This window comes from Oryzias latipes, chromosome 7 (genome assembly GCF_002234675.1).
Source record: "Oryzias latipes chromosome 7, ASM223467v1".
Lineage (NCBI taxonomy): Eukaryota > Metazoa > Chordata > Actinopteri > Beloniformes > Adrianichthyidae > Oryzias > Oryzias latipes.
The window spans coordinates 29,164,901-29,288,256 of record NC_019865.2 but is presented as its reverse complement, the minus strand read 5'-3'; the positions used below and the strand labels follow the sequence as shown (position 1 = coordinate 29,288,256).

At 41.2% G+C, this 123,356-nt stretch overlaps 1 protein-coding gene across 5 annotated transcripts; it reads right to left on the bottom strand.

Moving 5' to 3' along the window:
- Positions 1-2,015: 2,015 nt before the first annotated feature.
- Positions 2,016-90,849, bottom strand: LOC101170824 (extracellular sulfatase Sulf-2). Of its 5 annotated transcripts, none has more exons than XM_011472955.2 (24): positions 90,481-90,849; positions 53,169-53,213; positions 28,229-28,446; positions 27,924-28,044; positions 27,076-27,194; positions 26,799-26,950; positions 24,314-24,483; positions 19,304-19,454; positions 18,716-18,815; positions 17,563-17,638; positions 16,681-16,809; positions 16,388-16,444; positions 14,951-15,077; positions 14,252-14,474; positions 12,843-13,044; positions 12,303-12,399; positions 11,086-11,180; positions 10,955-11,017; positions 7,684-7,853; positions 7,353-7,495; positions 7,154-7,277; positions 6,214-6,247; positions 6,013-6,069; positions 2,016-2,660 (listed from the first exon to the last, which is right to left on the bottom strand). In XM_011472955.2, the coding sequence occupies exons 3-24, from the start codon at positions 28,386-28,388 to the stop codon at positions 2,630-2,632; spliced, it is 2,601 nt and encodes an 866-aa protein (XP_011471257.1). In that variant the 5' UTR covers positions 28,389-28,446; positions 53,169-53,213; positions 90,481-90,849; the 3' UTR covers positions 2,016-2,629. The 5 variants fall into 5 exon arrangements, with proteins under 5 accessions (XP_011471257.1, XP_011471255.1, XP_011471258.1 ...); XM_011472953.3 differs by having other exon boundaries at positions 6,214-6,250; positions 90,481-90,848; XM_011472956.3 differs by lacking the exon at positions 6,013-6,069 and having other exon boundaries at positions 6,214-6,250; positions 90,481-90,848.
- Positions 90,850-123,356: the final 32,507 nt, after the last annotated feature.

The following is a 123,356-nucleotide window of genomic DNA, read 5'->3' as shown; positions in this document are numbered from 1 at the left end:
GGGGTCCAAATTGGTTTCTTCGTTTTTTCCGGATTCCGTTTATTTTAGGAGTTTTTCCTTACCGTCTTAGGGCAGTGATGCCCAATTTAGTTTAGTCTGTTTAGTTAAAGTTTAGTATTCTCCTATTGAATTCTATGCATTTAGGATCCTTTTGATTGTATGTCCACTTGACAATTACCAGCACGAAGCCCATTGAGACGACTGTTGTTGTGAATTTAGGCTATGCAAATTGAATTGAATTGAATATCCAGGGGTACTAGATCGTCTTGCACTGTATGTGTTTTTTTTTGTTTAGTATTTAGGGAGTATGGACGGATTCAGACATTGTTTAACCCTTGTGCTATCTTAGATGACCCCACCCTTACATTGACGTGTTCTCCCTACCATGACAAAGGTGGATAAAGGTGGAAAGATTTCATGTAATCCATGGACACCAGTGAAGATCACAAATCATTGAAGAAAAAAGGTTCAGAGCACTGTCTAGTGGGTCTGGATGACCCAACTCCCAATGTTAAAGTGCCTAGGATAGCACAAGTGTTAACATTGGGAGTTGGGTCCATGGATAACATGAAATCTTTCCACCTTTGTCATGGCAGGGAGAATACGTCAATGTAAGGGTGGGGTCATCTGGACCCCATAGGATAGCACTAAGGTTAAATGGTGATGATGTGTCAGAACTGCATTCAAATCTGGATAGTCCCACACTATATGTTTTTAGGGGTTCTTTAGGGAGACCTGAGGGAATTTGAACACAGCAAATGTCTCACAAACAACTTTGACTTGTTAAAAAATGAACTTTTCAAAGCAGCCATGCCCACCGCAGCCTGCGTTAGCAGTGCTCATTCATGGCGACGCCGCAAGTTCTGACCAGGACAACCGAAGCGAGTCCACTGATGAAGAGTGAGGAGCTGTGAGTCCACTGATGAAGAGTGAGGAGCTGTGTGTGCCGTCATCTCCTGATGAAGTTCTTTTGAGTTCTTCAGTCAGGTTGGTGGTATTTACCAGACTTGGTGACTTCAAAGGGATTCTGACAGTGACTGGGAATTTCTTCTTATCCTTCCAGCTGCATTGTGGGTACTCGTGTCAGCCGACAGGTTAATCTCTCCAGCGGAGCCGGGAACTAACAGACACTCAGGTTTGGGACAAAAGATCACTTCATGAGAAGTTGAGTTACTGAAGTTCTTCCAGTCCGAGTTTAGCAGTGACATGATCGGCTCCTTCAAATCTTCACAGACAGTTAGAGAAACCCAAAACATGAAGGCATGACAGAGGTCACTGCAGGAGGAGGTGGAGGAGGAGAAGAAACGTGGGTCATCTCCAATTACTACAACACTCTATCTAGTGTTAAGACTTCAGCACACTTGTTTAACGCTGACCTTTCTGAGAAACCTGACATCCTACAATGTCAGAAAAACATTAAAACAACGGCTAATGAAAGGAAATGACTACTTTTACATCAGGCAGAACTCTATAACCTGCAGGACTTGCACCAAATGGATTATAGATTGGAGGAAAAATCCAGCAGCAACATTTCTTTTAAATGCTATGATTTAATTTTTATCAAAAATGATGTGGTTCCATTTGATGTCGGATGCAAATTGGCAATGAAAGAGTTGTAAACTTTTTTCACAGAAAACATTCAGATTTTTTTACAATAAACTTTCATAACACTTATAGTTACCTTTAAAATATTACGTAGCTTTAATATTCGCACAACTTTCAAGCCTTTTAGGATTTTATTACTATATATTTACTGCAAAAATTCAGAACGATTAAACCGATTTAACTCCAAAACGTGAGACTTTTTAAAAAAAATTTAACCAATACATACATTTCTATTTTAAAGATATATTAGATTTACAGAGTCATATTTTGTAGGGAAAAATAGTTACACTAATTTTAGTGACACATTATTTTACTCAAGAAATTGAAAAATGCAAACTTTTTTCATTAAGCATTAATATTTAGAAAAAAGAATATTTTTCGGTTTTGCCTAAAATCAAATGGGATTTTACTCTTGAGGTGGTTTATGTACAAAAGCAGATGTTTTTGAGGAGCATAAACCTGCTCCTGGTTAACAAAATGTCTTGTTAAAATAATTCAGACATATTTTCTCAAAACTAATTCACCAAACTTTCTCAATGTTTAATTTTAATAACATTTTTTTAATAACATAATTTGGTTTTTGCAATGTGCAAAATAGCTCAACCTAAATTCTATTTTAAAAATGAGTCAAGAAAAAAAGGAAGCATAAATTTACAGTAAGAGGCTCATTAAGATGAAGAGGGGTTTGGTTATTGAGCTGAGAGTTGATTATGTCAAACCTGAAAGGTAAAACTCAGGGCAAAATGCTGCTGGTCCTCTAAAAACACATCTTTTCCTGCTCTGACTCTTTTGCTATGCATCCCCTGCTCCTTCTCCTCCTCCTGCTCTTCTTCTTTCTTACAGGGGCAGGAGGTGGCAGCATGGTAGGAGCCTCTGGGGGAAGGGTGAGGGTTTCATTCCAGAGTCTTCCTGAGCAACAGGTGGGGAAGGCTGAATGACGTTGCAGAAGCGGACTGATGCTGAGGCTGCGGTGACCACGCCTCCTTCCTGTAGGCTAGTGAGGGTGGGAGCGGCGGGCGCCCCCCTATCCCTTCCAGCCATCCCAGATCGGTCCTCTGGAGACACAGCAGAGTTATCTTTAGCCACACGGCAGCAGGAAAGTGCTTTTCAGTTAAAGTGTGTGCAGACAGACAGACGATGGAGATCCATCTAGACATGAGTAGTGACAGGAAGATGGAAAGAAAAGTTTTAAAAGCCAGGTTTGTTAAGGTTGTCAAACGTCTTCATTATGCCAAACCTGACACTTTGCTGCTGGAAGGAACAACCCCTCCAGAAATGGCAAAGCTTGACTGTTCGTTGTGTTTATTGTTTTGGATGTGGATCTATTTTGCTGCTTGACTTAACTGATGTCACGATTCAGCGACTGAGCATCAAACCTTCTTACGGAGCCCCCCTGGGGCCAGTGGTTAAAAAGAAAAAAAGGAATCTAATAAACGGTGCGCACGGATTAGTAAATGGTGTGCACGATTTATCAGAATTTTTGTTTTTTTAACCACTGGCCCCCGGAGGGCTCAGTACCTTTTTCCTTCAGCTTGACTGTTTAAGCCTTAGTAATAACTAAGTATAATGGCTGTCTGGGGGCAAAAAAATGGCCAAACCTGTACAGGGCATCCAGATGGCCCGCACGAAATATCAAGGTCGTAGACCGTTTGGTGAGACCGTAGAGCAAAAATTCATGCACATTTTTTGCAATGAACAAGCTGAGGTCCACAGGCTGCAGCGTACACTTTAACAACACAAGGCTAAGTTAGGGTAAGTGTGTAATGATGCATTTTATCAACGATTCGATTCATATCCTAACATGTTGTTGAAAATACAATTCAGTTTAGATTTTGGTTCATTTCAGAAGCTCTGATTGGATCCAATTCAGTGACCTAAACTGGATCCAGATCCTCTTTATCCCAAACTTCATCCAGTGTGACTTAGAGAGTAATACCTGCTACTGAACAGGTTTAAAAAGAAAAAAGTTGACTTTAATTATCCCACAATGGGCCCTGTGACAGACTGGCGAACTGCTCAGGGTCTCCCCTGCCTTCGCCAGCAAGTGGCTGGGATATAGGCTCCGGCATGCAGCCCTGTGAGCCCGAAAGGGGAAAAACGGATTAGAAAATGAATGAATCCCACAATGGGGAAATTATTCTCCTCATTTGACCCATCCCCTGGGGGGAGCGGTGAGCTGCAGATGAGCCACACTCAGGAGACAGCTGGATGGGGAGAGTGGGGATTGAGCCACCAACCCTTTGGTTGCAGGACGACCTCTACCTCGACCTCTACAACCCACCTCTACCGCGGTGCCGCCAAAGGTTTTCCAGATTCCTTGGATTTCTTCAAGATAATCAAGTGTAAATGAAATGTGTGTCCAAACAAACAAGTAAACAAGAACTTTCCTAAAGTTCAGTCCACTGTTCCACATTCAAAGAATCAAAAGGGAACATTCTTAGAACATTCTAGACACTTTGCTCAATTCAAAGTGTTTCCACTCACTGGAATGATTTGACTTATCAGTTTTGTGTGCATACAATCGTTGCTTTATATTTGTCTGCGGCTCATCTGTTGCGTCATTCCTACTCTGTTTACATCGGCTACGGTGGCCATTTTGGTTCAGTTGTTCCGCTGAGAGAACAAATTGTATTCAAATGAGAAATCTCAGAGTGAACCGAAGCTCAGTCCAATTGGAAACGAACCGAGACCACCTCCAAAGATGGGTCAGAGAGCGGTTCCTGGTCCAGGACCAGGGTCTGTTTGGGTGCATTCAGACTGAACATTTATTCTGGATTATCGGGCGAAACGAACTGGTTCACTTTAAGCAAACCGAATGTGTCCAGTCTGAATACACCCTCACTAACAACTAGAGTGCAGCATAAGGACACGGTACGACAGCATCACCTGTACGTCATCAGTGTGTGTTACTTCCATTAGCCTTATAAATACTTTACGACACACTTTTCGTGACGTCTCTTGAGGTGGCCCTACGAGCCTCAAGGAATCTGCAAAACACTCCTACAGCCTCTTTTAGATGCAGACACGCCTCTCTGTGACCCTCTACAACCCAAAAGCCTGCAGAATCCGTACACTGTAAACCCAAACAGTACAATGAGCTCAAAAGTTTTATAATCATAGAACTCAAAAGTAGCCACTAAGTCAAGTCAGCTTAAACCTATAAGCCAATTCAACTTTGACTTCAGTTCTATCTTTATTGGACTAAAACATTTTGAGGAAATGAAACCTTGCTGTCAAAACATATAAATGAAGAGACGTGATTCCGTCATAATGTACGCCCGTGAACATTGTGACATGAACTCAGCTACATACTGAAGATGTGGTGGTGCAGCAATTAGTGCTCCTGCCTCAGAACAAGAAGACCTGGTTCAAGACCCCGCGGGGGGACCTTGTAACAGAACACCTTTCTGTGTGGAGTTTGCATGTGTTGGGCTCTGGCTTTCTCCCACTATAGATCTGGCAGACCCTGAGAGGATTGTGTATGAGTAAAGAGTGAAAGTGTAACCCTTGTACTATCCTAGGCACTTTAACATTGGGAGTTGGGTCATCTAGACCCACTAGACAGTGCTCTGAACCTTTTTTCTTCAATGATTTGTGATCTTCATTGGTGTCCATGGATTACATGAAATCTTTCCACCTTCATCCACCTTTGTCATGGAAGGGAGAACACGTCAAAGTAAGGGGGGGGTCATCTAAGATAGCACAAGGGTTAAATTTAGTGAAAGTGTCAACTCAAACATTCTAAGTTCTGATTAACTAATAATTATTAAGTAAAAATATTATATAATCAGTTTCACTGATTCACAGTTCACTGAACCTATTCCGGTTTACAGTGTACAGGTCAACCCCCCATGCGGGTGCATGTGACTAAGGCCTCTGCTGTTCAACTTGTTGTTTATTCCGTTTTAAATATATTTTCTTTACCCAACTTTCCAAAGTCACAGAGCCCTGTCTGCTTCCATGAGATGATGGAATGTCTCATGACTGATGCTGACTCCAGCCATCACACCATAAGGACGGCCCTCAACAATCCACATCTGCAAAAGGATCCTTGACCGAGTTTTAATGGATTCTCCAAAAGAGGCCCACATCAGCCACAAAAAAAGTGCATGAACTGCTGGATGAAAACAGGCATTTTGAGAGAAATAGCCTAATGTTTGCCCCAGACCACTGAGTAATCAGTCAACCTACTGTAGGTCTGACCGGTCAAAAGTTTAAGAAAAGTAAAAGCAACAATTTTTATAGGATGTTCAGGTCATCTTTTTGTTTTTTTGGCTTCAAATAAAACTTGTATTTTGAAAGGAAACATCTGGAAACATCAGTGTCAAAGTGTTAAAACGTAATGGATGTTACACAGACGGACAGCAGCACTAAGCAGCATGCAGGCCAGATGAAGAGCAAACTCACAGGGTTCGGGAGGATGAAGGTCTCTTGACTTTTGGCCACTTTCTCCTTTCAAACAGCCTGATACAACAAACACACACCGTGTTACACACACACGCACACACACACAAAGACAAATGCACACCCTCCCTTAAAGCCAACCACCAGCAGCCCTCAGCTTTGCCATGAAAGAATCCAGCAGAAGAACAAGGTTCTCACGTGTACCTGTAGTTGTCGAAGCTGCCATGAGCCCGCCCGCCTGCTGAAAGGACAGTCCGATGGTTAATGAGTCAGCAACAACCGGAAAAGCAATGAGGTCGTGGTATGTTTACCAGCAAACCATCATAGGAGCAGACCCTGAATGATGCTCCACTTAAAAAACAAAATCATTTGAAAGTCCTGATCCTCTTTTGATCCATTTTCAAAGCGTTCTCAGTGGCCGTTTGATTGCGATGATGTCATTATACACAAAATCTAAAAACCTGTCTTTTTCTAGAACATAGTCTCTGCAGAGCAGCAGGAGTTCACTAGAAATTTACCTCTGAGTTAATGGCAGGACCAGGACAACCCCACTTCCTGTCCTCCATCTGTTTACATGTTTTCCCATTGGCGTACAGCCCCCCCACAACCCCAACCTAACTTTAGCAGTGCAACAAAAATGGCAGCAATATTGCATCTATGCAGCCGTTTAGTTCTGATCCAGATTCCAGCTCAGAGGAGGAAAACAAAGACGTTCATGGATCTATTTGTCTGTTAGTGAATCAGAATGGAGCGACAAATACGATCTTTTTTAACCCGCATTATTTCATCTGCTCCGGATTCACAACGATTTGAACAAAGAAACACTCAGAAATGCCGTTTTAAGCTTTTTTCCTTAGAAATGTCTTCCATCATCAGAAAAATGCTCCAAGAGCTTTCTTCTGAAGCTGAACAAAAGACTCAAACCATGACTTGTTTACATTTTAGACTTTCTGGTTTGTTTATAAATGTTAGTAAAACCACATAAAATCAGCTGGAGTCTTTGTAACTAAAGCTGCTGGATTTTCACAGCATCAATACTTTTCACGTGAGGTTGATGCAGATCCCCAGTTACTGAACTTCAACACATTTGAATCAAGGTCCATGCAAAGACAAGCACTTTCATGCATGTATGAGTGTGTCATACCCAGCTCCACTGAGCGCGTGCGAGGGTTGCACTGCTTATGCCCCCTGCAGCCGCGGAGCTCCATGAGCTGGACGTGCAGCTGGTTGAGAACGGTGCGGTCTAAGGAGCCCACGGCGTTTATCAACTGCGGATGGTCACAGCACAGTCTCAGCCCGTCATGTGATTAGCGTCTGTCACGCATGTGCGTCATTGTGTGTACCTGGTAAGGGTCTGTGCTGAGGTCAAAAAACTCCAGAAAGCCAGTGGCAAACTCGCAGAAGAGAAAGTTGTGGGTCTCATTAATGGTCCGCAGACACCAGTATGTGTTGTTGTTGGCGCTGGTGCAGGCGCAGAACGGACCCACTGTCACACACAAACACCGTTTTCTATTCAGACGTTGGTGATAAACTGGGATCAGAAAACAGATGCTAACATTTATTTAAAAGCACATTCTTGTCAAAAAAGTCCAACTCTGCAGGAGTGTGGCAACTAACTGAAATTGACCAGAATCTTTAGAGGAAATGTGAACATGTGAGCGTGTCAGGCCGTACGTGTCCAAAAAGGAGGCGTGTGCCAGTGCTGGTTGTCGTGTGTGAAGCAGGTGAGTCCAGGCATTGAACAGGTGTCGTTGTTTTTGATCCTCTTGATGATCTTCCTCATCTTTTTCCTCCTCTTCTGCTCCTTCTGGAGCCAGGCCTTCTTGTCTCGAGCCCTGCTCTTCCTGCTCAGAACAGAAATGAAGGTTAAAAAGGAGTTCTGTGTCTGCTTTAAGGATTGTAGGTGTTAAGATGAAGATCTTGGAATAACACACGTACTAAAGACACGTCATTGAAAAGGTGCTTCACACCAAAGCAAAATAATCTGGAGTTTTCCAAAGACAGAAATAGAGCAGAAGGCTACTTTAGCTCATCACTCTTCTAATCTAATCTAATCTAAGGCGTCACAAGTAAACATGTGACGCTGTGATTAAAAAAACTAGACAATATGACTAAGATTTATCAACACGTTTTCAGCACGCAACAGGCTATAGTGGGGGGGGGCTCTATTAGATCAGGCTGCAGCACACCTTCATTTGACAGTTGAAAAAAGGTTCATGACGAAGAAACATCAATCTGTTCCAGAAGGTTGAAAGTGCATCTTATAGATGAATGTGCTCATTAACCCATGTGCTATCTTAGGCACTTTAACATTGGGAGTTGGGTCATCTAGACCCACTAGACAGTGCTCTGAACCTTTTTTCTTCAATGATTTGTGATCTTCACTGGTGTCCATGGATTACATGAAATCTTTCCACCTTTATCATGGTAGGGAGAACACGTCAATGGAAGGGTGGGGTCATCTAAGATAGCACAAGGGTTAAATGAGCTTGTTGACATTTTTGGCAAATAAATCAAATGAAAATACGATCAGAATCTAGAACCTGTGCACGTTTTTAGGGGGAAATGGATTAGAAACTGCATGAATCTCTAAATCTCTCTGCTTTTGATAATTGAGCCTCTACTGCACAGCGTTGCCTCAAGCCACATGTTCATGTCTCACCATTGGTCATTTGAATAAAATGTATTTGTAGCATGTATTTGTTTTTTGCTTTACAATCTGCTCACTATCACAGGAAATGGACATAACAACCTTTTATGGAAGGAAACCTCGGGAACTTTCAGTTAGGGAGATTCCCTCAGAAAGTGAGGACAGCAAAGTTCCAGAAAATGACAGTGAGGAAGAGGAGAAACGGATTCATGAATCCGGTTTAAGGGACACTTAACTAGGGATCAGTCGGAACAGTAAATGTGTGTGTGCATGCAAACTGGGGTTGTATTCCAGGAAGCATGTTTAAACTAGCCTGACCTTAACCCTGAACTCTGGCTGAAATCCGCCTGAACTTGCTTACTCGGGGTATGTCGGTTCCAAAAGACCGGATATGAGTTGGCGTAATTACGCTCGACTTGGTGACCATGGAAACGTGTGGTGAAAAAAAAAGAAAGAGCGACACTTCAGTGAGACGGAGTCTGAGATTAATGACGGCGTATGAAGATTATACGTCCATCAAAAAAGTAATACGGCTGCATCATCATCAAAAGAAAGTTTCTGCTTGTAGTAGAAGAACAGACAAAGTAAACGCACGAGTTTCTGATCTTATTTCCATTTTCCTTGTGACGCATATATATGTAACTTATCCAATTTTGCCACCTTAAATGAAAACAAACTAAGCTTCAACTAAACCTGCTCCGGACCAGGTTATGTTCAGACCATGAGTTGCTATGGCAACTTGACCTACCCTGAAACGTACCTCCATTTCTGGAACCGAAAACTGAGGTTATCAACTTCCTTAGCCTCAAACTTACCGTGGGAGCTAGCATAACCTGCTTTCTGGAATACCCCCCTGCTCCAACAGCAATGATCATCTCAAATATATTTGTCCTGTTTTTAGCATAAAATGCTATTTTTACCTCTGTTTTACACCTGATCACAACTGCTGAACCCCTTAGAAATAAATAAATTCGAGTATTGGATATATTTTGCTGCTTTGATGTTACCAAGAGTTTATTTGCTTGTTGGTTTCTTGTATGGTAAAATTGAAATACAATGATGATTATCTGGTGTTTCACTTCACTTTCACGTCACTTGTCGCACCATGTTGCCTTCAAGGAAAATATCTAATATCTGGTTGGGGGGGTCAATTTTAGGATTGATATTATATTAGGGACCCCAAAGCTACCCACAAACAGTTTTTTTTCTCCCTCCAAAAATTAAAGTCATTCTGTGGAGGGTTAGGACGCGGGAGGAGCTGTCATTGTGCTAATGCTTATCTCATTTGCATATGGCACCAAAAATTATAATAATAAAAAGAAAGATCACATATTTCCTTAATTTATAAAAACAGAGAATGCATGAAGAACAATGGAACATCGCTAAAAATGTTAACGGTGGGCTGCATAAAATAAGTCATAAAAATGAAGGAAAACGCCGTAGAAAGACCTTCTGTCCATTTTCTCCACCCGCTTCATCTCTTTCGGGTCCACTTGGTCATGTGAGAAGACATTTAATAAAAATGTTCTTTTTCTTGTATTTATTTCTAACCCTCAAAAAGTGGACACATTTTATTTTTCATCACAAATCTATTATTTTTCCTGGTTCTCAGAGGATGCATTGTCCCTCACACCAGAGACGGCAGACGTTTGTTTTTAGCTTTTCAGAGAAGATTTTTTTAGAGTCTGCATCCTGTGTTGTATGTTCGCTTTCCAGAACTAAACTAAAAGAACAACATAGGGCTAAAACATCCTGCTAAAACTATGTTTCCACATTCAAGCTCTGGATTACTTGTGACAGAGCCTATTTTAAGAGAACTATGAGGCCAAAAATGAAGACAGAAAATCTTTTCCACACTGAACACTAAAAAACATTTGACCTGCTTCTGTGTGTGAATGAACTTATAGAGTGACACGTTACATTAAAACACAACCAGTAGGAGTCATTCTACAATAAAAAATAACAGTTTTATGAATTAATTTCATGTCTACTTAGAATGACAGATGACGGAATTCCATTTTTTTTTTATGTTTAGCGATCTGAAGCGCAGCGGCAGGAATACAACAGGAACATGTTATCTGATATGTTTTCACAAAAAGGCATCTATGTAGAGTCAGTATATGCAGCTCATTAGGGTGCTGAACATTCCCCTTCGCTTAGTGTTTTCAGCCACACAGGTTTACATTTGTCTAAGTCTGCACACTCTGGAAGAACATTCGGTTTCCCATTGATGATGATCACAGACTTTATTGACGATTACAGCAGTCAGCTGAGCTGAAGGAGAGTTAGTCTCACCTGAACGGATGAAATCCTCCTTCTCCTCTGAATTTCAGCTTGTTCTTCAGTTTGGATTTGAACCTGAGCACATGGACACCGGCGTCACGCTGGAACATGGATCTGCCTCCAGGCGTGGCGTTCTTACTTACAGATACTTATTGCAGTCACACTCCAGGGGCCGGACCTTCTTCAGATGACCTCTGACCTCTCTTAGGTTTTTGATCTTTGTTTGTAAAGTCTCAATCTAACAGAAAGACAGGAGGACGGTCAGTTTTAGGGAAAATGTCAAAACTCTGAATCAACGGTTCTGTGCTTTTTTCAGATTCAGCTGCTGCCAGGAGAATGTTCACATTTCAGTGTAACCTTTGTGCTATCCTAGGCACTTTAACGTTGGGAGTTGGGTCATCTAGACCCACTAGACAGTGCGCTGAACCTTTTTTCTTCAATGATTTGTGATCTTCACTGGTGTCCATGGATTACATGAAATCTTTCCACCTTTATCCACCTTTGTCATGGTAAGAATAACACGTCAATGTAAGGGTGGGGTCATCTAAGATAACACAAGGGTTAAAGGACATCAAGGATGAGAATACGAGGGTTTTTAAAACCTGGATGAAAAGGATGGGGAGCTGAAGGATTCAGAAACCAGGAGATCGATGTGTTTTTTTCAGCAGTGTTTTCATTTCTGCTTGTGTCTGTCTCCTTCTGACCCCAGCCGGGGTCTTAAAACCGTCGTCATCACATTGCTTGCTTATAGAACAGCGAATGAGGCCAAATGATTTGACATAATCCAGTGGTCATTTGTATAGGCCTTTATTAAATTGGTTTACGGTCATTTGACCTCATCAGAGTGATCCACGACAAATGCTTGATTTTGAGATAGAAGTCGCCTGCACCAACCCCAGATTATTGATGTTTTCCATTTGAATTCAAAGGCTGCACTCGTTTAGTGGCTTCATCGCGACAGCAGCCAAACACTTCTATTTGTTGGGGGGAAATTAGAGAAAATCTTAGATAATTCAAGGCAGAACCTTTAACCGAATCAACTAGTCGGATGCAAAGAAAAGGAAAGTGATTTCTTCAACGTCAGAGAATATTTTCTTCACAGAAAGAAGTCAGGTCTCAAACCTTTGAATTCTATATTTTTAAACAAATGTCATTGAAGCTCCTGACAAAAATACTATAAAAATTGGACCAAAAAGGAAGAATTGCTAAAAGACCAAGAAGTGAAGTCAAATTCTTTTTCTTAGCTCGGATGAGGGAAACTAAGTTGTAAGGGACAGTTGCAGCTCTTCCAGATGCTGCTGCACTTTTCTGTAACCTCCATGTCCACACATGATTGGTGGTCAGTGCCAGAGAGTCCTACCTCATGGTCGATGTGCAGCTTGTGATCCTTCCAGGCCTGCAGAGACTGATAAACTCCTGTGTCGCACTTCACCGTGGCGTTGGACAGGATGGCACACCTGCAGGGAAGACGTCAGCTTCACTAAACTGTAATGTGTCACATCTGGAAACAGCTGGCACGTGGCATGACAGGACACGCCAGATAACAGCCGGCTGGTCCCTGTCAGATCACTCCCCAACACCCTGACTGCTTCAAGAAAATGAAAATGTCCCAGAGGTGGGGGAGTGTTTAGCGCTCACCGCACAGCCAGAAGGCCCTGGTTCGAATCCAGGCTGGGTCTTTTCTGTGTGGGGTATTGTTCTCCTCGTTTACGTGGGGGGGTTCCCGGACACTCCAGTTTCCTCCCACAGCCCTAAAACATGCTTGATAAGCTGCCCCTAGGTGTGCATGTGAGTGAATTCGGGCGACCTGTACCCTGCCTTCACTGGACTGTAGCTGTAGCCCCCCCAAAAGCAGGTTCTGAAGATCGCTGGATGGAAAGTGCCACAGAAAAAGGCAAACCTGTGGGTCACTTTGATGGAGCTGGATGGGAAAGCTGTGCTGGGAGGGGCTCCCATTCCACTGAAGTCTTCCTCCAGCTCTTCTCCTGTTTGATGAGAACTTCTGAGCGATTCCCCCAGACTGCTGTTGCCTGGGTAACTGTTCGCCCCGGGGAGGGAGCGGCTGAAGCGGTTCCTCGCATAACTCTTCTGGGTTTTGAACTCTGACACACAAATGCAGTAAACATTCAGACTCACTGATCCAATAAAGTCATCTCTGGAGGTGTCACACTAAACAAAAGAAGAAACGCTTCTCACTTGAAAAAAAGACTTAAACGATATCGTGAAAGACACTTCACACCCCGGACACTCACAGACACTCCCTGTTTGATCTGTTGATCCACTTCAAGAAACATTTTAAACATGGCTAGACGTTAAAATTAAATTTGGACTTCTTTTTCTAAACTGCTTGAACTGTGCAACTGTGGATTTTAAAAGAAATTCACAGCAATGTGGTCATGTAGTGTTTTCTTTCATATTTTTTTAGTTATTTCTGTTTTTGACCATTTTAACACTGAATAATTGGGTAACCTGATTTTGTTTTGGTGACAATTGCACTGTTATCTGGCAACAAATTTATTGTAATTATAACATCCTGTTTTTTTAATGACAGGATAACACACTTTTTACGTATTTGTATCTATTATTAATCACCATGGGTTGTTTTAATGTATGAGTTTAGTACAGACCAGGAAGCACCTCTTGAAATTTACTCTACTTGTGACAATGGCACAGTTTTTAAAGGAGAGAGAAAAAACAGAGGTTTTGTCTCTGCATCCGTGTACGTTGGGTGCAGTTCTCTCTTTAGACAGTAGAGGTCAGCTTTGCACCGCTGCATACTTGAAGTGATGATGAAGGCTGCAACCACACTAAAGCTGCTTTCTAGAAAGCATCCAGAAGACTTTTGAATGTCAATGGAGGTTCAGCGTTTCCTATTTTACCACATGAAGCGCAGAATCCACTTTGTGGGTGAGTGAACTCAGCAATGACTGCTCTACTGGCAGAACAGCGAATGGAGACGATGGCTGCTGCTGCTGCTGACTGTTGTCGAACATGAACTTTGACACTTTACCCTTTTCCACCGCACTCTCTGACAAACAGTCAGACCAACTTTTGGTGATCCGGTTTGACCTCCAACTGCTATTTCTCGGTATGAAAGAGTCACAAAGCTTCTTCTCACATTCAAACATTTCTGATTGGAGCATCCATGTTGCAGAAAACTGCTGCTCCAACTTCAAAGTAATGTTGGCAATTGAACTATTTTAGTTTCAAGACTAACAGTTAGAATGGACAACATGTCCCAACCCGGTCCTCGGGATCCATAATGGCAACAACGTTGCAGAGCTTTCAGTATGAAGAGGCAAAACTCACTCTTTTTGGAGAGGAAAGGCTTCTGGTTGAAGCGTCGCAAGTTCAAAAGTGGAAGGTCGCCAAAGTCGCAGTCGCACATGTCCAGCTTAGGGTGGTACAGGCGGGATTTGACACTGAGCGGACGCTGGCGGCTGACCGTGTCCCGCTGGAAGGTTCTAGTTCCTTCACTCTTACACTTGAAGAGCCGCAGCTTTCCTGTTGCATCCTCCACACACTGCCACTTCTACACAAACACGCACACACACACACACAAAGTCAGGACCTTTGGAGCTACGACAGAGGTTCTAAAATCACCCTCAACTTTAAGCGCTGAGGCTTCATCCGGAGCTCTTCAAGGTTTTGCTGGAATCAGAGATTTCTGGGAGATCCAGTCTGCAGCCTCGTTTTTTGATTCCTGAGTTTAAAGTATTTCTTGTTAAAGAGTGCACCTAAAACAAACTTTGCTCTCAGGCAATGAGATGCATTGTAAATAACAAATGACTGATTTCAACTGAGTGGCTTTCAAAGGTCTAAGTGTTTCATTCTTGTTTCCTTTCATTTCAGGGATTCTTTGACCCATCACTAACAAAACTAGGGGAAAGAAACAGGATCTGGGGTAATAATGAGCAGTTAGAGGTATTTAATGGAATTGGGCATAACATGTAAGTTCTGAGAACTCTAAACAACCATCTTCCGGCTCATTTGCACGAGTTTCTGTACCTGTCCAGTCTGCTGACAGGGCGTCTGGTACTCAGCTCTCTGACAGAGGTCTTTAACCCGTTGGTGTTTGGGCAGGAAGTTCTCCTGCGACACTTCCTTCCCCTCAACTTGCTGGTGCAGCAACTTCCTGTCAATAAAGGAGAGGCAGGCATGTGTCTGATTATTTGGTTTGGAGGGAGCATTTTTTGTCCAACTGGTCAGTGTAAGACAATGATGTGAAAAGAATAAAGCTTCTTAGTGAAACTAGGTCTGCATCAAACCAAACTTGTTGTAAATACCAATTATTGAGCTCAGCACAGCAGACACTCCACACACTGATTGTGTTCTGCTGAGACACACTATCGGTCAGCAGGTTGTTTAGCTGGTTATATCACCTAGATGATGGATGGTGTAACTGATAAAAAGTACACAAAATAATCAGGTCACAACTGTTGAATATGCGGATGTCTGACCCTGAAATCCAGCTGAAACGATTGACCTGAATGTAAGATTATAAACCCTGCTAGACAGCACATCTATAATTGAAGTGTGCAGCACTTTATCAAATTACAGCCGTGATTCACGTCATCTTTGCATAATGTTTGCAGTGGAAAGGTCATTTCAGAATGCATTTTTAACATTGACTGAAGCATTTTAATTGAAACTTTGCCATCCGTTGAGCAGTCAGTTGCTGGTACGAACCACTAAAGCAGATCGCTCACAGAGTTTCAAATATGTGTTTGGGTGCATGCACCTGAAAATCTAACTATGAAGTTCTCCATGAGAGTCGGTAAAGTGGCAGCAGGAAGAAGAAACCTGCAATAGAACTCCTTCCCACAAAGCAAAGTTCTTTTGGCCCAGATCTGCACCTAACACTGAGAGAAGATGCACCTTCTTCTTTTCCCGGTGTAGATGTCTAAAAGGGGCGGGGCCTGTCCACACACACACACATATGTTACAAACATACCCGTTGGCTACAAAGATCTTCATCCACAGAAAATGTCAACATGTACACAACACAACTACACCTCACACGCACATACATATGCACACAACAACACATGTGAAACATTTCATTCTGTCCTGCAAACTATTTGTGCAAAGGCGAGCTGACACCTGTGCTCAGGTGGGTGTTTGTGTTCTGCTGAGGTGGATGATGGGGTGTGAAAAGAAGGAGACTGCTCGGCCCTCCCCGCACTAAAACCCCCGCCAATCTCTGATGATCCCAAGAAATTCTGACAGGGGGAAAATGAGGTGGGTCACCCCTCTCACCCACCCCCCTTTAACACACAGAGGTTGTTATGAAAGGCAGTTTTGTTGGTGTGATGTTGGATTAAAAACTCAACAGTTTAAGGAAAACCCAGTTTAAACTCTGCAGCTAGTGCCAGAACGTGAGCGATGAGAGGAAATCCTGTCTCAAACAGGTAGCATGGGCTGAGATAAGTTTATGTGGTTTACCCTCTTTCCACTAGAAAGGAGTCCCTCCAGATCTTTGGCACCTTGTTGAGCTGGAATCTGAGACAGAAAAAGGAGAACAGTTTGTAGTTCCTGCAGAGAAATATCTGACAGACAGATTGTTGCGGTCTTGACAATCCTGGCTTAATGTCTCGTATTCTGTATAAAATTGAAGAGGGCATGAGAAAAAAGTGGTTACTTGATCCCAAAGATGCCAAAGTGAAAGCTAATGATTTGCGCTGTGTGCTCAAAGCTGGCTTGCAGCAGTGTGTTCGTGTGTTTGTACGTGTGTTTACCTGTTGGCGGGTTTGTCTGTGTCCAGCAGACTTAGTATCGACCGTCCATCCATATCTGGAGGCGTATCGAGTCCAGCTATATCCAGGATGGTTGGAGCCAGATCGATGTTCAGAACCATGTGAGGATTACTAAAGAGCGCACACATGCAATCATTAATGTTTAACATCAACATGACAATACCTGCCAAACACAAAATCTTCACAGATCTTCATGCGTTTGTTCATGCAAAAATGTATCATGGAAACCATTTACTCCTCAAGGCTCCTAAACATTATTATCTTAAGTGTTCTGAAGGGTCCAGTTGGTTCTGTTCTCTGCCTAGTGCTTGAATCTATTCCATCACTAATGAGGTTTTTGTATTCTTTTGATTCAAGTGGATGATTTCTGGGTATACGCTACTCATAGCCTCAGTAATGCATTAACCCTTGTGCTATTCTATGACCCCACCCTTACATTGACGTGTTCTCCCTACCATGATAAAGGTGGAAAGATTTCATGTAATCCATGGACACCAGTGAAGATCACAAATCATTGAAGAAAAAAGGTTCAGAGCACTGTGTAGTGGGTCTAGATGACCCAACTCCTTATGTTAAAGTGCCTAGGATAGCACAAGGGTTAAGGTTTTGGATAATCAACCACCAGCTTTTTTCAAACTCTCGTTGGTCTGGGGTGCCGTTGCCCAACAGCCACTTTGCTCCACTCCATGTCTCCATCAATGCTCTAAACCTGCTTAATCCCATTTAGAGTCACTGAGCTTTTAAAAGATACAAGTGTTCAAATGTTATTAGCCCGTGCTGTACAGAACCCCACTTCAAGAGACGGCATAAAGAAATGTCCTGTTTTCCTCCAGGTGGAGGCTGAACATCTGATGCTGTGCTTACATGCCGCCCTGTTCCACGTTTGGGCCTCTGATGTAAAACGGGACTCTGATGTCAAACTCGTACGGCATGGATTTACCTGGAAGCACAAGCACACAGCATGTCAGGAATACATTCATTTTAGTATGGATCCCACTAACTTTGTTAGCTTTAGGAATGCTTTCTTGAATTTATGTTGGGCTCAGTTGTGCCTTTTCTCTGTCTCAGGTTTAAGTTAGTATTATCCAAAGTAAACCTCAGTTTTTTTTAAATCATTGTTATTATTAAAAGCCTTATTCCAGTTTTATAAAATATAATATCTCTGTGGAAATAATTTATGTCAGAGTTAAAGGTTTTCTCAAAATTGTTGTTATGGTGGGAGTGGAGGTCAAAGGAATGACATCCATTGTGATTCTGGTGTTACTAAGTAAACTCCTGAGGTGTTCTGGCCCTATAACAACCTTTGTTTTATCTGAATGTACTGAAATATAATCAAAACTCAAGTCTTGTTACAATAGATAAGTATAGCTGAGTATCAGGAGATGACAGTTATCTTGTAGAAGTGTGTAATCTAAGTACAGAGCCCTGAGGAACACCATGACAGACTCTAGTGTGTTAATGATTTACATGAACAAATGGAAATCTCTCTGAACTATGTCATCTAAATGAGTTTGATGCAGTTCCTGTGGTCCAAAGGGCATATATGAGGTGGAGAACAACAGAAGCACACGAAATGAATAAGTTGACACAGGACATACAAAGGGCCACAAAATGTATTTGCACATCATGCTTATGAATCATTTAAATTCGTCAGCACAAGAAGCTTCAAATAACTCCCTGAATGTTTTTTCTAGTATTTATCCATATTTGTCCCATCATATGCTGTGAAAACAAAGTATTGTTGTAAATACCAGCCTTTTCATTTCGTCAACAGCTTCGGGTGTACTCTTTTATCTCAACAACCTTTTGATCTATCATTCTAAAACCATTGCGAGGAACGACTTTTGAAGAAATGTCATCAACATGGCAGCAAAAATATGTGAAAGGCTCCAAGTCCATGAATCATCAGGCAGAAGTCCTTGGTTCCATTGTTCAGAAACTCTTTCTGTTTGGTGTCACTAACTCCCGTGGGAGACTAAAGAAGGTTCAGAAGGTGGGAGTCGGCTTTGTCTCTAACCTTTAACAAGACCAAACTGTCCAATGTGGTAGCCATGGTCAGATGTATAGATGATGTAGGTGTTCTCCAGCTCTCCCGTCTCCGTCAGCATGTTATATAGCTGCAACAAGCACAACAACTCAGATGATGAAGAAGGAGAACTCATTTCTAGTATTATTTGATATCCAAAGAACATCCATCTTTCATGCTTAATAGAAATATTTCATGTGACAATGAATTATTGTTATTGACAGTTTTGCAGGACTTTGAACTTGTGTTTTTGAATTGTGCCTTATAATAGCTTCCCTTACCTTATGTTTCTTATAAAGTCATGTTAGTTTTGTAAAACCAATCACTTTAACATTTCATTATCGTAAATACAACCTTATGTGACTTTGATAATTATGTCATTATTTAATTGAAAGACACAAGGTTACCCAGACAGAGAGTAAACTAATTTATCCATTTGTGCGTTCAATAAATAAATATCTTAAATAAAACACAAAAAATGATGCAAGAGAATATAATTAACCTATATTTAAACAGCTTACTGTCTCTAGCCGTGTCCGCCCATCTGTGGAACACACAGTGAATGACTGTGTTCCTCACCTTCTCCATGCTGTCATCCACAGACAGAAGCGTCTGCAGACGCTTCCTCTGCAGCACATTGGTGAACTCCATGTGGATGGGCTTCATCGGCCCGGTGTAGCGCATGATCCAGTGCTTGTCCAGGTTTGGGGCATAGTTGTAACTGGGAGTGCTGGATGGGAAAGCAAACAAAACAAGTAATCCACATCATTCTGTAATCTGATCTGGACAGAGCTGTGGCACTTTCAACATTGTTTAAGTTCTTGTGCAAAATAAAATGTCTTGGCCACCAGCCTTACTGAAGAACCGATGCTGACAACCTTCATGTTTGAGCTACAATTTGAGCTTGATTATAACTGATTTATTGTACTATGTAAAAAAAGGAAGAGAATAAAAAAATCCAATCTTGAAATCCACTATTTAGAAGCTGAAGTAGTGATCATGTTTGACATGAGCTCATCTGGTGAATACAAGCAAAACATTTCCTAGTTGGTTTGTTTTGTGATCAGCGTTGTGAACAAAAACGTTGGCTCACAGGATTTGAATGACTTTGTTTCTTTCCCTTTCAAACGTCTGAAAGTTTGTAGAATTTAGGTTGTGAGCTGCAACAGCTTTTCTTTGGTTCTTTCTTTGACCTTTTCTTTACTTGTTTTTGATGTACTTCAATAGTTTAGAATTACCTGGTCATGGGTCTGGAATGTTCTTTACAAACAAGTGCTAACATTATTATCATTTTAAATATTATTATGTTTACCTGATTAAAAAAATTACAAGTTCAGAGTTTCTGTTTTATGTTTAGACCATTGACTGTAAACAGAGAACTGGACAGAGTGATCAGAACTGCACTCATAGAAAATGCCTCGCTTCCGGTTCCAACTAAATGAAGTCAATTCAGTCGCCATTTTCCCACAATATGTCTGTTGCCATGTTGAAACCAGATGTCTTCAGTAAGCTGTGATTGGTCCATGTCGGTCTTAGTCTACATTTTTATGGCAACCAGTCTCTCCAATCAGTAGTCAGCGTGTTAGAAGGCCACACCCCTTCCACTGAAAGCAGGCTCAGGAGAATGTGTCAATCAAACAACTCAAACGTTGGACGTGAGGGCACCTACTTTTATTGAGGCATCTGGTTGGTCAGTTTTGGCTTCTTAAATCCAGCAGATACTTCCTGTTTGGAGCGCCAGGGGGGCGGGGTCACTCAGTCCAGTTCTCATGTACAGTCAAAGGTTTAGAGCAGGGGTTCTCAAAGTTTTTGTAGCAGAGGTGCCAATTAGGAACTCGACATTAGACTGGGGGCCAATTTTGTTGAAAAAAATGAATAAACAGAAAAAGTTGTTTTTAATAACTTTAATGAACAAGTGTCATTTGTACAGTTAACCAGGCCCTCCAGATGTTTTCCAGTTGCTGTCAGAGGTTTCTGTCCAGATCTTCTACTCGTCTAGTAATTGTATCATTTGATAGACTTATTTCTTCAAACTTTTTCTTTTGCTCTGGACAAACAATGTCAGCTACTTTCAGCATTTATTCTTTTTACAAACTCCCCGTCACTTAAGGGCTTGCCACGCTGGACCATTTCCAAAGCCACATAGGTACTAGCTTCTGTCACAGCTTCACTGGATGTAGCCATTGTTGGAAACATTATCTACTGTGCAGCATAGCCTCATTGTACTGTAGTTGTTGGAGCTTATTGTTTCTGTAAATTTGTCATCGTTTTTATGATTTGAAACATAGTGACGATTTGCATTTACCTGCTTGCCAATAAGGCACAAAACCCATGAGGTACGACAAAATAGGTCTTTGTTCACTTAACTTGAAAGCGCCTTTTCTCCCTGCCAACGCAACATTTTTCCTCAAAGGAACCTGCTCTGGCTTCCTTTTATTGAGGGCCACATTTTGAGAATCCCTTGTTTAGACTAAGCATCAAACAAGAAATTTTATCGTTCCCTAATATGTATAACCATGGCTTTGGGAGGGTTTGTTTTTCAGGACTCAATGAATCTCATGAGTAATTTATGTGATTGGGATTGTGTTTCGCTCAGGTAAATATCACCTAGATGCCACTTGTTGGAACTTAGACCCATAGGGTTGCCCTGTCAAACCGCCCTGCATAAACAAACTGCAACTTCTCTCTACCGTGATCAGCGGTTTGGTCCATCTAGATCCAGCTGAAGCCAAGAGACTCCAGCTGTTGAGTCAACAGCAGCAGCGCAGCTGAAGCAAGCTCAGAGTAACATTTACAGCTATTTTTGTCCCGACACAGAAAGTTAATTATGTAGCTCCTGAGCGCAGAGGAGGAGAGGGGAGACGAGTAAATGAGTTGGCTGATAGGAGTCATTCATTATCCACACAGAAAGCATCATCTGCATGAAGTACAGCCAGAGAGGGGCCCGTGTGTTATTAATGAATGGACACACACACACGCAAACACACACACACACACACAAGACGCACAGGAACCTTTTCAGAATAAGTGTTCTCTGCATCATCGGAAAACCAACTTTTTTGGATACCTCAACAGTTAAACTTGATGTTTATTTGCCTCATTTTCACGACTTCTTGGTTGGTTTAATTTCTAAAAACCTGTAAAAAGGGTGTGAAAATGAAAAGATTCCCTATTTTTTCTGAAACACTTAGAGCTGCAACATTCCAGGTAAATGGTGGATTCTTACATCACAGGTTTCCTTTCTTCAAAAAGGCCCAAAGCACTTTACAGACACTGCCCCATTCACCCATGAACAGAGACATTCACACATTGCCGTTCAAAGCACTGACCTGACTAAATGGGGGGGGGGGCACATGAGCAGCCAGAGTGGGAACTGAACCTGCAACTTTACTGCACCTACCTCTGCATCAAAATACAATCTAATAGAAATGAGGGGACATGTTTAAAGTTATATTGTTCATTTTTTTACCCAAAGTGATCTTAAATTACAGTTAGAAGATCACAGAGCTTCTGAAAAATCTAAGAAAATATGACACCACCAGACCAAAGCCTGCAGCCCAGCCACAGACGAGACGTGAACAAGGTTTTCCCTCATCTGCTGAGTGGATCAGATTAGAGCGTCCCGCTCAGATCCAGATTTGTGTGAGTTTCAGTCCTGTTTCTCAAAGATTTATCCTGCAGAGCAGAACAAAGCTGCTTCATTGTTGGGCTGGATTACCGTGGCTTAGTCTGACTGTGTGCCGACACGCGTCTTTTTAACTCTTTCTCAGTCAAAGTTGTTTTACAGCTGCTCTATATTTTGTCAGTGCTGAACTGGCCGTCCGTACACACACACTGATGTTCGAGACTTCCTGTTTGTCTCCACTCTTACATGCCAACTGTTATGCTTTGTGTATCCTTGTTTTATTTGTCTATTCTTGTTTTCTTCCGTAATCTTCATTTTTTTTAAAAGGCTCCAGGCCAGTTAACAAAAGAACGATCCTTCTTAAAGTTCCACTCCGATCATCTTTGATCCATTTCAAAGTTTTCCCAGTGGTCTTTTAATCATATTTGTCGATTTAAGCCAGAATTCAAAAAACTGTGTTGTTTTCTAGGACATAGTTTCTGCAGAGTGCCATGAGTTCATTAGCAGTTCACCTCTGAGTTGTGGGCGGGACTGTTGGTGCAGACCAACCCCATTGCTAACAACAGGAATTCAGAATTTGCTTTGAGCGGCTTTGCGTTTGGTTCTGCATTTTTTATTTCTCATCAGAATACTTTTCAAATAGGGACATGCGGCCAGGGGAGGCGTGATGTGAGACAGTACCACACACGTCATCGTCCTCGCCTCCGTGAGCAACTAATAATAAAATAAATATGTTCACTAATCTGTTCTTTAAATGAAACGTTCATTTATCGTTTTAATCCTTTTTTTTTAACCTAAAATCTATGTATTTTGGGTATTTCTTGTCCAGTTACAGCGCAGGCCGTGAGGTGAAGCAGAAGATGGAGCGAAACCTCACAGCAGACCTCACAGTCCTGTAAACTGGGTGATTTCCTGTCATTAGTTTACTCAGCGCATGCTAATAATGTTACGCTTTACATTGTCGACATTTTCTATGACACATTCACTTTCCATTTAATAGTTAATGTATTCCACATTTGTCTAATGTTAATTTAGTGTTTGGATCTGACATAAAGCTGCACTCAAGAGACATGAAGTGAGAAAAACAGCGGTGCTTTTCTGATAAAGAAACAATCCATCACTTATTTCTAAACGTATTAAAGTTTGCGGTAGGATTTGTACAGTTGGTGTTTTCAAAATTAAGAAAATCCAAAGTAGTTTCTGGAGTAATCACAGGTGATATTTAAATGAGTTATGCATGTTTTATCAATAGGCCATTAAAAAAAAAAGAAGATTCTGAAGAACAGGTTTTCAAAAGTCCAACTGCTCATTATTATGTTTTACAAGGACATTTTGTATATTATACTTCACTTCAATTCAAGAAAAGTACAAATTCAGGAAATATTTCCACTTTGATCATGATAATAAATTACCACTAAGCTTTTTTTCCTTCTTTTGTGTGTGTTTTTTCTTTTGTGTTCTTAATGTTTAAGAGAAAAAAGGAGGCTGGGGTGCAAGCTCCCGTTTGATCTCCAGTGGTCGTTCATGAAGCTCAATGGGAGTCCTGTATGTTATGTTTTGCTCTGACTAACAGCTAAATTGTGGATGGAATATCTCCAAAAAATATCTCAAAATGTGACATTCAATAAAACAGGAAGTAATAAAAAAAGGATGATTGACTACAGCTATTTAATCCCTCATGAACTTTATGGTGATTTTTAGATTGGGCGTGATTCTATTTGGCAAGACTGGCAGCTTTTGGCCCAGCCAAATATACTTTGTCTGCTCCCGATTCACAACGGTTTTAATACATAAATACTCAGAAATGCACTTTTGAGCTTCAATTTCGTTACAGATATCCACCACCATCAAAAAAATGCCACGAGAACTTGTTAAAAACACCAAAAAAAGCATTTTCCTCGTGGTAGGTCTTTCAGGTAAAAGTCGGTTTGTTTTGCATGCGTGTGTGAGTATTTAAGGCCTACATGTGATGCGATGCATTAGGGAAGGCCTCGCTGTACTGCGGTGCTGAATCTTCAGGTCCATGCGGCGCTGCATGGCTCAGAACCATCAGAACCGGGCGGTGAGGATAAACTCGCTTTGAGGAGCGGAAGTAGCGAACGGACTCCTCTGTGATCAGGTCGGTCAGGTAGTCCTGTAGATGCACAGAAAAACACAAACATGTCTGTTTGGACACCTTTCAATGGGTTCAATCTTTTCACTGCAAAGACACTGCCGATTAAACAACTGGATCTGTTTTGTCAAGAGCGCCCCCTGGAGGAAATGGAAAAGACACGTGTTAAAGTCCATCATAGGGCACCAACAGTCATCCTCTCTATTCATTCTTTAACCAGCAAAGCATGGTGGTTATTGTGGAGAAGGCCTTTGGTTGTTTTCATGGTTTTATTTTAATCATGAGTTTGTGCTGACATGGTTTTTGGGATACTTCAATTTCTGGTTCTTTCAAAGTTACAGTATTTTTGGTGTAGCTTTGCAAATGTCACAGCTATTGCCATTAAAGATTCCCCATGGTGTATTAAGGATGCTTCTTGGATGTCCCAGAAATCTGGTGCTCCACCTTTCATAATGTTTTTTTTTCTGTGGGGGACAGGTCATAAACTTAGGAGTAAAAACCTGTTAAACATAGAAAACATTGAGGCCCACTTTTTTTGGAAACATTTTATAACAGTAGATAAAGAATTAGATTGAGGAACTTTAATATTTTGGGCTGAACCATAAAAGTGAAGGGAAACAAAGGCACATACTCAAATGGCAAAGAAAAATGTAAAACACAAAAATAAAGTTAACCAAAGAAAACAGTTCCAAGTGAAATAACAGTAGCTTACATGAGAGCGAGTGAGAAATGTTAGCTGCCTTAATTTTATCCCTTGTGCTATCTTAGATGACCCCACCCTTCCATTGACCTGTTCTCCCTACCATGACAAAGGTGGATAAAGGTGGAAAGATTTCATGTAATCCATGGAAACCAGTGATGATCACAAATCATTGAAGAAAAAAGGTTCAACGCACTGTCTAGTGGGTCTACATGACCCAACTCCCAATGTTAAAGTCCCTAGGATAGCACAAGGGTTACAGGAATGCATCAACCAAAGAAGGGACAAAAAAAATCAGACATTTTCAACGTAGGTTTCTTTCTTCTCCAAAATGTAACTCATCACGCCCTTTTTTTGTTGTTAATTTCTGGTTTCTGCCTAATTGTGACAAAGCGTGGAGATGTTTGTTCACCCATGTCCTGTAGAGAACTGGTGATTTGGGGCCCAATAGACCAAGTGTGGAGTTACAAACCTAAACATTTAGTAAGTACACTGCAACATGGAGAAACAGAAATTGAGATAAAATCAGATGACCTGACGATGAAGAGCGGAAATCAGACCCATAAGAAGACATATGGATGATTAACATGAACTTGGAGTGACTGACAGGGTACAGAGCATGACCCAGAAACTAAAGTGCATAATCGTCCCAGGTTTCTATGAAAAGACATTTTTTCTGGGATTAGAAGGGCTCTCTGTCTCAAAACATTCATCCATCCATCCATCCATCCATCCATCCATCCATCCATCCATCCATCCATCCATCCATCCATCTGCAGAACCCACTTGGGGTCACAACGCTGCTGGAGCCTATCCCAGGTATTGTTGTGCAGGGCCACAAAACATCTTAAGGCCGTGTCACACAGCTACTACATACATTTTGCACATTCTGGTAGGAAAATTTGGTCTTTTATAATACATGCGTGATGCATAAGTGTATCTTGTGTGCAGTGTTTGTCAATGTGCGCAGATTTCCGTCGAGGGTTTACATAAATTTGATTTTGAGTTGCTCAAAATTTTGGGTTTGCTGAGAATAATGCAGTCTACCTATATTTTACATAGTTTATATGGAACTATTACATAATACGCAATTGTGCGTGGTTTTTGCATGATGCACATTTTTGGCTTTCCCGACCATTCCACGTATGTCTAATGGACTTTTCACGCATGAACCACCTGTGTATAGCTTTTATATTACATATACAGTGCACAGATCATGTTAAATGTACGTAATTGACGCTAAATTTACACAAATGTGTCCCTTTACACGAAGATGTATAATTTCCATATCGCGTATACGGCAAACATATCACCTTTAAATTATCTGATTGATGGGTGAATCACTTGTGAATTGCACGGGTCATGTTCTGCGTTGATTTACATGTTCTTTGCATGCTTTATTCGTACTTCTGTGGTTTTAGCGTGGTTCATTCGTGACACATCTGTGAAAATGTCATGTTAAGAACCACAACTTCTCTCACTTTTTCCACGTATATTCACGTATGACCAGTTTTCCTCCTTGCAATACGTGCAAAATGTACATAGTGGCTGTGGGACAATTTAGATTCATCAATGAACCAATGAACTATATTCTGGGACTCTGGGAGGAAAATGGTGAGTATCAGCACACGCTCACCTCGGGGTATCGCGCTCCGTGTTTCTCCCGAACTCCATTGCGGCTCAGCGTGTAGTTGTAGAAGCGGCTGTTCTTCACCAGGCCAAGCCACTCCCTCCAGCCGTTAGGGACGTATGAGCCGTTGTACTCATTCAGGTACTTCCCAAAGAAAGCTGCAAACACATGCACAGCTGAAGAGCCAGTTTTCTAAGCCATTTCTTTGGGGTTGGGGCTCCTATTTGTCAGAAAAAGAACGAAAACTTGTAAAAATCCAGCGTTTCTGTGTGCGTTGCTGCACCTGTCCTGTATCCAGTGTTGTTCAGGTAAACTGCGAAGGTCCGCGGCTCATGCTGTCGCTGCCATGACAAAGAGGAACAGTTCTCGTTGTTGGTGTAGGTGTTGTGATTGTGCACGTACCTGGGAAACAAAAAAAAAGGAAACAAGCAATTCGACTCCCAGTGCATCAACACAAACTCCCTCAACATTTTAAAGATCTTTCAAGAACATTAAGCAGAAGAAAGCAAGAACTTCTGTGCCATTTTGGTTGGGACCTGACCTCATGCATGTGAAGCAAATGTTGATATATTTATAAATGATCAACACAAGAGAAAACTATGGTTTGTGTAGTATCTCATAGCCCATGACTTGACAAATACCCTCAAAAATTGAAAGAAAGAAATCTTTATGCTTAAATCTGCCCAAGAATAACAAAAGGGGCTCCATTGGTCATTATAGTTACAATTTCATACTTGCAACATAGTCCTTCCAACAGTAATCACTGTAAACATTCTTTGATGAAGAATGATCGTTTAAATGGCTTCAACTTGTATTTATCTTCATGTCTGCAGTGTTGCAACATCTGTTTAAAATCTCATTCAGCTGTTTGTTTTGTTGTCAGATCCACTTGTACTTTAATCGTTCCAAAATGGGTATTCTGATCCATTTTTATATTTTAGAAGTAAATTAATTTGGCTGACATTTCCAGAGTCTTGCTTTTCGGGAACACTCCACAATCTGAGATGTAAACCAATGATATGAGTTCACTGCAGCTGGCGGTGGCGTTCTGTGTCATGACTGGCAGGCAATTGAATTATTTTTGCCACAAAGGCTTGAACATGGCAACAGTGGGCACAGATGGAAACGTACTTTCCAGTGAGCATGCTTGAACGTGACGGACAGCACATGGGCGTGGTCACAAAGGCATTGGAGAAGGACGTCCCTCCCTCTTCCATAATGCGGCGAGTCTTATTCATTGCCTGCATGGAACCTACACACAGAGGTAAAGTCAGAAATTTCACCGACCCCGCTGAGCACAAATGAATTTAAATGGTGTACTTGGCTTTGTCACAAAATATAATATTCAGTGTAACAAAAGTAGTGCAACAGGTTCGGTTTGGGCCCCATATTGATAGCAGCAGAGATGCTTAAACTGATAGCTGTGTTTCAGTCACCCAGCTCCAGGTCCTGGTCATCAGTCAGAACGAGGATGATGTTCGGTCGGATGTTGCGTCTGTCCCTCTGCAAGCGGGGCTTCAATCGACCTCCAGGCTGGAACTGTGCGTGGCCAAGAGTCACCAAGAAGAGCAGGAAGAGGAAACGTTGTCTTGCCATGGCCTTGCGCTGCACAATGTCAGGGCCGTCACTGGCTTCCCCTGCAGGATCTCAGCCCCTGAAGGGGACACAGATAATCAGATCCCAGAATGAATTGAATGTCAGACATGAGACTGAAGAAGTGACTGTATAAAAGAATTGGACTGAGTGACCCCTCCCCCTTCACGTTCCAAAAAGGAAGTACCTGCTGGCACCAAGAAGCCAAAATCCCATAGACTGCTATAGAGACATAAAGAGAAATAAAAATCTGTCCAACACAAGAGGCCTTCAGCTCCTATCGGTGTGCTCAGCTGTTGGACAGGACAAGTAAAAAAAAAGAGAGAAATATTCAGCTGTTACTCAGTCATTCTATTGGTCAAAATAAACATTTTTAATCTGAAAACTTTTAAAAAGATGTTTGTTACGTCCCATCCCAGGGGGAGGGAGAGAATAGGCAACGTAAAGAATAAATTGAAGCCGGTAGGGTTTAGACTGACGGACTGCCGTTTATTAGATGGACAGGTGTGGGATTGAACGCAATGGGGTTAAAGATGATATTTAGTAAAGGGAAAAAAAACATTTAATTTACAGGCACTATTCTGCAATCAATAACACAACCAATGGTGGAGCTTAAACCAGAGGTACACTACTAAGACAAAACCATAGCTGAAAAGAAGACCAAAGAAGGAAAACCAGGCCTTTTCCACAGGCTCCCAAAGCCAAGTCCGGCAGCAGGAGGGATGCTGAGAAAGCGGATCCCTCTTAGGGAATTCAGCCGCCCCTGAATTCTGGATTCTTCATTTGTTCTTGATAATCCTGATTTATTTTTTATGAAATTGTTTTTTGTAGTGCAAGTTATTCAAATGATAAACTAACCAATCAGATGCTTCAATAAAAGAGTGGTTGTAACAGAAGCATTGACTCAGACCCTCTCGGACCAATCACTGCTGACTGACATTGTTTGGCTCCAACATGGAGGCGTACGTGTTGTGGAAGAAATGACCACTGAATTGGATTAAACTTTAATTCAGTCAAGTAAGTCGTTTTCTATGGTTGATGTCACACTCAATGCAGTTCTCACAGTCAATGGGTTCAAGAGCAAGTCCTGATTGGATATTTGTAGAAGAGTTTGTTTCAAGCTGCCACGAAGTTACATCAATTTTACATCTGAACAACTTTCCTTTGGGGTAACAAATGAAAGGTTTCGTTTGTATAGAACTGATCAGATGCTTTTTTTTAGGCACACAAGCTCAGTAATTTGCAGAGGTGGTATGACCACAAAAGTCTGCCACATTTTTTACCATTTGGGATGAGTTTCCGTGCAAAAATGTTCCCATTATGTCTGACCTTTGCAGCCTGAAATGATGTCCAGTAAAACTAAAACAAATCTGAGACTTTAACAATGCAACACTATTTTTACCTGATATTAACCCTTTAACTCCAGAGCTTTTGTGCCAGTGTTTACATTTTTTTAATCACCGTAACTCTTCAACCGTTTCACACAATGAGCGTAATATCAGCTAACTCTGAAGCAGAGAAAAGAAGTCTTGCATCTGCAACAGTTTATGTGAATTTCAGTGCAAAGCCGATATGAAAAAAAACCTTTTTCCCATGTCGGAATCAGCAGATTCACGCTGATCATGGAAACGGTTGAAGAGTGAGTTATGTCAGGGTGTGTTTTGTTTAACCCTTGTGCTATCTTGGGCACTATAACATTGGGAGTTGGGTCATGTAGACCCACTAGACAGTGCTCTGAACCTTTTTTCCTCAATGATTTGTGATCTTCACTGGTGTCCATGGATTACATGAAATCTTTCCACCTTTATCCACCTTTGTCATGGTAGGGAGAACACGTCAATGTAAGGGTGGGGTCATCTAAGGTAGCACAAGGGTTAAATGTGGTGACATCTCTGCAGTTATAAGGTTAGACGTGATGCTCGTGAAGCAGCCTGAGGTCAGCTGTTTTTGAAACAAAAAATAAGAGCTTGATAGTTTCTGCATAAATTATGCTTTGATCGTCTTCTTTTCTTTTGGGTTTTTTCCTTCAGGGGTCACCAGATCCAATCAGCTTCCTCCATCTACACCTGTCTTCTGCATCCTGTAACAGCAGCTACCTTCACTGCATCCAGAAACCTCCTCTTTGGTCTTCCTCTAGACCTCTGGCAGCTCTAGACTCAGCATCCTTCCACCAATAGAGTCACCGTCTGTCCTCTGGACATGTCTGAACCATCTCATTCCTCTCTGACTTGATCCCCAAAATTTGTACCATGATCTGCTCCTCTGATGTCCTCATTCCTGATCCATTCTGGTCCCTCCCAAAGAGGACCTCAGCATCTTCATCTCTACCTGCAGCTCTGCTCCCTGTCTTTTCCTCAGCGTCTCTGTATTCCTTGATGTAGGTTTTAATGTGTGATTTCCTAGCAGAAAACCAATGGCTAACAGGTTCTTATTATAAATGGCAGCGTTTACTTTGCATTTATAAAAAATTATTATCAACTATTACTGTCTTCAAATTGCAACAAAACAAAAATGTGCTAAAAGATTTATGCTTATGTTAACTATTGGAGAAAGCCTTGGTGGCTAAAATACCTAAAACATAGGAGCAGTGGCAGACAAAGGCACTAACAGCAGTCTTTTGTGTTGTGAATCAGAAGGCTAATCCTATTAGTTTCACAGCAGAAGTGTGTGTGGGCTAACAGCAGGAGGGTTATGCAAATGTGACAGTAATCAAAGAAAAGAGGCTCTCATGTTAAAGGGCTGTGAACAGCAGCGGATTACACACTGCTCGTAGAGAAAAGCCTCTTTGTTGTGCTTTATGAAATGACCCGTTACGTCAAATATTCCTGTCACCAAATCACCTTCAGCGGTAATCACAGAAAGAAACCGCAGGCAGGTGATGCTTGAAAGGTGAAGACAGACAGACGTAACATGTGTTACGAGCTCAGTACAAAAGAAGGCACCTTGTAGAAGAACTTATATTGAGTACACAAAAACAAAGCTCATAAAACACTTGAATACAATGAATATTGTAAAAAAGTGAGCAAACTTTCATTTTTCCGCTTGCCTGAGTCCACTGTGCTCCACGATCAGGCACAAGCCGTCAAAGAACACCAAGCAGAAGCAAAAGGACAAAGTCACTCTAATCCACTTTTAGAGCTTTGTCTCCAGTTTTTCTTTGCGCTCATGATGGACGTGTCTGATTTCCTTCACTTCTCCCTAACTTCTAGTAAAGGACTATCCAATGTCCTAATGGAATGTGGATACATACGCACTACTGCTATAAATTACTTTTTGTGGTAATCTGGCGAACATCAATCCACACTGGTTTTTCGCTAAGACTTCTGGGAATATTCCAGGGCACTGGATTTTGGAATTACATATTGGGAAACCCCAAAAAATGGCAAACGCAATCTAACATGCACTCAGTAATGATTAGTGAGAGAATTGGTCTCCAACATTTAGACCCACCCACCTGTGTCTGCACACCTTTACTTTAGTCTCTGAACCTGATACCATTTTTGTGTATTCAGTCTTTGCTGGGAAACAGACACACAGATATTTAAAATCTGTGCAGTGTCAACTTTATATTTACAACAACACCAGGACTCTCTGACAGTCAACGTAAATTTGATATGAGTGGTATTCTTTCGTCAGACTCGTCATCTTTTGATCAGCAGCACTCTAACCAGCTACATGGTGTAACGATTAATCCACTTATTCAATGAATAGATTTTTATTCCTAAAACCCAACCAGATCAATCTGTCTGACTCAAATTGCTAGAATGTTCTTAGAATGTTCCCTTTGGATTCTTTGAAAGTTGAAAAACAACATTTGACTGAACTTTAGGAATCTAAAATGTGAATGGATTTGACATTCATTCTTGTTTACTTGTTTGTTTGGAGACATATTTCATTTCCACTTGATGATCTGGAAGAAATCCAAGAATCTGGAAAACTTCACCTGTTTTGTTTAGTACCAGGAATTTCTCTCTGAGTCTCATTGATGGAAGTTTTGGATAAATACGTCCTGAATCCATTTTAGGTCAGAGAATCGGATCGTTCAAATTGAACAAAACTCAGTTATCAGCATCAACGAATTATGATATGAATCATTGTTAAAATGATCCGTTACACCTCTAGTTGGAAGGCTTTGGGGAAAAAAGACTGTACCGTTATTACACAAAAGCTGCATAAAAGAAGCCAAAGAAAGAGACCCCGAGGGCCCATTCACACATTTACCACCCTCTGGTACGCATGTGTCAAACCTGATGTTAACACTGAGTGTGAATGGAATCAACTGTGCTTCTTTTTATTCCAAAATCCAGGGGTGCATGCTTCTGAAGTGCTGCTGTAAATGAATTCCAAAGCACAGAGGGATACAAATCTTCTTATTCTAAAACAATACAAACTACACAAAAATAAACAATAATGGGGAGTTCATTGAGAGACTGCTCTCTGTGGTGAACTGTGTTCTGTGAGACAGATGAAGATCTGAGGGGAACTTCAATGTCCCGGTGCCAGCTGCTTGTTCCCCCATCAGAGCGAGCAGTACGTCCCGACAGCCTCATCATTCCTGGCAAACACCCGCAACTCAAATTCATGAGACACATTAACGTCTCTCCTCACACCGTTAATGGACTCCAAAACATTTACTTTGGATGTTAATTACACGACCACATCTGTTCTGAATGTATCTGTAAAAGGTTTTAACTCACAGCTTTGATGAACACCTGAGAACGAAACAGCAGAATGTCCTTTCCTCTGACAGTCACAGAGCTGTAAAATACAGCTGCAGCTCTCGATTCCCGATAGTTGGTTTTATGTTATATTTGCATCTGTGTGCGGAGAACACTGAAAATTTAGACCTTGGCATCACCCAGAAAACACAGCCAGCAGCAACGACAGAGCTGCGTTTTGTTATCAATGTGTTGAAGAAGAAAAAAAGAGGAATCTGTATCTATAAACATCACAATCCATACCTTTACTGCTTCGACAAAATCTTTACTGCTTATTATTGCTGAAAACATTTGGAGATCAGAAGTAAGGAACTCCAGAGGTCAAGGGCCTCTGTGTCTGCAGGTTTGCCATCAAATTGCTGCCGGTTTAGCTCGTGCTGGTTTGCGGCGTCTTCCGTCCGTGAAACCAGGGTTCGACTCCGGGCTGCTCCCTGTTCCCTTCTCTACCTCTGTGCCGGTCCCAAGCCCGGTTTGAGAAGGTTGCGTCAGGAAGGCCATCCGGCGTAAAACATTGCCAAGTTTACCATGCGACTTGTTCGCTGTGGCGACCCCTGATGGGAAAAGCCGAAAGAGGAAGAAGAAGACTCATGGCTGATCAGCTGAATCAGGTGTGTCCGGCCAATTAGAACATGAGAGAACAGGGTGTGCTGGCAAAATAGCAGGCTTCAGCACCCACCGCTGCTGTCTGAACCCAGCATGTCCTGCACTGTATGCTTTATTTTTATACTTTGTCTAAAGACACTAATTTGAATAACTGTGACTTGTGATCAGGGCCCTGCTGGGCTGATTAGAAGAGTCAAGTGGAAAAAGGTCAAGTGTCCAGGAAAGGGATGTGAAAATGTTTAACAACACACAACATCTTTAACTTCGAAGGGAGGTTTGTACTTAACCTTTGTGCTATCCTAGGCACTTTAACATTGGGAGTTGGGTCATCTAGACCCACTAGACAGTGCTCTGAACCTTTTTTCTTCATTGATTTGTGATCTTCACTGGTGTCCATGGATTACATGAAATCTTTCCACCTTTATCCACCTTTGTCATGGTAGGGAGAACACCTCAAAGTAAGGGTGGGGTCATCTAAGATAGCACAAGGGTTAAAAAGACACTCACAGTCTTATTATCTGTATTCTTGCTGCAAAATGAACAATATACTCTTACCACCTCGTCTTTTCTGACCATTGACTGTGCATGAGAACTGGACTGAGTGAGTGTGACATCATCCATGGAAAATGGCTTCCTTCCAGCTGGAACTACATGAAGTCAGTTTCACATTTTTTTTCGTGATACAGACATGTATTACTTTAGACCTTTGCCTCAGCATGTTGTAGTCAGATGATGTCAGAAAGGCGTCTAATAAATAAAATGTATTATTATTCTTGTTATTATTATTTAAGCTGACTCAGGAGAATCTGTCAATCATACTTTTGGAATATTCAATGTGAGACCACATACTTTTATTGAGGCATCTGACTGGTCAGTGGTGCTAAAGAAAAAAAATATCAGGAAAAAAAAGAGGATTATCAAGAACATGTTAAAAATTTATCAGATCCAGAATGGTTCTTCTGACCGATAGAATGACTGAGTAACAGCTGTTTATTTCTCTCTAGAAGTCTATAGGATTTTGGCTTCTTGGAGCCAGCAGGTACTTCTTGCACAGAACGCGGGGAGGGGGGGGCTCAGTCCAGTTCTCATTCACAGTCAACGGTTCTGACTAGGAGAGGTCAGGTCAGTAACCCTTTTGTTTCTTGGATCTTGTTTGCACTTAAATGGTGTAATGGATGTTCTAAAGGTAGACCAAACTCATGTCTGCTTGGACGTGAAACCACGCGGCTGTTTTACACCTAAGTGGAACAGAAACGATGAATCATTTAAGGATGCACCTTAATGAACCCATGTTCAACCCACACACGGTTGGAGCATCTGCTCTTTGATTATCAAATGTATTCAGCACGTTATAGTGCCACAGTGCTCTCCTGAGCAGAGACCATAAACGCCTGTAATGCCCCAGAGACAGCATGTCATCCTGATCTGGCTCTCCTCTCTCAAACACGTCTATCTGCTCAGATAAATTCACGAGACACGGCCAGGCCTTCCAGCTGATGCAACCGCCTGCCAAGTGGCTTACACGAAATATGCTGGTGAAGAGAAATGTAGTAATGCTGTCCCATCGGCTCATTTGCATTTAGCTGTTTTCACATACGGAGGGACTCAATGTTTCAGAGGTTAAAGGTGAAGACCCAGAAAAGTGGCTCATTTAAAACAAAATCTGAGCACTGCAGGAGTTTCCATGGTAACGCATATAGTGGAGCTTTCATCTGACAAATTCTACTCTCCACATTTTTCAGAAAAAAAGCAAATCGAACGACTCATAACTTTATATCCCACACACAGAAACATCAGTCAGAGCAGGAAGTTTGTACAGATGCTGGTTTGGGAACCCAGCTGGACTCAATCACAGCTTCTTCACTCCTCAGGTCTTCAACCGCCTCATTTATCTTTTCACCAATCATGGGGAAATACCGCCACATATTTAGTGGTTTCTCTATTAGCTGTGTTTGACTGCTCATCTGGATCTTCCCCACTGTGGTACCTTCCTAGTCTCAAAAAGGTTAATGTTGTCTAAAGTCTGCCCAGATCGGAACCAGTTTACATTCCCGCTGTAAGCACATCATGCAGAGTCCATTTGGAGGTGGATGGAGATCACCTCTTCAGACATTAAGACATTTCATTGCAAGAAGTATGCTTGATGTATTTGATCACAGAACAGCATTTATCATTTCAATTTAGTCACATTGACCGTTAGGCTTTAAGAGTTTTCTATTTAACCCCTTCAGACCCAAATAGTTCTCATGCATGGGCATCATATTTTGGGTTCTGTTACCGCAGCAGATAATTCTGCCAAACTAGGGCCCTGTACATGTGTAGAGGGTTAACACCATCTGCTACAGCTGTGCTTTTGGTCATTCAGACTGTCTTAAAGTCACATAACAGCGTGTACATTATATGTACATTATTTTTTTAATTCATCTCATGAGTTCATTTCAGCAGCAACAATCTGGCTGCGTGTCCCTTGTCGTTGCTGAAACGTGAACTCTTCCGCTGACATGTTGGGTTTTTGTGGTTGCAATGGTTAATCCATGAATCTGAGCTCCACTGATGATGGCTTTCTCCTGTTTGCGTGTGTTTTATTTATTCTAGAGTTAGTTTACACTGATTAGCCTTCCTGAAACCAGAAATTCTGAGTATCACCTTAATCAGAGGTTCTGCTAAACTCTACATTTTCTAATCAAACACCATGATATAAGAAACAAACAATGAAACTTCTTGTGGTAATAGTTTGTTTTGAAGCAAAATAAATGTAAACCATTAGTAGAAGGTTTTTGTTCGAGAGCTAATACAATAAGTTGAAGGATGTTAGATTCCAAAAAGCAATAGTGAAAAAGCTACTCAAAACCTTACGAGGGAGAAAAAACGCTTCCAGTTTTAAGAGAAAAGCAGTCTTGGGCTGAGGATTGCTGGATCAAAGTGGTTTCAGTGACAAATATCGATCAACAATGGAACAATGTGACGCTGGAGGCTCAGACTCTCCACGCATGGCTGCAGTGTGCCAGGTGATAACGCTGAGTCTGCAGTCCTACTCCAAGACTGAGAGCTTGGGTTTAGTTTAAACTCAGACTCCTGACTCTGTCCGTAGTGTGCAGTGTGTAAAAGGTTTTTGTTTTAAGCAGATTCTTCGTGTTCTCACAATAATCATATTCAATTATATGATGCAGTTGTTGTTTGACAAATTAAACTTTAGTTGTTTTCACACTTACGTGATCCCACATTTCTGTGTCAGATGGACCACACCCACAATTTCACCTGATTCGGTTGGTGTTCACAGCACTTATAGCAGTGACACATGGACTGAAGCTGACCAAACCGCCAAAAAAAATCCACCATTTTCTAGATCTAGCTAAGTGGAGTCATTACCCAAAACCCGTAACAAACTCCAACCAAGACCAGGGACAGAAAAAGACAACCAGGTCATATTTAAACACACCTGAGTATCATTTATCAAATACTTGACTGGAAGCCAATTCACAGATGTCAGTCCTTACATAATTACAACACATTATTGATTAAATAATAATGTAAAACCACCAGACACTGCCGTACTTATTTCAGAGACTCCCAGTCGTAAATATTAAAGCCGAAATCTGTCCAACAGCATTCTGTGAATAAAATGCAGCTTTTGAGCGTTTCCCCTATTGGCTGTTAAAGAACAAATGAAATTAGAGCCAAAACGTGTCATGTGAGGTTATTTTCCCACAAATAGGAGCTCTGTTTTCAGCGGAAGGGGAAACTTTAGACACAAGGAGCCTCTTCTCTCATATCATGCACATAACTAATGCTCACATCTGGAAAACCAGAACAAACGAGGATATTTATTTCAGTGACTTGTTGTTGAAGAACGATATTAATATTCGTTAACTTAATACTAATGCTAATCTTAATACTTGTTGCGAATACTTATAAATGACTATGATTACGGCCCAAAGCACTTCACAGTTCCATTCACACACTGATGACGGCTCTGCTGCCAACCTATAAGTTGGTCCAGTGCTTTGCTCAAGGACACTTCGACACACAGGCAGGCAAGGTGGGATCTGAATCTGCGACCTTGTGATCAGCAATTGACCGATCGGCCTCTGCTTCACAGTGGCCCAGGTTAATTCAGCCCCTATGGGAAAAAAGTTTCTTTACGCATTGAAGTTGAAGAAGCACATAAGAATATTTCCATCTGCTTCTCTAGTTATCATAAATCTACAGGAACCTGTTCACTCCACCACAAAGACCTACAAGATATTTCAGGTTGTTTTGGGATTTAAGCTTCCTCTGATTTGTCCTGGGACTTTTCTTTTTCACTAACGAAGCACTCTGTCTGGGTAATTTACCATCTTTTGTTCACATCCATGAAACCCAAACTTTTCTTCCTAACTGGACTAAAGGTCAACTTCTTGATCCACGCCAATGACTGTACATGAGAACTGGACCAAGTGAGTTGAGTGTGACGTCACCCATAGAAAATGACTTGCTTCTGCCTCAAACTAAGTGAAGTCAATTCAGTCGCAATGTTTTCGAGACACAGACGTCGCCATATTGGAACCAGAAATTGTCAGTTAGCCACGTTTGATTCGAGTCGGTCTGAGTCATTGTTTCTATGGCAACTACTGTCACCAATCAGGAGTGAGCTTGTTGGAGGTCCACACACTTCCACTGGAAGCTGTCTAGAGAGAATTTGTGAATGAAATGTTTCAAATGTTGGACTAGAGACCAACTACTTTTATTGAGGCCTCTGATTGGTCAGTTTATAGCTTGAATGACGTTTACTACAGAAAAAATATTAGGAAGAAAAAGAGGATTTTTAAAAACATGTTAAAAAAGGTATCAGATCCACAATGGTTCTTCTAATCAATAGAATAACCGAGTAACAGCTGTTTATTTCTCTATAGAAGTCTATGGAATTTTGGCTTCTCGGAGCCGGCAGGTACTTCCTGTTTGAAGGCCAGGGGGAGGAGTCACTCAGTCTCATATTTAGTCAGAGATCCGCAGCAAAGTTTGGGTGATATTTCAAAATTGCCAGAAGTGTCTATGACATTATAGCCTGGTGAAGCCCTTTCCTGTCAGTGTAAATGCACTTTTCAAGACTATCTTAGGATGCTTCTGCCACATCGCCTCTGACTCACAATAATTGTGTGATGTCCTTTGTTGACCAGAATGAGTTTTTTTCACTGCTAAAACACTACAAGCCATAACTGCACAGAGTGCTTAGATTCCTTACTTCAGATCACCTAAAATGACTCTTATGCACTTTTTTTTCTTCCAACACATGTTGCTCTGTTTTTTACTGAGGTCTGAGTGGGCACTGAAACCTTCAGCAGAACCTCTAAAAATGTCAACCTAAGAGTTTCATTGCTTCAAAGAAAAAAACACAGATTAGGGGAAGTGGGAAAAGAAACAGCACATTTTTTCTGTTTCATCCAAAATGTTTCTGACGTTTCTGTTTCTTCTGGTTTGTCAAATACCGGCTCCTTAAGAAGTTTTGAATCTTAAAAACAAAAAAAGAGAAATTTTTTCTGCCTTGTTACACATGTTAAAGGGATTATGATTTAGTCTGTTTTCCTCCCTTTACATGTTGCAGCTGCTTTCATACCTCTTCTGTATTCTACCAGACGTTTAGCTAATTCTGTGTTCATCCTGTTCTCTCACTTCCGTAGGTATTAACTTATTCATTTTGTCCTTCAAAAGATGCTCCTGTGTTTTAACACTTGCACGTCACTTTCCTGTCTTTTCAGGCTCCAACTGGTTCAGCTAAAGTTTCTTCCTAAATATTTCTTTTACAGAGAGTTGTTTCTCTCCACTGTCGCTTTCTGCCTGCTAAGTACCAGGTAATGCTGCAGCCAGTGACTCTGCCCCTCCCACAGACAGCCTCTTCAAGAATTAGTTGAAGTAAATTCTAAGATCCTGTAACGGATCTGTGAGCCATGAGCGCAGAGACTTTAACTTAACTTCACTCTCCAAAAATGTAACCTGCAGCAAATCCAGTTGAGGCTCCCTTAGAGCCACTCTCACTCGTCTTCAACATCTAGAGGGATTGTGGTTTCCTCAGCTATGGTACTTCAGTAAGTCATTCACATCGAGCTTTGGGAGTGAGCGTACAGCAGCAAATATTAGTTTCAAGTTAACACTGTCAGTTTAACTTTGAGCTCCAATCAAGTATGTTACTTCTCAAGCCATGGAAGGTCTTTGTAAAATAGCAGGGAAAAGCACTTACTTTATTTAGGTGAATTAAAAAGAGGAAGTTGGTCCAACAGAAAAGAGAAGACAAAAATCACACAAACCTGCGGAACACTGAGCTGACAGAGCAGAGATACACGTCCCTCACGTTTCCTTCCTCCAACTTTCTGACTTCCTCAAAAATGATTTTTAAATAAATCTTTGAGCTTAGTCTCCATCACTTCTTCTTTTTTTGTTTAAAGAAGCCCGACACCTGGCTAGCTGCCTTGCTCGTTGGCCACGGCACCAAACCGTCAGTTTTCTGCTTCTTAGCTCAGCTCCCACTAGCTGTTGCCATGGTGGCAGACATCGCAGTGATCCTTGTGGTAGCGGCTACTTCCCTTCGACAGCTGCAGTCCTCTGCTAGGAACAGCAGCTGATCTGCTGCTGCTGCCGCTGCTGCTGTTCTCCTCCCTCTGTCTCTCCCTCTCTCTGTTCATCTTTATAAACCTCTCTCTCTCTCTTTCCGCTCCCTCTATTCCTCTATCCCCTCCTCTGGCTAAATACATTTGTCTCTTTTTCACCTCCTGTTCTCTTTTTTTCAGACTCACCTCAGGATTTCAAGCGCACAAGTTGTTCTTTTAAAGCACAGGTACTAATACCGGAATATTCTGCAAAGCTTTATTAGCAAGCATTTCAAAACAGCAGATAGACTAAAAAAATAAGAAGCTGACACTTAGCAGCCACACGCTTTGTCTTGGATTTCCGTCTTATTTTTCTTGTTAATTTTTTGTAGTGTCTCTCTGATTCAACAGATTAAGGCAGCAGCAACCTAAAGTCATCTAGCATCAGTTTATACAAATATACCCCTCGTGTGTCAGAAGATCCATTAGCCCCTGTTGCAACACCAAACTCTGTGCAACACAAGAGTTCAGCTCTCATCTGTTTGCTCAGTTGCTGGACAGGACAGGTAAAAAAAAAAACATCAGACTCTCAGGTTATCGTTCAAGAATTTGGTTCTTCGTTTTTTGAAACACTTGGACTTTTACGGTTGTCAGACATGACATCACAGCAAAAAAAAGTGTGGAAGCAAAAAACAAAAAACATCACAGAAAATAAAAAGAAATGATGTTGCTAATAAAATTAACACAACAAATAAAAAGAAACACCTCTGCAAAAAAAAAGAACAAGAAACAATGCAAATCAAAGCCGCAGGGCCGTATGTATGGGCCGCAGGCGCAACTCACCCTTTCTGCCCTCCTCTACACGCCACCACTACTCTGACCTCCCACCTTTGACCAGACCTGATTTGCAAAGCAGAACTCCATAGTTCATGATTTATATTATGCAATGTTTAAACTGACACTCAGCTCCATGAATGAATGATTTATCTGCAGAAGAAGCAGTAGAGTGATGCCTCTCGTCATGTCAAATGAACTCCTCTGCTTTATTGATGAAAGCGACACGAGCAGCCTCATGATGGTCCAATGTGAAAGCACATCACACTTTCAGGCTTCTGCTGTTTCGCTTTGCACATCTCCAGAGACCTCGTCTTCACTATGTTCACTTCGGCACTTGAAACCACTGCCAAACACGTTCAGATGAAATCTCTTCTACAGAAAGCTGTTTTAATGCTATTTTCTGTAAAGGGTTAACAGTTTTGCTTATCGAAATGTCAAAAGTTAAACACTAAATAACTATAAGCTTCTCGTCTTGGTTCTTCTAAAGTTTAACCTTTAATTCAATTCAGCGGGACGCTTAAAGCAATTCAATGACTGTGTGAGGCCCCTTTCACAATTAACAGTGTGTTGAGTCATCTGACGGTTGTCATGTGATAACCGTCACGCAAACCCAGAAAAAAAACAGGTGGCCTCATTGTTTTTGGTAACGTAATAGAAAACGTTCCTGTGCTGTTGTGGAATTATAGGAGGAGGGAGCAGGCAGCGCTTCTGTCACTGCTGTCATATGCCTTACAGCTGTGTTCGGACCATCTCAGATCAGCTTTAACCCTCTAAACACTGGAACTCTTCTGACTAGAGTCTTCCCTCGTTTATCGTGGGGGATACGTTCCATAAATAACCTGCAATAGTTGAATTCTGTGGAGTGAGATTACAGATATATTTAGGCTGTACAGCCCCTCACTACACACTTTATCCACTTTTCTCGGACAGACATGAACATTTTAAAACGTTTCTCTCTTGTTTAAACTCTCGAAGCTCAAACCTTCATAGAAATAACGTTATAGTTTTATAGAGTGAAAACAAAGATTCGCCTTGATCGAGGATTTACTTAACTCTGTCAAATTGCATGTGCAGCATCTCTGTACAGAAGACACAGTACGGAGTGAACGCTGTAAAGAAATCTGCAAAACAGCAAGACCGTGAAAGGTGATCTGCGAAATAGCAAAGGAACTTCTGACTGACGTTTACGCAATTACCATAATTCCAAAGGATTCGGAGGCAGAGAAAAGCAGTTTTGTACTGAAATGCAACTCTTCGGAGCAGTGAAGTGTTGATGCACTTAACTTGAATCAGCTGATTCTGTCCCGGAGAAAAGTTGCTTTTCCCGCGTCAGAATCTGCAGATTCCCGTTGATCACATAAACGGTCGAGGATTTACAGTATGTCAAAGAACGTGTGTTACTTAGGTGTCGCAGGCGACGTCTCCAGTGTTAAGGGCAATAGACCGTTTCCTTTCTTCCAGCAGCACTTTTGTTCCATGTGCACACTCTCTACTCTCCATGCACTTCTGCAGTGATGTACACATCTGTAGAGCACTAAACCCCCTTTTAAAATGTAGACTTTGTGACTTTCATTTCTTACACATCTGCCTTAGTAGTCAAGTCCTGCTTAAATATTTGCCTGCACAGTGCACACACCACTTTAAAGTCCTTATTTGGGGTTTTAGCAGGAGTGACTGTAAGATTACTTGTTTAGGGGTGCTTACCCCCCAACTTCACACACATTTCTTTGGGGGAGAAGGGTGGATCCATGTTCTTTGTTAAAAATACTGTCTCCTTGTGGTTGACTAAATTAACAGCAAACAGTTCAGATTTTGGTTTAATCAACAGCCTCACTTTTGTTTTGTTTTTCATCTTTAAACTCTGAAGCTGTTTCTCTCCTCTTTGTGTTCTCTCTCTCTCTCCACTGACAGTCATATACTGGTAAGCACTCAGAAATGAACCTGAAACTTCTGCAGTAAAACACAAGTCTACACTCACCGGCAGCTTTATTAGGTACCTGTCCAACTGCTCATTAATGCAAATTTCTGATCAGCCAATCACATGGCAGGAACTCGATGCATTTAGTTGTGTAGACATGGTCCAGATGATCTGCTGCAGTTCAAACTGAGCACCAGAATGAGGAAGAAAGGTGATTGAATGGACTTTGAATGTAGCATGGTTGTTGGTGCCAGACAGGCTGGTCTGAGGATTTCAGAAACTGCTGATCTACTGGCATTTTCACCCACAACCATCTCTAGGGTTTACAGAGAAAGGTCAGAAAAAGAGAAAATATCCAGTAAGTGGCAGTTCTGTGGGCGGAGCATCTCTGAACGCACAACACGTCCAACCTGGAGGCAGATGGTCTACAGAAGCAGGAAACCACACCGGGTGTCACTCCTTTCAGCTAAGAACAGGAAACTGAGGCTACAATTCACACAGACTCAACAGAACTGGACAATAGAAGATTGAAAAATGTTGTCTGGTCTGATGAGTCTCCATTTCTGCTGCTACCTTCAGATGGTAGGGTCAGAATTTGGCGTCAACAACATGAAAGCATGGATCCATCTTGGCTTGTATCAACGGTTAAAGCTGGTGGTGGTGGTGTCATGGTGTGGGAGATATTTTCTTGGCACACTTTGGGCCTCTTAGTACTAATTGTGTTTTTGAAAAGCACAAATAAAAGACGATGAAAACGTTATCACTGTTTTTTTCTAAATTTACAGCAGCTACATCCTTTCAGATATTGTGTGTTTGAAGTTCCAAACATCTCATTAGCAGTCAGTTCATGCAGATGAACTTGATATTTGTTTTTCATTTGCAAGCACGCTTCCATGCAATTTATTAGGTTCACCTTGCTAGTACCGGGTTGGATATTCCTTCAGAACTGCTTTAATCCTTGGTGGCACAGATTCAACAAGGTACTGGAAACATTCCTCAGAGAGTTTGGTCCACATTGACATGACGGCATCACACAGTAGCTGCAGATTTGTGGGCTGAACATCCATGATGCTGATCTCCTGTTCCACCACATCCCAAAGGTTCTCCATTTGGTTGAGATCAGGTGACTGTGGAGACCATTTGAGTCCAGTGAACTCATTGTCATGTTCAAGAAACCAGTCTGAGATGATTCCAGCTTTATGACATGGTGTCTTATCCTGCTGGAAGTAAACATCAGAAGATGGTTCACTGTGGTCATTAAGGGATGGACATGGTCAGCAAATATACCACCACAGCCTATCAGAGTATTGTTGCTGACCATGTCCAAATGGTACAGTAAATACGTTTTCACCGTCTTTTATTTGTTCTTTTCAAAAACACAATTGTAACCAATATTGCTGCACAATCTGGTGTTTTAAAAAAACTCCTTTCCTTTCTCATGTGAACTTTTGGAATAAATTAAAATATGTACAAATGAAAGGAGGAACAACTGTTTTGTTCTGAAAATACTCTAATCTATTTATGTGGAGTTTTGTTGTCATCAAGCTTAGTTATTTTTCAAAATTTTTTACTGTATGTGCATCAAGTAAATCTTCTTTGTTATTAATGCAACACTATTTATATGAAACATTCATATAGTCTTCTATATAATTTAAAAAAGCAGCTGGATATCTGTAAAAATAAAGACATTTAAGGCAGGGCTTTAAGTTACAATTAATTGTCTTGCTAATCAATTCCCTTGAGGATTTAGGTTATGTTTGTGTTCTAAAGAAGCTAGCATTAACATAAACATTAAAGGACCACACTTGCACTTTAACATTTAAAGACCCACTCCAATGAAAATGGCGTTTTTGGTGTTTTTAACATGTTCTTGTTGCATTTTTCTGATGATGGACGACATTTAGAAAGAAAATTAAGATCAAAATGCATTTTTGAGTATTTCATTTCCTTTATTCAAATCGTTGACCTGGAATCTGGATCTAAACTCTACGGATGTATAGCTACGATGTTGCTCCCATTTTTTTTGCAACGCTACTGTTAGCTTGGAGTTGTGAGTGACTGTAAGCTAGTGGGAGAGTGTAAACAGATGGGTGACAGGAAGGGGGAGGAGGCCTACACTGCTCCCAAGTGAATTTCTGATTAGCTCCTGCTGCTCTGCAGAAACTATGTCTGAGAAAACAGCATACGTTTTTTGATTTAGCTAAAAACGCCATAATAATAATTAGAAGACCCCTGGAAATGCTTTTACCACAAATCAAAAGATGATTTGGACAAGACTTCAACCCTGCCTTCACCTAGTTTGCATGAAAATGAACAAAGACAAATTAGATCTCAGTACAACCGTTTGAAGATAATCAGTTGCTACAGAACAGGGAGACAAACCCGGTGCAGACTGAGATTTGATTCACAGTCATCACCTCCACCCATCGGAAACACAGCTGATTCATGCACTTTATCTCACTATTGTTCTTATTTATATTTAATTGAACATTTAAAACAAAACCCTCATTATCAGGATTTTAATGCAATTTCCTTTTAAAGGGGGGGTAAGCTGAGCTTTTAGGTTTTCAGTACCTGTAACCCTTGTGCTATCCTACTTTAACATTGGGAGTGGGGTCATCTAGACCCCAAGGGTTAAAAGTGGTCAACATTTGATGTTGGATCTCAGTAAACTGAACGTTTTTGTAACTGCAGTGCTTCTTTACTAGTGTGACCACCGTCATGGTAGTCAGTATACTATCAACTACACCTCATGACTGCACTGACACAGCATGCCATCAGGTTTATTATTATAACTTATGATGAAATGACACAGCATCTGCCTCCCTAGATGACATAGGTTTCTGGTTTCACATCAGAGAAGCTTCAGAAATGTAACCTTCACATCCTAGTTTTAGCATCTTTCGAAACAGCCTTGCAGTGTGCTGCAAATGTGCGTAGGCCTGAGGTGCACTGCTAAGAAAATGGAGAACTATGAGAGATGTGATTCTTCTTTTACTACAGATAAAGAGGCGTCCTACTGCACCCCTTGTAAAATTATGAATCAAGCTGTAAGGAATTCAAGGATTCAAAGATCCCTTATCATCATTTCACCACAAAGCAATACAGAATTTGCCTCTCTGGTGTCGGACCAGCCAAGTAAAAGTAAAAAAAAAGTGTTCTGATATCATAAAGTTCTGATAGGAAGGGTGGTATTCTGTCTTTTTGGAGTTTTGACCAAACAAATCACAGATATGTCATAAGGATCAGAAAGCTGAAAACAGTGTGGGATTTAAATGTCCTTTCAGGGACAATAGGTACATGTTGGCACTTGATTGATTGTGCCTTCTCCATTGTCTAAATCCCACTAAATATCATGCAAATCAATCCACCTTCCAAAACGTTAAAGACAAACTTTATTAGATTCACTCAGCACATCGAACACCACACGACCTTTGCTTCAGCTGCTTGTTCTGAAGAAGCATTGCTCTAAAAGGGAAGAGCAAACACTGTGGAAAGTGGTAAAAGGGGAATCAATATCTTCCCTTTGAAGACGGTGTGCTGACAAAAACGTGGAGGAAAGTACGGTGAATGAGTGGCATGTGGTTTCTTTTGTTTGGTGCTGTAAAACCCCTGGAGAGATGCAGACAACCTGCCGTGTGTTGACGCATTCATCACCGCTACATGAAGAGGATGAGAGGAGAGAACCATCCACTGAACACTGAACCTCATTTGCACATCCTGTCCTTTGTCTCACCCATCCAAATTGGACTACAGGCTCCACCCACCACTTCATTTACACCACCACTCATCTGTTCAATACCCCTCCATTTGTACACCTCTCATGTATATTAAAATCTCTGCCTCCCTCCCGGGATTGGGTAATATTCACTGAATAAAATAAAGTCTACCATCTGAGATGGAAATCACATCTGAGACACGACTGTGGTTGACTTTCTTCTAAAACTTTCTCAACATCAAAGATAAAAAACTGCAGTGAAGGAGCAAAATCTGCTGTTCAGTGTTCCAAAGAAGTAAAAGAAATTACAAATAAGCACAGCAGCTAATTGCATCTCACTTTCAGGCACAAGTCCTTCACAGATACAAAACAAGCTTTGGCCACATGGCAAGAAACAATAAAAAATAGAAAACAAAAATGTCTCTACTACAGATTCGTCTACTGCAGGGTTGGCCAACCCTCATCTTCGAGATCCACAGCCCTTCCAATTTTTCAGTTTTCCCTGACCGGCTTGTTGCTGATGCTTGTTGCTGAGTCCGGATGTGGACTCAGGTGAGTCCACATCCGGACTGAGTCAGTCGGTTTTGGTAGTCAGGGAGAGCCAGGAAACGGGCGGGGTCATGGCTCTTGACATAAAGCAAAGTTTTATGTCTGGATCCAAATGGGGGGGGGGGGGTGTGGGGGGGGGGGGGCATCTGAACTCCTTCATTCCTTTGTTCCAATGATGCATTGCAGCTAAAAGCAGCTTGGCTGTAGTTGGTTCTGACCTGATCTTCTAGTGGAAGTTTCTTGTTGTCTTTTTCTAACTTTCCAGATCCAACTGAACTACAGTTGTCCTCGTCTTATTAGTCAGAGTGAAAGTATCAAAAGGAATCAAACTTGCGCTTTTACAAAGAAAATGTATGTTTCAAAACCAAAAAAGTCACCAGGTGTTTGGCCAAAATCCTAAAATCCCTTTGAAGATCTTTTTTGAGTTCAGTTGCTTAATGACTGACAGAAACATGTTGATGCTCAAAGACTCGCATGATTCTTTGACATCTTCAGACAGCAAAGTTTGACCAAACCTGCTGGCAGCTTTAAAGCTTGAACAAAGCAATGGAGAGAAAGAACAGAAGAATAGAAAGGAAAGGTCAAATGGAAGTGAACACCTGAGCTGCAGAAATGACCTGCTGAATAATGAACTGTTTTAATCTGGCAGCTCAGCTGAATAATGAGCAGCGAGGCAGATGGAGGGGAGGGACGGACAGGCTAAGAGATGCTTCTCTGTTTCCCTCACAGCAGCTCGACTCAAACTGATGGGAAAAAAAGTCAACAGCAGGATGTCACTCTCATCTGAACAGCTTCATCCTAGCCTCTGTTCAGCATGAACTAATCAGTTAGCTGGGTTCTGGACCAGTACGCAGGAAATCAGGGTTCGATTCCCAGGGAACGCAATCCAGTGTGGGTCCTGAAGGCAAGACTCTTCACGCCACAACCAGGCCCATGTCTGGGTCTCCCTGTGCCCATCCCCAGCTCGGATAAAGTACAGGGTTTTGTCAGGAAGGGCAACCGGCATAAAAATCAGTGTGCGAATCTTTTAAAGCTGATTCTCACAAAAAGGTGAAAAACAACAACATGACACTTAATAAAGTCCTGAGGCTTTACAGCAGAATTTGCAAAGTAACAGTTTGTGGTGAATTGTAGATTAGATCTTTCTAAAATTGCATATTTTTTTATAATTAAACTTATAAGCGTACAGGTTTTCGTTTAACCCTTGTGCTATCCTAGGCACTTTAACATCGGGAGTTGGGTCATCTAGACCCACTAGACAGTGCTCTGAACCTTTTTTCCTCAATGATTTGTGATCTTCACTGGTGTCCATGAATTACATGAAATCTTTCCACCCTTATCCACCTTTGTCATGGTAGGAATAACACATCAATGCAAGGGTGGGGTCATCTAAGATAGCACAAGGGGTTACAAGAAAATAAAAATTCCTGCTCAAAGACTGACCTGGTACATACATTTTCAAATTAAACTCCAGAAATGTACCTTAAGGGAAATATGTGTGCTTGTCAGCGTCTGTGCTGTGGGCTTTGCAGGTGAAGCAGAATTACTTCACACACAGTCTGCTCCGTGCCAGTCTTGTGCTACACCCGCACATAAAGCACATGATGTTTTGTATTGTTTTGTGCCAGCCTGGAGATTTCCAAAGTCTTGAGCAACACCCGATTAGAGAGGAACTGTCCGTCTTTGGCCGCTGAGATGACCTGTGCCGTGTGTGGACGGGTGTTCAACAGCTAAGCAGAGTCAAAACCAAAACTGGAAATGGCTGAAAACACTGAAAACCTACAGGCTGAGCATATTAAAAGGAAATTTTGGAAGGCAGTTCTGAGGGTCAAACTAGTGGTTAAACACTGCATGCCTGTCAGAATTGTTGCTCGTCTCCTCATATTACAGCTCTTATAAGATGAATTCATGGTTAATCTGTTTAGTATGAGTCTGCTCAAACACAAAAATGCAGTGCTGTTCTGTTCCCATCCCTTTTCTGCATCTCAAACAAAAACGTTTGAAAAAGCATGCCAATAAAACTTCAAGACATCCAATAATGATGGTGTTGGTGTGATGTCTTGCAGTGGAATGAGCATGTTGGACAGTTTTCTAAACAGGCGTTTATTGCACCTAAGCTGCAGAAATGATCTTCTGTAGAAAGAACTGTTTTAATTAATATCATGTTTTATCTGAGTCCTGTGTTACTTCTAAATTCCTTACCTTATTCCTTATGTAACTTCTCTTTTAAATCATTTTTCATATTTTTTTATCCACTTTTACTGATTCATTTCTGTCTATTAAGGTTTATTTATTGGCTTATCTGGTTATATATCTGTTTTAACTTCTTATGTTTTAGCCCATTGACATTTTAGTTTTAAAATGGGGGTAGGGGGGGTCCACTGGTGTGGATTCATTCATTAGCGATTCATTTTATGCATTACTATGATTTGATTTTTTATTTGATTTGTTTGGATTTTTTTATTTGATAAGTACAGCATGACATGTGAAGTGACAAATGTACCAGCAAGTATTTCTCATAGGTTTGACGAAGGTATGTTATAGTGTAGATTACTAACAAAACTGATTATTTTTGGTAAAGTGAAAATGAAAGCCCAACCAGAGGAGCAGATCAGTGTAGTCTCTTAAAATGCTAAAACAGGGTTTTGAATATTAAAAAAGGAAAACAAAGAACATAAGATCTGTGTGACTCAGAAAGACTAAAAAATAAAATACTACATATAATTATCAGATTAAAATAACTGTGCCCAGTGTACATCAACAACAAGAGACCAAACTCTGAAGAATCAACACAACACACTCAGAAGAGTACTTGGTTTTTTGGTTGTAGGGGGTCGTAGAGAGGAGTGGCTGCATCTTATGGGGAGGGCAGATGTCTGTTGCAAATACTTTGAACCTCATTTCAAAAAGTAGCATTGTTGTGCGTGTGGTTAGTTTATTTTGACATTTGCAGGGATAATGTGATGCAGGTGATGCTGTCGCACGGTGCTCTCACACCACACCCACACACCATACTCTAGTCATTAGTAAGATGTGAGTACTGGCTCCTAACGGACTGCAAAAAAGAAGCTGCACACCTGGCATGTGCTAGTTCTGAGTAAAAGTCCATAGGATGACCACACAAACCTCTGCTCTGATTTCCTAATTTCCAGGGTGCACACGGGACCCAACAGTAATGGGCTCCTAGTGCAGTGCGCAGGATTTGGATTGAAAAAATGATATTTAGTGTTATTTAGGTGCTTGCTACCACAGCATGCCCCTAGAAAAATGTGCATGAACATCTTCTCTGTTTGGGGCTAACTACGTAAGTGGTCTATGATCTTAATATTTCTTGCAGGCCACCTGCCCCTACAGGTTTGCCCGTCTATTACCCACAGACAGCTTGTACCCACCCGTAAGGGCATTTGTGAACAAGGTTTTAAAACCAAGAGAATGCAACAGAGCTTAAAATAACCAACCACAAGCAACAAATTTTTTTTTTTTAACCCTCCGGTCGTGTTCGCATTCAGCCCCCTACTTTAGTGTTCCCGGTCAAAATTGACCGGTCTGTTTTAACTGGTCTTAAATTAGCACACAAAAAAAATTTCACCACCAATTTTTTTATTAAACATTCTTTAGTTGAGAACAACATTTAAAAGTAGTGTCTAACGACAATTTGTAGATGTAAACATTAAATAACATCAGTGAAAATACAATTGGGCACTGAAAATGAACTACAAAATGAACATATAATACAAAAAATAAATGGAAAACCAAACACCAAACTCAACAGGGTGTGTGTGGGTATGTGTGTGTGTGTGTGTGTGTGTGTTTGTGTGTGTATACATGCACATGAGTGGCATGTGACACTCAGGTCAGAGTGGGCCTTGCAAACATAAGCATTACATTTGCAGCATGTCAGGCTCGTTTTGATGTCTCTAGGGGCACAGAGGCCACAACGCTTCCTTTTCTGGCAACACTCCAGCTAAAATCAACAGACCTATGTAGGCTTGGAGGTCTACCAGGTCGATTTCTCTCCAGGTGTCCCCAAACACACGCTTCCCCTCCAGATTTGTCATCTCAAGTATAATTCCCTCAATGGACTCTGGTAAAAAGAGTTGGAAGCTGGACTTGATGTCATCCACACGAGATGCTGCATAACGCGTTGGTCCTGGTGTCATCTTTATGATGTTTTCCACTCTCGCTCTACCTCCTCGGTCCTGGGGGGATGATGACCAGAGCAAGTGTCCACTTTTGGACTGAAATGTTTCCTCAGGTGCCTGTTCTTCAAGTGCCTTTCCCTCTCCATCTGTTGACTGGTCAGTCTCCTCAGAGTCTGGTTCAAAATCTGTGATGTCTTCCAATTCAGAGACATCCTCCTCTATCTCTGGTTCAATTTCAGTGCCCTCTTCATCATGCCCAAGAACCTGGACCAGAACCTCTTCCACAGAAAAACGCTTCAGTCGTCTACTCATTGTGCTCAGAGTAAAAGGAATGCAAGGCAAACATCGAGCTATATATAGTATGTAAAAATGATACATTGATTAGTCTGGAAGGTGTGGTTCACGTGTGATAGGTACAGAAGTGTGGGAAAGAAATGGGTTCACATAAAAGACACCTATCTAGTCTGTGTAAACATATGATACATTGATTAGTCTGGAAGGTGTGGTTCACGTGTGATAGGTACAGAAGCATGGGAAAGAAATGGGTTCAAAAGACACCTGTCTAGTCTGTGTAAACATATGATACATTGTATCATTAGGAAGTTGGTTCACGTGAGAGGATCGGCACATAAGCAGAAAGACATGTGTACCCACAAAAGAAATTGTGTGTGTGTGTGTGTGTGTGTGTGTGTGAGGGTGTGTGTGTGTGTGTGAGTGTGAGAGAGTGTGTGAGTGAGCTGGGGCAGTGTGTATGGGGATGTTTTCTGTATGTTGAATGAATTTACTCTGGATACCCATTCATTTCCTATGACGGTCACTTTTGACCGGGAACACCACAGGTGTAACAAGGTTGATTAAAACACTCAAAATTGAATGAAATAGGTGATCATCACTTTTATATGTTCAAGTACACAGTGTGAAGGATATCATAAGGTCTTGAGGTAATCAGATGTAAAACATAATATTTATGAGTATTATAAGTTGTAAAACGGTCAGATTTGACCCGAACACGACAGGAGGGTAGTTGGATTAGTGGCATTTTGGGTTCCCAAATGCCTCATGGTCTGGTTTCTTTCAACAACAACACATTGGACGCTTATTTTGTTGTTATACAAAACTTACTGGACATCATCAGTTGCCCAATCAATATAGTAATTAAAAACTTTTGTAATTAGCTACTCCCAACGCTGTCAATAAGAATGAATATGAGAAAAAGAATGGGACAATATCCAGCTTTGCAGTGAGGGAAGGACTGAGGCTCTGACAGCCGGGCAGGCTGTACTCAGGGTCCCTGGCACCTGTGTGTGTGTGTGTGTGTGAGTGGGTATGTGTGTGTTTTTCTTTTGTTGGTTTGTGAGGTTTACCCACAGTAGATTGGACAAATACCCAATTAGCAAGTTAGCTGCAGCTTTGCCCTGACAGACATGACAGACATTTTAAGACCCCACCCTGCAGAGCATGTGAACCAAAAGAAACTCACAGAAAACTAACACTTTGCTTAAAAGCTTTAAGAAACACTCCATGACTACAGAAGTTTCCATTTCAACAGGAAACATTTAGGCTGGGAAGGAAATAAAGAAGGAATTTTCCTGTAAAGCAGCAGTGCAGCAAATAACTGGTTTTCTTTTTTGCATCTGCAGAACTTTTTCAAGTATCGACCATGGACGGTTTAGGTGAAGATAATGTGTTGGGCCCCTATAAAGTGCAACAAAACCTAGCATGTAAAGATGCGTGTTACCTTGAGCAGATGCTGAGGGCTTCACTGATTGGCCTTTATTGAAACCTGGAAAACAAAGATGGATCACATGAAAATATATACAAGTCATTGAACAACTTTAAATGTCAATCAGAGTTCTACGTTTTGTGTATCCCCTTATAAAGATCTTCTTCTGTTCCCAACACCTGGAGGTGTTCACGCATGCAGCTTGTTGCTGAAGATTAACATTTACTGTACCTTACAGTTCATCTTAAGACATAAAACTTCATGTTTGAGCTAAAAGAAAAACTAAAATTAATTCAAATAACGCAAAATCTATGTTGTATTGCACATATAGCCAAAACAAAAGATATAAATCTCCCAATGTAATAAATGTTTACTGTGTTTTGCAGTTTCCCAAGGGCTTCATGAAATATCTGAGGCCTGCAGTATTGATAGATTTACAGAGTGCAACATTTCCCCTTTCAGAGATTTTCTTTTACAATGACTTTGATCCTGCCTCCACCCCAGCACCATCCTGTTAAATGTTAGCGGTGACTGGACAAACAGCATGCATTTTATATTATGCTGTGTATACATGGAGCTGTCCTAAATGCTCAAGTTCAGTCAAGACTTCATTAAACATTTGGGATAAGCGGAAGCATCACAACTCAACTGATCCATCCAGGCAGCAGTACATTTCTTATGCTTTGTACCTGCACATGTGTACATAACATGTCTATAAAGCCATGTGAAGCCAGTTCACATGCAATGACATGTCATTTGCATTGCTGGTTCAAGGTTCTTTTCCTGCTCTTCAAGCTGCAGATGCAGATTATGCTTATCGCCCAAATTAAGGACAGCTCTTGTCTGATTTCATACGTTGACTGTTTAGCCCCGAGGTGCAGCCTGAGGCTCCGGAGTCTCATGCAGCTTATTTATCCCTTCATGTTAAACCTTTGATTTTGAAGCAAAATGCTTATAAGTTGAATAAAAAATGGTTGCCTTAGTAAATAAAGTTTTGTCATTTTTTGTTTTGACTTTTAACATGACAGATACAGTACAGACCAAAAGTTTGGACACACTTTCTCATTCAAAGAGTTTTCTTTATTTTCATGACTATGAAAATTTTAGATTCACACTGAAGGCATCAAAACTGTGAATTAACACATGTGGAATTATATACATAACAAAAAAGTGTGAAACAACTGAAAATGTCATATTGTAGGTTCTTCATTGTAGCCACCTTTTGCTTTGATTACTGCTTTGCACACTCTTGGAATTCTCTTGATGACCTTCTAGAGGTAGTCACCTGAAATGGTTTTCACTTCACAGGTGTGCCCTGTCAGGTTTAATAAGTGGGATTTCTTGCCTTATAAATGGGGTTGGGACCATCAGTTGTGTTGAGCAGAAGTCAGGTAGATACACAGCTGATAGTCCTACTGAATAGACTGTTAGAATTTGTATTATGGCAAGAAAAAAGCAGGTAAGTACAGAAATACGAGTGGCCATCATTACTTTAAGAAATGAAGGTCAGTCAGTCCGAAAAATTGGGAAAACTTTGAAAGTGTCCCCGAGTGCAGTCACAAAAACTATCAAGCTCTACAAAGAAACTGGCTCACATGCGGACCGCCCCAGGAAAGGAAGACCAAGAGTCACCTCTGCTGTGGAGGATAAGTTCATCCGAGTCAGCAGCCTCAGAAATGGCAGGTTAACAGCAGCTCAGATTAGAGAGCAGGTCAATGGCACACAGAGTTCTAGCAGCAGACACATCTACAACAACTGTTACAAGGAGACTGTGTGAAGCAGGCCTTCATGGTAGAAAATCTGCAAGGAAACCACTGCTAAAGAAAGGCAACAAGCAGAAGAGACTAGTTTGGGCTAAAGAACACAAGGAATGGACATGAGACCAGTGGAAATCTGTGCTTTGGTCTGATGAGTCCAAATTGGAGGTTTTTATGTTTCAACCACGTGTCTTTGTGCCACGCAGAAAAGGTGAACGGATGGACTCTACATGCCTGGTTCCTGCCGTGAAGCATGGAGGAGGAGGTGTGATGGTGTGGGGGTGCTTTGCTGGTGGTTTATTCCAAATTGAAGGCATACTGAACCAGACTGGTTCCTACAGCATCTTGCAGCGTCATGCTATTCCATCCGGTTTGCGTTCAGTTGGACCATCATTTATTTTTCAACAGGACAATGACCCCAAACACACCTCCAGGCTGTGTAAGGGCTATTTGACCAAGAAAGAGAGTGATGGGGGGCTGCACCAGATGACTTGGCCTCCACAGTAACCGAACCTGAACCACATCAAGATGGTTTGGGGTGAGCTGGACCGCAGAGTGAAGGCAAAAGGGCCAATGAGTGCTAAGCATTCTGGGAACTCCTTCAAGACTGTTGGAAGACCATTTCAGGTGACTACCTCTTGAAGCTCATCAAGAGAATGCCAAGAGTGTGCAAAGCAGTAATCAAAGCAAAAGGTGGCTACTCTGAAGAACCTACAATATGACATTTTCAGTTGTTTCACACTTTTTTGTTATGTATATAAAGAAAACTCTTTTAATTAGAAGGTGTGTCCAAACTTTTGGTCTTTACTGTATGTTCCAACCACTCTGCAACTTGTCCTTTCTAATGTATGAAAATGTCCCCAGTTAAAACTTGATGTTATCTGAACGTATTGTGAGGAGTTACAGTCATCATTGCTGCATTTAACAGACAGGTTTTTTGCTAATCAAGCAGGTCCTTCTGTAAAATCTGGTGACAGCAGGGTGAGGCCCTTTGGTCTGTTTATTAACACGCTCTGCCTCACACTGAGTGTAAATGCAACCAAAAGAAAATCTGGGGTTCATCCATCTCTGCTCATGCGCTTCAGCAGCACCGCGAAGAGCTCCTGTTCCACAGCAAACTTTGTTTCAGCAGAAGTTATTAAATGAAAATACAGGACAAACAGGACATATTAAAACATTGGATCACTGATGGATTCCAGTGCTCCCAGCATCAAATCACTCTCAAACAGAGTGCACAAAGCAGGGGGGTAACGGGGTTGGCATGAGGCTCTGAGCTTCGTCTGCAGCACGCCCCATTTTCCAGGACCACAATTCAATTTGTCCAACCGCCCCTGACACCAGGGTTTGAGGATTTCAAACTTGTGTTTGAAATCTTATTTCATGCACTTTTATCAGAAATATTGCTACAGGTTTTCATTCTCTTCTGCTCAAACACACCTTTATGGGTGATCAGCTGCCATGGTGACAGCGATCCCGTGGAAACAACAGCTGCTGCTGCTCCATCTGAGACCGCATGTGACTGTGTGCCCCGGTAAGGCTGTGCGTTTCTCTGGCACAGCCAAGAGATGGATAACTCACAAAGCAGAGATGCAGAGTGAAGGCCCGTACACACTGGGACGAATATTCGCCAGGCGTTATTCGCCAGCGTTTTTCCCCACGTTTTTGTGTTCACACCCAGGCGATTTTCGCTGACGATGAGCCGAGCGAACATGCAATTTCATTCCCTGACATTAGATGGCGCTTAATGTAAACAGAAATACTCCTGTACACAAGGTGGCGCTGCGCAACTTTACGCTTCTTAAAGTCGCTTTTCACTCAGAAGAAGAGAGCAAGTATTTACGCGCTTGTCAGAATAATACAAAGAAAACATGAATATTTCAAGCACCAGTAGCTCCAACTGGTGCTTGGTTCGGGGATATTTTAGAATGTCCGTCATTATTTCTTCGCGGCAGTGTAGACGCTACTTGGCGTCTATCTTCTTCGCTGGTATGTGTGCTCAGAAAGGCAGTTTTATGTTTCAGCGCCCCCAAGTTGTGTTTTACTGTAACTTCAGAGGCTCCAGACACGTGTGCAAAAGCGCCATTCTCATTGGTCGAATAGATTTCGACGCGACACGTCAAAAAAAAAACGAACCCGAGGCGGGTTTTTTTTTGACGCTTTGACGCGTGGCGTTTTTTTGCGTCGGTGTGCACACTCTCATTGGTGCCCTTTGTTTAGTCACGAGGCGTTAAACGTCGGCGAAAAGCGCGCGTGAAATTCGTCTCGGAGTGTACGGGCCTTAAGGCCTGAGCCTGGCAGGCACACACCAACACGCGGACGCTGCTCCACAGCCACACAAACGCAACCCTGAATCCACTGGGTGACAGGCGGCTGGCAAGGCTGACAGGAAACAGAGGAGTCGTCTTTTTATTCCTCTCTTCTGGCAAATGCATATAAATGTCGTGAGCACATTTTTGTGCACATGTGTGTTTGATCTGAGTCAAGATGGAAAAGCAACCAACAGGAACACACTTGCTGAAAGTCAAGACAGTATCCTAAGCGCTTCTTTCAACTTGATGCATTTATCACTGCTGTATGTTTACCAAACAGACATTTAGCAAACGGCAAGTTTTTCTCTAATATTTCTGAACTCTTTTAGTCCAGGCCACAGATTTACCCTCCCAGGAAAAGAATAGAATTCAATTCAATTCCATTTTATTTATTTAGCCCAACATTACAACACAGACGTCTCAACGGGCTTCTCTAATTGTGCAAAACATAAAATCAGTTACAGAATACAATGGCTGATTACTAAAACTAAACTGGGCATCCCTGTCTTTAGACTCTCCTTCTGTGAAGCACAGGGTCCTGATCAGTGCTTCTTCCACCGATGGATCAACCAAAATTCAGGAAAGATCTCAAATTCAAAGAAAACTACTTTTTCAAATCACAGGAGATCCGGTTTTATTCACTGCAGAACGTAAATGTTTGAAAGAATCTTCATTTTTTTTAGAACAACTTAACTTTAGAATTCAGATTGCACTCAGAAATGAGTTGAAAATATAATTTACACATGGAAATATGCAGACAACTTATTCATGTGCAAGTTTAAGATAGGAATCTTTGAACACTCCGGTTTGATTTTTTTTCACGTTTGAGCTTGTAAGGAACGCTTCAGAAACCTCAGTTCGTAAGCTTTGTGTTTTGCTGTATTCACTCATGAAGAGGATCAGTAAATCTTGGACATGCAGGGTTTTAAGCTGAACTTTAAATATCTACTTGTTTGAAACAGTCAGTATTAGAGTGAAGCTAGAAGGCTTTCTCAGGATTTATTTGCAGTTGTCCCTCTCTGATTCAGCAGCAGAGGAGAGCTGCAGGCAAGATGTTGTTTGTCCTCCACAGAGAAGGGGGCATTCGTCTTATTTATTTATCTTCCGTCTCTTTCCAAATAGCTGAAGGCTGCTGCAAACAGCGGCCATCAGCTGGACTCAGGTGCCCTTCCCTTCCTTCTCATCCATCCTCCAAGCCTGTTGACCTAGCAGTTCACCAGAGCTCTGTGCTCTCAAGGCCCTCAGGCTGCGTCTTCACCAGCAGAGAAGCTGCACCTTCACCCTGCTCTTCTGATCCATGCCATTCATTGCAGCATGCTGTCTGTTAGACCAGGGTCATGCTGGAACGCCTGCAGCACAAACACAAAGGGGCCCTGTTTGGTAACAGTGAGTAATCTCCTTCAAAAATCAACTACATTTCAATTTCAGTTCATGTATTATTCATATTAATATATACTATAATAATTTGACAAACGGAACTGTCAAGTTTTTCAGCCTTTAATTCACATTAATAGAGTTTAAACATGCAGGCTATACGATTTTTTTTTCAGACTGTCAGCCGATGGCCTCGAAATCACAAAGCTGTAAAAACAGTGACAACTCATGTCTTTCCTCTGATCCCCCTTGTTTTTTTAAATAGGCTAGACTATTTCAATTTCATGTTACACCAGCCTAATTTCATATGCAGCTTTTTCAAGTCTGATCTTACTCCAGATTGAAATACCAGATAGGGGAGTTCGCCTGTCTCACTAATGATATCCATTTATTCAGGATAAGGTCCTAAATGTGGTCAGTAGCATCTTCTCATTTCTGAAAGTCAGATCACTTTCTGCAGCTGCATGCACGTCTTAATGTGGTTGCATCAGGCCTTTGCTGTGTCCACATTTTATCTAAAGAAACAACAACCATGGGCCAACGTTATACAATCTATTCTCTGCAAGTGCTCTCTAATTAGAGGTACTGAATGTGGTAACAAGTTAAGCCTTAGTCACATGGATCCGTACAGCGGGGTGGATCCGTACGGGTACTGCAGGTTTTTGGGCTGTCCGGGCTCGTCGAGGGGCAAGGAGGAAGAGGAACTTCAGGGAAGTGCAGGTCCTGCAGTTCCCTTAAGGCTCGTCAGGCCACCTTAACCTTTGTGCTATCTTAGATGACCCCACCCTTACATTGACGTGTTCTCCCTACCATGACAAAGGTGGATAAAGGTGGAAAGATTTCATGTAATCCATGGACACCAGTGAAGATCACAAATCATTGAAGAAAAAAGGTTCAGAGCACTGTCTAGTGGGTCTAGATGACCCAACTCCCAATGGTGAAGTGCCTAGAATAGCACAAGGGTTAAGGAACGCTATGAGAATGGAAGGAACCATTGTCATGCGTGTGATAAGTGTATCGTTAAGTATTCTTAAGGCTAATGTAAGTTTGCACACACTTATGGCCATGGCTGATGCTGTCATGTGGTGTCTTTACGCCACACTCTAGTCATTAGTAGGTCAGAGTACTGGCAGTTTACTGAACACGTGTTCAGTAAGTATTCCTAAGTATTCATACAAAGCATTCGTAAGCTTAATGGATGTCACACGCACTTACAATAATAATTGTGTCATATATTTGCTGTCCTTAGGAGAACGGGAAGGAAGAACTCACAAGACACGACTTAAAACAAGCAGACAAGGAGCCTGTTCTCCTCTTACTTCTCCATCTACTTTTTCATCCCTCTCTCCATCCTCCAGGCAGAGCATCCATCCTGCCCACTCGGAGACAGAAATAGACCTATAGAGATATCTGTGGGGGGTTCAATACTGGACACATAAACACAATGTATACACAGTTACGCCACACACCTGTATGAAGAGGCTGTATGGTCCTGCAGACAACGTGCTGTGATTTTCAGCAGAGCTGATGTACGATTCTACTGTTTGTTTAATTTTTTAGCTGCTGGAACTTTTAGATTGTGAGAAGCTGTGACCTCAACGAGACCAGGATTTATTTCAGAGCTCTTCTATCTTATACTATTATTTTTAGCCTAATCCACTGTCAGGTGACTCCCGCTTATTGTAAAGAATCAGGAAAGGTGACCTGGATGGAAACAGTAAAATACCCAAACCTGCAGGTCCCGTGACCTTTTTCTGTGGCCTTCATTAGAAGTCAGACTTAAGGATCGGCTTTCCCAATCCTGAAATACAACTACATAACCTGAAAACCTAATATAGAGGCCTGCAGGAGTAACATTAAGCTTGTGATGAATGAATTGTAAAGCCCAGTAAGTCACCTTCCTGTCAGTGCAGCCTAGAGTTTCCCTGCTTCACCTCAGAATGGTAACTTCAACTGCTCTACACGTTCAAAAGATGTTGTTTTTGGTGTTTTTAACATCTTTTGTTGCACATTCCTCCTCAGGACATGTAAAATAATTTGTGTATTAAATTTAATACATTTCTGAGTATTTCTTCATTCAAATTGTTGGGAATCAGGAGCAGATGAAAAATGCAGCTTGAAAACAGATAAAAAGATGACTGGAGTGGGACTTTAAACTGTTTGTTCATCTTACTTCAGGTTTCTGAGTTAGAAACACAGTGTCAAGACACTTCTAGCAAAATATGGAATCCTCGACATTAAAAAAAGTAAATAACCTTTACAGATAACCTTTTACAAGGAAAAATGTGAAACAGACAATCATGACAATATCTGCATGCTTTCAGTTCCTGTACAATCTAAATATTAGACCTAAAAATCAAACATGGAAGAGTTGGGGATTCAATACATTTGGCTCTGAGATCATACAGAGACAGCAAGATGAAACCACTCCCACATAAGGAGAATTGTTCTGGGTGATGACCAAAGCTCTGTCCAAACCACACTCCCTTTGCCCATTACATTCACTCGGACTGAGGCAGAGCTGCCATGCAAGGTGCAAACCAGGCCACAGGAATGTGGGGCGAGCAGATCAGGACTGAACCTCCAATCAGAGGTGAACCGCTCCACCGCTGCATCAGGCTCTCCGTTTTATACTGGAGTGTCTTTTTATTTCATTTCGTTTTATTCCAAGACACAACCTTTCAGTAGCTGATCATGTTACAGTCCTGATATCAAGGAACAAAATCAGTTGCTTGAAGATCTTAATGTGTAAATAATCCTGTTTTTTAGCCATTTGACCTATAGCAGGCGGTAGCTGGACGTGTCATGTCTTCGTCACGACCGCCCTGACAGGTGGATACGGGTTTTTGCTGGCAAAAAATGGGCAAAGACTAGAGTGCTGCATAAGAACACCATCTGACATCAACACCTGTACATAAGTGGATGTATCTGACATTATACTTACGAATACTGCATGACACACTTATCACTTATCATTTTCATGACATCCCTTAAAGTGACCACATGAGCCTCAAGTAAAGTGCAAAACAAACCTAAAGCCCTTCTTCTCTGCAACCCTCAATGGAACCCGGACAACCCAAAAAAAAGAGTACCGGTCCGGGTCAACCCCCCATACTGGTGAATGCGACTTAGGCATCACATTTTAAAGGAAGTCCTAACTTTTCTAGAGGTCAGTTTGTGTATGTCCGGAACTATGGTGTCTTTTTGGATCTGGTGTTTTTAAAAGAAAGCATTTGCTGTGGTGAAAGGTTAAAAAAAAATATTCCTGCAGTCTTTTGATTATCTCACAAATCAGGTTGAAAATCAATCAATGACTCAAATAATTTCGGAAACCTGAGAAGTAATAACTTTGCGTTTGTGTAATGAAGATTTTAGAAAGTCTGCCCCATGTGCTTTAGATCGTCTCTGTGTCTTCTCAGTGATGGACAACACATGGGAAAGACAAACCCTGCACACATTGGTGCATCCACGACTTTGGAGGACGTAAAGATAACTTACAACCACTTTCTGCAGATTTATCTAGCCTGACTTGTAACACTGGCTTACAAAGCCCCAACACACCCTAATAAATTAAACTGGGCAAACAGTTTTGAGTTGATTTAGCCCAAGCAGTACCTGGACCACACAGACACATGCACACGCACACACAGTCAGAGGAATGTGGGCGAGTTCGGGTCAGCTGGAGCTAAACCACAAATCATCTGCAGGGAAACGAATTGGATTTTCATTTAGAACCACAGAGTTTGGACAGAAACCCTTTAACTGCTTTATCTTCTACAAGACTCTTCAATAATAACTCAATGTAAAACATCAATCTGCAGCAAGATTCCTTTTGTTTTGCCTTTTAATGTTCACTTTTTAGAGTAGCAAGAAACAGGTCTGAGAATGTTTGTGAACTGGACTTTTAAAGTGAGAAAAATCTTATTTCAAATGGTTATTGACGCAAGCTGGATACTCTGGACATCAGGGCCTGAGCCAAATGCTTGAGAGGAAGCTTTTCTTAACTTCTCACAAACAGATTTGGAGGGATGGTGGATTTTGTTCCATTTCGGAGAAGCACAATAATCTACCCATCCATCTTCTAAGCCCGACCTTTCGGGGTCACAGAGATGCTGGATCTATCCCAGCTACTGTTGGGGGAAGGTGGGGAATGCACTGGACAGTTTGCCAGCCTGTCAAAGGGCCACCCAAAGACACACAAATACAAACCAAAGTGACAATTTGAAATCATCAATTAGCCTTTTAAAGCATATTCTTGGACTGTGACAGGAAACCAGAGGGTAAACGGGATGGCCAGGTCATTCCTTCAGGAATGTGGTGCAGGACCCAAAATGCAGGAGATCAGGATTCTGGCAGAATCTTAGACATTTAGTATGTAAACGTGGTAAACACGTGGGGCAAAAGAATGACAAAACAGATGGCCTGACAAGGATAAGCTGAAAACCTGACGCTTACATGCTGAGGAAAATGAACAGAAATGGAAACAGTTGTGGGTTGTTAGCTTGACTCCTGTGTGACCGTCACAGAGGGACAACTCAAAACAGAACTTGACTTGTTCACCTTGTCCCATCAGGAGTTGCCATAGAGAATCAGGTAGTTTGGCAGAGAGTTTTTACACAGAATGCTCTTCTTGACACAACCTTGTATTTTCAAAGCACAGATAGGCAGCAGTGCGAAGGGCCTTGCCTAAGGTCCCTGACTGGATTTTAGCTCATTGCACAACCTGGGAAGCAAATTCAAGTTTTACTGTGAGACCGACCAACACCCAGACAACTGGGCTATCCTCACATCATGGGGTTAGAAGTTGTGTTTTGAAACATCTGAATCTCAAAGACCTGCTGAGGTGCCAACATATGAGTCTCCCATGAGCCATCGCTGGTAACAAGCCTGACTCCCACCGCCATTTTTCCTGACAGCAGGTTTCAAAATAAGTGCACGCAAAAATGTTGTGTCAACTTAAACAGTTGTAGTGGTTTAGGCAGTACGTGTTTGGTTCTCCCTGAGAAGTACAGGTTTCTGCATCCCAGTGGTTGTAAAATATTGTTAATATACAATAACCTATAGCATTTTTTTACTATCACACAAGACCAAAGTAAAAACACATATAAGCTTTTTAGTTTGGTTGAAATGTGTTTTCATAGTAGTCCCTATCCTGATGTTCAGGGTCACAGTGGGAAGGAATGACCTCAGACAGACTTTACATAGGCAGATATCTACTTTAACCAGGTTGAGGTTCATGCAATACTTTAAAATGGGATCACAGCTCAGTCTTTCAAACACATTTGGACACTCTTTATGTTTTCTGACCCTGAGTAGAAAAGCAAAAAAATAAATGTCCATTTTAACAAATAACAAATCTTTGTAGATTTCCTTTGTTTGGATTCAGTCTGCATCAATAATCAGGAATGTCACACACAGTAATATCACACACATACACACAGTCAAAGTGTGTCTCTCACAGCTCATCTTCTTTCAAAGTCTGTTTTCTAGAACTTGGTATGTAAGCCAACTTTAACCATTAATCACATGTACTGGTAGTGTTCCAGATGTCAAACCTGTTCTTTTGTCAAAGTGAAAAAGACTTTGATTCTTGGTTTCTGTAGTTGTTCTTTATCTCCCATCTCCCCGGAGTCATGGTTTTATTACAGCATAAGACATCTATGGAAACGTTAAATGTTCAGTCAGATATGTAACTAGTCTATGTTTGATCACAATTAACAACATCTGCAGACTTTTAAGTTTGAACAAAACAAATGGGCAAAGCTACAGTGAACGCATGTGGTCTGCAAGAAATATCAAGATTGTAAATTGCTCAGTAAGCCTGTACGGTAAAAATATCCTTGCACATTTTTTCCATGGGTATGCTGCAGGTTATGGGGAACACCTAAACAACACTTAACGGTGAGCAGGGCTGAATGAGGCAGGCGAGATGGAGGCATTTCATACAAACTTTTATGTGCTCCTCGTGGACTCCTTGCTTTAGCCTGACTGTTAGAAATGAGAAAATTAGACAGTCAGAGTGTTGTTTGTGTGGACATCCTAAAGGCACTTCTGTGCATGTTCCATGCAGGCATGGGGCAATAGTGCAGGGTCAGTAAACAGCCAGTACTCGTATCTCAATGACCATAAGCCACCTCACAACATCATCACCCAGATATCATGAGTGCTTGGGACTTCAATAAGCCTTACGAATACTTCACAATACACTCACCACACACTCAACAATACTGTGTTTCATTATTAACAACGTCCCTTGAGGTGGCCGTACGAGCCTTATCCCTTGTGCACATTGACGTGTTCTCCCTAGCATGACAAAGGTGGATAAAGGTGGAAAGATTTCATGTAATCCATGGACACCAGTGAGGTTCACAAATCATTGAAGAAAAAAGGTTCAGAGCACTGTCTAGTGGGTCTAGATGACCCAACTCCCAATGTTAAAGTAGGATAGCACAAGGTTTAAGGAAACTGCAAGACACACCTTTGCTCCTCTTAAGATGCAGTTGCTCATCTCTATGACCCTCCACAGGCCTGGAAAATCAAACACAAAATCCCAAAAATCCACCCCCACCCCCCACCCCACCCCCACTGGCTGGAGTGGGTGAAAGTCTGGAATATAACGATCAACGCGAAGTGAAAAAATAATTCTGGTGTCTGATTGTTCAACAGACTACTTGGTCTGTGAAGCAGCTAGTAACTTCCAGGAAGTTTTGAACATTTGTAAGTGCTGTAAAAATGTGTTCATTCTTTTAATTTAATTTTGAGCTGTGATATTTAAAAAAAAAAAAAGTGATTTACACTGGTTCTCTTTAGTGCGTCTCCTTTGCGTGGGGAGTCTGTCTGACGACTGTCAGTAAGTTTACACTGTCTCTGATCAGTCCCCCCTCACTCCCCCAGCGTCTGTGAGTTGGTTTGTCCTGCTACCCCGGTGTTGAGTAGTTCGTCCCGCTGTCTTTGCTTGTGGCTGCTTTGTCAAAAGATCTTCTTTTTTCTAATCAATTTGTGTAAAATGTTCTCTTTTGAAAATCCAGAACGTTGGCAAGCAGGCTCCATGCCAGCTCCTTCTTTTTGGAGTCCTTATAAAATCCACGTCTTGTGTCACAATCTATGTTGGCTTTTTGTAATTTCAAAATTGAACTTTCACTGCCCATGCCGAAAATGAACAACGGTGTAATTCACTGTGTTCGTTTTTTTGTGTGGGCATGTCACCGTAAATATAAAAAAAACATTTTTTACATTTTTATTTGAAAGTACAACAAAAGGTTTCATTTTAAACCCGTTTCCCATTTCTCCAGCTTCTTGTCCCAAAAATGATGTGTTGATGGACTGGAAACAGAAGTTCTGCATAAAGCCTGCGTTGCATAGCGGAGAGCTGAAGGCAATGTAAAAATTCAAACTGATTAACGTAATAAACATTCAATTTTTTGTGTCAAAGGAACGCAACAGAGACACACTGCAGAGAGACCATAGACGGACCAGTGTAAATCAGCCTCTACTTTGCGCTCATACTCTCTTACAAGTGGACAGTAAATCCCAGAGACACACTAGTGGAACAGAATTTAACTGTTTTTGTTTCTTCCTTGATGTCATTGTTACTCACAGCTCCTGGTGGCCTGGTTTGTGTCTTGCAAAGCTGCTCTGCCACCATCACCGTGTGAATGTCTGTGATTTGTAAAGCTCTTTGGTCCTGACAGAAAAGCCACTTGGTACATGCTAATAATCATGTAATCATTTTATGTGCATGTGCATTGTTAGCTTTGTTGTCATATTTGCTCTCATTTGGTGTTGGCAGCACTGCTTCTGTATATTTATTTTCCATTAACATGAACCTTTTGTGGATAAATGAAGGCAAAGTGTGGGAGGAGAACAACACATGAGTATTTACAGACCACAGGTAAGTATTGCACATTTTTGGATTGGGGAGCATGCCGTATACTGAAAACGATGCCGTTTCATAGGTGAGATAAATTAGCGAAGCTGAACCTGCAGCAGGAACTTTTGCTTTAGTAGAAAGCTGGCGCTCAAACGTGACCTCCTTCTCAGCGTCACAGAAAACACACGAGGGCAGGTTCTTCATGGTTCTGGGTTGTTCCGAGGTGAAACAGGAGAATGTAAAGAGGAGAAATTGTTATGAACGCAGCTCAAAACTTTCTCAAACAGAGAGCTTCATGACTCAAGGGGGCAAAGCAGAAAGAAAGTGATTTCAGTGAAACAGCAGCAGCAGCTCCAGGTGCCACACTGTGTTGGGGCCAATCCCTGTGACCTCAGCTTTGCTGCTAATGAAACTGCTGCAGTCCAAAATACAGTAGCACCCACACACACACACACACACACACAGCAAAGATAGTGATTCTTCTCACGTTTGCCTCAGATCTTCAGAGTTAGAAGCGGCAAGGAGGCAATGAAGAAGAGGAGGAGGAAGAGGAGGGGAGTGATGGCACATTTACCATCTGTAATCAAAAGAACTCAATATTGGACTGTCGGCGCCTCCCTTCTACTCTTTCTCCTCGCTTTCTCTTTCTTCAATTTCCTCCCCCCTGTGGAGAATCCTGAGTGGCATACTGATGGTGGGATTACACGCACACATCCACACACACACACACACACACACAAGTTTGAGAGGTAATGACTTTCTGCCTTCTCTCTCAATTCGCTCCAAGCTTCAAATTCCCACTGGGCTTCTGTGTCCTCTGTGAGAGAAAGCGTGTGTGGTGTGTGTGTGCGTTTGTGTATGTGTGTTTGTGTAAGTAAAAGACACAGAAAGACCACGAGACACGAGGGGGGGGGGGGGGTGTTACGTCTCCAATTAGCAGAGCTGGTGGTCCATTCGGAGTGTACGTGTTTTGGCTGCATAATGAGAGCTTGCTGAAGGTTTTCATGCAAATTGAGGACCTGAACCTGAACCTGGATCTGATTTCTGCACACATTCTCTGTCTGTACTTGTTTCCACTTAAAGACGCCAGTAAAAAATACATACAGCCCCTTTTGGTGCACTACAGTTAGAACCTTCACAAATGTGTCTGCTTTCACATTAACCAATGAACGTCCTGCTTTTAGACTCATCTATCCTAAATTATTTGTTTCTCTCTTGTAATATTGGAATTTCAAATTTGAAGTCCTCACTATTAGGGGTGAAAATGTGTGTGATGTGTAAAGTTGAATCAGAAAAATTGACAGATCATCATAATCATAAAAACCCATGAACTTTAAAAATGAAAACTTTTTTTTGTTAAACTACGCTTATGATGCAGTTCACCTTCATGATGAGATTACAGTCCAAAAAAGGATATTCTCTTAAATAGCCTCAAGGGTTTTCATCAATGTTTTCATTTCATGACAGAAGGTCATGAAAAAGAAGACCTCTCATTCTTTAATAACATTTTGGACATGGAATTTACTCAATGTTTTCACAGAAAACATCAATCTCTCCTTTGAATCACTTTAGGGAGTCACAGGGTTGCTGGAGCCTATCCCAGCAACTGTTGAGTATAGCCTGGAAAGGTTAGGGTTGGTAGGGTTAGGGTGTGTAGCCCAGTCAGTTGCAGGGGTGCACACACTCACACATTGATAACTTGGTGCAATTTAGAGTCATCATTTGACCTGCGAAGCATGTTTTTGGACTTTTACATATGCATGAGCAGAACATGCAAACTCCACACAGAAAGAGCCCAGCAAGGATTTGAACCTGGAACCTGAACCTTGCTGTGAGCGAGTGCTAATCCCCACACCACTATGCAGCCCCAGAAAATCATAGATTTCCTTTAATTCTTAACCCTCGTGTTATCCTCAAATATTACTCACACATTTCACCCTTGGGGTCAATTTGACCCCAGGGATATTTGCCTTCAGAAAATGATTTACATAAAATTGTTAACCAATTTTTGGATTCAGGCACATTATTTATTTGCTGAATAAATAAATAACCCCTTAATAATGGAACAGATCAGTAGGTTGACCTGTTCTCTAGCGCCACCATCAGGCCAAATGTTTAAATTATAATGAATGTATCTTGAAAGGTTTTTATACAAATCTTCTCAATTTATTGACAGCATTAATGACCACAAGAGTTTGAAGTCTATTGGTTTTGGTGATGATATGACCTTTGCTGTAGCGCCACCATCAGGTCAAACTTTCAGTTTAGGAGTTAGTGTATCTTGAATATCTTTTATCCAAATCTTTTCTAATTTTAGGTGCACATTCATGACTTTTACAGAATAAAGCATATTGGCTGATGTTCGTGACCCCCTTTCCTTTTATGAACATATTTATTTACTTATTTTTATCTCCTTTTTGTGACATATTTGTGGTTAGTCACAATAAAGCCCCCCCCCCCCCCCCCCCTCCTTTTTTGTTATCCGGGCTTGGGACCGGCAGTGGCAGAGTTATTTTTCCCGTTTTTTTATGTTTTTGTGGGAAACGGAAAATCATAATAAGAACATAAGTCAGATAGTCAGAACATGGAACAGTTCTTTATGCCCAGAGTCGAGCTTTTAGTCTGCACGACTGTACACAGGATGTGCAGAGTTCGTGCATGCTCCTTGCAGACATATTTCTTCCAATAGTGTGTCCCACCAGAAACACAGTCACTCATGTTATCTCATAATTGGAGCTCTTCATTTGAGAGATGAGATAAAACATTATTTATCCCACGATGGGGAAGTTCTGTTGTCTGCGGCAGCGGCAAAGTGACGTTCAGCAAAGTAAAGTGACCTTCAAGTGTTACAGTTCAACATTATAATATATATACATAACATAAAATATATCACCATCAATTGAAAATGTTTTGCTTGAGATGATAATTTTAGAGGGGAGGCATGTGTAGTTAGAAAGACTTGGATGTGATCAACTCACAAGCCTACATTGGCTTCCTCATTCTGGCAGGATTTCACACCTCACCACCAGAAATGTCAAAGTTCTCGTGGGAATAGTTGTTTTCCCCACTCCCCTGTTATGTATCAACTCTGCACCTGAAGGTGACGGGATGTTAGGTCACACACACAGACAGAGACGTTTTACACAGCTAAAACAGCCTAGGGTCAAATTGACCCCAGAGGAACACCAATGTATGCAATTTGTGTTTAGCACATTGAAAAAAAATATCATCATGATCATTTTATGCGTAATCATTTGTCCTCATCAAATTAGGAAAAGTCATGAAATATTAAGTAAAAAGAAAAAGGTTAACTATAAATTTTTTGTAAGACAAACATCGAATTGGGGTCAGATCGACCCCGAGGATAAAAGGAGGGTTAAACAAAGGAGTTTGACTTTTTTTTTTTAATTTTCCATATGTTCTTCAATCTTCCCATTCACACAGCAAAATAAATTGCAGAGAATAAGTGAAACATCATTAAATACAGACAAAACATCAATAACTCAGAATACATTTGTGTTATCATCAAGATCCAGTAGCGTCAAGGAAAGCCTGCATGGGCAAAATAAAGCTGCAGCTGCAAACTCAGCTGACTGCATTGGGAAAAGCCAAGTGCTTTCCACAGAGCTGCAGAGACCCAGATTCTGTGTGGACATGTGACCAACGCATGTCACAGACTTCTCAATAAGACTTTAACGGACTTTCAGCTTGTAAAACAGCAGGAATGCCAATATATAAGAAACAAGTGCAGATAAGTTTAGAAAAGAAAAGAAAAGTTTAGAGCGATTCCATGCTGCACAGAAATGCCAAAGATCAGCATGTCAGTCTTCAGTTTCTGCTTGGTATTGACGGATGCTGCGCTGACGCCTCCACACACACTCAGAGGCGCCAGCAGGTCAGAAACAGTGACGGAGGAGGAAGAGGAGGAGGAGGTGACAGGGTCATTTTTTCCCTGTGTCTGTGTGTGCCTCAAAATCCTCCAGTTCTCATTTCATGCTTCGCTGCAAACCTTGTGAACCATTTGTTGTTTCTTTTCTTCATGTCCTCCGATTTTCCTTCCTTCCCACTCCCTCTCTACTTTCCTCCTTCCTTCCCTGTGACACTAGCTGGGAACAGCTATGTGGGAACAGCTCTGTCTGGTGACGCATGATTGGCTGAATGCTGTTGACCTCGCATCTTTCCTGCACACTTTAAATAAATATCACCCCAAACAAAAACAGTCAAAGCAGATGATTTGGTTTATGATTAAACCTATAATCCTCAGCAACAGCATCTCCATTTTTTCCTTTCAGGAAGCTCATGTGCTGGTGGGCAGATTCCAAGCTGAAGTCCCAGCATTCACCAAAGCAGAACAGACATATAGAAAACTGAAGGCAGAGCTACTACATGTAGCACAACTTGACCTATTATATACAAATCACCAATCACAACCAGCAAGCTCAGAAACAGACTGGGGGACCTGATCAGGGTTCACACTGTGCCGCCCCAACATTAACCAGGATAGGCTCCAGCAACCTGTGACCCTGAAAGGAATTCATTGGAATCAGATGGATGGATGGACGGAGAACCACCAATTGGTTCGTTTCTCCAAAGAAAAGTGACCCATGTCTTTACCGCCCCAAAAAAGTAAAGAACAGTTAGTTTTATTTAACCTGAGTGTCATCGTTTTCTTTGAATGCTCTGACAGGAGACTAAACTGCAGATCTAGTCTGATTGGGAAGAAACTGCTGAAAATGTTCACACCTCACCTTGGTTTGCTTTCACACTTCACTGTCCAGTTTATTCTAAAGCACCAATTCCAAACCTGGATGTCTGAAGGACAAAGAAAGAGGAAACAGCATTATTCATTTATTGTAGAAAAAATTTGATTAAAGAAAAGGTTTTAGTCCAATTCCTTTTGAATCTTTTAATTGTTTTCTTAATTGCCAGACTGTTTTAACTGGATCTTTATAGGGGCAGTGTTGCTGGAAAGGAAAATTGGCTAATTTTAAGAATTCATGAATTTATAAACAACTACAAACAAATGTTTAACATTACAATGACTAACACCCTTTTTTGTGTGGTGTGGGCTTTTTTTAGTATGCTGCCTTCCTGACCTCTCATTGGCTCACTTCTTTCTTTGAGCGTGGGGTGCTGTTAGTCATAATTTCTTTGTTTTGTCAGAGTTCAGGTGTATTTACACATTTGTCAAGGAAGCAGATTTAGGAAGAAAACAAGCTGTGATCTGGGGCAAACATACTGGGCACAGATACGTTTGTTAGATATTTGAATCTTGGCTATAATAATTTAGAAGGTTCATTAATGGTGGCTGTGTGCGCTATAGAGGCTATCTTTCAAACGTTCAATAATGCAACAGAGGACCGTATTTGCACAGAGGCACATAACAAGATCTGCAAAGCTCATTTAGTTTATTGCTCTGGTTTAGATTATTGCATTTTTTTTACCTGTCCTAACAAAGATACTGTTGCACATCTCCAGCTTGTCCAGAACTCTGCAGCAAGGCTTTTAACAGGAACCAGCAGAAGGGGACCGGTCTTAATCTCACTACCATTTACGAAAAAAGATGGCTGGATGTCATAATGATCGAAAAATCTCCAATGAAACCTAAAGTGTGGTTGTAGAAACTCACATTTAATGAGTACATAGGCCTCAGGTGTGTCGCTGATCTTGGAGGTCAGGAGGAAAGCATAGCTGGACTGTTATTTTTGGGATAGTGTCATTTACTGCGATGCTGGTATCCACCGTCACGAACACCAACAGGTTCCCCCTCTGAGACACAGAAGTCTTTTGTGACCTTCATCTGAATCTCGCTTCGCTTCCTCCTTCACCTTGTTCTGTCAGTCTGAATCACCCTGCTCTATTTCTACTTAGCATGTCACAGCTAATGGAAGCCTGCAGACATACACCCCAGTGGGCACACACACACAATGACCCGATGAGCGGGTCTCCTGGAGACAATGCTGCAGAGTTTAGTTCCTCTCTGCAATCTGTGTGCATTTCCATCTGACTGCTGCTGTTCTGCTGTGACACAATGAAATCACGTAAAGCCCTCCATTTGGACTCATTAACATATTTACAAAGATATGTCTGCTCAAGGCACGATGCAGACACTGATATTTATCCATATTTATCCCCGCCCAAGTGAGAGCTATAAGTTCAATTCAAGGAATTAATGACCAATGAGGTGTTCATTATCAGAAATGAACAGACAACCTAGAGCAGGGGTGTCAAACTCCTTTTCACTGAGGGCCACTTTAGCATAGTGGTTGTCCTCAAAGGGCCAGATATCACTTATACATGTAACTAAATCTAATAAAAAATAAATGTAACTACTCCTTAATGTTAAATTACTCATTTATTTACCTTAACTTTTAAAGTGACAATTACAGTTGCATAGACAACATATGTTTGCTTGTTACTTTAGCATGAATCCTTTTAAATTTGAATCTGTCAGATTAGGTTACGTGGACAGTGTTTAACTCCCAATGTATAGTTGCCCAATTCAATAATTCAAGTCCAATTCCCCATAGATATAAATAAATAGACACCAATTTTAATTTTTTATTTAAGAAAATTAAAAACTTTTATGCTCTTGCAGGCCACATAAAATGACATGGAGGGCCACGTTTGGCCCGCGCGCCTTGAGTTTGACACATGTGACCCAGAGAAACCATCCTATGCTGTGCAATGGACGAGTCCAGTCATTTCCAATAAAGGACCCCTCAAAGGGCATTACACCGCTTATACCAAGGTCACTTGAGGAACAACTAATTATTAAATCAAATACTTATTTTTTTAAGCTGTTTTTTTTTTGTTTACATTGAAAGCGTTTTTCACAACAGACTGTGTGATACACGGTGTGATGCACTGTCATGGTAACGGTTACTGGGCCTTCACCCACCTCTCTCTGCCACAGTGGACAAAGTGGTATACGAGGTAAACGGTGACACAAGACATCATTTCCGAGGGAAAGTTCACCATTTAACTGCTCGTTTTGTCCAGAGGATGAAACAAAAGTTTGTTGCAAAGAAACAAAATCCACAAGTTGTTTCCTGTATGGCCTATTTTGGAAGAAATATCCACCATGAAATATGATAACTAAATGTGGATCAACAAACTATTGCTTTCTTTAACTAATAATAAACATTATTAAAACACATGTTTACTCTGTATCAATGAATGAGGTAAGTAAGACACAACTATTTTAAATGAAGGCAACATTGCAGTTGATGGCAGCATTTGATAGACACCCTCTTCACCTTTATCCACCTTTGTCATGGTAGGGAGAACACGTCAATGTAAGGGTGGGGTCATCTAAGATAGCACAAGGGTTAAGTGGAGAAAATACAATAATGTTGACAGCTCAACTAGCAATGATCAATACTTTTGTTTTTTGCATTGAGTAGTGTGTTAAGATGCACTCAGTTGTTTATGTGTTGCTTGACAAAGAAACTGCATTAAATTAAATTTGACTGAAAAAGCTGCAATGTCTCTGTGGCTCAATGGTAGTTTTTCCACAGTGGAAGAGCAACTAGAAACCATTATTCTAAAGCCTCCACAATGAAGAATTGAAAACCTAAAACCTCTGCAGCTCTTTTTCCTTCTGGCTCCCTACATCCTCCTCATCGTCTTTTGCTGAAGGTCAGGCTGCTCCAAAGCAGCAGTCTGTAATGATTATCAATTTTATCCAATTCCATCTCAGAGAGGAAGCAAAGACAAGGCTTTGGGACGAACAGCAGATGGGATGTAATCATAACTAGTCTGAGATAGAAACAGAAGACTGCTAACTGTCTATTTAGCTGTAAAGGACAATTTAAGTCCTGAGGTTTATGTATAGGTGTAGGCATGGGGCAATGATGGGCAGTGAAGAAAATCCCCCTTAAAACACACGTTAACACACACGTGTGAGGTACTTCATCAACATAAATGATTATCTTAAGAACCAAAGGTCTGAGTATCTTTTTAAACCCAATTGAAATACATATAATAAGCACCAGTATATTCATTCCATTGTTTCATTCATCAGAAAAGTAACCGCTAAATATCAGGATATATATACGACGGAGTTTTAGGGCCACGGTGAGGAAAAAAAATTCTGGCCAAAGTGTCAAGTTTTTTCTCGTCATGACGAGGCCCTGAAGCTCCGTCGTATATATATACCATAAATACTTGCTTTTTTTAAATCAACCCAATGTCCTTACCATCTGTGAACACTGTGCTGATTTTGTTCAAACCCTGTTTCGCTATTTCAGTCATTCATTCCTCTTCTAAGCTGTTTTTGTCTTTTCGGGGTCACAGGGCTGTCAGAACCTTTTCTATGGCGTTTCATCTCTGCCATAAAGTGAAAGGGCGTAAAGACAACTGAGCGGGAGTATTCAGGAACTGAGTGAGTGAACCTTACAACCGCATAGGCGCAATTCTAATCGAGCGACCCCGCATTTTACAACTGCACGCCTGCAATCCTAACTGAGCGGTGATCCTGCGCGGTCAATTCTCCTTTGCGCGGTTGCTTGGATTTGCGCTCAGTGTTAAGGGGGCGTTTTGTCACTTGGGGGGCGGTATTCAGGGGTGTGTTTGGCACTTGGGGGCAGCAACCGTTCTGGTTGTTCTGATTGGCCGAAGGAGAATTGACCATGCAGGATCACCGCTCAGTTAGGATTGCAGGCGTGCAGTTGTAAAATGCGGGGTCGCTCGGTAAGAATTGCGCCTATGCGGTTGTAAGCTTCACTCACTTAGTTCCTGAATACTCCCGCTCAGTTGTCTTTACGCCCTTTCACTTTATGGCAGAGATGAAAAGCCATACTATCCTGGCCACTTGGGGGGAAGGCAGGCTTTATGCCATTTCAAAACAAAGAATTCTACTGATAAATGCTGACTAAATGCTGTGGTGTTACCATTACCTTTGAGCTTCACCCCCAACAGGTCTCAGTTCCTAAGGGTGGGGTCTGATCGTCCATACACATAAGGTGATGTGCCTGCCTTTGTGTTTTTGGCACAAGAGAATAAACCTTACATTCAGAAGACAAGAAGTTTCTCTTCATCCCTGCCACAACTGTGTATTTCTTGGATTTTTCTTTTTACAGTACAATTAAAAAACGTATTACTGAGTTTGTTCACATTTTTATGCATTTATCACTGAAATATGTCTTCCACTTTCTAAAAGGAGTTCTTTCTATTGATTCATCTGACGGCTTCCGTGTTGTGGTAATGTCTGCTGTTAGTCATTTGGCTGTGAAAGTCTGCAAGCTTCCTCAACATCTTCACTAACTTATCCAATTTGAACTTTGATGCCAAGAAAAGTCTCAAATTATTTGTAACGAGACAAAAACAAAACACACTCTATGAACTACTGTGAGTCTTTAACCCTTGTGCTATCCTAGGCACTTTAACATTGGGAGTTGGGTCATCTAGACCAGTGTTTTTCAACCTTTTTTGAGCCACGGCACACTTTAACCTTGACAAAAATCCCGCGGCACACCAGCATTAAAAAAAAAAAAGATTTTAAAAAAGTTAAGTAAGAAGATTTAAAAACTTTTTGATTTGTGTTCGCTGTTGTTTCAAGACGTTAAGAGGAGAGACTCGTTGTGCGCCGACACGCTCACGCTGTCACTTTTAACCCAATGCATCATGGGAGATGTAGTTAAATAATCAGCCGAACGCAAAAAAGACTAGCGTCTCTGAGCTTCATGGTTTTCTTCACTTTTTCCACGGTCTGACACCGGATTATGTGGAAAGTTACACCGCTAAAGACGAGCTTTAGCTGGTGTTTTTGGTAGAACTGAGCGACTTTATCAGCAGAATTCAGAGCAAGGAATTGAAGACTTTAACCACTTTTGATTGGTCAGACTGATGACATGTGATTAAGAATCCAAGAATGATTGGTGGAGACAGTTAAAGGGGCGGGACTTTTCAGAAAATGGCTTTAGTTGCTGCTAAATCGAGGTACCATCATTCTTATCAAAATGTCTTTAATAATATCAAATAATCACAAGAAAAAAGTATTTTAAGTATTTTATGATCTTTCATATAGCTAATTTCTTAGTGTTTTATCAGGACCTGTTTGGATGAACAAAGAGCTGAAATCCTGGAGATGGAAAATGTTGTTAAATCAGGTAATGAGGACAATTTCCCACGGCACACTAGTGTGCCGCGGCACACTGGTTGAAAAACACTGATCTAGACCAACTAGACAGTGCTCTGAACCTTTTTTCTTCAATGATTTGTGATCTTCACTGGTGTCCATGGATTACATGAAATCTTTCCACCTTTATCCACCTTTATCATGGTAGGGAGAACATGTCAATGTAAGGGTGGGGTCACCTAAGATAGCACAAGGGTTAATAGTTTACAGAATTAATGGAGTTCCAAATGATTCTGAAGCAGATTAAATCTATGCATTAATTGTTAGGGTTGAAACGATACGTCTTAATAACGATTTTATTCGCATCGTGATTTGTGGTTGACGACACCATTCATACCGTAATCGATATTGGTTCATTTTGAACGATCTGATTCACTGACCTAAAATGGATTCAGGACATCTTTATCCAAAACGTCAACCAGTGAGACTCAGAGAGAAATTCCTGCTACTGAACAATGAAGTTTTCCAGATTCTTGGATTTCTTCAAGATCATCAAGTGTAAATGAAATATGTGTCCAAACAAAAAAGTAAACAAGAATGAATGTCAAATCTATTCACATTTTAGTTTCCTAAAGTTCAGTCCATTTTAGTTTTTCCACATCCAAAGAATCCAAATGGAACATTCTTAGAAAATTCTAGACACTGGATGGTCACATGACTGCTAAATTCAAAGTGTTTCCAGACATTGGACTAGAATGATGCACTGATCCGTTTCTGCTGTCATCACGTGTGTTGTCTGCTGTGATTGGTCATTTCTACTTTATAGTAAACTAAACCTACTGTGTCTCAATCCAAATATTTTTTACTATTGATGTAAATGATTATTTCATTTTTAAATTATTTTTTATGGGTTGATTTGATTGATAACTTGCTTCATACAGATCGATCAGGTTAGGTTGCAGGAATATAAAAGGATTCACGGATTATTCCTTATACGCATGGTTAATTACATTGTGTGGCCCTTCTTTTTTCAGGATCAGAATCCGTTGGAATTTAGTTAATTGCATCAAAAATGGTTAAGGAGTTACGGTAAATCAAAGAACATTAACACTGGAGCTTAAAATGCGGTGTTTAAGACGTCATTGATAATGTCTGTTACATGTTTAGCTCTAAAAAGGGATGTCTTAGGGTCAGACTGATGTAGAATATGCCATAAACTCTCTAACCAATGAAAGAGTGTATAGGAAACTTGTGGAACTTGGAAGAAAGAAAAACAATTTTACTCCATGTCAAACGGTAAAGGCTTTGCCAATTTCATCTCCTAAAGTGCATAACATCATCAGAGGGCTCTGTCAAAAGTCTGTGAGTTAGGGGGAAAGTAGAAAACATCTTTATTATATAATGCTGTATTTATATTATAGTGTGTTTCAGCGCCACAATACAAAAAAAACCTGCAGTAAATAAACAACATGCTTTTATCAGTACGAGTCCAGGTGGTGCTCTGGCCTGCCTACAGATCAAACCTTTCCCGTCATACAGGAGTGTCCAATTGCAGCCTTTGAGGGCTAGTGTCTGAATTATTTTGTCATTTTACTGTACTGCCTCCTGATCTCCCTCACCTCTTATGTTTTCATACTCTCATCCTCTTCTATCGAGCTCATGTTCCTCACCTGCTCCCTTCCGAACACATTGTTCTACAGGTCTAGACTCCGGTGCGGGTTTGTTGTTGATTTCCTTCACATTCTAGCATTCTTCTGCTGCCAGTCCAAGTTCCATCCAAGCCTCAGTGTCTGACCATAATTCAGCCTTCAGACCTGTTCTTTCTGCAGATTAATGTCAGTGGGCCTGCCATGTTAATGGATGACGTTTTTAGTTTTTCTCTCTAAACTCTGTCTCCCATGTAAAAGACTGTATTAATCATGACTTCCAGCCAACCTAAAGAGATTATTTTAAGAAACCATTACCCAGACTGCTGGGTTTTGCATTTCTTGCGAGTTATTCATCTGCAGTCACTACATATTTTTCCATTTGCCCCTGGCCTTCATTTGCATTGTTGAAAAAGCACCTTAAATAATCAGCATTAGGTCAGATATCCTACAAAACAGCAGAAAACCATCTCTTGAGGACCAGAATTGGATTCCCTGGCATGTATGGAAATCTGGCACATCTAGAACAAAGCATTAAAGATTAAAGCTTTAAACTATTAACCAAATAAAAACTCAATACAAAAGACTAAGACTGAGGTCTAACACCGGAACTCCAGAAACGCAAGATCTCAATGGTCAGTTATCTTCAGTTTTCATTAGAAGTAATATTTGACATTAAACTTTATTTATAAAGCATTTCTCATGCAAACACAACACAAAGTGTTTTACAGACAAGTTCAAAATTAAAAACTAAAGGCCTTTATACAAATATAAATGCACACATTAACAGTAAATCAAAAACAAAATGTTGTCTCTTTGACCAAACTTTCTTATAAAAATATTAATCAATATTATTTAATAAGATAATCAAATTGTGCATTGAAATGTTGCTAAAGCGAACAAAAACAATATGGTCCCAGGTTTGGAGGATCTCAGTGATTTAACTGGAGACTTGAGGTCAACAGTAGGATGAGTGAAATGAAAATCGTACTGTGGAGCTGTTTTCAGGTGTGGAGCTCTTTCAGGAGAGGCAATGTGCATCAAACGTTGGTGATCATGTCCAGCATCGCTCATCAGTGTTTTTGGATGTTCTTCCTTGGGGTTGGTGATCTACGTGTTGGTCTTTATAACAGCCATGTCAATGTTGCAAAGCACCACAGCCATATTTTTCTGCTGCAGAATTAGCCATAAGGTAATTCTGTTGTTAATAAAACATTTCCTCTTTATAAATCTTTAAAGAGGAAATGCTTTTTTCAAATTGTTTAAACTATTGTGTTTCTCTTCCTTCGAAAAATGTTTATTTCTACAAGTAATGCAGAAGAGTAATAATTATTTTTTGAGTGTTGCAAAATAAAAGCAGAACTAGAAATGGAAACAAAAATCTCAAGCACTGCTGGTTAATACGGGATTTTTAACCTTGATAATGCTGGGAAAACCCTTCTTTGTGTGTTACGTGGGCGGCAAAACATGACAAACACTCGGAAAAAGAGACACCTTCACTCACTAATTAGGTTTATTTCTATTGAGTCGTTGCGTTTAACCTTTGAAAATGTCTGGATTTCAATAAAACCTTGAAATGGGTTAAACAAATAATAATGTAAACATTTTAACCATTGGCCTCACAGCAAGTTGAGTCCAAAATGGGTTAGAGGCAATGTTTGAAGTGTTGCACTGTCTGATGGGTTCATTTCCAACAAATAGTGCATCACTGTCAGCTTTTTCTGCTCCTTTAGAGGAACTGGCATGCAGGATATCCTGTTTGTGAGCTTGCAGTTTTAGCATGCCAGATCGTGTTGCTGACAACCCACTGTGTAAAGATGACAGTCTAGATAGCAAAGATAGGTAAAGCCAGTTCATGTCATCAAATACAGAAAATGCGACAGCTTCATGCAAAGACTTTTAATTAGTAAGTGCTCCTAAAGCATCCTCAGCCTGCATGTGCACAAGTCCCATTTTCTCTGCAGAAACTTGCAAGAACCATAGCTGTGCGCGCTCTGAGCCCGTCTTCATAAATCCTGCAGAGGTAACGTACATTTTTATGCCATCTGAATGGGAGTTCTTAATGTCAGCCAGAAAGCAAATGAAAACCTAATGCCAACTGGAATTGGCTGCAGAGGCACTGACAGACACAGGCAAACACTGAACCGTGTGTGTTTCTATGAAACAGAGAGCCCCTGCTGTTCTTTACATCTCTACATGTGAACCCACTGACCCAACACAAGTGGGCATGACGTGCAGACACACACATTCACACACATGCATGCACACGCACACTTTCGTTTCCATCTAAGACAGGAGCCTTTTTGACTTGATGAATTCCTCTACGTCTGCTTCATAACATTATGGAAAACTTTAAAATGCACAAAAAGTTCAATGCTGCATGTTTAAAAAAAAGGGTATTAAGTGTGGCGTGAATGTGCTGACTAGCAGATAAATTGTAATCATTCAGCACTCTTTTTGTGCAGTAACTTTCATTTGGGATAAAGGGATTAAAGTTTAGATCAAAGTTAGTCAAAGTTTTTCTCAGGAATCTGGGCATGTTACTTTCACTTTCTTAATGGTGTTCAGGTTATTTCACTTAACTCAATTAGTTTTTTTACAAGATCAACGTAACAGTAGCCATTTTGGTACCATATGATCCCATAGCATGCTTTCTTTTTGCCAAGTTCAACTTTCACTTTTTCAGGGTTCACATTAATCACAACCACCCAGGCTCAGGTACAGGTATCCTTGTTTCAGACCCACAGTACAACTGTGCAATGCACTCACTTTTTGCTTCAACATCCATTAAAACATGGAGAGGAGGCTTGTGGGCACACAGAAAATGAAGTCTTCAAGAGTTGAATTCATATTTCATTTTTTCCTACTATGGTCTGTATGGTGGAACAAAAGGGCACCTCTGGTGTTTCCGTGGTGATAGCATTTACATGGTGAAGAGCAGGTGAAGTAAAGACCCAACACAACATGGCACAACTGTTGTGTCTGTAAACACCCACTCCAATGAAATTGGCGTTTTGGAGGTTTTAACATGTTCATGTGAAATGTTCTAATGAGGGAGGACATAAATAAAGAAAATTAAGATTAAAACTGCATTTCTGAGTATTTCTGTAATAATTTTTTGATAAATCAGGAGCAGACAAGATGCCACTTGTGTCATGGTGCCTCTGGCAGTCTCTCCTCCCCCTCCCCTCTCTGCTCTGCTCTCATCATTGAAACCAGCTGTGGACACTCACCTCATCTACTACCAACCTACTTAACCCTTGTGCTATCTTAGATGACCCCCCCCTTCCATTGACGTGTTCTCCCTACCATGACAAACGTGGATAAAGGTGGAAAGATTTCATGTAATCCATGGACACCAGTGAAGATCACAAATCATTGAAGAAAAAAGGTTCAGAGCACTGTCTAGTGGGTCTAGATGACCCAACTCCCAACGTTAAAGTGCCCAGGATTGCACAAGGGTTAAGGAGTTCCAGCCCCAGTATTCATCGCCAGTTCGTTGCTCCTAACGGTGCTTAGTCTGGTCACCATGTTTAATCTTGTCGTCAAGTTTTTTCATGTTACGGCCGTGGTGTAGCAGTAGGGCGGTCGACCCATGATCGTAACAATGCAGGTTCGATTCCCACCTTGCATATGTGTCGAAGTGTCTTTGAGCAAGACACTAAACCTCACCTTGCCTCTGGTGGAAGGTTGGCGCGAGTGTTCGGCAGCGGAGCCGCCACCAGTGTGTGTATGTGTGTGTGACTGGGTGAATGGGTCTGTGACTGTAAGGCGCTTTGGGCCTTGAAGGTAGAAAAGCGCTGTATAAGTATACGCCATTTTCATCATTTACCTTGTTTGTCACCTCGCTTCCAGGTCCATTTCCACAAGTGTCCACCTGGAACAATCCTCGCCCAGAGCCGCCACGCCACGACTCTCGCTTTGTTTCGTATCCAGCCACGACGAAACTTCAACTACGGCAAGACTGCTGTCATTACAAGCTATCTCTAAAGACTCTCTTACTTTCCCCATCTGGAAATATAAATCCAGTTTGTTATCTATACTACGTCTGAGTTTTCTTCCGGGTTCCAGTATCTTGGTCTGCTACGTGATACAAATCATGACAACTTGTGGACAAATAGATTATTGTAGGTCTTTCTTTTCCTCGCATGAGCTGCCATCTGGTTCAAAACTGTACAGCTGGATGGCTCCAATATTGCTCACTACTTTTATTACACTGCAAATGCTAGGTTGAGGTTGTGAGGGGCTGTAAGCTAGCGGAACAGAGTGGCTTACTTCAATTGCACCCAAAAATCAGAGGTGAATTTCTGATGAACAACTTCTGCTCTGCAGAAAGTCTGCAGAAACTATGTCCTAGAAAATGACACAGGTTTTTAATTTAGGCTAACAATTGCATAATAATTATTAAAGGACCACTGGGAAGGCTTTGAAAATAGATCAAAAAATGATTGGAGTGGGACTTTAAGAACTGCTTGGGACCATGAGCAGAACCCATGTTTTGAAGTATTGTTTAAACTTTAACTTGAAACTTTTTTTTTTTTTTTTATCATGAACAGACAAAAACAGTAAAACAAACTAAGTCTTCCTGAAAAGCCTGGTGATTTCTTATTTCATACTGTTTTCCAAGGTGCCATCTTTAATAGCTTGTTAAATCTCAGATAGATTTTCCAGTGCCAACTGTAAGAAGTATCATTGGAAAAAAGGAAAGTTCTGGAACATCATAAAACAAAGCGTCTGGCTTGTGGCAGGAGACCACAGAACATCTTAGACCACAGTCACAGCTAGCCTTCTGGGTGGATCCAAGCTGTCTGCGTGAAAATATAGCCAAACCTGTCAGGAGGAGGCAGGCGGCCCGCACATTGTAACAAGGTTGTAAACCGCTCTGTGATGTTTATGCACATACTTACGGGTGCATGTGATTAAGGCTTTACAGAATTCCCTGACATTCACATGGGTGTGGTTGTAAACCACATACGGTCATGGTAGATGAGGAGTTCAACCTACACTTTTATGGGAGCACATACACCTGATGCAAATGCAAGTAAACCTCACTGCACCAAGTTGAATGCCAAGTGTCTATTAAGTGGTGTGACGCACGCCAACAATCAGGTAACACTAACAGGCAAAGTTTGTGGTGTGGTGCTACTTGACACTGGTAGGTAAAATCTCTTATTGTTAGGACAGTAAAAGTGCTTCACCACATGTATTGATAAAGACATATCTGGATGAATTCAGGGCAAGGAACTTGTTTGCACAGAGAGGTCAGATCTTCATCCATCTCCTTCCAGAGGAGATGGAACAGTTTTGAGTCATTCCTTCATGTTCAGTGAAATCCTTACTGGAAACACTAATGGACGTAAATTCACGTTGAACATCTGTGAAAGGTCAAAACAATGAAACTGGTATAGAGATGTGGTGGAAGGGAACATTGCCATCCAACAAAGCTGGAGGAGTCGTCCCCTCTTCTATCGGCAGAGCAGTGATTGATGAGTTTCTCCACCAACCGAATCAAATGTTTTTTTTTGTAATGTTTATGCCAGGAAAAAGTTTTAAAGCTGCTAAAGCATGTGTGGTCTCTGCAGGCTGTGACGAGCTCAAGGGTTCACCCAGCCGTATTGCCACAGCACTAACTTTGGACTCAGCTGAATCAGCTGACAAGTATGTTTGTACTTCCTCCAGCTGAGGCTCATCTAACTCCCTATACATCCAAACAGGATGTTTCTGTCCAAAATAAAACATTTCCTATCAAAATTCTAAAGACCATCGAATAAGGTTTTCCTTCATTTCTGTGCTGAATCAGCTGTTTAGTCAGAATTTTGTTTTGTCCAAAAATGTAACTTGTGGAGTCGTGGCAAGGGGGTTGATAGTTTGAGTCCCAGGACCAGCAGAATTAAACCATAGCAGATGTCAGTGCCACCTTTGTTTTGCCACTGTTGTGCCCTTTGGCAAAGCTCTTGACCTTGTTTTCTCCAGGGTTCAACTAAGCAGCTGTCATTCTGAATGCAAAATGATTCAGGTGGTCTTAGGTAAAAGGATGTTGCTTTCACTGGATTTTCCTGGGATAAATAAAGGTTAAAATAAATGAAGATTACACAGGACCTGCAGCCACATTGAATAGAGGTTCCTATATATATTGTGATGTTTATTTCGTGTATGCTGTGTCAGAATTTCACTGAAGTAGATCTTGTTGCAAAGAACTAAGGATGAGATATTTGTTAAGAAATTGTGTTTTTTTTACCGATCTTTTTGCTTGAATTAAGTCAGAGTCAAGGTCTGTGCCTATGTACTTTTGTTGACATTGTGACTTTTGACCTTTCTACAAAAAACAAGTTGGGACACATCAAGGCAGGCTTGGGGCTGCATGGTAGCGTAGTGGACACTGCTCTTGCCTCACAAAGGAAGACCCTGGTTCAAATCCCAGCTGGGACCATCCTGTGATGAGTTTGCTTGTTCTCGCTACGCATGTGAGGGTGTTCTCCAGGTTCCTCCCACAAAATCATGCTTCATAAGTTAAAAGTCATTGCTGTGATCAATAGTGTCCCTGAATTGCCCTTAACTGTGTATGACAGTGTGTGGCCCTGCAACAACCTGGCAACCTGTTCAGGCTTTCTTTGTCTTAAAGTAGCTTGGCTAGCTACAGCAATCCTGTCACCCCAAAAGGGAAACAACAGGTTCTAAAGATGGATGAATGAAAAGTAGACTTAATGACATAAGACTTTATTAAGTTAAAGGTAGGTCCTCTAATGCTAGGCCTGACACAATGACTGTGAATGACAATGATGCATGTTTGTTGTCTTTGTCATTCTGAGGACATGTTAACACAATCTGTAGGTATATCCAGGCAAACTGACAGGCACTTATGGAATTCAATTTAACTTAGGACAGCCAGGACTGTTTTGGATTGACATTTTAAACCACATAAATAAATGCGGCAGCAGCTGAAACTTGAGTGAACCTACTTCGACATTCCAGAGTCTAGTAATTTACAATGCCAGCCAAATGAGTGCGGCATGCAGTTAAAGGAAGGTGAAGAACAGGGGATTGGACACTCCTGCTCCAGTGGAATCTTTCACAGAGGATCAACAAACCAAGAAAATCTATGCTGACATATCTTTCTTAGAAACATCAGGGTCACTAACAGAAAAGATTCATTTCAATGTACAATAGAAGGGCACTTTACACCACACAGCTACTTCAGTGCTTAATGCAAAAACAGGTCAGGATATGAAAAAACTGTAACAGGAAAACTAAAATTATAAAAATTCAAGCAGAAAATTAAGTAGAGTAATAAGGGAGAGGAAAAATTTAGTCCTATATTTAAATGTATGTTTAATACCTAGATTAACATTCAGACTATATCCCCCAAAAATTGAATATCATGGAAAAGTATTTATTACTAGAATTCAATTCAAAACTTTAGTCCATTATAGAATATGGGACACATCGTTTCATTGATTTGAAGTATTTATTTGTGTTTTTTTGTGTATTTTTGACATAAATTGGGGTTGTTGGAATGGAACCGATGGAACCAACCTGGATGAATGAGAGTGTTCATAGACATAAATTAGGGTTCCAGCTTATACATTATATACAGCTCTGAACATTATACTGGAATTCACAGACAGGATGACATAGTTTAAAGGAACTTTATTTTTCAGAAAAACCCCTTCGGTAAATCGTTAATGTCTGTCAGATTCAGATAAGTCCCTCAAAGCCAGTTCTGGACTCCCAAGTTTTTAATCCACATTAACCAGTTCACTCTGTCTGGAACTGCAGGACTGCAGGAAATCCGGCATTTGGCTGGAACTTTAATGTTTATAATGTTTTAATGTTAAACTTGAGCAACAACTGTGACAAAAAAGGGGACCAAGATTAACTGAAAAACAGACACTTAAATACACCAACGATGATTGACCGAAGACAGACAGTTGAGTATAAATAACAACTTTTACCTGGTATGACTGAGACAGGGTAAAAAAAAAACACAAACCAAGAAAAAACAGAACTGGAAAAACAAGAGCAGCATCTTTACAAGTACAACCAGTGGTTTAGTTTCACAAAAACACTTTTTATGTCTTTACCGGAAAGAATGTCAAGCAACGTTTCACATATTGTTCCCTTCGTATCTAATAACAGACCTCCTTCTTTCCTCTATAAATAAATAGGTGTAGTTTTGTTTTTTTTTGTTTCTAATTAGACACGCTTTGCAAAACATTTTCCATTTCCAGGATTTGTTTTTCTGCAAACAAAGAGACTAAAACCAAAAGCTGAACTAAATCTGGGACACGAGGAGAAACAGTCACATGACGAAGAGCTGCAGAGCGCCACAACACGGGAACCACAGAAACACAAACATGCAGAGAACGTCATCAGGTCAAAGGTCATCGGGCAGCAATGTCTGTCTCATAAACTGCAAATAATCCCACTGTGTCGCAGAAAAAGTACATTAGAGAAGAAGAAAGTTGTCCGCCAGCAACATGCTCATGTTTCCATTATGTCAATAAAATACAGAGGAAAGGCTTGTAACCTAACAGGAAGACTTCATGCACACTTCATGCACAAAAGAAGGACTACATTATTATTTCGGCCCCTCAGACAAGCAGACCTTTACGAGGCACGACAGCAGCAAAGCTACGGAGGATCTGGGAAAAGCAAAAAAAGTTTGAAATCTGTGGAAAAAATCAATGTGCCTTTCTCATTATTTCCGTCCTCTAACAGGTATTTTGGGTTAAACTCTAAAAATAAAGTTTATATTTGCTGCCTCAGCACAGTTTTCATTTGTGGACACCATAGTTATAGTAAATGTCCACAGTTCTGCTCTCCTAGACCTGTACATACATTTTGGCAGCTTTATTCGATACTGGTGGTAATTATTCTTCTATTCACTTCTGGACTGCCAGTGGCCTATTTATAGTGATTCCTGAATTATTACATATTTTTTACTCTAGAAAAATAATTGAAACTGTCAAAAAAAATAGAGGAGACTAGCTTTGCATCTGGGTGTGTTGTGGTGATGCAAAGCGTCGGCACACCACATAATCTCAGAACACGGCTTAAAAATGTGATCTGATCTGATTCAAGCCAAGATTTAGTCTTGCGTGTTTCATGTTGCATAACTTCCTAGCATTGAATCGGAAGAGTTCATGTAACCCTTGGGCTGTCCTGGGCACTTTAACGTTGGGAGTTGGGTCATCTAGACCCACTAGACAGTGCACTGAACCTTTTTTCTTCAATGATTTGTGATCTTCACTGGTGTCCATGGATTACATGAAATCTTTCCACCTTTATCCACCTTTGTCATGGTAGGGAGAACACGTCAAAGTAAGGGGGGGTCATCTAAGATAGCACAAGGGTTAAATGGTTACGGACAAAAAAAGAACCAGCTTTACAAAGGGCCTGTCATCCCAGAAAGGCCATAAAGAGCAACAAGGATTTATGGAAAAACTGATTCAGGGAAGAGCTGAGTTGAGAGGGTGTGTTCAGAGTCCGACACATGGAAATGATCATTTTTAAATCCAAAGAAGTAAATTATAAAATTATACATCTTTGAGAGGATAACAACCCACATAGAGGAGGAAACATATCTGGATGAAGCAAGATAGTCATCCGGCTCAAGTCAATGTCATCAATAGTGTTTGGGTAAAACTGATTTTTTGTTACATGCTAGTAACGTGGTTGGGAGTTGGCCTAGTCACAGCAACATTTTTAGCGGTATCATATCAGTCTAGTGTTTTATGTGTTGCAAAAAAGGTAATAAATTACTGTTATTACATTGTGTTTTTTCACTATCTTCATTATTGATCATTAGGCTGTCAATAAGACTTTCACTTTCAGTTATTATCAGTTTTTCAGTTTACAGTTGTGTTACTTTTAACCACAACTGACCAAGTTGTTCCACATTTTTTGTAGGTTTTACTGTTTGTTTTTTCAGAGCCACAATAACTAGCTCGGTTTATCCACCTTAACATTAGTCACTTGCTTTAAGGCTAATCCATCTTTATAATTTGGTTAATGATTGGAGGGAATTTCCACACAACCACCATAATCTAAGAACACAGAACCTGTTACAACTACCTTTAATAAAGCCCCAAAATTACCCAAACTTTTGTGACACAAACATCTAAGGAAAAGCATATTGCAAGGCTACACTTTTTTCTATGTACTGTAGTGTAATTCTTAAGTTCATACTGTTTTTTTTTGTGTTCAACGATATTTTTTTATTGACTGAACTATAAGAAATGTAAATTATTTGAAAAATCTTAATAGTTGTGAGGATTTTTTTAAGTTTAAAAGTAAACAACAAGATTTGACTTTGTTCAAAACCAAAGAAACTAGAGAAGTTCAGAATGCCACTAGAGCGCTTCACCATTCAAAGTACAAGAAAGGACACAACTGAGCTCTGACATATAATTCTGTTAGATTTGTTAAAGTCTACTTCTTTACTGATTTAGATTTAGACCCATGAACAACATTCTAAAGAATGCACTTGTTGTTTTTGTAAACGTTGATGTGTAGAATACGGTGTTCACAGGTACAACATTGTCTTACATCATTCAACACCTTCTGTGACAGAACTTCCTGCAGCTCTGCAGGTTTTCTTTAGATACAAAGGTGTAAAAGGCATATATTTTACCTGAAGTCCAACCGTCATTCAGATGTTGAGTCAAAGCAGAGCTGAGTAAGCAGTGTCATCCTTTGATTTCAGGTGTTTAAAGGAGAACCGAACAGTTAGAGGTCTGTTAGATCCTTTAGATTATCCACTGTCACAAGAGTAACCAGCTTGTGGTCAGCTTGTTGAAATAACTTGTTGATAGAAATGCTGCAGGTTTGCTTCTCAGGGCGTGCAATGAGCTAAAATCCAATGGGGGTCCTTAGCACCCTTCACGGTGCTGTCTATCTGGGTTTCCCTGTGCCGTGAAAATACAGTGTTGTGCCATCCTGCGTACAAATTCTCCACCTGTGTGAATCAGTTGAAGCTGATTTGCTGTGTGGACCCCTAAGCCAAAAGGTGAACAACAACGACAACACACCTGGAATATTCTCCACTTAATGCTTAGAAAGAGCCTTTAGTTGATATGCCTGCAACTCGTGGTCATAACAGAATGTCCTCATAAATATGCTTTGTTCATGCACAGGACAGAGTTCCCAGAGTCATGTGTTCTGAAGTGTTGTCACTCAAATGATGTCAGGATGTACTCAGTCTTAAACGCATCTCTGCAAGCAGGTAAGTGGTGCAAGAACAAGAACGATCAGAGCAACAAGGACTATGAGATCAAATGTATTCCCCTCCAATGCATGGTGGTGTGCGGGTTTCACACATGTAAATTTGCCGATCACTGCCAGTGAAATCAGCTTTCACACATTAGCATGACAGAACCTGCTGACACTCAGCACTCAACTTTCTAAACACAGAAGCAGCTGGAGAAAATAAGAGATGACTTACAATAATGGAAACCTGGCAACTCTCCTGCGTGTAAAAATGTAGACTGCTTTCTCCTGAAAGCCGGTTTCCCTCCGAAAGCCTTACTTAATCGCACCAACCGGTGCCATTTCCTGTCTCAAAGTCAAACCGTCTGGTCTGCACTTAGATGAAGCACTCCTTGTTTCTAAACATCAGTGTCAGAAACTCACCAGCAGAACTAAATTCTGTCTCTGGTGGGGGCAAAATTAATTTTATTTGACCAGAAACTCTTAATGAGTCGTCTTTCTGAACTTTAGAGCATAAAACCATTTCATAATACAGCAAGAATTGATTTTTCCAACACGTTTCACAGCTTTGTTTGCATGTTTTCTTGTGTGTGTTCGTTTTTATTTACACCTGTGGGGGGCAGGGCTTAGGACACCTCCCACTTGACAGGTAAAAGTTTCTTCTTGACAGTCAAAACTTAGTTCTTAGAGTTACAGTTACAATGATGTCATAGCAGAGTAGAAAGCATAATGCCAAGTCCCCACAAAGGTAGTAGGTCCAGCACAAGTGTGTGTTCCTGTTGCCCACAGAAGACCTTTGTCAAAAATGTAAAAAAGTCAAATAATATTACAATGTGGAGAACTGGGTGGAACTGCTGCCTTCACTCTCCCCCTCCCCTACTTTCGTCCCTTCCTCCATCCAACTCCCTTCCTTCTGTCCTCCCTCCTCCTGACTGACCTCAGTGTTGTGCAGCTCAAACACACTCCCACGTGCTCAGAGAGCAGGAAGCAATAAACACAAACTTAAGCAACACGTGAAACAACCTGCATGCTGCAGACTAGACTGACGAGTGCAGCCCCACCGTCTCTCTGTCTCACCCTACCTTCTGCGGCCTCCTTCAGCTTCTCCTCTCTCCCAGCAGGTGTTCTCCTCTTTGACACCCAGCTGGGGGGCAGAAGGAGAACGGGGGCTGGAAGATGAACGTTTGGATCTTCATGCAATTGTTGCTTCTTTTGGCAATTCCAAAGGAAAAAACAGAACAACTTCTGCACACTCTGGCATGTTGTACTTTTCTGTCTGTAAAGGAAGCCTGCAGACGACAGAGAGTTTCTCCAAAGACTTTCCCTCCTCTACTTCTCAGTCCAGCAGAGTTCCTCGTTGCAACAGCTGCTGGGCCGTTAATGCTGAGGCCATCTGTTGCAACACGTCTGACTGCCTGCCTGCCTCTCCACTTTCACTCACCCTCTTCCTCCTCCCTCACTCTGAAGCACAGAGGGAGAGAAGAAGAGGAGGAGGCGGGACTTTGTTCTCCTAATCAGCCAACAGGGAGCCTCAGAAAAAACTCCCCTTCTGACTGGAAGGGGAGGAGCAGCTGCAGGAGGGACAAAAAGAAATTCAAGAGAAATATGTGGTGTCTTTGGTCAAAACGCGAGTGCAGTGAATGAAGGGAAACGTTAACCATCAGCAGAACTCTGGCTGCAGAGTTTAGAAAGCAGAAGGCTTCTCAAAAAAGGTTTAGGAATCCTGACGTTATGCTTTTTGGCAGTAGTCGGGAGAATTCGATCAATGACAGACAAAATGTTTAAAGAATGACTGTAAACCTGAAGCAATTTATACAGGAATCATTAGAAGGGAGCATTAGAAGGTCACAAACGTTTAATTTAAAGACCCACTTTAGTGTTTTAAACGTTTAGGATGTTGGAGCATGTATATGGAGTAATGCTTAAAGTTGCATTTTTGAATATTTCTTTTTTCAAATTGCTGTGAATCAGAAGCAGATGAAAAAAGGCAGTTTGAAAAAGATTGTATTTGTGACTTATACGCTGGGCGAGCTACAAGCTCCCTGCTCCGCCCCTTTCTGATGCAGAGAAATAGATCCATATTGTCTTTGTTTTCCTCGCCTAGGCTAGAATCTGGATTTAAACTGGACGGCTGGATGGCTACGATATAGCTGCCATTTATGTTGCCCTGCTAACTAACTAAACTGTAAGCCACTGGGAAAGAAGGTAAACAGATAGGTAAAAGGAACCTTTACTCTGCATCAACAGTCCCGCCCACAACTCAGAGGTGAATTTCTGATTAACTCCTGCCGCTCTGCAGAAACTATAAAAACTAAAAAAAAAAAAAAAAATGCATCCAAGCATGAAATTATGGAAGACAGGAATCATTACTCAGCACTTGATGACTGCATCTCACAGAGATCTCTCTGAGGAAAAAAAAAAAGCTCCTTACTCCAATTGACGGTGCATTTTTAAAATTGTACCTAAAGCTTACAGATTATACTGATTACTGCTTCAGTATATGAAGTTAGGTGATCAGAGATATGAGCAAGGAGAAGCTTGACGGGTGAGATGATGCAGAGCAGGCAGAGGGCAGCTGGTAATGGAGTTGCTGGCAGAGCTTCTGCTTCTTCGTGGGTATTCATGTAGCTGGTGGCTTCAGCTAAATGGAGCGAACGGTGAGGAGGGGGTGATGGGTGCTGGGTTTCAGCTGAACAAAAAGTCCACTCATGCCTTCTCCGCACTACTATCTAACTGTTAATTTTAATCCTCTCAATTAAATTTTGAGGGATTTCAAAAGTTATAGCAGCATGTTTGCACCTTCAGCAGAGAAGAATCTTCTGCAGACTCTCGCAGGGAAGTTGACTTTGAATGAAATCTTGTTGATGAATCCTAAAATCTCTTGTTAAACATGTCAATAATTATTTACCTGGATGTATGGAGTTAATTAAGTCTCAATAATCAGAAATGTACACAACCTGTTTCACAAATACACACGTTGTGTTTCACAAATGCACACGAAATGTTTCACACATGCACAATAAGTGTTTTTTCACAAATGTGCACACTGTGTTTCACCAAAAAAACAATACATTTTTAAAAATTCACAATAGCTTTTTCAGAAATTCACAATAGATGCTTCACAAACATTTTTTAGGAACGCTTGTGATATGAACTCACAGTTCCGCTCTCATTTGTGAATCTCCCCACATTTGTGAGAGATTTTTCTACGGTGGTTATTGAGACTCCCTTCACGCTGCAGGTCAACTAATGTCACCATTGGCTAATTAATCTGTCAAACTCATCAGCAAAGCAGGCGTGCTCGCTTTCAGCCAATCGAATGGCCCCTTAGACTTTCTTTTCGCCAAAGACAGAAGAGCAGCATGAACAAAATCAGTGTACAGGAATTCAGGAGAACCATAAAAGGGGCACGAAGACAAAATCCTGACAACCCTATTTTGACAGCATGGCATTAATACTATAGGTGATGTAAATATCGAGCATGTTCATTTAAATGACCTAAGGGAAAAATAATGAGAGTTTTCGTGTTGCTTGCAGAAGAAACAAAAGCTTTCTTCTTGGTTTCTTCAACATGGGGTGTGTTTTAGGAGTGTTTATGCTAACATCCAATTGACCTCCTGTCTGAAATCTTTCAGTTGAGTAAATGTGGAGGTTGGTTAAGCCTTAATCACATCCACCTGTAGGTGTGCTGCAGGTTCTTGGGTTGTCCAGGCCTGTGGAGGGTCATAGCAAGGAGCAACTGCATCTTAAGGGGAGCGCAGGTGTGTCTTGCAGTTCCCTTGAGGCTTATACAGCCACCTTAAAGGATGTCATTAAAATGACACCTACCATTGTTTTGCGTGTGGTAAGTGTATTGTGAAGTGTCACATCCAGGCTCGGTGGGTACAACATAAAAGACTCAACCAAGAGCTTAAAGTACAAAGCAACCAGGTTTATTCCCACTAGTGTGGAAACGCTAACAACAAATATCTGGGGAGGGAAAAAGGCTGCCGTGACAAGCATGAGTCATCCTGCTGGTGTGGCTGCAAGCCATGGGAGAAGGGGAAGAGAGGAGCCAAAAAGGGCCTTTTAAACCCTCCTCAATCAGGTGCTTCTGGGGCAGGCTGGGAAACCTAGAGCTGGGAAGAAGAAACTGAAAAGACAAGAAATGGTCACAACAGAACATGAAGTATTCTTAATGCTAATGTAGGCTGCAAATGCTTATGACAAACAGATGACTCTGTTGTACGGTGCCCTTAAGCCACAGTTTAGTTGTTAGTTTGGTGCAAGTACTAGCGTCTCACTGACCCCGAGCGAATGGGCAAACACGGGTGTGCACGGGATTCGTAAGCGCTCGTATACACAAATGACACTCTGAAGGTCTAACTCCCTAATTTCTGTCAGTCAGGCTCCTCACAGGTGACCCACACTCATCACATGTACAGCACTCACGACCGCATGACTTGAGGGGGGTTGAAAATCTACTTCACTCGTTTGTCATGATCTGTCACCCACAGCATACCCGAAGAAAAAAAAAAAAAGTGGCTATATGGGCTCACTAAGCGCTCTACGATCTAGAATTGCAGGGTTGCCTGCTTGTCCCGTAGAGGTTTGTCAGTTTTTCACTTGTGGACAGCTTGTATCCACCAGAAAGGTGTTCTTACATTGCAGAAATGTAAAACTGTTTTTTTAACATTCTGCTGCATTTTTCCTTTAGAGCAGATATTCTGAAAAAGTTAGAATTTCTGTTGTAATTAAAGCTAAGAGTGCTCACCCCATTTCATACAATAGAGTCAATGAAGTCACTAATCATCAGTTTTAACAAGAAGGAAACCTCTTGAGAGCTGACGGGTAAAATCTAAAGGAAAACACAAGATAATCTTATGTTCACAATCCTTGGGAATGTTGGAGATTCAAATCTCTGTTTCGTGGAAACTGAAACCAAATGTAAGCTTCTGCATCAGATGAATGCAGGGACTCAGACTCAGCCTAATATACTGGCCCACACCCATGGGAGCTTGTTCAGTACATGTCTGCTGTTCCACTGAAAACCTGCTTTTACTAACTGAAAATGAGAGCGGATAAGAGGAAAGATTAATTTAAAGGGTCTATATCATGCAAAATTAACTTTTTGAGTTTTTAATGTATTATAATGTTTAGTCCACACAAAAAAACACCCCAAAGTTGTATTTTGATCCATTCACACATTTTTGAATATTCCCCCAAAAAACCTGCTCTCTGAACACCAGCCCCTCCCAATCCACAAAAACGAGCGGGTCCTCACATTGTGACATCACAAAGTAAGGAACCGCCCCCTCCAGGAAAAGTCTGCACTGCCAGCTCCGCCCCCAGGCCAACACACATGGAGCTAGTGGTGATCGGTTAAACTCTTTCCTTTCATATAAACAACATGCATCCATCTTTGCATAAGTTTGGATGTTGTTTGTTTTCGTGGCGAAACGCAGACACGCTGCTGAGGCCAACTCTAGCGGCAGGCAGGCAGGCAGGCAGGCAGGCAGACACAGGCAGGGAGCAAGGCAGGCAAAAAAAAAACATCAAGAAACGGTTCATTTTATAAAGCAAAGCAACTCTGCCAGACAGCCAGCTTAACTAGGATGAATACAAACTCGATACTGCAGCTTCTCAGTTTAGTTAGAAAACAATTTGGACATAAATCCTGTTTACTGTGCAGTGTTGATTTTCTCTTAAGACTCCTAGCAGGCCCTCATGCTGTCAATACTATCGACACAAAGACAAATGGCCCTGTGCTGCGGATTCCTACAGCTCTGCAGTCTTATTGTCTTCCCGCTTTACGCTGGATGGATGTGCAAGCTAAAGTTAACCATAACCCAGTCACCTCTGTCATCTGAAAAAATTCAGCTACATACAAGTAAAGGTAAAAAAGATTTCCCTTCACAAACACCTACAAAGCTATTTTTTTATCATGTGACTAAGTCAAGTAACAAAATGATTCCTGAGTTTGACCATAAACTGAAGTGGTTGATATCAAAAAGTCCTACCAATGGCTAGAAAGGGCTGGCCTACAGGACAGCACTGAAGCGCTCATCCTGGCAGCTCAGGAACAAGCCCTGAGCACCAGAGCCATAGAGGCTCAGATCTACCACACCAGACAAGACCCAAGGTGTAGATCTACAACACCAGACAAGACCCAAGGTGTAGATCTACCACACCAGACAAGACCCAAGGTGTAGATCTACAACACCAGACAAGACCCAAGGTGTAGATCTACAACACCAGACAAGACCCAAGGTGTAGATCTACCACACCAGACAAGACCCAAGGTGTAGATCTACCACACCAGACAAGACCCAAGGTGTAGATCTACCACACCAGACAAGACCCAAGGTGTAGATCTACCACACCAGACAAGACCCAAGGTGTAGGCTGTGCAAAGAGGCGCCTGAAACAATCCAGCACATAACTGCAGGGTGTAAGATGCTGCCAGGGAAAGCATACATGGAGCGCCACAATCAAGTGGCTGGAAGAGCATTCAGAAGATTCATAACTCCCCAGGAACTTCAAGACAAACATGGAATATATAACTTCTTGGAATATCAGCAACTTAAATCAATTATTACTAAAAAGTTTAAATACAGAGACAACGATTTAAAGCTACCAGATGTAGTTACCACTCTGATCAATTTCTCAATGAATAAAACTCTCTCCAAAATATACAAACTTTTATGTAATTTAGATAACAATATTTCACTTCCGACAACAAAATGGGATGCGGATTTGAGCATCAGCACAGATGAAAGTTTTTGGTCAGAACTTTGTCTAAACACCTTTAAAATGACAAAAAGTCCAAATCTGAAGCTAATCCATTTCAAAACTCTTCACAGAATTTACTACACTGGACAGAGGATGTTCAAGATGGGTCTCAGTAACTCAGACATTTGTCAGCACTGTGACAGTAATCTACCCGACAATTACATGCATGCACTATGGTTCTGCACGCCTGTCCAGGCTCTCTGGCAGCAGGTATGTGCCGATCTATCAGTCTGGCTTAAGGTTTCAATCACAGCTTCACCGTCACTTTGTGTGCTTGGTGACATGAGTGCCATCGATGTAGAAGGAAGATTAGGCTCTATCATTTTCATAACTCTTTGCATTGCTAAAAAAACTATTTTAATAAATTGGAAAAGCAAAAAAAATATAAATATAAGTCAACACAGAAATCTGCTGCTTGATCATATCAGCTTGGAAAAAATGTCAGCCCAAAGTTCAAGTAACTTTGAAAGAATTCGGTCTCTCTGGTCTCCCATAGCTAACTCCGTGACTTAGGGGGTGGGGGGGGCATGGTCGTCGCTGCTCCTTGCCCTTCTGCCGTGGGCCGGGGTGGGGGTCGGGGCCTCCGGTGCCTGGCCGGGGGTGGTGGGGGCTCTGTTGGTCGGGGGGTCGGGTCCGGCGCCTGGGTGGGGCGGCCTGTGGCGCTGCGTGGTCCTCTGGGCTTGGGTGTGGGGGTGCGTGGTGGGGGGGTGGGGTGGTGGTCTGGCTTGGCTTGGGGGGGTGGTCCCTTTGCCTGTGCTGGGGGGGGTTGGCGGAGGGCGCTGCTCGGGGGGGGGGCCCAGCGGCGCTGGATGGGCTTCCCATCTACACCTGGGGCTGGGATCGGCCCTTCCCTGGCTCTGGGGCGGGACGGGGCAACCTTCTTGGGGCCCCCGGTCGCTCTGGGTGTCATCCGCTTCGGCTGCGGGGTCTGGGGGGGGGGGGGGGTTGGGGTGGGGGTCTTGTCGGCCCTGTCCTGTGGGGGGGCATTCTGGGGGAGGGGGGGGGCACTATTGGTACGGGGCAGGGGGGGTTGACGGGTCGGGGTCTCCGCTGAGGCCATTGGCGGTTTCCCCGGCCGGTTGGCTGCCTCGGTCCCATCGAGGCCTGACCAGAGCTCTTCTAGGGCCGGCGTTTGGGGGTGGGGGCCTGGGCTTGCTCCGGGGGGGGGGCGGCGCTTGCTGGCTCCTCTCTCTCTGTGTGGGGGTGGTGGTGCTGGGCCTGGGGTGTCTGCGCCTCCGGGGGTGGGACCCCGGGGCTGGGTGGGCCTGGCCCCCTTGCTGGGGGGGGGGGGGGACAGCTGTTTGACCACCGGGGGACAGTCTATCATCTGTCCCCAACTTACCCCCTTCCTCATATAACCTCATAATAGGGTGAGGGGGTGGGGGGCTTAGCCTGCGATGAGCCTTAGGGGGGGGTTTACTAGGCAGTGGCCCCCCTCCTGTGGTTGCCGTATGGAGTGGGCCCCCCCTCTTTCGGTTTTATTTGCACCTTAGACATGTAGGGCCCTTGGTAGGGGGGGTGCTTGGACATCACTGCCAGCAAGCAGCGGATGTCCTCCTAGCACCCTACCCGCCAATTTTAACCGCACCTTAGACATTTAGGGCCCCTTGGTGGGGAGGGTGAGGGGACGTCACTGTGAGTAATCAGGAGATGTCCCCTTAGTGCCCTACCCGCCAATTTTAACTGCACCCCCCTTAGTACACACACCCCTCCCCCCTCAATATATACATCCCAACATAAACACACACACATGCACACACACACCCTTTCAAACACACATACACGCACACACATTTTGCAAGGAAGGTGGGACCTGGGTCCGTCTGTCCCCTGCCTCTTCCCTGGTGGGGGGTACGGGCCCCTTTGCAGCGGCGGCCGTGTCCCCGGGGTGCCGGCTTCCTGGGCCCGGCGGTGCTCTCTCCGCGCGGTGGGGGGGGTTCACATTACATCTGAGCCGGGGGTGTCTGGTCCCTGGGGGGTGGGTTCTGGTCCTTGCTCCTGAGTGCTGGGCCCCGCCAAATTTCTAACTGTGGCCGAGCCTGGTCGGGCCATATTTACAACACCCTTGTGGGCCCTCTTTTTTCCCCGGGGTTCCCCCCTCCTGGGCGGGGGCGGCGGGCCCCTGCCTCGCTCCTCCCTGGACCAACCGTGGGTCGGGCGGGTGGCTGCCTGGAGTGCGGAGCGGGTCTCCCTTGGGGGGTCCTGGCTCGTACCTGGGGTTGGGGCGGGGGGATGCCCGGAACTCCTGGGTGGTGGTGGGGTGCTCGTTTGGGGCTGTGGGCGTCCTTCTCCGGTGGGGCCCTGCGTTGGGTTCTCCCGGCGCGGCGGGGGGCTGCTCTCCTGGTTGAGCTGGGGCGGCGCTCTCTTTCCCTCCGTGCGTCCCTGGCCTCTGGCTCTGGGGGCCTTGCGGCGGCCCTGCTGGCCCTGGCCTGGGTGGCGAGCTTGGTCGCCCGGGCGGCGGTTGTTCCCTGCCGGTTCCCGTGTGGCGTTGGGGGGATTCCAGCTGCCGCTGCTGCTGCGGTGGGGTCCTTGGGGTGGGGATGGCTGGGCACTCTCCCTCCTTCTTTTCACGTTCCACCATCCATTTTAGAAGAACAAAAACACTCACCTGAGCACTGGTGTTAGCTCACCTTTGCACTAACAGTTTGCATGACTGAATGACTGAAATATTTCACACTAGTTGGTTTTAAGGCATAAGTATGCGTGTGAACACTATCTGTTTTGTGTACATGTCGACAGGTGGACATTTTTGCAGCTAGCAGGTGTGTTTATAACATTTGAGTGTGTGTGTGGACAGGCTCCGCCCCTTTTTTTTTTTTTTTTTTTTTCTACATTTGAACCTTACCATAATGATTAACAACCAGTAAACTTGTTGCTTTATGCTGCTTCATGGTCTTATCCCCCTTCCCCTCCTATTATCACCCCCTACCCCCCCTCTCTCTAACGTCCCTCTCTTTTCTTCCCCTCTTTCCTTTTCCGTCCGGTCCATACGGTGGCCCTGAAGTGCAAAGCATTCAACAAATCACTCGATACAAAAACATTTTTAAGATCACAACAACAATTAAAAAAAAATAATAATTTTTAAAAAGCAGCATTACATTTTAGAAAACAAAACAAAATTTCAGAAACCAAAACTTGAAAAACAAAAATGACAAAAAAAAACAACATTTCAGAAAACAAAATTAATTTCCAGGAAAAAAAGAAATATTAAAAAATGAAAACATTTCAGAAAAAAAAAAATCCAGAAAAAAAATGAAATATTAAAAAATGAAAAACATTGCAGAAAAAAAAGAAATATTAAAAAATGAAAAACATTTCAGAACACAGAATGAATTTCCAGAAAACAAAACGAAATCTTCAAAAATGAAAAACATTTCCAAACCGGAAGAGGCAGGTACTATGGGACAACGCTGATTGGATGATGATTTTTGTCAATCATTTGAACTGAAAAGTACTTTAAATGAAGCAATGACGGATTTTATCGTCCAAACAACAATGTACTATAATAATCCACGTATTTCCCATTTATATATCAAATAAAAAATGCAGCAAACTGTTAATGAACTTTAAAATTATTTTTTTAACATTTCGCCTGACACACGGTCACCCGGAAGTAGTTTGTGAGCACTTTTACTTTGAACGCTGTGCGCTAATGTCTACGGCTGCGAGGTTCACGCTGTCAATCATCTTTAGGTAAGAATCAATTCTGTGATCTTTTCTTTTGTCAGTCACATGTCTCTAAGGATGTTAATTTTAGGATGTTAAAGTGCTGCTTTGAAAAGATAATTTCTTTTTATCTTGCGCATGCGCAAAAAGAACCCGATGGAGACGAACCGTCTTCACATGATAGCCGTTCCCGTTTTCGGTGACAACATGAGAGAAAAAGCTCCGAGCCAGCCTGATTCTGTGATTTATACAGTAATTACAGTAATTATATGGCATCAGTGTTGCTAAAAATCGACTTTAAGACTGAAATCAGTAAACAAGTTCTTATGGGAAATAATATTTAAGTGCATTGTATATTTTTGAACCATGCATATACACATATACTGAAACTTAAAAATGAACTTTAAAGTTTATAAAATACTTAATTGAATTAACATGTGATATTTCTGCAGGTGAAGTTTCTCAAAGCGAAGTTCCAGAAAGGTTTGTGCTGCAGAAGAACAGATGGCAGCTCTACATGGGAATACAAAAAGACTAAAGTCATTCAGATCATTGTGCAGTGTACAGGCAAGTCACCATGATTTATGTGCAATGTAATCAATAAATATTATTTAACCTTAATATCTAATTTTTTTTTTAAATTGCAGGTCCTTTAAAAAAACGTCTTTAACCTGCTGCATAAGCCTGATTAGTTGTAAATGATGCAGTGGGGAGTGAAAAACGAAGCACAATTCCTGGCTTTAGTGTCCGGCTGATGATCTGGAAATCACATCTGAGGAATCGCATCAAACACTTGTACAACTCCAAACAACTTAATGTTCCTTTAAGCAAAACTCCAGTTTAAAATGTTCATATTAGGCTAGCTTCATTTAGGAGTTTTTCCATGTTTACCATTTTAGGTTTTAAAGCTTTATTAACAAAGATGATGTTTGATTTTCAAAGCTGTTGTTTAGAAATGTTTCTGTGTCAATGAAAAAACTGAATGCTGACGTGAGGATTGTAATAATGGATATGAAAATAAACAAATTTGTTTCATAGCAATGCAGTATATTTATTGAAAACTTAACATGAATACGTTATTCAATAAAAGAAACAAAGAAACAGTTGTGGATTTTCCTTTATGGGCTTCTTCATGCAGTCAATCAAATGTTACGTTTACATTCAGCATTTACTCAGCGTACCTGTCAGTCACATTTATTAGAGGAAAAAATGCATCTGGGAAAAGTCTGTTTGTGCTTAACAACTATATCAAAAAGAGTCATGTGAGGGAAGGTTTGTCCACATTGCTGCTCAGCATCACATCCAGAGGAAGATGCACAGGTAAGGGACCCCAGTTGTACATGCTTGCAGCTTCCTCTGCACTGGACTCCAGCTCCAGCTCTTGAAATCCCTGACGGAGATAAATTAATAAATTAAAAATCCCTGACAGAAAAACATCAGCTGCCGTTCATCTTTCATTCAGGAAAAAGTTGAGTTCATCAAAATGAGGAGAAAATGGGTTAAACCAGAAATTCATTAGGGAGGGGTCAAAACACCAAACTCAGAATAAAATACATTATTTCAGTCTTATAAAAAATACATTCTAAAACAATTTGGTATTCCTCCTCTGCCTGAAAGACTAAAACGTTTTTTTTAAAGATTTATTTTACACTACAGACTTTGCCACCTTTAGTTACACACCTGGACGTGTCTGATGATGTGCACATCCAGTCATTTACTGTCATGTTTCTGTGCACTGACACAATCTAAAGTCACAGATCTTAATAGTGTGAATAAGAAGCATTCATAAATGTTATTCTGAGACACAAACTGCTGCAGTTTACCTGACAGTTTTGCTGATTTATGCTGCTGGTACACCTGTCTGAGAATCCTGCCCACGTGACCCCCCCTCTCCAGCTGATGAGGTAACCTGTCATTAACGAATGACTGAAGGATCTTGGATCTGTCTGTAAACACCCGCCTAGAAATCACGTTTAACGCTACATTTATTAGATCAAACAAATGTGCCTCCATACCTTATCAGTGGATGGCGGGACTGCATTTGCTGATGTGCGCCGTCTTTAACACCCGTTTCTTCGCAGCTGCTGCTTTAGACAGAATCCTCTCACGACATTTCGAAACATTTGTAAACCTGGTTGGTGTTGATATTTCTGCGTGCGTTCTGTCATCACATCCACTAAATATTCAAAGATTAAAGTTTATGTTAACGTTTTATCGTCCCTTTCTTTGTTTACCTGCAGAACGGACGTCATCCACACAAACTACTTCCGGGTGACCGTTCTGCTTCAGACGAAATATTCAAAAAATAATTTAAACCTTCATTATCTGTTTGCTGCATTTTTGATTTAATATGTAAATGGGAAATACGGGAATTATCATGGTACATTGTTGTTTGGACGATAAAATCCGTCGTCGCTTCATTTAAAATACTTTTCAGTTCAAATGATCGACAAACATCATCATCCAATCAGCGTTGTCCCATAGTACCTGCTTCTTCCGGTTTGGAAATGTTTTTCATTTTTGAAGATTTCGTTTTGTTTCTGGAAATTCATTCTGTGTTCTGAAATGTTTTTCATTTTTTAATATTTCATTTTTTTTCTGAAATGTTTTTCATTTTTTAATATTTCATTTTGTTTTTCTGAAATGTTTTCATTTTTTTTATTTCATTTTGTTTTCTGGAAATTAATTTTTTTTCTGAAATGTTTTCATTTTGTAATATTTCTTTTTTTTCTGGAAATTAATTTTGTTTTCTGAAATCTTTTTTTCTTTTTTCTTTTTTATGTTTTGGTTTCTGAAATTTTGTTTTGTTTTCTAAAATGTAATACGCTTTTTAAATTGTTGCTGTGATCTTAAAAATGTTTTTGTATCGAGTGATTTGTTGAATGGTTTGCACTTCAGGGCCACCGTAGGTCCAACACCAAAGATTTTCAGACATGATTGAAATTAATAAAGTTTGGACTCAATTACAAAAGGGGTTTATTCAGACATACCTTTGGTTTGTCTGAAGATTAATAACCCCTCTTGTTAAAGTAAAATATGTCCAACACAAGAGGCCCTCAGCTCTCATCTGTCTGCCCAGCTGTTGGACAGGACATGTTAAAAAAAAAAAAAAAGTGGCTGGAATAATATACAGGAACGTGTGTGCAGAATATGAACTGGAAACCCCAAGGTCAAAATGGGAAACACCTCCGAAGGTGGTAGAGAATGAGAGGGCAAAGATCCTGTGGGACTTCCAGATCCAGATGGATAGAATGGTAATGGTGAACCAACCAGACATTGTAGTGGTGGATAAAGAACAGAGGAAAGCCGTTGTGGTGGATGTGGCAGTGCCAAGCGATGGGAACATCAGGAAGAAGGAACATGAGAAACTGGAGAAATACCAGGGACTCAGAGAAGAACTGGAGAAAGCCCGGAAAGTGAAGGTGACAGTGGTGCCTGTGGTAATTGGAGCACTCGGGGCAGTAACCCCCAAGCTGGAGGACTGGCTACAACAGATACCTGGAAAGACCTCAGACCTCTCAGTCCAGAAAAGCGCAGTGCTAGGAACAGCTAAGATACTGCGCAGAGAGCTATGGTTATATATGGAAATGTGTTGTTGTTGTTGTTTTTCTTTCTCCTAGACGTACAACAAAAAGCAGGCCAGTGCCTGGACTTTTTTTTTTTTACTTTTCGCATGTAAATGTTAATGATGTTAAATAAACCTTAATGCTTTTATTTATTCATCACTTTTAAAACCTCAAACTTATGAAACTAGAAGTTCTCTGTGTGTAAAATTCATCCATTTGGGTAAAAATGTAGCTCAGGATAAAAAGTGTGACAGTCTTTCTGCAGACTGGCTGCTGCTGCAACACAATGACTATTGCAAGTTGGTGTGTGTTTGTGTGTGTGTGTGTGCATGTGTGTGTAAGGGAGTGATGAATGAGTGTGCTTACCGCCCTGCAGGGTAATTCATTTCTCAACCTGAACGACACTTAATGTCAGACTGAACAGGATTCATCGAGGAACACAGCCAACACAAACACACAATACCCACACAGCTACACTAACTGAGGCCTGTGCAGTCTCAGTGGGACCTGAAACCAAACTCCTGTGGTTCTGAAAGAACTGATGTCATCCTGGAGCAGGAATAGTTCATCTGGTGTACTCAACCTCTGAGGAGGGACAGTTTTCAAATGATATTGGGATTGACCTTTGTTCATTCAAACTAACTGAGGAAAAGCATGCAGGGCCAGTGTCAATTAGTGTTATGCTGCTGCATGTAATTACACAACAATTAGTAAACATTAAACAACAGACCAATTAATGTAAAAGGTGACTCAAAAGATTGTTCTTGTAAATTAACATGAGACACTTTTGTAATGTAAGCTCTAAAGTTATAATATCGGCCCTGTGTTTACCAACTTCCCAGAGGAAACATCACACATTTCCACTTCCTAAAAATATCAGAGAGATTGGGAAAACGTACAAGAGCTACACTAAAAAGAAAAAACTTTATATTCGTGGGCAGATTTACCAAAGCAGAACACTTTCTTTGTGTCACTTGTTTAATTTCAGTAGCTCCTCCCACCTCAGTAGCTGTATTTCCATTGACTATGAAATTGCGCAAATTGGATTTGCAATAGTTAATTAGCCAAATGACAGTTTCGAAATGACTTGCATTTATCGAAAAAAAAAGATTCTGCACTTGGAGGTGGTGGTTTTTCAGTCGTATCGAAATTGACATATTTTGCAAAACTGTAATGGAAACACTTTTTTTTTACAAATTAAATGAGTCACATGACCACAGTTAGCCAGTTTGTAGATAGCAATGGCGATGCACTTCTTGTTAGGATCTGGCTGCCTCAGTCACTGCATAGCGCGCGCCATCAGGGGTCCCAGAGCGTCACACAGCTCATCAAAAGTTGAGCGTCTCATGTGCCAAAATGGGTTCATCCGTAGCCCCTCCCACATGTAAGGAGCTCACTGCTCCACAGCCTGAAGAAGACGCCGACGTCTCCTTTGATAGATGATGATGATGAGCGCTAGTGCCATGGCAGAAATTTGCTGTCAATCAAAATACTGTTCACATACAGTATGTCACCTTGTTTTTGAATGACTTGTGATTTAATGAAAACAGTGTAATTGCAAAATTGTGTTTTTCGACTATTTTGAATTTCAATAAAGTTTTGCGCGTGCTGTATTACCATATTAGATGACAGTTGTAAATTGACTGAATAACTACTACAACACACAACACCACTCGCTTAGTTTAACCCTTTATCTCTGGAGAACCCAACAACAATGTTCTTTAGGGCTTTTAAAGGTAATTTAATAAATTTGGTTTTTGTTTGATCATTTTGGGAGCCAGCAATTTACAGCAGCCAAAACATTAACAAATGAATGCTATTCCAGCAGATGAGGCAGAGAAAAGCATCTTTGCGCTGATTTGCAACACTTCACAGCAGTGACGTGTTTACACAGTTAAAGAGTTGTCAAAGAGCGTGTGCTATTTAGGTGATGCTGCCGACATCTCCGGTGTTAAAGGGTTAACAAGTGAGTGTGTTCACAAGCCAATGTCCTGGTCAGAATAAGAGCTTATTTGAGATCAAATCATAAAAGTTGTGTCACTTTAAAGGAATTCCCCAGTCTGAATACACAAAGCGACAATACATACAACTCAGAAAAAAAAAAACACAGAGAAAATCCATCAGTGCGAGTCTGCATCAATCTGGAAACAAAGTCTACACACGCACACGCACACACACAAAACCTCCCAGCCCATCTATCAGCGACTCTGTGAGAGCATGTTTTTTTATTTTAGTGAGCTGCAAGTCAGACTGACCCTTTCCTTCAACCCGCTGCCCCACACTGACACACAGACTCACTCTGAGCATGCTCTGTGTCCTCTGTCCACATCCATTTAGGCTGCCTTGCGTCCTTCATTTTCATGGTGCCGTCTTTGGAAGCCCTGACATGCCCTGACTCAGACAGACACCAGAAATTAGTCAGACCACACACACACACACACCGACACACACACATACACTCTTACACACAGCAGACAGACATGGGAAATGAGGGGGAGAGGGTCATTAACTCGACAAAAGGGGCAGAGCAGGCGTTAGAATGGGTAAAGAAGCAGCTGATGGATGGCAGGTCGGACAGATGGCTGAAGCTGTAAGGCAATGAAGGAACAAAGTAACAGCATCGATGGATGAGCAGATGGATGGACATTTAAGTGTAGAAGTGCATGAACTAAGGGTTTGTCTAAACGCACAGAGGGAGAAATGTATTGATATCGGTAAGCTGTCAATCCTTTGTTTATGTAAAAATAAATCACCTTTATTCAAATGATCTAAACAAAGGAAACATTTCATTTTTTCTATAATAAAATTTTTGCATGGGACCTTCAAACCAAACCTTTTTCCATATTTCTGGACAAATGCAGATGTGTTTAAAAGGTATTAAACCTTTCAATCCTAAAACTTTGTGTATACAAACAAAAATATTGTGTTGAAAAATGACAGATGTTGCAGCTATATACCACAGATCATTCCTGTGTTTTAGTATTTTTCTGCTCGTTTGGATAGAAAGTATCTGCATTTAGCCAAACATTTTTAAAACTAATGCTTTATTTTGAAAAGTGTTTGTTCATGCTGTGACAAGTCTCAAAAACAGAAGTTGTCAAAATCCACCTATTTGGAAGGTTTGATCATCAGAATTGCTCTGACGGACCGGCGAAGGATGAATAGTAAAAAACAAACAAATACCAATAGCAGCTGGAAGAGCTCCAGCATCCCCATGACCCTGAAAAGGAAATGGATGAAATTCAGAACTGAAACAAAAATTAAATTAAATAATTTTAACCAGAACAGACCATCATTCTTCCTTCAATCTAGAAAGGATTTGCCAAAAAAAAAAGCTGGAACCAGAATCAGGAGAAACTCAATCGGCACTGATGTAAGAATGCCAGGAACTGTTTCTGGTTAAACCGTAAATCTAATTTTTGTATGAAAGATGGCCTTTCCCCACAACTTTTACTTCTCTGTTGGGGTATTTTTTTTCTAAAAAGGGCACAAATGGATTCAAATATAATTATGGGAGGTCTGGAACAAACGTCATACGAAGTCCTTAAGTTTCAGATGTAGCTGTGATGTGTCCATAAGCGGCATCAGGAAGTCTTTCCTGGTTGTTTTGTTGCTTGTGTTGAAGCCCCCCCCCCAAATCACTGTAGATGCTGCAGTCTGTGTGAACTTCCACACTTTGTTCTCCAAAAAATTTGCGTACAGCAGTTTTTGAATACAGAGGGGGGGGCAACTGTGTTGACATCAATTTGCTTCACATCAACTGCTACCAAGCAACAGCTAGCAGCTTCAGGAGGATCAGCAATGTTTGTGAGTGGTCAGAAGAATTTGTCCTCTAAAGGTTGGCATCAGCGGGTGGAGATGGAAGGAAGCGCACTAGTATTCTTGTAACCATGGCAACAGAGACGTCCAGTGAGCTCCAGAATTAATTCATAAGGTTTGGCTGAGTCATCTGTTTTGCTTGGGATGTTCAAAATTGAGTCAAATCATCTTTCTATCTCTGTTGGGAAATATTTTTTAAGAGATATGAAATAAAAGTTAAGGGTTTTCTTTTGATGCATTTTCTTTTGATGCATGATTGGTTTTGGAATTTTTCACATTTAATTGGCCACAGGAAGACGTTCAATACCGACTATGTGGGAAACTTTTCCATTTCCTTTTCCTCCATTGCTTTCATCTGCAGAGAGCACTCTCATTTCAGTCTTCAGCTTGGAAACACATGTCAATAACATCAGAAACCATCTCACCAATGGACCTGTTCTTTTTCGCCTGCAGTGCACTTTTTTATCCGCACGCAGAAGTACGGCCTCTTGGCGCTCAGCCTTTGTTGTTAGTGGATAAAAATCAAAGCCACAATGTCAACAAAAAGTTAAGTTAAATCAAGCAACAAGAAAACACAAAGATCCTGACGTACTAGATCTCTAATAACAATTACAAAACTCTTTGTACACATGAATAGATAACCATGCTCCTTAATAAAGACCAATCAATACTCACAATCCTGAATTGAATTAAACTTTATTTATCATGGCAGCCCAAAGAAAAAATAAGGGATGATTTCAGCTCACTACATTTCAAATCAAACAAACAAATACAAATGGATGCATAAATAATTGTGTACATATGTGCAAATGTGCAAATTTTGATAACCTGGTCATGCAGATGAGTTATGCAGTCTAATTGTGGTGGGAATGAAAGACCTGCAGTGGCTCATTTGCACACTGCCTTTGTCTGAGTGTGTCACTGAAGGAGCTCCTCAGTCCCTACAGAGTCAATGACAGTGAGTGAGAGCTGATGTCCATGATGGATCTGAGTTTGGTCCACATTCTCCTCTCACCCACCTCTTCCATAGAGTCCAGCGAGCAGCCCAGTACAGAGCGGGCCCCTTGACCAGCTTATTCAGTTTCTTCTTCTTGCTCTACAGCAGACAACAGCATAGAGACAGGCAGAGTTAACCAAAGAGACTTAAAAGGTTCTGAGCAGAGGTCTGCACACTCTAAAGCACCTTTGGCCCCTCCTGTACAAGTCATCTGTGCCGTGGGACCAGTCCAGTTTGTTGTTGGGGTGGACACCCAGGTCCTTGAAACTGTCGACTATTTCAATGTCACTTCCCTGGAAGATCACCGGAACACAAAGCGGTGAGCTTTGTCTTCGGCGTTCAATCACCATCCCATGCATGCGTGGGTTTTCTCCAGGGACTCCGGCTTCCTCCCACCATCCAAAAACATGCTTCATAGGTTAAGTTGTCACTCTAAATTGTCCAAAGGCGTGAGTGTGAATGTGTGTGTGTGATTGCAGCCCTGCAACAGACTGGTGAGCTGTCCGTTCACCTCGGTTGGAACCAGTGGTCATGTTCTTAATAAAGAGCAGACAACAACAAAAACTCTCATCCTGACCATGAAAATCCCAGTAACATTTGTTCAAAGCTTTGCTCTTTACTGAAAAACAATTTTTCAGTTAGTCTGTGAATGAATGAAGGCACACATTTAATTTGAAAGCAATTATTTTCAGACTTTGGATGAAAACTCATTAAAATCTTTAGTGCTTCTCTGATACCTTGTGTTATCATAAATCAGGCATTAACACTAAAATATTCAGAGTACAATTTATACATCATACCTGTGTGATCCCTATACTGGCTTAAACAGAAAAATGGATATATTTCTCTTGGTACCATCTGAAATTCAGTTGTTTTCTTCAGTCACAAGCCTTCTACTTTGCATTTGTCCTCTTCTCTTTTATTCCAACCTTATCTTCTCATTAGTCTCAGTGAAATGTACTCTTGTTCCTTTATCTTTCTGATCTTTTTGTCCCCGTTTTAAAGAAAGAGAACTAAACATCTTTTAATCTCCGCTAATTTTTTTTTTTTCTTTCTTCGCCAAATGATCTGCTAATTCTGTTCCAATTTTCTCCTTTTATAAATATTTTTCCCCCCGCTTCTCTGGGTTTTTTGTGTCAATGTATAGAACAAATGAATCTGAAAATCTGACAACAGTGTAATCAGCTGAAGGTTGATGGGAAGCATCCATTTCCACGCCTCTGTCTTTGGTCGCTTTCCTCTCCTCTGATGACAGACTGCGTGATCAGAGCAACAATGTGGAATGACAGCAGTTATCTGCAGCAGACATATGAAAACACACACCTCTAATTGAGCTTTTGCTTTTCAGAACTGAGCAGACTGAATCTTTTTAAAGCAACAACAGCTAGGGGGTTTAAAAATACTTCTGCCCTCCAGATAATCATGTAGAGATAAGTGTGCGTCCTCTGGTGCCAATACTCATTCATTCTGTCAGTGTAGAAACAGACATTTGGGCCCGGTGGGATTTACATGACAACTCCCAGCATCTATCTGAAATTAAAAACACAGATGAGACAACGCCGTGGAGATTAAACTGTCCAAAGCTGAGTCGCTGCTTCATCTAAATCACAATTCTGCTACCAGCAAAGCTTGAGAGAAGGCTCTACTCTATTCTGAGAGACTATTGCCTCCAAAACAAATATGTTAATCAAAATCGCAGCGACTTCAGATTACGCTGGAGATTTTGTATGACTGTTATAACCCAATGTGATCCAAATCAGTTGGATAAGACCAAATTATCTTTCCCGTATTTTATTAATGGTCTATGTGTTGTCCAAAAGATTACATAAAAGCTATAAGTGTTTTCATGAAAGAGATGACTGCACTTCCTATGAATCCATGGAAAGAGAGAAACCTCAAGCAGACCGACTATCCGTATAGAGGGTCTGTATCGGGATCAGAGCAAAGACAACCTGAAAACAAAGACACTGGGATGACTGTTGAAAGACAAAAGTGAGGCAAGTTAGTAACTTCAGTAGTGACATACTGTATATACATGCTAAAGCCGTATGCTTACGGTTGGATACGGGTTGCGTTTGGGTGAAAACTGGGCAAATCTTTTCGGGGCATGCAGGTTGTCCACATGAAATATTAAGGTCATAGCCTATAGAGCACATATGTCAAAGTCAAGGCCCGCGGGCAGAATCCGGCCCGCGAATGAGTTATCTATGGCCCCCGGGATGGTATTTGATTAGTATTAGAACCGGCCCGCAGGCTGTAGCCGCCCGCTAGTGTTTTGCACGCAACAATACTACGTTTCCCATAATGCAACGGTAACCCGCGAACTCACCGCAGCGCAGCAAGCGGACCTCTGCTTCATCATTCATCCCCGACACAATAGCCGAGCTGCGCATCCAATCTGCTCAGACGCTCTCTATGTTTGGCAGCACATACCTGTGTGAACGACTGTTCTCTTTGATGAAGCTAAACAAAACATCACACAGGAGCCGTCTTACTGATCAGCACCTTCACTCAATCCGGAAGATTTCCTCAGCTCAGAGCCTTACCCCGAACATTGATGAACTTGTACAAAAGATGAGACACCACCAAGTATCAGGCTCATCCTCAGACAAGTGAGCATCACAGAGCATTAACATATTTTTAGTTTTTAATTCAGTTAAATTTTTACATTTGTTTCTACAAGAAATGGGATTTTTCTTTGAAGGACGTATTGTTTTGTCTGTGTGCCATATATTTTTGCATTTTATTTTATTTTATTTATTTATATTTATTTTTCAGTTAATGGACTCAGGGGAAATTGCAGTTAAGAGCCATGAGAAAGAATACAACTGATTTGATTTATTCTATATTTTCTCATTTTACTATTTGAAGCAGTAATTGGTAGGATAATAGAGCAGCATAATATTTATAATATTTATAGTGCATGCAGTTTCATTTATGCATTTATCTTGATATAAGGAACATTTTTGTTTTTGAAGGAAAATTGCTTTTTTGCTGTTTGCCCGTTGAAAATGTTTTCTCTTTAACTTACTGACAGAGCCATAAGAAAATATTACTTTATTCATTTAATATACAGGACATGTGATTTTTCTTTGAAGGCAGTTTGTTCTTGTCTGTGTGCCTGCTGAAAAATGTTTTCCCGATTATTCATTTAATTATTAATTTAATCATTCATTAAATGATACATTATGTTAGGTCTTGGTTCAATAAGCTACGTGCAACCATTTCAATATGTTTTAATAAACATTGAACCAGTCCGGCCCTCGGCTTATAGCCAATTTGTTTTTTTGGCCCTCAGTGTATTTGACTTCGACATCCCTGCTATAGAGGGAAAATGTTCATGCACATTTTCTCCACAGGTATCATGCGGGTGACAGGTCGTAGCAAACACTTAAACAACAAATAAGGGTAAATAAGGGTGAAGTAGGTGAGACACAGGCAAGTCATGTGGATTTTTTTGGTTTTTCAACCTCCTAAAACCTGTACATTGCGCAAGGAGCCCTCTTGACTGTTAAGAAACTAGGAAATTGGACAGAGTGTAGTTTGTGTGGGCATCCTACAGGTACCTATCACCTGAACACACCCAGTGCGTGCAGGACTTGTGTGCAGTCAGATAAGAGCCAGTACTCACATCTCACTAATGAGCAGATGACATCGTACGACAGCATCACCTGTACGTCATAAGTACAAGCAACTTCCATTATCCTTACAAATACTTCCTGATACACTTATCACTCGGACAACAACGGTAAATGGCTTAAACTTATTTGATGTTTTACTACCTTCTTAGAGGGCACAAAGCGCATTAAAGTCACAGTCCTATTCACCCATTCACACACACATAATGGCTTCACTGCTGAACTCTGGCACCAACCTATAATGATGATGTGGGGTTCAGAGTCTTACCCAAAGACACTTTGAAACATGGTGAACAAAACATCCATCACAGGGCGGGAGCTGCACCTGCGGTCCTCCGATCAGAGGTGGACTGCCCTACCTCTGTAGTACAGCATGGTACGGTCCATTTTTATGACGTACCATAAGGTGGTCACCTGAACCATAAGACATACCTGCGCTCTCTTTAAGATGCAGCCGACCTCTCTACCACCCTCTACGGGCACAGACAACCCAAAACATGAAACCCCCAAACAGGTGCACGTGACTAAGGTATTGGATCGGAAATAGAACAGACGGAGAAACTTTGGTGATGGTGATGAATGTCTATAGCATCTTAGAAGGACTCTCAGCAGTCGAGGTCAATATAACTAAAGAATAACTGACTTTCTGTGCAATAACTGACTTTTCATCTCCTCTACACACAATACTTATTATGCTGCACTTTTTTGCACTCCACCTTATGTTATTTTATTTTCATAGTTGTATTTAATTATTTCTTGTACATATTTTGATTATTTAAAGTATTTTTTACCACTCCAAGGCTGCTACAATTTCATTGAATTATTATTATGACAATAATGGATTCTGACTCTGATTCTAAAACAACTTAAGGACGGCCAGGCCCACTTCCGTTTTTACTATAGCTTCTTAGACTGTTTAGACCGATACTTTAGATAGTGACATATCTGCCTCCCAAAATGAATCAGGGAGTCCAAAAAGGGTACCTTCCATTTCATAGTTGCTGCTTGAAAGACTGGCCAAAGAATTCATGAACAGAATTGTTGACGAAGGCTAAACTGGCCATCTTCAGTTCACATGTATGGAAGCAATTCTGTAGCATTAATAAAAAGCAAAGTCAAAATCAGAAATGCTTTTTCATTTTCAAAATGAAGCTGCATTTTTTGACTCAAAAATAAAATGAAAAAGTAATCCACCAGAATGCATTTTCTTTTCCTTCCTCAACACAGCTTATTCTGTCACTTAATTAAAATGATAATGAAAATGGTATTTGACATTTCATTTTCAAGACGTTCTCTGGTAAATGTGTAGCATAATTCATTTAGAAATGTCTAATTTGGCATTTTCGTTTTAATTATGACACAGAATAAGCGGTTTTAAGTATAAAATGAAAAAGCATTTTGAAATATTGCTTTTTCTTTTTAATTTTGAGTCAAAAAATGCAGCTACATTTTGAAAATTAAAAAGCATTTCTGTTAATCCATTTTAATTGTCAAATTAGACATTTCTAAATGAATTTTGCTACACATTTACCGTGGACCTTTTTTAAAATGAAATGTCAAATACCATTTTCTTTATCATTTTAATTAAGTGACAGAAAAAGCTGGGTTGAAGTATAAAATGATAAAGCACTTTGGTATATTGCTTTTTCTTTTAAATTTTGAGTCAAAAAATGCAGCTTCATTTTGAAAATTAAAAAGCATTTCTATTAATCTATTTTAAACGACAAATTAAACATTTCTAAATGAATTATGCTACACATTTACCAGAGAACGTCTTGAAAATGAAATGTCAAATACCATTTTAATTTTAATTTTATTTAAGTGACAGAATAAGCTGTGTTGAGGAAGGAAAAGAAAAAGCATTTTGGTGGATTGCTTTTTCATTATATTTTTGAGTCAAAAAATGCAGCTTCATTTTGAAAATGAAAAAGCATTTCTGGTTTTGACTTTGCTTTTTATTTATGCTACAGAATCGCTTCCATACACATGATCTGTGTGAGGCTGGCTTAAGTTTGAAATACTGAAAGGAGGAAGAAAAAACGTGAACGTTTTCTTTTTGTAACTTTCTGGGCATGAGATAAAAAAAATCAATGTAATTTAGTTGAAAGACAGTAAAGTGCATTCACACAGACACACAAGCAACAAGAGTCTAATTAAGGGTTAATGGCCGACAAAGTATGTATCACTTTTTAACGCACGCCGTGGAAGCCTTGGTGTTGGGCAGTTTCGAAAATTCAAACATGCGTTTTTGAAAAGTGATAATGCATACTTCGAAGGCCATTAACCCGCTTATACCATGGTTTGATTTGATTTGAAATGGTTTATTTCAAGCAAACAAATAAGAATACACAAAAGCAATACAATCATCAGTTATACATTCATACAATAATTAATCAAACTTAGGATAATTAGACATATTAATAAATATTGCTTGAAAGGGAGTGGAAGGAAGCGAACTTATATAATCCCACCCCTGTTCTACCGTAATCATTTTATTACATGATTTATCGTTATCCAGTTCCTGGCTTTTATCAGACAGAATTTAGAATCATAAAATATCAATAAAGCACAGTACTAAGATGAATTACTTAATAATTATGTAAAAATAACTATTTCAGAAATCAACATGGCAAATGCAGATCAGTTATCCAAAATATATGCAGACTCATAAAAGTTATTGATATGATTAAAAAAATACTATATCATTAAAATAGACAAAAAATTGTTTCAGAGATTTTCATGGCAAAATTTCATCAAGTATCAAAAGTTAAAAATATGTGCAAAGTTATGTTACATTAGGAAAGAATTATGAATCAATTTATCGATTTTTGGAGCAAGTGAAGTAGTATCATTAAAAGTCAATCAATTTAACCATTTTCAATAATTTCAAAGAAACAAGTGTGAACCAGTATTTAGTCCTTAATTCTTGTTTTTTGCCGCACCACCACTGCAGTCAAAATTCTGCGATATAAATGATATATATATGCTGATGGTCACGATGGCTCAAATAAAGCATCAGTTCAGTGATAAAGCTTACCTCTTACCGCTTGTTTTATCCAGAGGATGAAGCTGAAGGTTGTTTCACAGAAGCCGGCGCAGAGATACCGAAGAAAAGAAGTTGTGATCGGAACTTCTTTTTTGGGGTGTGCGGTTATCACTGTGCGTTATCAAATTTTAATGCACGAATAAATATATTTAATGGTTTTGTTTTGTCTTTCTCGAGCATACCATGGATGCCACAAAATAATCACAAACACTTTTGTTTTTCTCTTTCTAGGAGAACAACTACAGACATTTATAATACAGTTGTTCTTTATCTATAGCAGATGATACGTGCCATAAATAACCCGTAAAAGGTCAAATCTGTAAAGTATGATTACAGATGTTTTAAGGGTGTAAAACACTTCTCAGACAGACTGAACATTTACACACTTTCCTTGCGTGTTTCAATTCTCAGAGGTCAAACCTGTGTAGAACAATAAGTTAAGTATAGAATGAAAACAAAGATCAGATTGCGAACTCTGAAACATTGCACGGAAGAGGTTGATTGACAAAATCAACAGCCAATCAGGACACAGAACCACAGGGTGCTGTTAATTTTAAAAAAAGCATGCAAAGTTGCGCTGAATAAGGTGAACTGTGATATAACCAAGGACCACTGTGCACAGTAGCACAATGAAACCTCATGAACAGACCCACAACAAGACCACAAACCCCAGAATCACTGCTTCTGTCTGCAATCATTCCACTTGTGATGCATGTTTTGTGTGCACCCTGCATAAGTGGGTTGAGGTGTAATTAGAAGAAGCCTTGCGGTTTGAAGCTAAGTGGTTTAATTGTCAGAAATGGCTCCAGGGAGACATGAGGCTGACAAGGAGATAGAGTGTAGAAATGTACAAGGACTAATGTCCACAGTTAAGCCAGGAACACGTAATCTCTGACAATCAGAGCTTTCAAATTTCTCTTCTCAGAAAGATCAGTGTGCTTTAAAGTTGACTAATGAAGACTTACGTAGGATAAAATGGTGCGAAAGCAATTCTATATTGTTTTTAGGTATCAGGACAGGGTTAGATATGGTGTATACCATCCATGAATACCAAATTTCCCTTTGGGGATCATTAAAGTTGATATTGAATCTTAAATTTTGAAAACAACAGTAGTAGCATAAGCCAACAATGCTGGGGCTTTTCTGAAGAACACATTCACTCAGTATGTCTAGTCCAGTGTTTTTTAACCAGTGTGCCGCGACACACTAGTGTGCTGTGGGAGATGGTCAGGTGTACCGTGGGAAATTATCCATTTTCACTGATCTAAAAACGTTTCCTATCTCCAGGATATCAGCTCTGTGTTCATCCAAACAGGTCCTGATAAAACACTGAGTATTTAGGAATATGAAAGATCATAAAATCCTTTTTTTTTGTGTTTATTTGATTCTATTAAAGACACTGATAAAAATGACGGTACTGCGATTTATCCACATCTTCAACTCTGTTTTTGGAAAAGTCCCGCCCCTTCAAGCGTCTCTGCCAATCATTCTTGGAGGCTTAATCATACGTCATCAGTCTGACCAATCAGAAGTGGTTAAAGTCTTCACTTACTTGTTCTGATTCTGCTCATAAAGTCTCTCAGTTCCAACAAAAATACCATCTAAAGCTCGTCTTTAGCGGTGTAGCTTTCCACAGAATCTGGTATCAGACCGTGGAACAAGTGAAAAAAACAATGAAGATCAGAAAAGAGAGTCTGTCTGCCATCACTACATCTCCCGTTATGCATTGGGTTAAAGTGACGGCGTCTTAGCGTACACTGAGTCTTCCCTGTTAAATGTCTTGAAACCACAACGAACACACATCAACCAGTTTTTAAATCATCTTAAAGAAATCAGAGGTTGACAGTTTAGTTCTCCTTCAAGGTTTGTGTTTATTAACAGCCAAACATCCCAGAGTTTGGTCCTGAAACGCTTTTCTAATACTGTCTGGATTATTTTATATGTTAAACTTTAGAAGAAATAATAACAACATTTAAGAGACAGGATTAAGGTGAAGTAGCCAACAGTCACAATTAAACTAAATTGAAACAATTTAATTATCTAAAAAGAAATAAAACTTTTTTCTTAAAGTTTTCAAAGACTTAATTTTTGATTAAGACAATAGATAAACTAATAAAACTTCAACATTTTCACTTTTTGTGTAGCTACAGAAAACATATATATAATGTTAGTCCTTTTTTGGTTTTTGTGAGGTTACATACAATTGCATGTTAATAAATTAAATTATCACTGAAAACTAACTTAAGTTTTATTACATCTTTGAGAAAAAACAGGTGCAACTTCCAGCTTTTTCTGCCACAATTATCACAGAAATGCACGAGAGATTGTGGAGGGACTGTACATCAATACAGACTACGAGTTTCTCCTTTTTTAATTTTTGGATGCTGGTGTGCCGCGGGATTTTTGTCAAGGATAAAGCGTGCCTTGGCTCAAAAAAGGTTGAAAAACACTGGTCTAGTCAACACCACAGTCACACAACCGCTCGGAGCATCCACATAGTTTCTCATCAGATCTCTATCAGGTTATAGATGACTGGGAGGCTTTGATCAATACTTGGAGAGGTCATGGGTTTCCTCCTTCACCTCAAGCTCTCTTTTCTGTCTCTGGTTTCATGTTTAGGCATTTATTTTACTCCCTTTCTTTGTATTGCAGCTGTCTCTCTTTTATTTTCCTCTTTTTCTGGAACTGTTCATTTTCATCTCAGTCTTGTGCCATCTCTCAGCCTTAATTTCTATGAGTTACCACAGACAGACACAGAAACACCCATACACACTCACATAGTCTGTGTCAGTTAGGACAGAACTTCAGTGTTTGCCTTTTATTATAAGAATTTCAGCCCCAAGACATGCTGGATGATGGACAATAAAGCTCTTCACTGCCTATAATCTTTTTTTCTTGCTCAGTTTTTTATCAAACCAACAGGATGTCTGTGAAGAGGGCACTCAGTCGTCTTTCTGCTTTGCAGCTATTTCAAGAAGACTTGCCCCCCTCGAAGAAAGAGGGGAGGCAGAAGGGTCCGTGGCCAGAGAGAGAAGGGAAAAGGCAGGAACATAGGTTTGAGAATAGGGACTCTTAACGTTGGCACAATGACAGGGAAAGGCAGAGAGCTGGCAGACATGATGGAGAGAAGGAAGGTAGATGTACTGTGTGTGCAGGAGACAAGGTGGAAGGGCAGCAAGGCACGTAGTATTGGAGGAGGATACAAACTGTTCTATCATGGTGTTGATAGGAAGAGAAACGGGGTAGGAGTGATTCTGAAGGGGGAGTTTGTAAACAGTGTTCTAGAGGTGAAAAGAGTCTCAGACAGGATGATGAGCCTAAAGTTAGAAATTGAAGGGGTGATGGTGAATGTAGTCAGTGGGTATGCGCCACAGGTTGGCTGTGAGTTAGAAGTGAAGGAGAGATTCTGGAGTGAGTTGGATGAGGTCATACAGAGTTTTCCCAGAGGAGAGAGAGTTGTTATTGGAGCAGACTTTAATGGGCATGTTGGTGAGGGCAACAGAGGTGATGAGGAGGTGATGGGCAGGTTTGGTGTGAAGGAAAGGAATCTGGAGGGACAGATGGTGGTGGACTTTGCGAAGAGGATGGAAATGGCTGTAGTCAACACTTACTTCCAGAAGAGAGAGGAACATAGAGTGACATACAGAAGTGGAGGTAGGAGTACTCAGGTGGACTACATCCTATGTAGACGAGGTCATTTGAGAGAGGTTAATGACTGCAAAGTGGTGGTAGGAGAGAGTGTAGCCAAACAGCACCGCATGGTGGTGTGTAAGATGACTCTGGAGGTCAGGAAGAAGAAGAGAGGGAAAACAGAAAAGAAGACCAAGTGGTGGAAGCTACAGAATGAAGAAACTTGTGAGGAATTTAGGCAGAAGTTGAGGCAGGTCCTGGGTGGTCAGGATGAGCTTCCAGATGACTGGGAAACTACAGCAGAGATTATCAGGGAAACAGGTAGGAAAGTGCTAGGTGTGTCATCTGGAAAGAGGAAAGACGGTAAAGAGACTTGGTGGTGGAATGAGGAAGTACAGGAATGCGTCCAGAGGAAGAGGTTGGCTAAAAGGAAGTGGGATGTAGAAAGGACTGAGGAAGGTAGACAGGAGTATAAGGAAGCGCAGCGTAGAGTGAAGAGAGAGGTGGCAAAGGCCAAACAGAAAGCTTACGATGAGCTATATGACAGGTTAGACACAAAGGAAGGAGAAAAGGACTTGTACAGGCTAGCCAGACAGAGAGACAGAGATGGGAAGGACGTGCAACAGATAAGGGTGATTAAGGACAGAGATGGAAAGGTGCTAACAACCCAGGAGAGTGTACAGAAAAGATGGAAGGAGTATTTTGAGGAGCTGATGAACGTGGAAAATGACAGGGAAAGAAGGGAGGAAGATGTGGTTGTTGTGGAGCAGGAAGTAGCAGAGATTGGAAAGGATGAGGTTAGGAAGGCTCTGAAAAGGATGAAGAGCGGAAAGGCCGTTGGTCCTGATGACGTTCCTGTGGAGGTATGGAAGTGCTTAGGAGAGACAGCAGTGGAATTTCTAACGAGTTTTTTCAATAGGATTCTAGAGAGTGAGAAGATGCCTGAGGAATGGAGGAGAAGCGTTCTGGTCCCGATCTTTAAGAACAAGGGTGACACGCAGAACTGCAGCAACTATAGAGGAATAAAGTTGATGAGCCACACAATGAAGCTGTGGGAAAGAGTAGTGGAAGCCAGGCTTAGGAAAGAGGTGGAGATTTGTGAGCAGCAGTATGGTTTCATGCCCCGTAAGAGCACCACTGATGCCATTTTTGCTTTGAGAATGTTGATGGAAAAGTACAGAGAAGGTCAGAAGGAGCTGCATTGTGTGTTCGTAGATTTAGAGAAGGCGTATGACAGGGTGCCAAGGGAGGAGCTGTGGTACTGTATGAGGTCGTCTGGAGTGGCAGAGAAGTATGTCAGAGTAGTTCAGGACATGTATGAGAGAAGTATGACGGTGGTGAGATGTGCTGTAGGTCAGACAGAGGAGTTCAAGGTGGAGGTGGGACTACACCAAGGATCAGCTTTGAGTCCTTTTTTGTTTGCTATGCTGATGGACAGGCTGACAGACGAGGTAAGACAGGAATCTCCCTGGGCAATGATGTTTGCGGATGACATTGTAATCTGCAGTGAGAGTAGAGAGCAGGTGGAGGAACAGCTAGAGAGGTGGAGGTTTGCTCTGGAAAGAAGAGGCATGAAGGTCAGTCGTAGTAAGACAGAATACATGTGTCTGAACGAGAGGGATCAAGGTAGAAGCGTTAGGTTACAGGGGGCTGAGGTGAAGAAGGTGCAGGAGTTTAAGTACTTGGGGTCAACAGTTCAGTGTGATGGGGATTGTGGAAAAGAGGTGAAGAGGCGAGTGCAGGCAGGTTGGAGCGGTTGGAGGAAAGTGTCAGGAGTGTTGTGTGACAGAAGAGTGCCAGCAAGACTCAAAGGAAAGGTGTACAAGACAGTGGTGAGACCAGCTCTGCTCTATGGGTTAGAGACGGTAGCAGTGAGACAGAGACAAGAAGATGATTTGGAGGTAGCGGAGATGAAGATGTTGAGGTTCTCCTTAGGAGTGACCAGGTTAGACAGGATAAGGAACGAGTACATCAGAGGGACGGCTCATGTTGCCTGTGTCAGCGACAAAGTCAGAGAAGCCAGACTGAGATGGTTTGGACATGTTCAGAGGAGGGATAGTGGATATATTGGTAGAAGGATGTTGGAGATGGAGCTGCCTGGCAGGAGGGCAAGAGGACGGCCAAAGAGGAGATACATGGATGTCTTGACAGAGGACATGAAGTTGGCTAATGTTAGGGTAGAAGATGTTCATGATAGAGTGAGGTGGAAAAGGATGATTCGCTGTGGCGACCCCTGATGGGAAAAGCCGAAAGAGAAAGAAGAAGCTATTTCAAGAAGACTACCAGCACCCACAGTACTATTTCTGGTACTTTTTGTCTCTCTGTTCTACTTACTATGTCATCTCAGTATATTCACACGTTTCTTATTTACAATAATTAAACTACAATTTTATTTAAGGGCCTAAATCATGCAAAGTCAACTTTTCGAGCTTTTAAGTGTTTTATAAGGTTCATTCCTGACAAAAAACATCCCCAAAGTTGCATTTTGATCCATTCATGCATTTCTGAGTATACCTCTAAAAACCCCTCTCAACCCTCTCAACCCACGAGAAACGAATGGGTTCTCACTGTCATGTTTCGTCAAGTTCCTGTCTGACATTTGTGTCCTCGTGTGTCGCTTCCTGTTTTCTTTTGAAAGTTCTTCCGTTTCCTGTTCATGTCTGTTTTCCCCACAGCTGTAGTCCTAATCATCCCTGATCGTTCCCACCTGTGCTGTCCCTCCTCATATGTATTTATGGTCTGTGCCTCCCTCTGTCCTGTGCCTGATTATCTTGTGTAGATGTTTAACAAACCCTACGCCTATCTCAGGTTCTCAGGAATAAAAGTTTTCCAAGAACTCTGCATCTGAGTCCTCGCCATTCTGTGGTCCTTGTCACTCACATTGTGACATCACAAAGTGAGGAACCGCCCCTTCCAGGAAGAGACTGTGCTGCCAGCCCCGCCCTCAGGCTAACACTCATACACTGTCTCCGTGGAGCTAGCGGTGATCGGCTAAATTCTTTCCTTTTATAAACACAATATGCACATCCATCTATTGTTTTTATGGGTGAAACGCAGACACGCTGCCGAGGCCGGCTCTAGGATGATGTCACGAAATGGGCAGTACCCACAGGTAAAGAAAGGCGGAGCCTCAGAGACCCAGTCATCTTACTTCCGGGTCAGAAAAATTAGTTTTGAAAATAACTCATTTCATAAAGAATATGTTCTTTAGTGTGCCAAAGTTAATATATTATCATATCTATGGATATATTTTAATCTGAAACGCTTAAGAAAAGCTTTTTCAGTACTTGGACTGTCAAATTCCTGTCAGAAAAAAAGGCGGAGCTTCAGAGATCGAGTCGTCCTACTTCAGTGTAGGAAAATGAGCTGTGAAAAAACACCTCATATTTCATTAAAGAATTGTTCTCTAGTGTACCAGAGGTAATATATGGTCATATACATGGATATAGTTTAATCTGAAAGGCTTAAAAATATGGAGTCCTATACTGTTCATAATTAAATAAATAAATATTTAATTAAATAAATAAGTATGGCCTCATGCAAATACACAATCAACCAATAAATCTCTCATAAATATATAAAAAGATCATGAAATTGTGAAAAACCTTTACACTGATTTTAAATTAGCCATTATATTATGCAATATATTTCATGTTGCTTTAAAAACCTGTTTATTATTTTAAAACAGCATTTTAAAATATTCATTTTTAGTCATGTGGAATATTATTATAATTCTGTCTTTTTTCAGAAGCTCGTATTTCAAAATCAATATTTTCCAAAGTAGCTTTGTTTTTATTTCATGTTGGTGTTTTTCAGAATGGCTTATTTATTTCATGAAGAGCTTTTTCAGGAGAATGAGTCTCTGTCAATCAGTGAAAGTGGGCGGGGTCTAAACGATTATTGGCTCATCCATGGAAATCGACTCTTATTCCTCGATACCCGCTTAGCGGTGTGCCAGTCAGAGAGATGACATATTTCAGCGATATCCGCGCGGCTTTGCTGAAATTAGAGATCAAATAGAGACAAACAATCTGTCTGCTGCAGCAAACATGGATGACTCTGTTTTTGTAGTTTGAGGGTTTGTGTGGACCAAACCACAGAGGAGCTCCGGTCGTCCACGTCTATAAGTCCCCCGTTGAAACACTCCTCATTCTTACGCCATTCACTCATAGCTCACATCGTGCCTCACACTGTGTGTCGGCTCGCGGGAGGCGAGCTGCGCAAAGCGGAACAAGCCTGCTCAGGCCTCCTGAACCTCATATTTTTTCTATTTTCATTGAGACAATGATTATAATCAGGTCCTCTGATTTTATTTTTTGCTCCCGGGAATATGTTGAACCTTTCCTGCGATGACGTTTCTGACCGTGGTCGGAAAACGCAGCGGAGATCCAGGATTGATTGAGCAATCCTGCAGCCAGGGCTTACTCCATAATCAGGCTCTGTACTTTGGAGGAAACCTTTTTTTACTATTACTTTTCCGGGGGACAGGGCAACAGACCCTTAACTTGCACTAACACATACACTCTCGCGCTGCCTGGGCGCTCTGATTTAGACGTAATTTAAAGACGTAGTTTGAGTGACTGCAGGAGCTGAAGCAGAGACTCTCTCTGGGATGATCTCATGAACTCAAACATGGAAACATTGTTATCATGTGAAAATATTCAAAATAAATAAACCTGATCTTTTAACACTTGAACTTTAAAGGCATTCTGTTTTTTTAAGGCATTCTGTTTGTGGCTTCACCACATTAAATATTCAGTTAACCTTACAAAAACTGAATGTATTACACAAACTTAGAATAAATTAAATTTGGTCGACAAGGTTG

What these genes read in the sequence shown, in the direction of transcription:
- LOC101170824 (XM_011472953.3), bottom strand. Translation starts at nt 28,388, where the DNA reads ATGGCAAGACAACGTTTCCTCTTCCTGCTCTTCTTGGTGACTCTTGGC. An exon ending in TCCATCAAAGTGACCCACAG is followed by an intron (nt 12,400 to 12,842) that starts GTTTGCCTTTTT and finishes TCTTCCCTGCAG; the next exon opens with GTGTGCCATCCTGTCCAACG. An exon ending in AGCTGCACATCGACCATGAG is followed by an intron (nt 11,181 to 12,302) that starts GTAGGACTCTCT and finishes TCTTTCTGTTAG; the next exon opens with ATTGAGACTTTACAAACAAA.